This window comes from Myotis nattereri (genome assembly GCF_964212035.1).
Source record: "Myotis nattereri genome assembly, chromosome: 1".
In the NCBI taxonomy this organism is placed as follows: domain Eukaryota; kingdom Metazoa; phylum Chordata; class Mammalia; order Chiroptera; family Vespertilionidae; genus Myotis; species Myotis nattereri.
This window is the reverse complement of record NC_138075.1, coordinates 153,810,084-153,954,262: the sequence shown is the minus strand read 5'-3', so window position 1 is coordinate 153,954,262 and position 144,179 is coordinate 153,810,084. Positions and strand designations below refer to the sequence as shown.

Genomic DNA, 144,179 nt, shown 5'->3' with positions numbered 1-144,179 from the left:
TGCACATTACTGGGACTGTGTTACTGCTAGCTCCTGCTTCCTGGGACCTGCCATACAATATCCAGCTTCCTTAGCCTTCTGGTGCTGTGATTTCAATCTGCTTAACTCAATGAGACTGATGTGTTCTGCTTGGTTTTCCCTCCCTGCACCTCAGAAAAGCCAGATTTTCCCACTGTTGGGCTCCCCTGGCAAAGCATGTTATAAAGAACAGATGGCAGACCACTGGCACTCAAGTTCCTGATGTTTGTTGTTCCATAATTCACAGAGTAATCCTTGGACTTCCAGGCTGGATTTGGGGAGGAGTTTACCCCTGGAATGAGGGGCTTCAACATCCAGCTATCGTTATTCCTATGTCCTTGTTTCAAAGAAGGTTGCTGCCATTTTAGTATCAGGAAAAGATTTAAGGATACAGCCCTGCAAAAGCAAATTTCAGAATTCTTAATCTTGATCCTACTTGCATGACCTAAAAAAAATAAAAAATAGGAACAGCCGAAACCGGTTTGGTTCAGTGGATAGAGTGTCGGCCTGCGGACTGAAAGGTCCCAGGTTCGATTCCGGCCAAGGGAATGTACCAGGGTTGTGGGCACATGCCCAATAGGAGATGTGCAGGAGGCAGCTGATCGATGTTTCTCTCTCATTGATGTTTCTAACTATCTCTCTCCCTTCCTCTCTGTAAAAAATCAATAAAATATATCTTTACAAAAAATAAAAAATTGGAACAGTGTTTGCATGTAAGAGTAATTCAGCAAATATTTTCTGAACTGTATCCTGTTAGGACATGTGATTATAGCCCCACCTGGGCTAATCCCAACTTTTGGCAGTTACCTGACTCTCAAGAATGCTAAAGAAGGTTGGCAGTTCCCCAGGAGCAAGTTTTAACATACTCTAGTTACCTCACGCAGTTCACACCCTTACACTTAAGAAATACAGTGTTCAACTACAACAAGACTGTGCACAAAGCCCACAAATGGGTGCACCAAGAGGGTCCACCTCAGGTAATTGGGGAGGCTGAGCCACTGGGCCCTATAGGACATCTAGCACACAAAGCCACTCTACCAACACAGGGAAGCATAAAAAATGCAGAGACAAAGAAACAGGTCACAAATGACAGAAATGGAGGAAAGCAAACTACTGGATATAGAGTTCAAAACTACACTTTTAAGGTTTTTCAAGAACTTTCTAGAAACCGCTGATAAATTTAGTAAGACCCTCAAAAAGACTGGTGAGACCGTCGATAAATGTAGTGAGACCCTCAAGAAATCTAGTGAGATCCTCGAGGTTATGAAAAAGAACCAACTAGAAATTAAGCATACACTGACTGAAATAAAGAATACCATGCAGAGTTCCAACAGCAGACTAGAGGATCGCAAGAATCAAGTCAAAGATTTGAAATACGAAGAAGCAAAAAACACCCAACCGGAAAAGCAAAATGAAAAAAGAATCCAAAAATACGAAGACAGTGTAAGGAGCCTCTGGGACAGCTTCAAACATACCAATATCCGAATTATAGGGGGGCCAGAAGAAGAGAGAGAGCAAGATATTGAAAACCTATTTGAAGAAATAATGACAGAAAACTTCCCCTACCTGGTGAAGGAAAGAGACTTACAAGTCCAGGAAGCGCAGAGAACCCCAAACAAAAGGAATCCAAAGATGACCACACCAAGACACATCATAATTAAAATGCCAAGAGCAAAAGACAAAGAGAGAATCTTAAAAGCAGCAAGAGAAAAACAGTCAGTTACCTACAAGGGAGTACCCATACGACTGTCAGCTGATTTCTCACCAGAAACTTTGCAGGCCAGAAGGGAGTGGCAAGAAATATTCAAAGTGATGAATGCCAAGAACCTACAACCAAGATTATTTTACCCAGCAAAGCTATCATTCAGAATTGAAGGTCAGATAAAGAGCTTCACAGATAAAGAAAAGCTAAAGGAGTTCATCACCACCAAACCAGTGTATCCTTTAAGAAGAGGAAAAAGAAGAAAAAGGTAAAGATACAAATTATGAACAAAAAATGCACATCTATCAACAAGTGAATCTAAAAATCAAGTGAATAAATAATCTGATGAACAGAATAAACTGGTGATTATAATAGAATTAGGGGCATAGAAAGGGAGTGGACTATTTTTGGGCAGACAGGAGTGTGGGAGATGCGGGAAGAGACTGGACAAAAATCATGCACCTATGGATGAGGACAGTGAGGGGGGTGAGGGCGGAGAGTGGGGTGGGAACTGGGTGAAGGGGAGCTATGGGGGGGGGGAAGAGGAACAACTGTAATAATCTGAACAATAAAGATTTAATTAAAAAAAAAAAGCTTAAGTGACTGGTTGCTATGACACGCACTGACCACTAGGGGACAGATGCTCAACACACAGGATCGGGCTCTCTCCTGTCTGGATCGGGCCTGCTGGGATTGGGCGGAAACTGGCTACTGGACCCCACTAGTGCATGAATCCATGCATTGGGCCTCTAGCATAGTTAATAATATTGTAATAGCTATGCATGGTGTCAGATGCGTACTAGACTTATTGGGGTGATCATAGGTTAGATAAATGTGTATTATGCTGTACATTGAAACTAATAAAACATTGTATGTCAATTGTAATTGAAAAATAAAAAAACAAACAAACAAAAACAAAAAACAAAAAAAGAAATCCATCTGCAGGGAATATAGAAGAGGCTGCTTTCGGCAATGCAATTTAGGACACTGGGCCAGGAGCAGCTGGGTTGACTGATGATACTGCTGGTTCTCAGAACCTTTTTAACCTTTTGTTGAGATCGCAGCTGGAAGGGCTTCCCTCTGTAGACTGTGTCCTGGCTTCCCTGTCTGCTGGTTGCCGGCTGGATTTGGGAATTGGGAGGCACTGAGGGGAGGATTAGAAATGGAGGGAGGTGTCCGGGTATGTTTCCCTCCATTTTTGAGGAAGGCAACAGCAGCTTCTATCTTGTCAGTACTTCTAACTCTCACCCAGAGGGCCCACCATGCCTGCAGCCCCTGCCAGGGATGCCCCCACGAGCTCTGGGCTGAAATTGTCCTGTGGCTTCCTTGTCTCAGCTACATGAGCAGCAAGCAGTGGCTGCCTGTTTCTGCCTCTGGTGGCTCCATCGTTCCCTGGTTGGCTTCCCAGATGCTCCCACAATTTGAATACCAGTTCCCCACATTGCATTTCCCCCCCATTTACTAGTAAATAGTCAGCATGGTTTCTTTCTTCCTGGCTGGCTCATGGCTGGAGCTGTGCCCTCAAAGTGTCTCCTGCAATTGTGAAATCTCCCTAGGGCTGTTATCTCGCACGTGTTCATGTTCCCTCCCTGTGGACGCTTGTCACGCCAGCCTGCTGTGCTGCTGCCTTCCTTGTGATTAGATATGTTGCTCAGTGGAGCATGGCTGTACCTGCTGAAAACTGTCACTGCTGTAATCAATAGGGCCTTGAGGGGAGGGATGAAAATTGCTGTTATTCTGATCCTGTGTGAGATGGGTCTGTCAGTTCCCCAGAGCTGAGCACAGTGTAGGATGCAACTTTTAATAAGAATTTAGAAACAGTTTGGAGTTCACAGAATCTCAGGACAGAGAATAACACAACTAGCCAATGTAACTATGCTCAGAGGTCAATCACATTCATTCCACAAATATTTATCGAGCACCACCTACGTGCTGGGAGCCTCTCTGGGTGCACGGGTTAGTATTGGATGATGCAATATGCTTGAAAACATAAATGATTCAGTAAGATCTTCTCAGAGAGTGGCAATTGTGCTGAAGAAATTAAAACAGGTATGAGATGAAGAAGAGCTACTTTGAGTAGAGTGATCCAGCAGAGAAGACCTCTCTGAGGAGGTGACCCTGGAACTGAGACCCAAGTCAGGGGAAGAATGGAGCCCCATGCAGCTCTGGGGGATCCTCAGCTGGGAGTTCAAGTCTTGCATGACTCAGTTGGTCTCCTAGCTGACAACTTGGCGACAGCCTTGTCATAATGTTCCAGCCGCAGGGCGTAAGTAAAAAGAGACCCCGTGTTGAGCTGCAGTCTCTGTTTGCAATGGAAGCCCTGGGAGAGGCAGGCAGAGGCCCAGAGCAGGAGGTCTCAGCTGTCCTGGGGACTGGTTGGGGAGTCAGGGCAGAGAGCAGCCTCAGAACAGAGGCAGGGTGTTGAGAATGACCTTGCCCCTGTGGGCCAGTGAGAAGGGGCATGGACTTAACCAGATTCTTTAGGGGTCATGTTAACAGCCCAAAGGCCATCTTTTTGTCTGTTCTGTTCATATGGGTGGTGGAGTCAAGTTGAAATGGGTTCCAAGTCTATCCGTGAAAGTTTCTTTTTATTGTTTCACAATGGATTCCCACCTGTACAGGCAGGATTCTGTCTGTGGGTGACATTGTATCCCCATGCAAGGTATATTCATATCTTTCTCATGACCCTGAATCACTCTTTGCTTCAGAGAACTAATTGAACTTTGTCCTCTCTTTAGGTAAATCTCCTTTTAGAATAACTTGGACTGCATCTAATTCTTCTTAGCTTTTGTTTCAATAATTATTGTTCTTCCCTCCCAGCTAAATTCTTGAAAATAATCCTGTGTTTTCTCAGATGGTATTTGATGCTGAAGGGCTGGCACACCTGTTCCTCCTGTGAGGTAACTGACTCAGCATGGGAAAGAAAAATTCTCTCATTCTGTCGTCCTAGCTGCAGGGCCCTGAGCGAAAACTCAGCAAGCATCTCTCTCGGTGCAGCTACAGGGTGGTGCTGACAAATGGGATTTTCTCTGGGAGGAAAAAAGTCTTACTTTGTCCTTTTAGGACTTGGGTACTGTGGTTAGCAGTTATTATTCAGTACTGGCTTTCATGGGAAATAGGAGAGGGAGTAAGTAAGGGGGAGAAAACGTGCACCAACATCCAGAAAAATTAGAAATTGTAGATTCTCAAAGGAGTAGGGGGGTTAGGAGTCTGTTATACAGATGAAGAAATGTCGCAGTGCCATCGCTTCATACTTAGCAAAGGTCTGCACTAACTACTTCTCTCAATCAGTGTTTCTCATCATATAACATGATCTTCATTCTCTATATTAATCAGTTCATTATCTTACTAATGGAATGTCATCTCTACAAAGGCAGAGATTACTTTGTGTGTGTTTTTCATAATGCCTATAACTGTGTCTTGCACATTATAGCTACTCAATTAAATATATATTTTAATGAAGTACACTTTCATACAATTCTTGAATATTCAGACATCATTATAAAACCATATAGAGGCCGTTGTAAAAGTATCTCTAACACACTTGGGATGGGCTACCTGCCTTCTATCACATGGTCTCCTAGGAATCTTTATGTCCTATCTCCTTATGCTGAATTATAACTGCCTTTTAACCTGTCTCCCTGAATTAGTTTCAAGCTGCTAATCCTATCTAATAAAGAGGGAATATGCTAATTGACCCTCACACTGTCGCAAAGATGGCAGCACCCACAGCCAATAAGGAGGGAATATGCTAATTGATTGCCCTGCCCTCAAAGATGGCAGCACCCACAGTCACTAGATGGCGGCACCCAATCCTTTCTGCCTCCGGAGTGCCCCATTCCCCTCAGCCCCCAAGCTGCCCAGGGCCTGCCCAGGCTTGTGCTGCCAGCAGTGGCAGCAGCAGAGGTGTGATGGAGGCGTCGCCTTCCCCTGATCACCAGGTCACCTCCTGCCCATGAGGGCTCCCAGACTGTGAGAGGGGCAGGTTGGGCTGAGGGACCCACTGCTTCCAGTGCATGAATTTTCATGCACTGGGCCTCTAGTTTTGTAATAATTTGTTATGTAGCATGACACAGCTGAGCTGGATCCTCTACTGAGATTCCTCAATGGGCTGCAGCCAAGGTGTCAGCCGAAGCTGGGGTCACATCTGAAGACTCAGCTGGGGAAGGGTCTCCATCCAAGGTGGTGATGGACAGAATTCAGTTCCTTGGGGGCTGTTAGCATGAAGGTCTCAGTTGCTTGCTGGGTGGTATCCAAAAGCTACCCCCAAATCCTTGCCATGTAGGCCTTTCTAACATGGCCCCTTATTTTATCCAAGTATGCCAGCTGAGAAACAATAGGGCAGGGGTGGGCAAACTTTTTGACTCGAGGGCCACAATGGGTTCTTAAACTGGACCGGAGGGCCGGAACAAAAGCATGGATGGAGTGTTTGTGTGAACTAATATAAATTCAAAGTAAACATCATTACATAAAAGGGTACAGTCTTTTTTTTCAATAGTTTTATTCATTTCAAATGGGCCGGATCCGGCCCGCGGGCCGTAGTTTGCCCATGGCTGCAATAGGGTTTATTAGTGAAGAAGACATTACAATCTCATATAACCTAATAATAGAAATCATATCCCTTTACTTTATAATATTCTATTAGTTTGAAGCAAGTACCACCCACACTCAAGGACAGAGTGTTACACCAAGGAATAAATACCAGGAGGCAGGGACTTGGGCCTTCCTGATGGACCCACTGTTCCTCTAATGGACCCTAAGCTCCTGAAGAGCCTCCTCTCTCCCTGGCAGCCTTTGAGAAATCTTAGAAAATAGGAGAGGTATGATCTTTTCAGTTGCAAAGTGAAACTGGATTATTCAAAACGTACCGTCAGGCGTGATATCAATCTCTAAAAATGTTTTAGGATGATGTTTACATGCAAGTTTTATGAGACCTTCACAGCAGAGAAGTAGGGAGCCTGGGAGGCTGGGAGGACTTTACTGAGGAAGAAATTGACACATAAGTTCCTGGGCTGAAGAATCAGGAAGGAAGGAAAGAAGGAACCATGTCTCTGTACTTCAACAAGGCATTTAGTGCAAAATACAGGTCAATCATGCAAGGGAGAAGGATTAGGCTAATTGATAACCTGTTGAATGGCGGTCTCAAGGTTATTAACATCAATAGAGAGAATTTTCTTGTGGCCTGACACAGAACTTAGCCCTAATTTTACAATGAAAATATAGAAGGTACACACATCAAATGTATAGCTGTGATAAATACTGAATACATGGAATAATAGAATCTGGTGGAATTCTGAATTTGACCAGCCAGAGGGATGGGTTGAAACAAGATTCATTAGGATGTCGCATCCTGTGGTTGGCTGCAAAACACCAACTGTGCAAATAAACACAGCATGAGGGAAGCTTGGTGGAATGGTAGCATTAAACACAGCAACACTAAGGATGCTCTCACTTAGGGGTTTAATCTAGCAGAAGTTTCCTATTAGTTGAGAATGTAATTTCATTAATGGAGTTTTCTGAATGGTATTAATAGACACTATAACAATGTGAGGACACATGGGAAAGAGTGATTACCCCTCCAGGAGGTCATAAGCATATGGATTAGAGCACATGCTTTTAGGATAAGTCAGGGTCATAGGGCTGATGAGAACAAGGGACTGCTTGAGTAGGCTGTTCCAGGAGGAGGCAAAACTGAAACAAAGGTCAATTTGTTTACAGAAATTTACCCTGGATGTCAGACAATTATTTTCTTGCCAAAAAGATTAAAAGAAAATGGCACAGAGAATCAGAAGTTGGAGTGAGGTTTTGTTATGGGGCAAAAGATAATGAAATTGGGGGCTGGGGTTCCTAAGGAATTTTGTTATGTGTGCTGGAGACCAGGCATTGAGCTCATTTCAAGAAATTCTGTATAAAGTCTTTGTTGATGGTATTTTGTTGTTAATCCTGATCCCAGGACATTTTTTTTTACATTGATTTTTTTAGAGAGATTGGAAGGAAGAGAGAGAGAGAGAGAGAGAGAGAGAGAGAGAGAGAGAGAGACACTGATGTGAGAGAGACACCTTGATTGGTTTGGTTGCCCCTGCCTCCACCTTCATGTCCCGAAGGGTCTGGGGATGAACTTGAAACCCAGGTATGTGCCCTTGACTGGAATCAAATCTGAGACCCTTCAGTGCATGGGCTGGCACTGTAACTGTTGAGAAACAATGGCCAGGGCTAACTGGTATATTTGACCAAATGAAGGGTGAGGAACTTAACTAAGGTGCTATAGTAGAATGAGTCTTTAGAGATGACCAGCCTAGTGACTATTGTGCATCTTGTAGAGTAAGTCTGCTGTGACTATCAAGTACAACTTGACATGGTTAATTGTGTGTTGTTGTTTTTTAACTTAGGAGCCCAGGGTGAGCAATGCTGGAGAGACAGTCCCCAGCTCCTGTAGTGTGGGACTATACGCTCTTTCTGGGATCTGTGCCTGCCCAGACCTGGAAGAAGTACAAAGTGATTAATTGGTTTCCTTGTGGAATCTGGGCAGTAGCAATCCCAGCCCCGCCTCACTGGTGGTTGGCAGAAATAAATGAAGCTGGAGCCTCGCCTTCCACTTGGCTTGCAGTCAGGAAAAGGAAGGAAAGTCAGTCAGCTTAGCCAGGACTGTAAACAGAGATGGACCCCAAACGTACTCACTCTGTGAAACTGAATGATGGACACTTCATGCCTGTGCTTGGATTTGGCACTCTTGCTTCGGAAGGTGTAAGTCAAATCCAGGGGACCAGCGGGTTAAATGCAAACAGCCGTACCAGGGCCTAGTACATGCGGGGGCGGGGGGGGGGGGGGCGCAGGTTGGAGGGACTCATGTGGCCTCCATTTCACCACCTCTGGCTTTGTACTCAGTGGGATGATGAGCTGTAGCCTCTGAGGAGTCAGAGTCAGAGACGATAATTCTGAGGGTGGATTATATTATTATTATTATGGTTACTGTTATGGTTATTTAATGTATATGGAATGCTTACCATGTATTTTAAGTACTTTACATGCATTATCTTTAATTCCTCAATAACTAGCCCAGGTAAGTGCTATGCCTCTTCTCATTTCTAACTTGTTTAATTCTAAGCTTGGCTGTGCTTCCTGGACCCATCTCCCCCTCAGTCAGAGTCACTCTGAGCTTTATTAGAACCCCGGCTGAACAGAGTGCCCAGGAGGAGGGGACAATTAACATGATGCTTCTGGCAGCTTTGCTGTGGGTTTGTGGGACTGGAAATATTTCCCACTGAATTTCTGTCATTGAAACCTTGGTCCTACAAGGAGCCACTATCATTCTAGTGTTAGGCATCCAGAAAGGAAGCCTGAGAAGGCACAGTAACAGTGAAGACAGAATTGTGCTTCTCATCAGATGTATTATCCACATGTCCCCATAGTGTATGGCAAAGCACTTAGTGTCCAACTCTGGTCACGGTGGGGAAGTGGCAGTTTTGGGGTTGCTAGGGAGGGATTGGCCCCATAAATGACAGAGGTAAAGCCATTCCATCTTGGTAGAGCTATGACATTAAATATCAATCACCAATAGCCCTGAGACAGGGAAGTTTGTTTGCAATGACATAATTATCCATGTCTCCACTGTTATAGCTTCAGCACAAGGTATATCTTACATACATTATATTCAACTTTTATTACTCTCATTAAAGACAGAAAATAGGACAAAAGATCCCATAATCCCCTCACAAGAATAAAAGTAACATGTGCCTGGCTGGTGTGCTCAGTGGACTGAGCATCGCCCCATGCATCAAGAGGTCACTGGTTAGATTCCTGGTCAGGGCACATGTCTGGTTGCAGCTACTGGTAGATGCCCGGCCAGGGGCAGCTGATGGATGTTTCTATCTCTCTCCTGCTCTCCTTTCCTCTCTCTCTAAAATCAATAAAAACATGTTTTAAAATAGAAGTAACATGTGCATCTGCTTAGTGAATACAAAAAGTACAAAGTAAAATATATAGAATCTCCTTTCTCATACTAATCAGAGTTATTTTTGTAAAAGCAACTCCCCCAACCTTATCGGCAATTTACTGCAAGTCAGGTCAGGGACAAGAAGTAGGGCCCAGCCCTAGCTGGTTTGGCTCAGTGGATAGAGTGTCGGCCTGTGGACTAAAGTTTGTGGGCTTCATTCTAGTCAAGGGCATATACCTTGGTTGCAGGCTTGATCCCCTGCTCTGCTGGGGCATGTACGGGAGGCAACCAGTCAATGTGTCTCTCTAGCATCAATGTTTCTCTGCCTCTCCCTCTTCCTTCTACGCTCTCTAAAAATCAATGAAAATATCTTGGGGTAAGGACTAATAACAACAAAAGGTATGGTCCAACGTCCATGCATGTGACTTCTTTTGTTCAGTCAGGTGTGTTTTTTGGAAGCGTGCAAACTCAGTGTCTCAGATTTAGTTATTAGGCATTGACCATTGGCCATCCGAGGCAGGCCTTATACATGCCCTGCTGACTTGCCCACCGGCAGTGCCTGAGTGGTGAGGGGAGGAGCAGCTGCCAGCTCTCTGGGCACCTCCTGCACCCACTTGCTCTTACTATAGATTTTCCTGATTTGACTCAGGTGTCTTGTCCTCTCACTCCTTTCACAGCATTTCTGATGCTGACCACAGGTCAGCCTCATGTAACCCTGGCATGTGAAACCAGCATGTTGATTTAGTCACCTCAGAGGCTGAGATAAATATTAGAATGAATAAACCAGTGTTTGGCTTGGTGGGCAGAAAGAAACAATAGTTTTTTATTTCATGTGTGTGGCTCTCAAAAGAATCCAGGTAGAATATGTAATTATTAATTAATAAATCAATTAACCTATTCCACAGTCAAGAGTAAACTTCAACTTGATATTGAAATCTATCCTAGGAGCGGAGGGAGTTTACACAGATCATAGTTCTGCTTTCCTGGCATTTGGACAATCAGATAAGGACACTGAATGCCGGCTGAACAGCTACCTAACAACGCTTATATCGCTAACGCCAGGGGAAGCTGAAATGTTCAGAAAGAGGGAGGCTGAGTTGAGCTGGAGTATTTTGGGGAGACTTCAAGGAGGAGGTGAGCTGAACTTCAGGGAGGCTTGATGTCAGGCACAGACAATCTAATGAGCAGTGGGATTGGCTCCATTCAACTAGAAGAGGCAAGCTTCTACTACAGTCCTTTCACAAAAGCTCTGATGCTGACCAAGGGGCAGCTTCACACAGCCCCTCCCATGTGTGAAACAGAAGACACAAAGGACTAAAGACAGAAGGACAGAAAATTGCCTGGTGTAGAGAGAAAGGACTTCAGCCAGAGTTCTGATATTTTCCTATGGGAAAAGGGGAATTTATTTGAAGACCTCTTTTAAAAGTTGGGCTGAGCCCTGGCCAGTGTAGCTAAGTGGTTAGAGCAGTGGTTGCCAAACTGCCGACTTCTGCGCATGGGCCACGAAGTTTCAATCACACTGTACATGCGCGCCCGCATGTGGTATTTTGTGTAAGAGCCACACTCAAGGGGCCAAAGAGCCACATGTGGCTCATGAGCCGCAGTTTGCCAAACACTGGGATAGAGGTTCAGCCCATACATCAAAGCATTGTGGGTTTCCTTCCTGCTCAATGGCATGTACCTAGGTTACAGGTTTGATCCCTCACATGCAGGAAGCAACCAATCCATGTGTCTCTCTCACATGGATGTTTCTCTCTCTCTCCCTCCCTCTGCCGGAAGCCGTTCCATCCTTGCTGCTTGAGACAGTCGCTTCAGGGAAGAAACATCTGCACAGCATATGTTCCAAGGGACCTGGTGTACATAGCAAACTGTTTTTAATATGTTTGCTCCTTCTTAGTGCTATGTGTTCTAACCAGGGCCACCCCTCCCGGGAAAGATTGTTTCCCCAGCTAGGAATGTTTCCCTAGAGTTAGGGATTAATGCAGCCGTGGGCAAACTACGGCCCGCGGGCCGAATCCGGCCCGTTTGAAATGAATAAAACTATTGAAAAAAAAGACCATACCCTTTTATGTAATGATGTTTACTTTGAATTTATATTAGTTCACACAAACACTCCATCCATGCTTTTGTTCCGGCCCTCCGGTCCAGTTTAAGAACCCATTGTGGATAAGATTTAAAAAATATTCATGATGCTAATCATGATAAGATTATTCATTCAGTAATATATCTATCTATAAATGCAATAACAACAAAACCAGAACTTATAACACAGACTCTCTTCACTTGCTCCAGTTGGGTCCAAAGCCTTTATAATCTTTCTTGAGTAACCACTGACAGGTCTGATCACCTGGTTATTACACTCTTTCTTGCCTAGTGGTACTGATAACTGGAACAGTGAGCCAAAGGTTTTTCTCCCGGGCCGTGTCTCACGATGCCGGAGAATGTGCTCCGCAGACCAGAAGATATAAGCAAAAGTGTGGAAAATTTATTATAAGCAGATTCAGACTCCCTTCATGGAGAGGGGGCACAATAAAAGGCTGCCCTTAACGCCTGGTAGCCCAGGGATACATATTTGCTACAAGCCTGCTTCCATATTTACCCATGTCATCACCTGATTGATTCCCTCAATTGTTCTTACCAAGCAACAGGCCTGAACTTGCCCTGTTTCTGTATATTCTTCTCTGTTCCTATGCTGAACTTGCTCTGTATCTATGTGTTTGTACACCTGGTTGCTATAGGCCCTTTCTTCTTTCCCCATGCCTCCCTCTTTGAGTCCGGAAACATTCTATTATTTCTGCTTGATTGGTTTCTGTGATTAGGCTTGCTCAAACTTCCATGTCTTCCCCTGCCTATATTCCACCTCCCTTTGTTTTCCACTGGACCCCTGCCATATCTGCCTGAATTTCAGTTAAACTTTTTAGTCCCCCTTCTGATTAGGAGACCCCAACTTGCTGTTGGGAGCAGGGTGATGACCACTCTGGCTACTTCCTGCTGACAGTGGGAATTTTTGAGGAGCCGTTGTCAGGTCCCATCGGAGGAGCAGGTCTATGGTAAAAGACAATCATTTCCATCTGGGGCTGCATTTGAAGTTTTATAGCCCCTATGCGAGAAGAAACAAAACATATCAGGAGGTTTAATAAGCAAGGGCCAAAGATAAGTAATGGAAATAGCTAAGCAAAGGGCTGAGAAGAGGGGCCAACCAGATTCCTAGGGATAGAATAATTTATTTAATTTGTTTTAAGTCCCGTATGGAAAATGATACCTGGACCAGGGTGGGTCAAAACTATCGCCCTGCCATTGCCTGGAGAGGGCAGATGGTGGTTGGGCCCGGTGGGATTCCCTTTGGGTCTTGGTGAGACTTGTCCTTCCAGGGGTCCTATATTATTAGGAGGACAAGATAGTTTAGGGGTATTTTGTGGGCCACCAGGCCCAGTTACCTTTCTAGGGTTTTTGATGCTCTGGTTTTGTTTTGGGTCAAGGCTGTCAAGAGCTATAGTTCAATTTTGTATTGCTGACTTAATTTTTGATTATATCTTAAAGTAAAGAAAGCCTGGATATATGAGAACTTTAACTACTTCCTACCCTCTTATAGGAAAGATTTAATTACAAGATGGTATTGTAGTTAACACTTCCCTCTGGGGACCATGTCTCTCTCTATCTGCCAGATGATATTGAGGCCAAGCCCAGGTAGAAAAGAAAATCAGGCATTTCTCTTTAAGGGTATGAGGGTTGAATGTGTACCAATGCGTCGAATCTTCCCAAGGGCTATCTGCACAGGGTGTGGATGAAGTGCTTCCCATCTGTATGAAAACACACAAAAGGATGTCCAGCATCCTCTGTGATCTTCCCTTCTCTGTTTGGGGCACCCCTCCTAGATAAATGATGTAGGATTAGTGCGTCTTTGTGTGTGACCACAAAAGAGGATCTGCCAAACTAGTCGCATTTACTGGCAAGATCTGGTAATAATCCCACTTAACAGAACTGACCTACTGGACTGTGTGCACTTACCAGTGTGTCCTACCAGGCACGCATCCTACTCCAGATGTGGGGAAGCCTGTACTAACCCATGTCCCTGATTGAAAGTGTCTGAGATGGTTCTAATGTTTTTGAAATACCCATCAAGCTTCCTAGAGGAGTTTAAAAGGAAGTGACTCTAGACCGAGGGCTGGGAGAGTTTGGCCAGTACCCAAAACTCTGGGGTGGCCACCACCCAGAGCACCAAGGAGCATACAAAAAACTACGGTCTTATTCTTATGTATGCCCTCGCTATCCAAAGATCTATCTTCTTCATTCTGGCCTCCCCAGTCTGTCAGTTGTGGCAGGCCAGCTCAACCAAGGGTTTGGTGAGCCTGAGGGCGGTGGTGAAGGATGTAGAAAAGACAGACAAAGAGAATAAGCTGGGTCTCTCCTCTGCCTGGCTAAGGCCACAGAGAGAGACCCAGACAGCAAGCTGAGCCTTTATTTTATAGCCAGAGGTAAACAAGGTAGTGGTCATCATAGTTACAATGTTCTTGTGAGTTTCACTTGTTTTGGCAGCACTTGCTGCACCCCACCCCCACCCCCAGCAGCCCATTAGCTACCCAGATGAGATCTAGGGAGCTTCATAAGGTCAAGTCTAATTATTCTAAGAGGGCTATGCCCTCTAAGCTGGGACTTGTTTGTGGCTTTGCCAACAGGTCAGTCCAGGGCTTAACCCTATAGCCGCTCCCTACAGTCAATAATGAGGGATTTATATTGAAAGGGTGGAACCCTACTTTAGTTAAGACTAGGACTTTACATCCACTGGTAAGGTAATCTCCTTGATAATATAGGTGTCTGGTATGTGACCTGCCTGGGATTATGGAAGGGCCCTGAAAATAGTGCTTGTTTTAGTCTCTTTCAGCCCTCCTCTTCCCAGTCCTCTGTTCTATTTGCTTTTTGCACGAAAGAAAAAGTCCTCAACTCCAGGGCCTATATGCCCTTCTGCATAAGGGGAGGCCTAGGTATTAGAAGCATGCCGTGCCTCCTGAGCAGGGGTTACTTCCTTGTAGGCTTTCCTATCATTCTGGTAAGAACTAGGACTGCCTCTGATTTCTACAAGTCTAAAGCTAGTTTCTTAAAATTAAAATCCTGGGATGGTTGTCAAACTTATTTGACCAAAAGATTATATAAGAAAGATAGAATTTTCCTTTTAACAAACTGGAAAAGGACTAAACAAATGCCACATTAAAGGGAGTGACATTTTTCATCAGAGCCAAGAAATCCTTGTTCTCTGTCAGAGGGACAATGAGGCCTGGGCATGGAAGGAGGTGGTGATGGTATTTAAAGGTGGTATTCCCTGTGTGCTTATAACCTGGTAGAGACAAACTGAATCACAAGAATGATGACAAGTGGTCTAGTGCAAGGGAAAGTGTTTTAGTGTTCAATATTCCAAGGCTAAGGATGGGAGAAAAGTAAGTATTAGTCTGGAGAGTTGTAGCTAAATGTGCAAGAAAACCAGACAATTTAAGATTCAGCTCAGTTCATGGGTATAAGATAAAATTTTGAAACAATTAATTAGAGTCAACTCACAATTGTGTCTGTTGAAATATAATCTTTCTCCCACAAATCACCCTTATTCTTATTAAAGACCAATTCATTTATTGTATTAAGTCCACTTTCAATCTGGCTTGATTACTTGTATGAATACAATTAAGAACAGTAATGAACTGTATAGGCTCTTTTAAAATCTGTTTTGCTGAAATCTCATGACCAAGCTTTAATGAGCCCCTCAGGGCAAAGAAGCTAAGCCACCCAGTTGCCTGCAATGTAGATGTGGGTGAATTCCTCAAGTTTTTGAGGTTCCCAAAATGTCTTGAGGCTCCTTTCTTGCTAACTCTCAGGAAAGCAACCTTCGTTCCTTACCTGGAAAGACTGACATTGAATCATGTGACCAAGAAAGATACCAGGCTGTTCTCTAAGGTGCTCACATTGTCTTCAAGTCTTCTGGTGACATCCAGAGTCCAGGCATGTCTCTCTCAGGCATGACACTTCAGCAAAAGTCTTGGTTAATAGAATTATCATTGGAAACTGGTCCTATTGAATCCATGCAAAGAAGCACATTGCTATGACTTATTTATTATGGATTGCCAAATTCTGGAGGGATCAGGTAGGGAGAAAAACATATAATTTACTAAATTGTTTTGTTTCCTTGTATCCAAAAAACAAAGCACCAAATTAGGAGTACCTTTAACAAAAGTCACAAAACCTGAATTTTTTTCTTCTCACAAAATGAATTTATATGAGAGACCTTGACTATATTGTGAAAAGCCAATTTATCAAATCAATTAAAATATGCATCTTTATTGAAGAAGAATAGTAAATAAACCTGTACATCTGGCTCATGAAGTATACTAGTGGATGGGCCTCCAACCAATCTGAAGAGCAGTCTGGGTGAGGGTCCAAGGCATTATACACCCTCCTGTCTGTAGATACCAAAAGTGCTCTGTTGAATATTCTGGTACAGATCAATTCTTAAGATTTCCTGTTTGTTTGTTTTTTATGGTCTTTTCTGAGATCACAAGAGGCACATTTACCTTGCCAAGCTTTGAGACTGAAGGCCTCTGTGCCTAGAGAGTAAAATGGCCTTTTTTCTTCTTTGTTTCTTTCCCCTTCGCTCTTCCCTTTCTATAGGGAGGTTTTTGTTGTTGTTTTTAACAATTTGCTTTGTGTCCTTGGCTGGGGAAGATAATGGCTTGTTAGTTACAAGCTGGCTGCAAATTGCCCACATTGTTTGGCTTTGTTTTTAGTTCCATTTAACATTTTTCCTTAAAAACCTTTTATAATTTTCACAAACCTTTTTACAAATTTTAGGAATAACTAGTTTTCAAAATGCATCTCGATGCATCATACCTTTTATTACCTAAATCATATAATTTCCCATGAATAATTCTTAGAAGCCTCAGTCCCCAATAACCAAGAAAAGCAAACAACCGGCATTCCTTAGATTGACCCTTATGAACATATTTTAAACATACTTATTTCAAACCATATTCCCAACAAAGCAAAAGACATGAGAACAGCTCCAAATCCACTTTACAGACTTTTAGATGAAAGCAGATGATCTAGCAATCAAATCTGTAATGAGTTAATCTGATCTGCAAACATGGCCAAATTTTTCCCAGAAACCTGTACTTTTGAAAATGTCCCAGACTAGAGTTTTTGATCAGCTACTTACATTCAAAGGCCCTAGTAACCACAGGGAAGCACTGTAGAAAGTGCTGAAAGGCCTCGAGCACTGCTGTGAACCTGAACCCTGCAGTCTTCCTTCATCCTGTCTGGTGATCGAATGCCGGTTTGGTGTGGAGAGGTTGAACTTCTGACTGAACCTCCGAAATTGATAACCAGAGTGGTGAGCCAAGGGTTTTTCTCCTGGGGGCGTGTCTCACGACACCAAAGGATAAGCTCCAAAGACCAGAAGATTTCAGCAAAAGTGTGCAAAATGTATTTCAAACAGGTTCAGACTCCCCTCATGGGGGCTGGTGGGTGGCAAGGCTGGGGGGTGAGGGGGAGGGGGTTGTAATAATCAGCTGCCCCATAAATCCTTGTAGTCCAGGGGTATATATTTGCTACGAGCCTGCTTCCATATCTATGCGTGTTGTCGCCTGATTGATTCCCTCAATTGTTCTTGCCCAGCAACTGACCTGAACTTTCCCTGTTTCTGTGAGTTCTTTCTCTGTTCCTATGCTGAACTTTCTGTTTCTATGTGTTCGTACACGTTGTTGCTGCAGGCCATCTCTTGTTTACTCATGCCTCCTATTTTGAGTCCAGAAACAGTTTATTATTTCTGCATGATTGGTTTCTGTGATTAGGCTTGTTCAAACTGCAGTGCCTGCCCCTGCCTGTGTGCCCCTGCCTTTGTTTTCCACCAGACCCCTGCCTATCTGCCTGCGTTTCATGTTAACCCTCTCAGTACTTGCCTGCATTGTTTATTTGTGGTGATTACTAGGCATACAAGTACCAAGAGCCACCCTAGTGATTTGTCTGAACTCCAGACATGCTCCTCCCTGCCACCATCACAGAGACCACTCTATCTTCTTAAAAGCAGTGTCAAGTACCACTGCCCATACAGTAATCTGCTGTTAAACTTAGGATTTCCTGGCATGTGAGCTCTGATGACTAGGGGGCAGCCATGGCATTGGGGTAGGTGGAACCTTTCCTGTGTCACTTGGTAGAAGGTTTCCTCCGCTGGGAATCAGGTCCTTTAATCTGGCAGATGCTAAAGTTGAGCAAACAGGCAACATAAATTCCCCCAGTGGGAAACATGGAGTGAGAATGAGAGGTTGTGCCGGGGCCTGTGGAACAAGTTCTTTATTGAATGACTTAATTTTCCACATTGCCTGGTGAAGTCCACTTCACTAATTCATTTCAGATTAGAGGATATATTGGAGTTTAATCTGTGCCCCCAGTGTACAGGTTTCTTGCCAAGGTTTGCCCCATCAAACAGGGGAACAGGAGACATGTAGAAACAGCTGGTGAACATACTCTTATGGAAATAAGTTGCATCTCTCTGAGTCAAGTCAACTGCCAACCTTCCTTATTCATATTTTATAGGTTCCTAAGAGCAAGGCTGCTGAGGCAACCAAAGTGGCAATCGATGTAGGTTTCCGTCACATTGACGCAGCATACGCCTATGAAAATGAGGGGGAGGTCGGCAAGGCACTTCGAGAGAAGATTGCGGATGGCACTGTGAAGAGAGAGGACCTATTCTACACCACGAAGGTGCTGTGAGTGAGTGACAGAAGGTCCTTGTCAGAACACATAGGTTATTTGGGGGGAGGGAAATATAAAACAAACATTTTTGGATTAGGTTTGAATAATTTCTTTATCTCCTGACATTGTAAAGTCCCATTATAGAAAAAAAGAGAGAAGAAAGGATTGCTTTGCTTCAGAATGTGCTAAGGGTGGGACATAGTTGCTCAGACTCTTGGAACAAGGGTCAGCATTCATATGTAAAACACAAATAAAGACGCTTAGCTTCTCCATCTGCTTGTGGATTGACTGAGCCACTGCAGAGTGGATCCACTCCTTTCATTCTTCAGCAAATTCTCTCAGCACATATCCAAGTGGGGTTGACATATTATTCCCAGAGGGGAGCCAGACTAGGAAAGACTGCTTTCAAGTCATCATTGAATTTACTGAAATTTGTAAAACTTTTCTTAAGTGGAAACCCTGCTTCCAACACAAAGAGAGCTGAGGTCTCTACAGAATGGTCCTATGTGTGTCCACACCAATGATGATTTGTTTTCAGAATGTGGACCTCTGAGCAGTCATGCTTTCAGGCACTTCCCATGTAGGGCAGTCGATTCCATTTCCCCTTGCCTGACATTTCTGACTCTCCTTTCAGAAATGATGCCTTAACATGTGGAACGTGTGCTGTGGGGCCGTCACTAACCTCTAACCCTGTGTCTGCATGAGCATGTGGTCTCCCAGTCCTGCCACCCCTTCTGCAGTCCCTGTGGCTGGGAGGCATGGACACACCACTGCTTCCCCAGCCAGGGCCTGTCAGCCCTTCCCTGCCAGGGCTGAGGGGCAGCTCCCAGGGCCTGGAGAAAGCCAAATTGCCAAAACTGAAGTCGCCTCCAGCACCATCTGAGAGGCCGGGTGTCCTCACGCCTCTTCCTTCTGCCCCAGTGGGAAGCACCAGACCAGAGTCCACGGCCCCATAGAGCCCTTGGACAAAGCCAGTGGCCAAGCCTTACTTGTCCCACCTGGGCCCGCCGCCTGGATGGCATGCCTGGCCTGTCAGTATTTATTGCCTCCTTATGTGCCATCCTCTGGGCCCGCTGGCCTGCTGCCTCTGCCCCCAGGCTCCATGCCATCATCCGCAGGCCTCCCGGACACAGCCAGGACCACTGCGGGACCAAGCATGCAGTCGGAGCTGTCCCCTGTGCTCCCCCCCCCCCCCGCTCCCCCCTCCCGGCCAGGTCAGGCCCGGCTGGAACGCACAGGAGCCTGTCCCTGCTTCTCTTCTGACCAGGAAATAAACTCCCCCGAAGGGAAAAAAAAAAAGTTTCTTAGTTTCTTTCTATAGGAAATTACATGTGGAGATAACAGACCAGGTATAACATTCTCTAATCATTTCAAGCACTAATAAAAAATAAGAAAATTGTTTTATCACATCTGAAAACTAATAGCATTTGAAAGTATTTCAGAAGATGCATGAGAAAATGGCCAATCTGGAAAATATGGTACATATATTAGATATTCATTCAAAGGCTTTTCAAATTTACATGATATTGGTTCATGTATTCTGATACCTTCTGGTCTTGGCAATTCACAGGTGGAATGTCACCGTATCTCAAGGTAGTTATATATATCTAACATTTTTATAACAATGTTTCTAATCCTTGGAACATTTAGGTTGCTTTTCCTAGCCCATCTGCATTTTATTGACAATTTTTTTACAGTCACTCAAATAAATCTCAGTATCCCATTAAAAGCCTCATTTACAGTAAGTAACATAAATTTAGCCCCAGAACTTTCTATTTTGAGACCACCATAGTGGTTGGTTACTCACTGCTCAATCTCCTAACCATGAAATTTAATTTCAGTTCCCAAATGTGTGACATCACAAACCATTTTTTTTTTAAATTTCTTTTTGGTTATTGCAGCTTTGGTGTACTTTCTTTCGACCAGAATTGGTTCGACCTGCCCTGGAGAGATCACTGAAGAAACTTCAACTGGACTATGTAGATCTATTCATCATTCATGTGCCCGTAGCTATGAAGGTCAGCTTTTGTTTTCCTTGTTATGCCCAAGAGTATTCCACATCAAAGAGTTGAAGACACTGTCCTCCATGTCTAAGTGATGTGCTCCCCCTTATTGAAGAGAGCCTCAAGAAAGCTGAGGGACAAAGAGAGTAGAGACACAATGAAAGTCCATACCTCTTTAGGGGGAGGGTCTCTTGCACATGGATCTCTCAGCCAGTCAAGAGGGAGGCACTGTAGGGTGGTCCATATTGCACATGGGGCTCCTTTGAGCATCACTGGTCCAGCCTCTCATCACAGTGGACATTTGCTGAGCACATCTGGTATTCTCACTGTCTCTGAGTTGGGTTAACATAAATTGGAACTAAAACACATTCTTAATAGTAAAGGGAAATCCCATCATCCAAACAAGCCTGTTCTTGGGAAACAAAATCAATTCTAATGGTAGGGGAACTCATTCTTAGTGGAATTTTGGGAGAGTGTGTGGACAGGAAAGTGGAGGTAAATGGGAGAGAGTTGCTTTGCTACAGTCTCTCAACTGATTTTGATCTCCCTTTCCCCCAGTGTCTTCTCTTACATCACACACACCACACACACACACACACACACACACACACACACACACACACACTGCTTAGTAATAACAGCCTCTTGAAGGCTGTGTTACCAAGCTACTGAGGCACGAGGAAGATCACTCTTTAAAAAATTCTTTCTCCTCTCCTCTCTGTATTCCAGCCTGGAGAGGAGCTTATGCCTAAAGATGCCAATGGGAAAATTATTTTAGAGACAGTGGACCTGCGTGACACCTGGGAGGTATGTACTGCTACTGCCACCCAAAGATGGTGGGATAAGGTGGACATCAGTGCATAAGGATGGGTTCTGGCTCTATCCATTGTCTGTCCTCAGACATGTTGCCAAACTCCTCTGTAGTTTGGTGTTCTCCTCTGTAAAGCAAGCGAGTTAAACAGGATCACAGCTAAGGTCTACTTTCTTTAAAAAATGCTTTTATTGATTTTTATAGGGGAAGGGAGAGGGAGAGAGACATAGAAACATCAATGATCAGAGAATCATTGATTGGCTTCCTCCTGCACACCCCACACTGGGGATTAAATTGGCAGCCCAGGCATTGCCCTTACCAGGAATCGAACCGGTGACCTCCTGGTTCATAGGTTGATGCTCAACCACTGAGCAACGCCTGCTGGGCACTAAGGTCCTTTTTAATGTAAACTTCTGTGGTCCTAAGTAGGAGTTTCTTTGCCACACTGATCGGGTTGAGCATGTGAGCTCTAAAAGGGACATGTTCAGAAGCAAACTCCAGAGGAGTTAGAGCTCTAAACACACCAGAGAGGGGAAAGCTGTTGTCTGCTTAGCAGGAGGAGAAAAAGCCTGCCTTCTACACCCCATTCCATATACTTGTTTCATCATTCCAGGAAAGAGGAAGCAGAAAAACTTTGACTAGTGGAAAACCTAAGAGTTCCTCTTTGCCCTTAACTATGACACCATGTGTTACATGCCTAACAACAAATTACACACCATGGAAGAGGCGGGATGATGAGGGGAGTTTAAAAGCATCTTAATATCTATTTATTGCCCTGAGTGTGCATGTCACAGACTCAAGGACAAAAGCTGTGTGTACGTAGCAATAAAGTACACTGGGGGAAGAATATTTCCAAGTGATAAAGCTATTTGGTTCAGTCACATTATTATACATGTTAAGACAGATTTCCAGTCTTTAAGAAGCTCACTGTCAAATGAAAGGGCTGAACTACACTACAGGTTTGCCACACATGACTTTCCTCCCTAGGCTCTGGAGAAGTGTAAGGATGCAGGTTTAACCAGGTCCATTGGGGTGTCCAATTTCAATCACAAACTCCTGGAGATGATCCTGAACAAGCCAGGCCTCAAGTACAAGCCTGTCTGCAACCAGGTGAGTGCATGACCATGGCAACTGTTTTGCCTTCTGCTCTTCACATCCTCTTTCTTATTTTAAAAAATACGTGTATTTTCATTGATTCCGGAGAGGAAGGGAGAGGGAAAGAACGATAGAATCATTGATTGGCTGCCTCATGCTCACCCCGTACTGGGGATTAAGACTGCAACCTAGGCAAGTTCCCTGACTTGGAATTGAACCCTGATCTCCTGGTTCATAGGTTGACACACAATCAGTGAGCCACCCTGGCTGGGCTGCATCTTCTTTCTTGATTAAGTTTCCCCAAGTTTTTGGCTTGATGCCAACTGCACAGATAATTGTTCTTTTTATAACAATAGGGAATTTCAGAGAAGGAACAGGTTAAGTGGATTGGGGAGATCATGACTTCAGTTACTCAGAGGTGGGTTGGAGGTTCCCAGGAGACATCCAAGTAGAGATGCTGAGTTGGTAGTGTTGGCCTGGAGGTCAGGCAGGGCTAGAGGAGAGGTCCATATTTTGGAACCATTGCTTTATGGGTGGCAGTTAAACTCAGAGAAATGTATTCCCTCTCCCAAGGAACTTCAAAGGATGAACAGAAAGAGGGCAGGAAAGTCAACACTTAAAGATTAGGCAAAGAGGCACTGGTGAGGGGATTGAGCAGGAGTTGGCAGACAGGGAGGAAGAAAATGAGACCATGTGGTATCAGGGAAACCAAGGAAGACCACTAAAAAGGTTTGCATGAGCCATGAGGTGGATCCTGCTGGGAGCAGCCAATCCAACTAGGGATAGAAAAAGTATGGGGTTTTATGAGACAGAGTTCATGGGGAACATAGCAGGAGCAGTTACAGAGTGGTAAGGGGAAAAGCCAGAGAGAGAGCAAAGCAGTGGAAAGTGAGGAAGTAGAAAATGTTGTGGACCAATGTTCACGAGAGTAAGACCACCAACTGCAATTAGGTCTTAAGCAGCAAGCGAGGATTTATTGAAACTGGCCAGTGACTACTGTAGGCGTTTTCTCCTACGACAGCATTGAGCCTGGTTCTAGGCCAGCCTTGTATACACAGAAACTACAAAAACGGTTGGCTAAACACACACAAAGTTACCTGGGATACAGACACAAAGTTACTGTTATGCCCAGATTTCAGGATCCCCAAAAGACCACACCAGGGAGCCACCTGAGTCCGATGCAAAAGCAGAGAGTCTTTATTCGAACTAGTTCGGCTCCCCGACCACACTCACCGACCCAACGGTAAGCCAAGTGGCAGAGAGAGGGCTAGCCCGGTGGGAAGGAGTTTTATGGGGGGGGGGGGTGAAGTAAGGGGAGGAGAGGTGACCGTGGGCCCTGCCAATTGGCCAGGTGCAAGTCGGGTCCCGCCACACAGGATGTGGTCATATCCATGGCGCACACCTCCCTTGACCATCACTAGCTAGTTCAAAGAAATCCTGGGCATGGCTAGCAGAGGCCTGGGCTTTCAGGAAGAAGCCCTGCTGAGCACATGGCTGCTAGGGTAAGATGGAGGGCGTAGCCCTCGCCCTTTCAGTTACCAGGGCTACATTAATCAATACTGCCCCGTTATCAAGGTATTATTAATCAACTTTGGCCCGTTGCTCCAGCTACTAATATAAACTTGCCCCGTACCCTAGACTACCCTCGACCACAGTTGGTTCCATTTCCCCAGTAACTGCCAACATACCTGAGAGGGACATTCAGAGGTTAAGAGGAAGCATTGTGCTAGCCTTGGGAACTGGAACGTGACCTTTCTCCTCATTCTATGTTAGCCAGTTGCCTTTATTTTATTTTACAAGGGGGGCTTAACTGTAACAGAAAACACATTGAAAGAAATAATTTTAAAAAATAACAATGCTGCCAATGTTCAATCACTATGTTATTATAAAGTTGTATATCCCTTTTTTGAAATAGTTTGAAAATCATGCAAGAAACCAGTCAAATATTTATACTCTTCATTTTACTTAATTACTTCTAGAAATATATTTGTAGAAAATGATTCATCATGTATAAAATATGTCTCTCACTTCAATATGTAATTGTGAATTCATGAATTTCAACAAATATAATTACTTTCTTATTAATGATAGAATTGTCATCATTTTAATCAGAAGATGCCTCTGACAACACTTAGTGTCTTTCCTGTCCTCTTTGTTGTCCAGCATATCAGCAGGGCTGAATCATCTGGAGATGGCTGAGGGAATTTCCTCAAACCTGAAAAGGATGCATAGATGATTGCTTGCTGCCAGACAGCTGAGGACATTTCAATCTACATGTCATTGACTCCTACTGGCCAAACACCTGAACAGCCTTGGGCAGTTTCTCCAATCTGACAATGCTTACCCTTTGATATGTATATCTACCTTGCTGTAGGACAATTTGTGTTAATAAAAAGCAAGGGATCCAGAGAGACAGGAGAACTTGGTTCCTTTAGCCAAGCTCCTTTGGCCCCCCAAAATGCCTTCCAAAATTATGTTTCATCTCTGGACTCTTGATTAATTTACACACAGCACCTTCTCCAGATTCCTGAACCCTTCTAGATGCTGGATTAAGACCACCGGCATTAACTTATTTTTGCTAACATTTGCTTATCCCAATGCGTTCTTCGGTAATTTTTAAACAAAGCATTAGAGAATCTTTTTGCAGAAGAGCTATACGTGCCATTATCATATTTAAAAATGTGGTTTCTTGTTTAAATCATAAAATACCTAATTTGTTTTGAGGATCAAAAATCTGTAATTTCTAAAAAGCTGCCGGATCCTCTGCTTCTGATTTCAAAGGTGACTGGAGAGGGCAGAGCTGTCAGCTCTCCTGCAAAAAGATTCTCTAATGCTTTGTTTAAAAATTACCAAAGAGCGCGTTGGGATAAGCAAATGTTAGCAAAATAAATTAATGCCGGCGGTCTTAATCCAGCATCTAGAGCAGTGGTTCTCAACCTTCTTTAAATACAGTTCCTCATGTTGTGACCCAACCATAAAATTATTTTCGTTGCTACTTCATAAGTGTAATGTTGCTACTGTTATGAATCGTAATGTAAATATCTGATATGCAGGATGGTCTTAGGCGACCCCTGTGAAAGGGTCGTTCGACCGCCAAAGGGGTCACGACCCACAGGTTGAGAACCGCTGATCTAGAGGGTTCAGGAATCTGGAGAAGGCGCTGTGTGTAAATTAATCAAGAGTCCAGAGATGAAACATAATTTTGGAAGGCATTTTGGGGGGCCAAAGGAGCTTGGCTAAAGGAACCAAGTTCTCCTGTCTCTCTGGACCCCTTGCTTTTTATTAACACAAATTGTCCTACAGCAAGGTAGATATACATATCAAAGGGTAAGCACTGTCAGATTGGAGGAACTGCCCAAGGCTGTTCAGGGGTTGGCCAGTAGGAGGTAATAACATGTAGATTGAAATGCCCTCAGCTGTCTGGCAGCAAGCAACAATTTATGCATCTTTTTCAGGTTTGAGGAAATTCCCTCAGCCATCTCCAGATGATTCAGCCCTGCTGACATGCGGGAACTGGCTCAGCATGTTCAGCTCAGTTTGTAGCTTTTCTGCCCAGTATTGGAATCAGCCATTTTTCTAAGGAATCTTAGTTTCTTTCTATAGGAAATTACATGTGGAGATCACAGACCAGGTATAACATTCTTTAATCATTTCAAGCACTAATAAAAAATAAGAAAATTGTTTTATCACATCTGAAAACTATTAGCATTTGAAGGTATTTAAGAAGATGCATGAGAAAATGACCAGTCTGGAAAATATGGTACATATATTAGATATTCATTCAAAGGCTTTTCAAATTTACATGATATTGGTTCATGTATTCTGATACCTTCTGGTCTTGGCAATTCACAGGTGGAATGTCACCCGTATCTCAACCAGAGCAAACTCTTGGAATTCTGCAAGTCCAAGGACATTGTTCTTGTTGCCTACAGTGCCCTGGGATCCCAAAGAGACCCAAACTGGTAATAAGAATATCAGAGTTAACCTCTGTCAGCAACTCTATTAGTGATGAAGCACTTTTTAAAATTAAGCTTTCTTTGGGGCCTAGGTAAGGGCTGGGAGGAGGCTGGTAAAGGGGCGGTGGGGGGGGCGCGGGGAGGAGATGAGAAACATCTGTAATATTATCAGCAATAATTATACACACACACACATATCCTATCTAATAAAAGAGAAACATGGTAATTAGTGTACGACCGCTACCCTTCCCATTGGCTAATCAGGGCGATATGCAAATTAACTGCCAGCTAAGATGGCAGCCAGCAGCCAGGCACCTTAAACTGAACATGAGGCTTGCTTGCTTCAGTGACAGAGGACTGCAACGTTCCCCGCCTGCCTTGCCGGCCTCTGAGCTTGCAGTTTGAAACATTGTAACAAATATAGAAGCTAAACAAAACCCCAGAAACCAGCTTTCAGCCGGCCAGGATCTCAGAGCTGGAGTTGATACAGTGTTTTGATTATAGAACCTAAACAAACCAGATACCTGCTTTCAGCAGCAGAGGTCTCAGAGCTGGAGCCAGAGCTAAAGCTGGCCCAGAATAAAAAAGAATAAGAAAAAAAGGAGCAGTTGGGAGCTTCAGTCACCCGCCAGCCTGAAAACAGCCCTCACCCCTCACCCAGACTGTCCAGGCACCCCAGTGGGGACGCCCACCCTGAAGGGTGTGTGACCAGCTGCAAACAGCCATCATCCCCTCATCCAGGCTGGCCAGGCACCCCAGTGGGGACCCCCACCCTGATCCAGGACACCCTTCAGGGAAAACCAGCCAGCCCCCACCCATGCACCAGGCCTCTATTCTATATAGTAAAAGGGTAATATGCCTCCCAGCACCGGCATCAGTGGAGCCGCGAGGCCTCCCAGCACCGGGATCAGTGTGACAGGGGGCAGCGCCCAAACCCCCTGATCGTCCTGTGGCTCTGTGTGTGACAGGGGGCGGGGCTACAACCTCCCTATTGGCCCTGATCTGTTCGTGACAGGGGAAGGCGCCCCAACCCCCTACCCCACAGGCCCTGCTCTGTGTGTGACGGGGTAGAGCCATAACCTCCCCATCGGCCCTGCCCTAAGTGTGAGAGTGGCGGTGCCCCAACCCCCTGATCGGCCCTGCTCTGTGGGTGATAGAGGGCGGCGCCCCAACCCCCTGATCCACCCTGCTCTGTATATGACTGTGGGCGGTGCCCCAACTCCCCTATCAGCCCTACTCTGTGAGTGACAGTGGGGAGCTCCTCAACCCCCTGATGGGCCCTGCTCTGTGCGTGACAGGGTACAGAGCCCCAACCCCCCTGATGGGCCCTGCACTGTGCGTGACAGGGGGTGGCGCCGCAACCTCCCCATCGACCCTGCCTTGAGTGTGACAGGGGGCAGTGCCCCAACCCCCCAATCGGCCCTACCCTGAGCGTGACTGAGGGTGGCATCGCAACCTCCCAATCCGCCCTGCTCTGTGCATGACAGGGAGCGGCGCCCCAACTCCCCAATCGGCCCTGCTTTGAGCCCGACCAGGGGCTGCACCTAGGGATTGGGCCTGCCCTCTGCCACCCGGGAGCAGGCCTAAGCCAGCAGGGCGTTATCTCCCAAGGGGTCCCAGACTGCGAGAGGGCACAGGCCGGGCTGAGGGGCCCCCCTTTCCCCCCCTAAGTGCACAAATTTTTGTGCACCGGGCCTCTAGTCTATATTTATAAAAGCTTAAGTGGCTGGTTTAACTGACCATTAGCTATGACGAACACTGACCACCAGGGGGCAGACACTCCGACTGGTAGGTTAGTTTGCTGCTGGGGTCCAGCTAATTGAGATTGGGTGAGATAGGCTGGACATGTCCTGGAGCCCTCCCATAGTCTCTTCCAGGCCCCTGATCATGCAACAGTGTGAGGGACCCCACCAGTGCACGAATCTGTGCACTGGGCCTCTAAGTCTGTATGTGTGTGTGTGTATATATATATATATATATATATATATATATATATATATATATAATTAAATTAAGCTTTAACATTTTATTATGGAAGACTTCAAACATAAAAAAGCCAACACAACCCTAACCGGTTTGGCTCAGTGGATAGAGCGTCAGCCTGTGGACTGAAAGGTCCCAAGTTCGATTCTGGTCAAGGGCGTGTACCTTGGTTGCGGGCACATCCCCAGTTGGGGGTGTGCAGGAGGCAGCTGATCGATGTTTCTCTCTCCTCGATGTTTCTAACTCTCTATCCCTCTCCCTTCCTCTCTGTAAAAACATCAATAAAATATATTTTTTTAAAAATTTTAAAAAAATTAAAAAAAAAAAGCCAACACAATAGTGTAGTGAGGTCCCATGTACTGTCACTGAACTTCCACAGTCATCACCATTCTTTCATTCTTGTTTCATGCATACTCCAAATGTTATTTTAAAAGTTATTTTATAATATAATTTACACAGCTTCTCATGCATAAATATTGGTGATGCAATATTGACAAATAGATATACTGTTCTACACACATTTCTCTTGATTACTTTGGGAATTTGGAGGAAAAGGGACAGCACACTTTATATTTCTGGTACTATACCCTTCACATCTACATGCTCTGGTTTTGTTTTCAGGGTGGAAAAGGATAGCCCCTCTCTCTTGGAGGAGCCGATTTTGAAGGCCATTGCCAAGAAACACAATAGAAGTCCAGGGCAGGTGGCCCTGCGTTACCAAGTGCAGCGAGGGGTAGTGGTCCTGGCCAAGAGCTTCAATGAGAAGAGAATCAAAGAGAACTTCCAGGTACAGACTGGTCACTGTCTCTCCAGAGTGGGGGATGGGTGCTAGCCTGGGGGCCATCTCTCTTGCCTTTCAGCACGTACCCATGTTCATTCCTTCTTATGCATCTCTCCCTGTGCTATGAGGGCAGCTTGGAAGGGTGGGAGAGAGAGCAATGGCCTCAGAGTCCTAGATTTTATGGCCTCCAGGCCTGGCTTTGCTGCTTCCTAGTTGTGCGACCCTGAGTTTATTTCATTGCTGTTTTTTTATCGGTTTTAGGAGTCCTTCTATGCAGTAAAGACTTTTAAAACCCTGATTCTTCTCTTTCATCTTCTCTACCAAATAAACTCTTATTTGTATTTCAATATCAAACCTAAATAGGATTAGCTACTTTGTTAAACCATTGGGATAAGCCCAGCACAGTTGTGGGTCACCATAGCACTTGACATGGCTCTGTTAGTGATTTTTTTTCCTTATTACACAAAAATTGTATGTTTATATGTCAGTGTGCCTTCCAGACTGGGAGACCCTAAATACAGTGACTCTCTGGGTCATCTTTTAGCATCTTTTCCCCAGAAAAGCGCATGGCAGGTAGGAAGCTACATACAAGTTTATAGACCAGTGATGGCGAACCTATGGCACGCGTGTCAGAGGTGACATGCGAACTCATTTTTTTGGTTGATTTTTCTTTGTTAAATGGCATTGAAATATATAAAATAAATATCAAAAATATAAATCTTTGTTTTACTGTGGTTGCAAATATCAAAAAATTTCTATATGTGACACAGCACCAGAGTTAAGTTAGGGTTTTTCAAAATGCTGACACGCAGAGCTCAAAAGGTTCGCCATCACTGTTAAAGACTGACCAAATTAACAAATGAATATATTTTTAAAAATTTATCTTTATGAATATTTCCCCCTCTAAACTAAACTCTCCTTCATATATCTTCTAGTCCCTTAGATCAATCAGTGATCTTCAACTTATTTAGTTGTAAACTTCATGAGAAACTACGTAAATTCTATTGCGCTTTAAGAAGACAGCTAACAATTTCATCATGAGTTTAATATTTTCAAAATATGACATTTAGAGCATATTATTTATTATACATTTGCTCCAAGCATTGAAGCTGTAGATTTAGTTTATTCAGTTTATGCAAATATTTAATAGGCAAATCTAAATTTCATTCTTAAACCCACTCAGAAAAATCCCATTTTATTTTTCAGTTCAACTCACCATGCTAATATATATATATATATATATATATATATATATATATATAATGACAACCAAGTCACTTCTGGAGTACATTTTTAAGATGAATAAAAGATGGATAGATAGATAATAAATAGATAAAATAGATAGATCTAGATAGAGTCACTGGGCTTTCTATAAAATTATTCCCTGGATGAAATAATGAGCTTCCCACTTTAATATTTATTATCAAAGATCTGTCTGCTTTGCTATTAATTGACACTCTATTAGGGGAGTGTCAATTATATCATCAAACAAAAACAAATTAGACTTAAGTAAGAGATACTTTATTTGAGAGGAGGCCTTTCTGAATGTTGGGACTATAAGATCTCAAAGATAAATCAGAAAGATTTTTCTATTACAGGGAAGTAACCTGACTAGAGAGAGAATGGGCAGGTGTGTGGTTGAATAATTGATCAGCAAATGCTTTTCTTGATGTCAATAGCTTCTTGGAGAGGCCTTTACAGGAGTTTGCTCTTCCAAAGCATGCTTAAGTTTGAGGCTGTGTCAAAATTTAGGGTGTTTGTATGGAAGGGTGGAGGCAAGAACTAAAGTTTGATCCAGTCAGCATGTATTTTGTCCCGATTATGCAATTATCTATTTGTTTAGGAGGAAAAAGGTTGTTATTTCTGTTGCAAACAATTCACTCTGAGAGATTTGGGGCCGATGATGTTTAAAAAACTTCATTTAGTGGAGTGAAGCAGAGGAGGAGAGGGAGTGGGACAGGAGCCGTGGTGAACCAGGAGGGGAGTTCTCAGGCCAGTACACCCGGAAGATGGCAGTGGATGCTTCCCCTAGTGCTCTCCTTGCCTCTGTCCACTAGGAAGTCCTCATGTTCCCAGGTGGAAGCTCCCTACCTTGGGGAGAGTTTAATGTGATTCTTTCCTTCCTTCCAGGTTTTGGAGTTTGAATTGACTCCAGAAGACGTGAAAGCAATTGATGGCCTGAACAGAAATTTCAGATATTTTAAATTTCCATTGTAAGTGACTTGTAGATTGTTTTTCCTGGGTTCTTTCCTGTAATGTGTAGGTTAGCAGAGGGACTCAGCTTCCTTAAATAGGAAAGATGGGCCTGATTCCAGAAGTAAATCTGGAGCTTCCTGGTGACCTCAGACCACAGGTTTACTCCAGGTTCAGTCTCTGACCCAAGAGAAGTGTGAGCAGGGCCCAGAACAGACCATAGGTAAAATGGCCCAAGTTTGCATCATGGTGAATACATGACTTTTATGCCCTAATTCCTGTGCCTGGTATACATACTCCCACTAAGATCTGACTTAGCCATTTGACATAGAAGGCTCAGTGCCGAATTCCCACTATACTTTAGGGGTACTAATCCTATATAATAATCCTATATAATAAAAGGGTAATATGCAAATTGACCCTAACTGCAGAACCACCGGGAATGACCAGTCACTATGATGTGCACTGACCACTAGGGAGCAGACGCTCAATGCAGGAGCTGCCCCGTGGTGGTCAGTGTGCTCTCACAGGGGGAGTGCCATTCAGCCAGAAGCCAGGCTGACGGCTGCAAGGGCAGTGGTGATGGTGGGAGCCTCTCCCGCCTCCTCAGCAGCACTAAGGCTGTCCAACTGCAGCTTAGGGGAGTGGGCCTAAGCCATCAGTCAGACATCCCCTGAGGGCTACTGGGCTGCCAGAGGGATGTCTGACTGCCAGCGTAGGCCCTATCCCCTGGGGAGCGGGCCTAATCCGGTAGGTAGACATCCCCCAAGGGGTCCCAGTCTGTGAGAGGATGCAGTCTGGGCTGAGGGACCCCCTGAATGCATGAATTTTCATGCACCAGGCCTCTAGTCTAAAAATAAAAGGCCATTCAAAGTAAGAGGGAACAAGTACTTGTTGAGATCAATAAGAATAGCTAATGGGAAAACATTAATTTAGATAGAAGCCCCAATAATGTTCATATTAGGAGACAGGGGCATTGGTTATTTATAAGAAAGGGAAGGGGAACAATAATTACATCTCCAGAAAAAAAGCAGTGATGTTAATTCTAAAGAATGTTTTTAATTTTCAGTCTAGTAGTCATCAGTCCATTACTCTGATAACTGTTTTCTTGTAATCCTCGCAAACAGTTCCCTGAGACAGTGTTGCCTATGCCCAGTCAAAAGGATATTTTGCCCTTTTTAACATTCCATAAAATGTGAGGCATAACACATGCTGGGGAATTAGTTCCTCTGGCGTGGCAGCTCTGGCGCCATTTTAAAGTGGCTCAAGTTATGTTATTGTTTATAGGAGCCCATGAAAATGTATCATCTTTAATGCTTTTAAAAATCAGGAGAAAACATGGTTATATTAATGACCATGTAATAATGAATCCAGCCGGACTCTATTCATTTTTGTCCTAACACAACTACAAATGTAACATTAATATTTTTAATGGAGGACGGGCCCAGGAGGCAAGTGTATGTGTGGGTGTCAGAAAGTCATGCTTGGACCCACTTCCACCGCTTCCCCGAGGGGTCAGTGGCATTTCTCCTTAACTGGGTATTCCTTTTCCAAGGCATTGTCCATTTCTTCCAAATTTCTCTCTCTGTTGGCCTTTTATCCTTATCACAAGCCCCATTTCATCAGTCATATAATCTCACCAAAATGTATAAATGGATCAAAAACTTAATTGCTCCTAGTGACTGATGTGTCCCCAGCGGCATACACCAACATGAGATCCTCTGGATTTCTCTGGTTTCTAGACTCTAGACTTGCTCAGGGTCACATTTGTCCATCAGAAGACTAGCCCCTGGCAGCCCCTGACTCCTTGACTTTGACTTATTCACAACATCACAGGCCCCTTGTTCAGTAACTGCAGGAGGGTCTCAGGATGGAAGAGAAGGAAGACTCATCAAATGAGAGGAGTTTGTAATGGAATTTAGAGATAAGGGAATAGAATTTTAGTTATAGCATAAAGATTGGGTTTCAAAAAAAATCTCAAAACTCCTTGTTTGTAAAGCTATGTTGCGAATTTGAGAAAAGACATTATACACGAAAAAATGTGGGAAGTAACTTCTCTGTTCCCAGGGCTTTAAAGTCAAAGTCTGTGATCTTTATCAGGCCTATGATTATATGCACCTGTCTTCCTAGATCAGCGGTTCTCAACCTGTGGGTCGCGACCCCTTTGGTGGTCGAACGACCCTTTCACAGGGGTCGCCTAAGACCATCCTGCATATCAGATATTTACATTACGATTCATAACAGTAGCAACATTACAGTTACGAAGTAGCAACGAAAATAATTTTATGGTTGGGTCACAACATGAGGAACTGTATTTAAAGGGCCAGAAGGTTGAGAACCACTGTCTAGAGACCTTTGTCAACACACAGGTAGGTCCTGGAGCACACAATTTCTCAGAATGCACTCTTTAATGCAATCAAATCAGAAAGGACAATTTTTTAAAAGAAAATAAGAACCTGGACAAGTACTTTTATAAATTGTATGAAAGCAATAATTTCATTTGGCAGTTATATGTATTAGCTCCTCAAGAGAGTTACAGGGGGACCCTGAATTGTTGAAGAAATTGGTTAAAAAGAGCAGCAGAATTCTCACTATGAATGTTCTCATGATCTAGGGACAAAAGTGACACATGGGCTGACACAACACATTTCAGCCCTGGCTGTCACATCCTATGGCAAACTCCAATCTAAAGAAAACTACCTGTCACTTGGCTTTTCTACCCCATGTGAATGTGGGAATTGAGCACATGGACCAGGAGCTGCATGTCTGTGTGTCGAGGCAGAAGGAAGGGCATGGTTGGAAATAGTTTTTAGCCCATCCTGACTGCATCCACAGAGAAACCCACTCTTAGCATGGGACCGAGTTAGTAAATAAATATCCCGCTTTCTCTTTCAGTGCTGTAGGTCACCCCTATTATCCATTTTCTGAAGAATATTGACCATCAACTACCCATCATGTGTGGAGAGGATTTCTGCATTTGGGGGAGGTGATTAAAATTAGTTTCATGCTGCTTCCCTGTTTTATTTTTAAAAATCTTTTTATTTTGTGAAATAATAAAGACTTCCAAATGAAGGTGTTTGTTTTTCCTGAGAATTAAAATAATATATACAAATGACAGAAAATTGGGACAATAAAAGGGAAAGAAAAGAAAACAAAGATAATCTGTACTTAGCGTATTTACAAATTCTGGAACTTGGGGGGATTTTCATTCATGATTTCCCTATACAAAATGTATGTGCTCATTTACAACATTGAAATAATCCTCAACCTACAGGCTGTATAATTTTTGTACTTAGCATAAGTATTTTCTCCAAGTAACCAAATATTATTTAAAAATTCCAGTACTATATTTTACTGTTATAAAGCAGTGCATCTTATTAATTTATTTAATTTAATAATCATCTGCCTATGTTTTGGCATTGCGATTAGTTCTCACATATTTTGCCATTCATTCATTTATTCATTCAGCACATCTTCACTGTCATCCTTTATGTGCCATTGTTTTATCAATAAGTAACCTAGACAAGAATTAAACTCAAATAAGAAATGTCTTGAGGCATGTAGTTGGAGCTGCAGGGCAGTGAGGGAGATGAGCATAGGAAGGAGGAGAGTGGGAGCGCTTGAGGGAGAAGGGGGCTCACTGTGTTCACCCCAGGCACAGGTTTTAAGCGCCCTCCCAGCCTGAGGCTCGAACTCTTGTGGAGGAGAGGGAGACTATTCTGGGTCCAGCTGTGGTGTGGCAGGAGCCTGATCTGTTTGGGTTGCTGGAGCCCTGAGAGCCTATAGGAAAATGGAGGGGAAATGAGTGGTGTGTTTGTCAGGAGACAGCAAGAGTGGGAGAGCTGAGAGCCTGAGTATGTGAGGGAGCATTGAGCTCCGTGGACATGAGGACCTACTAGCTGCACTGCATGTCAATGCTGGGTTTCCTCCTGTCCCTCTTCTCGCCACAAGTGTGAAGCATTGAGGGGGTTTCAAGATGGCCGTGGAGTAGGTGGGCCTTTCTTGCACCTCCTCCCAGGGCCAGACTGGGGAAAAAAAACCACAACTAAGCTGAGGAACATTCACCAGGAATTACCAACTGAGGACTAGCTGAAAAGGAGAGGGCAGAAATCACCTGGAGAGTTGTAGGAAGGGCAGGATTGTGAGAGGGGCTGGCCCAGTTCCCACCTTCGGGCAAGCCAAGAGTGAGGAGGGATATCTTGAGTCTGAGTGGAGGTGGAGTTGATGGGTGGGGGTGGACAGGACCAGGGGTAGGTGTGGGGAGGTTCTCTGAGAGGAGCAAAGCCTGGACTCAAGGCTGGGATCCCCAGCCCAGAGCGCTAGAGCTTAGAACAACGGCCCACATTACATTCATCCATGAAAGGTGGTAGGGTTTCTGACTGCCAGGGAGAGGCAGAGCGGGTTGGAGATAAAGGCATTTTTTTCCCCCAGAACACAAGATTTATGTTTACAGCCACTCATTTGAGTAGGCTTCAGTGGAGGGAGGGGGGTGCGGACTGGATTTGCCTGAGAAGAGGCTGGGGTGGGAAGCATTGTGGGGAGAGTGGAACAGTGGCAGCTGGGAGTCCTGCAATCTGTTGTCCACCTCATACTGCAGTGACCATTTTTCCAGTGAGGTTCAGGCCCCTTCCAGCAACCAAAGCTTAGGAAAAGGCAAATATCCTGCCCTGGAGGATACAGCTTGCTCCACTCTGCATCTCAACCCCTGCTGAGGAGATGGTAGCAGAGTCTAAGCCTTCAGATTTGAACAGTATCAGAGGGAGTCAGTGACTGGCTTTGGGGTAGGTCCATACTCCCCGCTGTCCCAGAACCTAATTGGTACTTACCCCTACAGGAGAGCTAATAGAAACTCCCGGCTTCCAGCAGATACCACTGGACTTCATACGAGGGGATCCACTCAGCCAAGGGAAGGGAAATATTCTTAAATAGTCTCAGAGGAGTGACTCTTTGATGGGGAAACCCACTGACCATCTTCCCTGAAATTTGAACTACCCCTCCCCTTCATGGAAGACCAAGAGATCTCATACAGCCAATTCAGCCTAAAGCCCTTTGAGAAAAAGCCTTTTCAGTGACTAAGATTATAGTTGGCCAGCACAGGGAGGTGTGCAGAGGCAGAGCTCTAGCAACCTTGGACCATTTGCTGGGCCTTCCCTAGACACCATGCTGATAACAACAGGGATCTAGAGCTCAACTTGGCCCTCCCACTCATAGCCAAGCCCTGTAGAGACAGACACAAACTGTGGATGGTTTGAAGCTTTGAACAGGTTGCTGATAGCCAAACACGGACAGCTTCTGACAGTGGCTAGCAGCACTTGCCAGGAAGCCTAGAAGCGGCAGACAAAACTGGAAGCCTCAGTCAACATAAGAGCAAAATCCAAAGGGAGCTCCAAGAGGCACTAAATTCTACTGAGATGAATACTACTTCACTTCTTCTTCTTCTTCTTCTTCTTCTTCTTCTTCTTCTTCTTCTTCTTCTTCTTCTCCTCCTCCTCCTCCTCCTCCTTCTCCTCCCTCTCCTCCTCCTCCTTCTTTTTCTTCTGAATTGTTTTTTTTATTTTTTCTTCTTTATTGCTTTGTTATTATTTTTGTTTTTTTTTCTTTCATATCTTTTATTTTTCTGTTTCCTTTTCTTACACTATTTTTTCTTTCTTCTCCTTCTTACTCTTATTTCATTTTCTTATTTTTTGTCTTTCTTGCACCTCATTTTAACTTTTCATAATTTTTCTTCTTTTTCTTTTATACTGTTTTCCTTTTTCTATTATTTATTTTTATTTTTTATCTCCCTTCTTTTATTTAATATTCCTTTTTATCACCCACTTTTGTTTCTCCTCATATTTTTTTAATTTTCTTTCATTATTCCTGTTCTCTTTCCTAATTCTGTTTTATTTTGTGGTTGTTTTTGTTGTTGTGGTAGGGGCCTTTGTATGTTTTTGTTTTGTTTCTTGGTTTGTTTTGTCTTGTCAGCAATTGCACAACAGCTCACACAGCGTGGTTGGGGTTGAGCCTCACAGTCAGCCAGCTTGAGAGGAGATCCCACCCACAAATGGGACTAACAATCAAGATGCAATTGGAACAGAGACAGCTCCCTCCCAAAACCCACACAAGGGACATTCCTAGGGCACCCAGCTCATGAGAACAAAGGGACTGCACCTCTGGGTATCACAGAACACTAATACATAAAGCCACCCCATGAAGATAGAGAAGCATAACAGTTCGATCTAATACATAGAAACAAATACCAAGGGACAGCAAAAATGAGGAGACAACAAAAAAAAACTCCAAATGAAAAAAGGAAGAAACTCCATAAAAAGAGCTAAACAAAAAGGAGGCAAGCAATTTATCAGATATGCAAGATTAAAAGTGATGGTTATAAGGATGCACAAGGAACTTAGTGAGAACTACTAGGATATTAGTGGGAACTACTAGAGCATGAAAAAGGAAATAAAAACAATGAAAAAGAACCAGTTACAAATGAAGAACACCATATCTGACATCAAGAATATACTGGAAGAAATCAAAAGTAGAATGAATAAGGCAGAGGATCTAATCAGCGATTTGGAAGCAAGGAGAGAAAAAAAAGCACCCAATTAGAGCAGCAAAAATAAAAAATGAATTGAAAGCAAGAGTACAGTTTAAGGGGAAATTGGGATGATATGAAACATAAGAAAATCCACATCATAGGAGTACCAAGAAGAAGAACATGAACAAATAATAGAGACCCCATGTAAAGAAATAATGATAGAAAACTCCTCTGTGAAGGAAAAAGTCACAGAAGTTCAGGAAGCACAGGGAGTTTCAGTCAAGATGAACCCAGAGAACCACTGCAAGACACATCATAATTAAAATGACAAGCATTAAGAACAAAGAATCTTAAATGCAGTAAGAGAGAGACAGAAAGTTACCTACAAAGGAGTACCCCTTACCAGGGGTAGGCAAACTTTTTGACTCGAGGGCCACAATGGGTTCTTAAACTGGACCAGAGGGCCGGAACAAAAGCATGGATGGAGTGTTTGTGTGAACACTCCACTAAACATCATTACATAAAAGGGTACGGTCTTTTTTTCTTTAGTTTTATTCATTTCAAACGGGCCAGATCCAGCCCGTGGGCCGTAGTTTGCCCACGGCTGCCTTAGACTGTCAGCTGATTTCTCAAAGAAACACTTCAGGCCAGAGTGAATGGCATGAAGTATTCAAAGTAATAATTAATAACTATCCTCCTCAAACTATTCCAAAAAATTCAAGAGGAGTGAAGACTTCCAAGCTGTTTTTACAAGGTTAGCATTATCTTAATTCCACAACTAGAGAAAAACTCTACAAAGAAAGAGAATTACAGGTCAATATCCCTGATGAACATAGATGCTATAATCCTCAACAAAATATTAACAAATCAGATCCAGCAATACATTAAACAGGTTATCACCATAACCAAGTGGGATTTATGCTGGGGATACTAGGTTGGTTTAATATTCACAAATCAATAAACATGATACATCATGTAAACAAAATGAAACATAAAAATCACATGATCATATCAATAGATGCAAAAATACATTTAACAAAGTCCAGCACTCATTTATGATGAAAACTCTCAGCAAACTAGAAATAGAGAGATCATACTTCAACATAATAAAGGCCAAATATGACAAACTTACAGCGAACATCATACTCAATGGGCAAAATCTAAAAACATTTCTCTTAAGAATAGGAAGAGGACAAGGACATCTGCTTTCACCACTCTTACTCAACAGTACTCAAAGTCCTAGCCACAGTGATCAGATAAGAAGAAGACATAAAAGGCTTCCAAATTGGAAAGGAGGAAGTAAAACTCTCATTATTCTCAGATGACATGATATTGTATATAGAAAACCCTAAAGATTCCACCAAAAAACTGCTAGATTTAATAAGTAAATTAGGCAAAATAGCAGGATACAAAGTTGACATCTGGAAATAGATGGCATTTTTATACACCAATATTCAACTCTCAGAAAGAGAAACTAAAGAACAGTTCAATTTATCATTGCAATAAAAAAATAAGATACCTGAGAATAAACTTAATCAAAGAGGTATAAGATTTATACTAAGAAAACTATAGGGTGAATTTTTTAAACTTAATTTAAAATTTTCCATTGCCATTTATATCCTCCATGACCTCTTCCATCTCCACCCAACCCTTCCAACCCCACAATCACTACACTTTTGTCCATGTCCATGAGTACTTTCTACTTTCCCCCCCCCCTATTTTGCTCAATCCCTCCACTCCCTTAATTACCCCCCCCCCCCCCGGCAAGTTGTCTGCCTGATCTCTATTTTTAAAAACAGGCTCCCATTCAACTGGATATATCTTGTTGTGATGTGATGTCTGAAATTATTCTGTCTTCACAGAGCCCAAGGATATTGCTGATACACAGAAGAAGGGAGGGCCAACGTAATATCAGAGAAGGTCTTGGCCTCCCATGGATGATATCCAGAGTTAGCTAGCCTTCCTGTTGTGGAGCTTAAACCAGTTTGAGATAGCTTTTCTTGGTCTGGTTGTATCCTAACCAAAGCAGCTACCAAAGTTAATAATTTTCTCTTTACAACTCCCCTGTACTTTGCACCTAGCTAGGTATTTCAGAGTCTGTGAAAATTGCTGACTCATTCTCTGAGCATGAGCTCCAGTGGATTATAAAGATTTGATCATAGTATTGGGTGGTATTAAAATAAAATAAAAATGATACAGAAAAGGAAGTGATTCCCCCAAAGAGCCTCAGCTTTCTCCTTCCCTCATCTTGAGGACACATTTGAAACATATATTGGTCTTCAAACAGAATTCACTCCATGACACAACAGTGAATGTACTAAATTTTACTCAAAATTTCCTGGGTTATGAATGCCCTCAAACACCATAATTAAAACACAAATATCTATTTAAACATCTCTGTTCTTTCCCTCCCAAGTTCCTCTCAGGACAACAATAGTGTTTCATATCTTCCCTTTACACTTTACTTCCTTTCCCATCCCTCCTATCATACAGATTCTACTATCTGCTCTATTTCCCAAAGCAATGCAGTACCTGCCTTTGGCCTGCACAGCCCCTCAGCACCCTCACTCCCCACCCATTCACACAAAGGCCCACAATAACCCCAGTCTCACCATAGACACTTCATTATATAAAATAGGTCACTTCCTAGGGACAAATACTGTTGCCAACATATTTTATGTTTTTAACCATGTCAATATACCCTTTGCTGAGCAAATATTTGTTTTTCTCTACACTGGAAATTCTATACTAGGGGCTGAGGAAGGAGAGAATAAAAGCAATTATATACTTGTTGCACATAAGCGTATGTATGTATAACTCAAGGAAGACCTTTTCCCTCCCTCCCTCCCTCGCTTCCTCCCTCCCTCCCTCTCCTCCCAGTCTGTCATTCCTGCCTTCCTACTTTCTGCCTTCTCCCTTCCCTGCGCCCCTCCTCTCTGTCTGCTACAGGACTGGAAATCTAGAGGTCTCTTGACACACATTTTTCTTGTTCAGCCTGATGTGTACAACTGGGGAAAGTTTGAATCCCCACCAACTCTATTAACCCAGATTGGTCATGCAAAAACCCCCATAGACCAGATAGCTTCTCTAGTGAACCTTGGGAGGAAAGGGTGGCACTGTCAAACAGAGCTAGCCAATCCTAAGCCTGATTACCCTGCCTTTCCCAATCTTTCTCATGGAAGCCACACTGAAGTCACTTGCCTGTAGTTCTTCTCTCTACCTCATGTGACTGGCCCTGGTGTTTCTTCTGAGTGGCCATGTAAGGCATGTTGTGCTGCCCCAGTGAACTGTGACTACAAATGACCTTTCAACTTCACAGCTCTCTCTTTTCCTTGATTTGTGCCTTACTCACTCAAGGCAATTGCTTAAAACACTGGCAACCATAGCTTAAATGATCTAGGAACCTAAATGCCTCTTTTGAGGCAGAAGAGAGCAGTGAATGGTGAGAGGGCTGACAAATGGGCAGGAGGGGGCAGGTGAGGCCATGTGTCCTCAAAGAGCTGTAAGGAAATTGCATGGTGAGTGCCTGATCACACACTGCAGTTCTCAGGCTCATAAGATGATGGGCTCTTCTATGAGAGCCAGCTTCAAAGAGCCCATCCAAAGCCCAGCACATTTCAGCAAGCCACCTGGACTCAGGTCAGGCCCCTGCACTGCGAATGCTCATGAGCACAGTGCTCTTCAACAGGCGTGCTGACGCTGGTCCACGGCAGTCAGGTTTGGGGAAGAGGAGAGCAGTGAAGCTAGAATATGGGAACCCTGGCACCTGCAGGCATGTGGTGCCTGTGCTTCAGCCCAACACTAAATTCTGGGCACATTCATGAGAGTGTTGTACATATGTACAGGACATAGCGTTGGGAGAAGTCTGGGAATTACCAGTGCTTTAGCCATCTCTTTTATAAAGTAAATGGTGGGAGAGCAAATCTAACACAGGCTGATTCACTGATACATCTACTTAGTCTCCCATAGTATTTCAAAGTGTGGGGAATCCAAACACCCCCAATCCAAGTGGCTACAACCCATTGCCATAAATATGGAGGGAAGAAAGAGAAGAAGAAGGAAGGGATGAAGGGTCTTCAGGAGGTCAGGGATGAATCATTAACTGTGGAGATAACATTTTTCTCACCATTCAGGCACCTGATTCACATCATGATATCCATAGTTTTGATTTTATAAATGGCAGCCTTATTGTATCTGTATTAGACAGTCAACATTTTCCAACTGGAAATGTTATGTTTCCTGGATAAATTCTAAATTTCCAAATCAGGCTCAGACCTCTTTCTGAAAGACAGTTACACCGCTGAATTCTCCCATCTTTAAAAGTGTTAGTGTTTGTCTTGAGGAACAGCAGAGGTGATTTTGTTTCCTTTTCCTAATGTTTGAAATTGTTCTTGACCATTTCTTCTTTGATTATAGTACATAATGTGGTCTATAATTTTAATTGTATCATAAGACAGAGGTGTACAAAACAGTACCCTGGTAATCAACACCTACTTGTTTTGAAAGTTTCTCAAAGCAAATATTGAGAGGCAGGTTAGCACATACACACAAAAATAATCCCAGTATCTACTGGGCAACTGTCATCTCTGCTTTTACTTGTGCTTTTCATGTTCACAATTGGACATGTCCTAGGTATCCACTGTACATACAGGAAATCATCCTTGATGTCTGGTTTCTCCCTTTTTCACTATTGGAACATCCCCAGTAACTCAGCTATAAATTATAATGCACTCCTCTTGGTCTTTCAAAGAGTCATACGGCATGCTGTATCATTTGCTGTCTCTGTAAGTTGATATTACTTAATTTAACCTCTTTATATGTAAAGAAAAATAAATATGTAATTTTAAGTGAATACATGCTTTCTGGTTGAAATTTCCCTTTTTGCATGGATTCACATATAACCTCTCTTCTTCGCTCTTTTCAGCAACTCCTCAAAACAAAAAAGCAACCAACTGTTAATAATATGAACAGCTTAATGTGGGCTTTTTATATGCTTATATGTATATTATGTAGAAGTATTAGTTGTGGTTTAAAACTGGATCCTGATACAGTAGCCTCCCCTTATCCACGGTTTTGCTTTCTGCAGTTTCAGCTATTGGCAATCAACTGTGGTCCAAATATATTAAATAGAACATTCCAGAAATAAACAAGTCATAAGTTTTAAATTGCACACCATTCTGAGTAGCCTGAGGAACTCTTACGCCTTCCTGCTAGATCCTGCCCAGGATGTGAATCATCACAGTGTATCTACCTCACTTCATCTCATCCTGTAAGCACTGTATCATCTCATATTATCACAAGAAGGGCAAATACAATACAGTATGACTTTTAAAAAATATATTTTTTATTGATTTCAGGGAGGAAGGGAGAAGGAAAGAGAGACAGAAACATCAATGATGAAAGAGGATCATTTATTATCTGCCTCCTGCATGTCCCCTACTGGGGATCGAGCCTGCAATGTGCCCTTGACTGGACTCCAACTCAGGACCTTTCAGTCTGCAGGCTGATGCTCTATCCACTAAGCCAAACCAGCTAGGACCAGTATGATATGTTGAGAGGGGAGAGAGAGACCACATTCACATAACTTTATTACAGTATATTGCTATAATTGTTCTATTTTATTATTAGTTATTGTCATTAATCTTTGTGCCTAATTTATGAATTAAACTATCATAGATATGTATGTATAGGAAAAAACATAGTATATATAAAGTTTGGTACTATCTGCAATTTCAGGCATTCACTGCAGGACTTCGAACGGATCCCCTTGAATAAGGGGGGATGACTGCACACTTTCCTATGTTCAGCACATGGAAATTCCTCCCAGTGCACTACTGTAGCAAATACTACATGGAGTGAATGCACCATAATCATTCAGTGATTTTTGATTGTTCACTTGGTTATCAGAGTTGGCACTAAGCATGTTTATATAAAATAGTAGCCTTATATACATACCATTACACAGGAACTTTTATTCTGTGGAATCAGGACCCATGAGTTAAAGGGGATATGAACTTTTAGTTTCAATAGTTGTTACCAGATTCCTTTTCAAATTCAGTTTCTCACAGCTAGCTGCAATATATGAGATTACTTTCTTATCCACACTCCTGCCCCCAAGAGATAATATGACTTAAATTTTTGCCAGTCAGGTGGCTATAAATGGAAATCTCTTTGTTACTCTAATTTGCTTTCTCTTACTATTAGTAAATCTAAATGCTTTGTACTATGCTTGTGGCATTGGAATTGTTCTTCTGTGTATGTTTCCTCATAATCATAGTCTAATTTTTACAACTTATTAGTCTATTTTTTGGTCAATTTTTAAGAGCATTTTTAGGTTATAATAACAGCTCCTTTCATCTGGTTTATAAATATTTTCTAAATTTGTCATTTGTCTACTAACTCTAACCACGCAAAAGTTTAAGTACTCAAATATGTTTATTTATCCTTTCATAGCATTTAATTTTCTGGTCTATTTATATCAAGGTTTTCTCTCACACAAGATTGTGCATTGTTGTTTCTTGTATTTTTCTCTTCTCTTTTCACACTTTATATTACTTACATATCTGGAATTTATTTACATATAAGATGTGAGAGGGGAAATCCAATTCTATTTTCTTTGTGGTGGATAGCTATTTTGTTCCAACAACATGTATAAAATAATCCATCATTTTTCTCTGAATTAAATGCCCTTTTAATCATATCTTAAATTCTCATATAAATAAAAACTAATCCTGAATTTTCTATTCTGTTCCACTGTATTTCTGTGTAACATTATGCCATTGCTATTGTTTAGATTACATTGGCTTTGTAATAAGTTCTGAGGTCCAGTAAAGAAAGTCTCCTTCATAAATTTTCTCTCCGCATTGATATTTTTATATGCAATTTGTATCTAATTTAAAAAATTCTTTTGGAATTTTAAGTAGAATTGCTTGGAAGTGGATATTATTTTATAAGAATTTAAATTCTAATGTACTATCCAAAAATTTACATACATTTTCACTTATTCAGATATTATTTTATGCCTTCAATGATATTTTATAGTTTCTTTTCCCTATAGAAGCTGTATAATTTTTGTGAAATTGATTCCTAAGTATTTCGAATTTTTTTTTCTTTTTCATTGTTTTGTTTTTATTTTTTTTTATTTATTTTTTTTAATTTATTGCTTAAAGTATTACAAAGGGTATTACATATGTGTCCATTTGGGAATTTTTTGTCCTTAGAAAAAAAAAGGTGATATTTTACCTGTTTCCATTTTGAGGAACTTTGTCACAATTTTTGTGAATTTGTCTTGTACCCAGTCAATGACAACAAGTTCTAGTATATGCAAGTGTTGTTTTTTTTTCCTAGAATTGTTTGTGTTTTCTAGTTGTGTCAACATTTCCAAGGTTTCACCAAATTGCTCTTTTTTGGCCCTCTTCCTGCCAATGGAAGTCACAGCCTTTCCTGTACATACACTTTCTAAGTGCTGGGCTTAGTCTCAGGTTCCTGCTTACATAAACAGAGAAGTACATAGCTCTATTTTATAACCTGATATTAATATAGAAGAAAAATTACTCATATACATTTACCTTCCCTATTAAAATCAGTGAGAAATTAAATGTATTTTATTTTTGTTCATCCTTTTTTAAATAAAACATACACATTTTAACTGTCTTTTCCTAAACTCATCTTAATTTAATTTAATTTTATTTTTTTCAGTATAATTGTGAACTCATGGCTTTTCACAGACTCAGCTTTTTCCAATTAACAAGGCAGCATGACTTGCATTTTCCAGTTGTCAGGGTTTGTCTGGCAGGATTCCCTCAGTAGATGCCTTTGTTTTTTCAGAGTTGTTCTGGCAGCCACTGGGATCAGCCTTGGTTTCTGGCAACAATATTTAGTTCTGTCTTGAACTTCCTGATGCGAGATAAAAATAGTTGCTCCCTAAGGAGATAGATTTCTTTTTTCTTTTTCATCTTATATTTATCATTTATTTACTAAGGCCTGCCTGTTGGGTACTATGGTGAGCAAAGAAAATGAAACTGGGTGTTTTCAAAATGGTTTTAAAACTGTCAAATCATGTCTTGATGTGCTATCCTTTCTAACTCCAGCTGCAGTGTACTTAATTGATTTTTCTGAAATACCATTTTGTTGTCCTCTGGTGAGCTTTCAGTGGTCCCTCATCATCTACATATTGTCCAGACTGCTTCCATCTCTTCATGTCCCCCTCCCTAGCACTGGGCAGGGATTCCCAAAGGTCTGGTGCTTCATTCTGCAGCCTGGGAGTTGCACCAGGCACTGCTCCCAGCCACCCTTTCAGAGCCTGCTCTGCTGCAGTGGGCTTTCTTTTAGAATGAAATAGGATTAGGGACCAACTTCTGGTCACTGGTATTGCCTATAAAAATTGCTGATGGGTAAATGTGCCCCTAGATACCATTTACCTCCTTTAGGAAAGACAGGGCTAGAAACATTATTGTAAAGGTATGACTTCACATAATTTTTTTCAATTTAATATATTTTGTCTCTTACAGTCTGACATATTGTCAACCACTAGTATTTTCTACTGTGTCAATAGTGTCTTTATTTTAAGGAAGTTGTTTAAAGGAAATTAAAAGAAAATGGAGGCATCAGCAGGCATATAGGAACTCAGGTTTGAAGAATGTTGAGTATAAGTATTGAGGGGGAATTGCAGAGGGCAGGAATCAAGCTAGCAGCTTGTATTGATGAGTGCAAAATACCAAAAGTCGTTTCAAATTGCACAAGCCCTGGTGTTATTGGTGCCACTCGCCTAGGTGGCTTTGTGCCAGCTCAAAGTTCTCAGAGGCATTTCTAAATCAGCAAGACAGAGAAGGAAGCAGACCTAGGCAGGGGGGCCAAGATCAGATGCCCAGTGAGAGGCCAGAAAAGGCCTGAACGGAGTTTAGTGGCAAACAAGCTGAGAAGATGGCATTTTAGGAATCTAAACACAGAGAGGCTGGGCACATGCTGAGAAGTTCATTGCGGCAAATTGTGCAATAAAGCCTGCAAGTCCAGGTAATTTTAAAATAAATTGTAATCTGTTTTTTCAAAAGTAATATATTTTCACTTAGAAATCTTAAAAATTGGCTTACAGATAAGAGAACAAAATCACAATGAAGCAAGTATTATAGCAACTGTCAACATTTTGGAGTTTCACACTCCTTGTATTCATTGTTTACATAGTTAAATCTGCTTCATTCACATCTATGTACTCCATACTTTTATGTAATTAACAATTTAATAATTTTCCATTTAATTATAAAATCTGCATAAACATCATTTGTATGCATTAGTTTTACTCTTTGTACATTATTCTATCAGTATGCTATAATATATTCTCCATGCATTATAATTGCTGTACTGAATCGTAGTGATTTTTAAGTCCTTGGTCATTAAACTACTCTCCAGCTTTCTCTATTACTAGTAATGCTACAATAAACATCTATTTTAAAAAGTTAGGTAGTTTAATTAGGGTAGAATTGTAGAAATTAGATTGTTTTTGTATCAAAGCTATGCTATATTTTGAACTCTTTTCTGAGATTACCAAATCAATTTCTCAAAAGGCTGTGCCTCAGTGTTTACACTCTGATCAACAGAACAAGAAAATTCCTGTCTCATTGAATCTGTAACAGTCTTGGAATATCTCATTCAAGAATGTCTAAGCAGATTGATGAAATTAATACTTCATTTTTTGCACAGAAACATGATCTTTATTGAAGTATAATTGACATAAAACATTAGTTCAGGTATACAGCATAGTGATTAAATGTTTGTACATATTGTGAAACAATCCTCACAATAAGTGTAGTTAATATACATTTAATGCATATTTCATATATGCAAGTGAGGTTGAATATATTTAATAGTAATTTAGAGTGCTTTTTCAGGGAGCGGGGGTATATCTTAATGCACCAAATCAGGCATGAGAAGGAAGGGATGTGAAAGATTAAAACAGCTAGTTAGAATCCAGAAATTAATCTAACAACATTTAGTCCCTTTTAATGAAATCTCCTCTAATTATTAGGGATAATGCATGGTGGAAAGGAATTTGACAACCCCAATGCATTTATGTTATTCTAACATGGTCTTAGAATGATTAATCTTTAATTATTTTCTCCAAAAGCTATTTAATGATGTTCTAACCCTGGGCCCACCTACATTTCTAAGTTTAAATTAATAAATTAAAAGGGCAATTGAAATCCAGGCATAATTTGCCTCACAATGTGATGCAATAGGAAGTAAAACACCCATTTAAAGAGCATTTGTGAAAACTAGATTAAAACAATTTAATCAAGCATTTAAAGCCAATATTCATTTATAGGAAATTCAAGGGATGGAGGGAGAACTTCAGGAAAACCACAAATGAACCAATAAGACAAATCCAGAATGTGGAATTGAGGAAGGATAGTAAGAAGCTGGGAAAATTCAAGGGCAAGTGGAATGGGGTAACTGAAACAAAATAATTAAACAAGGCCAAACAATTTGAGCAATACAGCCAGCTAGCAAATCACAAGGTCTTATCTTCCCTCACCAAGGACAATCAGGAGCAAATGATTTACACATTCCAAACCTTGCCAGGGCAGACCCACATCAACGTCCCTCTTCAACGACATTTATCTTTAGAGATGAAACTGACCAGAGAATGAGCCTGACCCCTCTGAAAAACTAATTTTGGTGAATCAATATATTGAAAGAAAACTAATGAATATTCTGTTAAGACAACCCCCCAACCCCAGACCCTCTCCTAGGATTCCTGCCTATAAAAGAGACATAAAAGCCTCCAGACAAAGAACCCAGTATGGGCTCTCTCTGGAGCAGGCCCACACTTTTTCTTGGGCATGAACTTTTTACTCCGGAGTTTGCTTTAAAGTTCACCAGCAAAACAAAAGTGGGAGGGAGATGGAATAATATTGGTAAAATGCTGATAAATGTTGAAGCAGGGTGATGGGTATATGGATGGATATTCACTATGTTATTCTCCGTTATGCATATGTTTTAAAATGTTTTATAATAAAATATGAAACTAAGCATAAAATAGCAATAGAAAATCACTTCTGGAATGGCAGAATGAAGACCTCCAAAATGTGATCCACACAGGAGCAATGAGTGCAATGGATAAAGTAGTCAAAATTTATTTTTAAAACTCCTTCTAGCTGGTTTGACTCAGTGGATAGTGCGTCAGCTTGCAGACTGAAGAGTCCCGGGCTTGATTCTGGTCAAGGGCACATACCTCGGTTACAAGCTCCCCGCCCTGGTGGGGGCATGCAGGAAGCAATCAATTCATGTGTATCTCTCACATCAGTGTTTCTCTCTGCCTCTCCCTTACACTCTCTCTAAAAATCAATGGAAAAAATATCCTCGGGTGAGGATTAAAAACAAAACAAAACAAAAACTATAAATTAACCAAAATAAAAATCCAAGGAGTACTCACTCAAGAAAAATCGCTGAACATTATTAAGAAGATTGAGTTTTGTGGCATTTTAACTTGCCCTATGCCCATCATTCTATCTCCAGCTCATCAAATTCTCCAGGACTTCCCAAAGAACGAGCAGTTCCTCACCAGGAGCTCTGATGAATCTGCCACAGTCTAGACACCCAGGGTAGACAGAGATGGTGGCATGGGCTAGCAGATACCATAGATTCTTCCCTCTGTTGAGCACAGAGCAAGATGATACAAAGCCACAGCTCTCAGCTCCCCCTGGGGAAGAACAGAATTGATCTATGCATCCTGCTCCATCTTCTCTGTGGCTGACCAGAGAACTAGCATCTTCCTCACCAGCCTTGAAATTCTGATGGATTTAGCATAGTTGAAATAACAATATTGTATGTAAGCTCCAAGGTTATCAGACACACGCACACACACAAAATCTATAGAAGTTATACAAAAGAAAAAGAATTCAAAAGATATCCACTACAAAAAAAATCAACAAAACATGAGGAAGACATCAAGAGAGGAAAAGACAGATGCCTGAAACTAATACAAAATAACAATAAATGTAATCTGTAATTGAAATATATTTTTTTAAAAAGGAAAGAGAGATGAAAGAACAAGATTAACAGAAGACAACTATCAAAGTGATATAGTAGAATCTTCCCTATCAGTAATTACTTTAAATGTAAATGGCTAAACTCTCCAATCAAAAGACAAAGTGACTAATTGAATTAAAACAAAAAAACAAACAATACCAAGACTTAACTATATGCTGCCTATAAGAGAATCATGTTAGAGTCCAGAATCATGTTAGAACACAGAGCACACATAGGCTGAAAGTTAAGGGAGAGAAAAAGTGTGCAAATAGTAACCAAAAGAGAACAAGAGTGGCTATACATATCAGTCAAAATAGACTTTAAATAAAAAACTATCCCAAGAGACAGAGAGGAGCATTATAAAACAACAAAAGGACCAATCCATCAGGAAGGCATAACAATTATATATATATACACTAGAGGCCTGGTGCACAAAAATTTGTGCACTCTGGGGGCTCCCTCAGCCCAGCCTGTGCCCTCTTGCCATCAGGGACCCCTCAGGGGATGTCCACTTGCCAGCGGGGAGCAGGCCTAAGCTGCAGTAGGACATCCTTAGCACTGCTTAGGAGGCGTGAGAGGTTCCCGCCACCACCGCTGTGCTGGCAGCCATCAGCCTAGCTTGTGGCTGAGCAGGGCTCCCCCTGTGGGAGTGCACTAACCGCCAGGGGCAAGTTCCTGCATTGAGCATCTGCCTTCTGGTGGTCAATGTGTGTCATAGTGACCAGTCATTCCCAGTCATTCTGCTGTTAAGGTCAATTTGCATATTACCCTTTTATTATATAGGATAAAGGCCTGGTGCCTGGGTGGGGGCCCGTTGGTTTGCCCTGAAGGGTGTCCTGGATAAGGGTGGGGGTCCCACTGGGGTGTCTGGCCAGCCTGGGTGAGGGGCTGAGGGCCATTTTCAATCTGGCCACACCCCCTTCAGGATGGGGGTCCCCACTGAGGTGCCTGGCCAGCCTGGCTGATGGCTGTTTACAGGCTGGCCAAACCCACAGCGGGGACCCTCACCCCATGGGGGTGTGGCCAGGGTGGGTGAGGGGCTGAGGGCTGTTTTCAGGCTGGCCACACCCCCTTCAGGGTGGAGATCCCCGCTGGGGTGCCTGGACAGCCTGGGTGAGGGCCTGATGTCTATTTGCAGGCTGTCCAAGCCCCCCAGCAGGGACCCTCACCCCATGGGGGTGTGACCAGCCTGGGTGAGGGGCTGAGGGTCATTTTTAGGCTGTCCACGCTCCCCAGTGACCCAAGCTTCCAGCCTCTCCTTTTCTCTTTTCTTTTTTTCTGGGATTTATTTATCTTCTATAATTGAAACTTTGTAGCCTTGACTGTAGCCCAGGGCCAGCCAGGGCAGGCGGGAAGCTTGACTTCCTCCATTGCCAGGGGCAACCCAAGCCTCCTGCTCGCTCCAGCTCCATGGCCTGCGCCAGCTTAGTTGGGTAAATTTGCATACTCACTCCTGATTGGCTAGTGGGCGTGGCATGTGGGCATGACTTGAGCGTAGCGGAAAGACAGTTAATTTGCATGTTTCTCTTTTATTATATAGGACTAGACTAGAGGCCTGGTGCATGTAATTCATGCACTGGGGGTGGGGGGGTCCCTCGGCCCAGCCTGCCCCCTCTCACAGTCCGGGAGCCCTCAGGGGATGTCCTCAGAGGAGCAGGCCTAAGCTTCAGTCTGGTCTCCCTCTGCAGGAGGTGACCAGGCTGATCAGGGGAGGGCGCCACCCCCATCACCCAGCTGCTGCTGCCACTGCTGGCCACTGCAGCCACCAAGGTGTTTTCATCAACATGGACTCCAGTCTCTTCACCATGAAAAAAAATGACAATTTTTTTTAGGCATTTTCCAGATGTTTCTTTCATAAGATATGACATTTCTTTCTTTTTTTTTAATCCTCACCTGAGGATATTTTTCCATTGATTTTTAAAGAGCGTGGAAGAGAGAGGGAAAGATAGAGAGAAACATCAATGTGAGAAGGACACTTCAATTGGTTGCCTCCTGCATGAGCCCTGACCTGGGCCCTGGCCAGTGAGGAGCCTGCAACCTAGGTACATGCCCTTGATCAGAATCGAACTCTGACCCTGTGGTCAGCAGGCCGAGGCTCTATCCACTGAGCCAAACTGGCTAGGGCAGGATATGGCATTTCTTAGTCCCTGACCTTTGTTTTTCCCTCCAGGAGTGAGGTGAAAAACCCTAGATCACCTTCTTGGATTCTTATTACCGAAATTACCAAGAACACTGCAAGTGGCGTAGAGGGAGCTTAGCCAATGGGCAGTCAGAAAACGTGCTTCTTCTGCAGCTCATGCACAGAGGATCCCTGTGTGTGTGTCTGCTGGGGGCCTGTTCCCAGAGCCGTGCCGTGGCCACTCAGAGCAGACCCCCACCCCTGTGTGTGTCCCCTGGGGCGAGGGGGGGGGGGGCGTGCTCCAAGCCACGCTGGTCATGACTGTTAAGGCTTAGAGCCGGTCATGACATTACGGTGTCCTGGACAAATTTGCATATTACCTCTTTATATATATAGATAATGACCCAACACCAAAATACCCAAATATACAAAGCAAATGTAGGCAGAACTGAGAGAAGACATAGATAGTATCTATATCTGGAACAAGGCAAGGATGCCCACTCTTGCTAATTCTATTCAACATAGTAATGGAAGTCTTAAAACAAGAAAAAGAAATAAAAGTAATCTAAATCAGCAATCATTTGTGTTTTTATACACTAATAGCAAACTGTCTGAAAAAGAAATTAGGAAAACAACCGCATTTATAATAGCACCAAAAAGAATAAATTGTTTAGGAATAACTTTAACTAAGGAGGTGAAAATCCTGTATACTAAAAACTACAAAACGATGAAAGAAATTGAAGACACAAATAAATGGAAAGCTTTATGTACTGGAAGAGCTGGAAATGTATGTCCACAGAAAAACTTGTACATGAATATGTATAGAAGTATTATTCATAACAGGCAAAAAGTAGAAAAAGCCAAATGTTCATCAACTGATGAATGAATAAACAAAATGTGGTATATCCATACAAAGGATGTTATCTATATATATAAAGCCAAGCGACCAGAATGACGGCACAACTAGAATGACCGGAACGGCCAGTCGCTACGATGTGCACTGGGGAGGTCAACCAGCCCAATCAGGGCCCCAATTGGACCCCTCAACTGCCTGTGGCCTCTCCCCCTGCCTGGCTCCCTCCACAATCAGTCCCCACAACTCTGATCAGGACCAGGGCCGGCTGGCCAACCCCAGATTAGGGCCCGTCCCCCTGGCCAGTCCTGCCCCAGATAGGCCCCCACCCACTCCAATCAAGGGTGGGGCCAGCTGGCCAACCTCCCTCAGCCCCTTCCCCTGTCTGGCCCCGCCCCTGATTGGCCCCACCCACCCTGATTGGGGTGGGGCTGGCCAGCCAACCTCTTGTGTCCCCTCCCCACCACCGGCTGGTTTGATTGACCCCCATTGGGGAGGGCTGAATTCATGCACCGAGCCTCTAGTTTAGCCATAAAAAGGAATGAAATACTCTTAAGTGAAGTATAACATGGCTGGGCCTTAACATGCTAAGTGAAAAAAGGTAACCACAAAATGCTACAAAGTGTATGAGTACATTTACATATAATTTCCAAAACAGACAAATCTATAAAGACAGGAAGTAGTTGCCAGGGGTTGGAGGGAGAGAGAAATGGGACTTGTTTCTAATGAGTGTGAGGTATCTTTGGGGATGATAAAATTGCTCCAAGGTTGTATAGTGGTAGCAATTCTATGAATACACTAAAAGTTATTAATTAATAATTATTAATTATTAAAAGTTGATGAATTGTGTAATTAAAAAGGGGTGATTTTATGATATGTGACTTTTATTTCATTAAAGCTGTTAAAAATAGCAATTGTACTTTTTTTTCTCTCCAAATGACTTTTAATAAAGAAACTGTTTGTTTAACCAAGAGAGTGAAAGGAGATGCGTGCAATGAGACACTTTTCTGTGAAGCTGAATGATGGGCACTCCATGCCTATTCTGGGATTTGGAACCTCAGCTCCTGCTAAGGTAATCATAGTGGCCTTGGAGATGGAGGGGAAGCAGATAGGATCCTGATCAGAACTAGTCACTGCTCGAATTTGTGGAATACATATGGGCATCCCATTCTCTATTGGTAGGATGCTTTCTCTCCAGGTTAGGTTATTTTGTGCAGTAAGTCAGTGCTTTTCAAATTTTAATAAGCATAAAATATTTAAGGATCTTGTTAGGAATGCAGATTTAGATGCTCTACCCACAAAGTTTCTGATTGAACAGACCCTTGAGAAGGCTCAAAGTTCATATTTCTAATGAGCTACCAAGCGATTCTGCTGCTGTTTGTCCGAAGACCTCAGAATGGCACTATCAAGGGAGGTGAAGGGTGTCACCTTTCCGTAGGTCAGGGGTGGGTAAGTCTGTTTCTGTTATTCTCACCTACTGTCCAGTTGTAGCCATTTCACAGTATACTGGAATAAATGGAGCCCAGTTATCATGTTACCATAGGTCAGAGACTTCACAGTAAGCTTGCTTGTGATGAAGTTTCTCTATAATTTCTAATATCCAAGTTACCCCGTCCTTCACTACACAGAATATTGAGAGAAATCTCAGTGGCAAAAAGACCTGGAGGAAGAGAGACAAAATTCATGTTAGAGTTTTGGTGGTCTGGGTGGAAATAGTCTCTTAAGGCCAGTTTGTTAGTACTGTGTCAAGGGGAGGGCCAAGTGGCACTTGGAAATTCTCTCTCTTTTCAGAAGACTATTTTTATTTATTTTAAAATTGAACTTATTGGGGTGACATCTATATATATAAAAGCCAAGTGACCAGAACGCAGGAGTGACTGGAACAACCAGTTGCTATTATGCACACTGTAGCCAGCCAACCGGCCCAATCAGGAGGTGGCCCCTCTCCCTGGCCTCCCTTAATCAAGGGCGGGGCCAGCTGGCCAACCTTCTGCTTCCCCTGCCCCTGGCTTGCCTGGCCTGATTGGCCCCAATTGGGGCGGGCCCGCTGGACCCCACCCATGCACAAATTCGTGCACCAGACCTCTAGTTGGTTAATAAAATTATACAGGTTTCAGATATACAATTCTACACTACATCATCTGTATATTGTACTGTGTGTTCACCGCTCCAAGTCAAGTCTCAGTCCATCACAACTTAACCCCTCCTTAGCCATATCTACCCCCCTTCCCTCTGGAAATCATCAAATTGTCTGTGTCCATGAGTCTTTTTTTTCTTTGCTTAATCCCTTTATTCTTCCCACTCAGCCCCCAACCCCTCCCCTCTGACAGCTGTCAGTCCCTACTCTGTATCCATGAGTCTGTCTCCATTTCTTAGTTTATTTTATTCATTGGATTCTACATATAAGTGAAATCATATGGTACTTATCTTTCTCTGACTGGCTTATTTCACTTAGCATAATACTTTCCAGGTCTATCAAACGCCTTGCATGTTTCTGGTTCAAGCACTACAACCTTACAAGAACTCAGCTTCAGGGTTTTCTGGTGAGGTTTATGGTGGTTTTGGGAAAGTTGTAGGATAGTTTCTCGAGTATGAGAGCCATGTGGTGTGAATGTTGAGGACTGCAGCAAGACACTGGCATGTGTTGCTTTTCCTTTGATTTGGCTCTTCAATCTAAGCATAGCTAGTTAATCTCCATGGAAATAGTTAACTCATCAGGAGTTGAAAATTTTAAACTGTACCCCAGACCTTTTCATTACAAAGTGAGGTAGAAGGGGGTAATGGAGAGGGAATAATTACAGATAATTTAAAAGGTTCAGCCTGGTGGGCCAGGAGAAAAGTAAGCAGCTATGAAAAATAACAAAGCTGTGAATCAAAAATGATCACCAAAAAATAATTATGAGGTATTTTTGAGTGAAAAAGGAGTTTATTTTCTTTTACATTTTTTTCCTACCTCAGATGTTGTTTGACGTGTTTCTTCAAGTTTACATAAATAAATCACTAATGTAGTCCACCTAAAGTTAGATCTTCATTACATTGATAGATAATTTTTAGCATTGGATTTCTGGGCTGGAACCAACTTAATAACTTCTTATAAAGTGAATTAATTTAGGAATGTAAATATAAAGATTGTGTAAATCTATAGATCACATAGAGAGTATAAATGCAGAAGCAGGGGGTTAAACACAGCAATGTGCTAGGGCCAGCTCATGGCTCACAAGATTCACTTGTAAGCATCTTTCCCCCATATTGGTAGCTTGAAATTAGCCATGGGGGGAGTATTTGCATCATAGAAATTATCAAATACTAGAAATCAAGACTTTTCTTTAGTCAGTTGTTAAACATTTATCACATGTTATAAGTCAACACTTAGCTTTGTCACCTCTAGCTTCTAGACCTTAGAAAAGCAAGAGGTTCTGTCAACTAGCTCTGCTCATGGAATTGGTCATGTGTTTTTCAATAAGTGAGTCTTTATTTTTTATGCTCTTCTAGGTTGCTAAGAGTAAGGTGGAAGAGGCCCTTGAGAGAGCAATTGATGTAGGCTATCGCCATGTTGATTCAGCTTACATGTACCAAAATGAAGAAGAAATTGGGAGGGCCATCCAGAAGAAAATTGCCAATGGCACTGTGAAGAGAGATGACATATTCTGCACTTCAAAGGTGCTCTGTAGTGTTGCATATGAATCTTAGGGAAGTTCATTCTTAGCTGAATAATTTCTTGGCAATCCTCTCATTGGTTTCATTTTGACTCACTCTCAGAATATGGAAGACTGATTAGGAACATGCTGGGTGGGAATGAGTTCTCTTCAGACTTCCTATATTTGAATCTTACTCAATATGTGACCTTGAACTTAAACTTACTTAAACTCCATGCCTCAGCTTCCCAAGTTGTAAAATATATTATTTATGTCACAGAATTTTTATAGGTGTTATATAAGTACATATAAAGCTTTTAGAAAAACATTATATATATGTGTGTGTATATAGATATATATATACACACACATATATACACATATATACTTATACATATATATACATATATATGTGTATATGTATATATATATACTAGTGCCCTAGTGCACAGATTCATGCACATTTAAAAAAAATTAATTAGAAGATGGCTGGAGAGGCGGGATTGGGCAAGAAGGGCTGGACACACCCTGGAGCCAACCTCCCACGGTCCCTCCCCAGTGGCCAGCCACACCTGGGACGGCGCTGCAGCTCAAAGGGCATCTGTGGAGTGAGCAGGGTCCCTCTGGCAGGTGGGGCCCCTCATCCTGGCCTATGGGGATCAGGCCAAAACCAGCTCTCTGACATCCCCCAGGGGTCCCGGATTGTGAGAGGGCAGTTCTTGGATGATGCACCTTGGAATCGGGCTCCCTCTTCTCTGGTTCTGGGGTGCAGCACCCGAGAACCACACTGTTAAGTCACCACAGCTCGGCACCTCCTGCATTGAGCATCTGCCCCTGGTGGTCAGTGCACATCATAGCTACACGTCAGAAGATCAGACAGTTGCTTAGAATCTACATATATAAAAGCCTAAGTGACCATTACAACTGGACGACCAGCTGGTAGCTATGATGTGCACTTACCACCAGGGGGCAGATGCTCAACACAGGAGCTGCCCCCTGGTGGTCAGTGTGTTCCCACAGCCAACCTCCCGCAGCCGGCCAGCCAACCACCCATGGTCCCTCCGCCCAGCCGGCCTGGATTGGCCCTGATTGCTGGCCAGGTCAAGGGGCTCCATCCATGCATGAATTCCATGCACCGGGCCTCTAGTTTTGTATATATACCATATACAAATATACACAACTAGAGGCCCGGTGCACGAAATTCGTGCATTGGGGGGGCGGTAGTCCCTCAGCCCAGTCTGCACCCTCTCCAATCTGGGACCCCTCAGGGGATGTCCAACTGCCCTGTGGAATTGGGCCTACATGGGCAGTCAGACATCTCTCTCACAATCCAGGACTGTTGTCTCCCAACCGCTCGCCTGCCTGCCTGCCTGATTGCCCCTAACTGCTTCTGCTTTCCAGCCTGATCACCCCCTAACCACTCCCTGGCCAGCCTGATCAATTACTAACTGCTCCCCTGCTGGCCCAATTGCTCCTAACTGTCCTCTTCTGCAGGCCTGGTCACCCCTAACTGCCCTCCCCTGCAGGTCTGGTCGCCCCCAACTGCCCTCCCCTGCTGACCTGATTGCCCACAACTGCCCTCCCCTGCCAGCCATCTTGTGTCCACATGGGGTGGCCATCTTGTGTGTTGGAGTGATGGTCAATTTGCATATTACTCTTTTATTAGATAAGATATATAACAATATACATATAATATAACTAACTATAACTATAACTATAACTATATGTATATCCTTACCAGAGGACATGCTTAGAGAGAGGAAAGGAGTGAGAGAGAGAAACAATGATCAGTTGCCTTCTGTACATGTGCCGTGACCAGGAATTGAACCAGGAAACTTTTGGTGTACAGGACAAGGCTCAACGAACTGAGCCACTCCAGCCAGTTTCTCCTAAAGACTCTTTTTTGTTGTTGTTAATTTCTAAAGAGTTTTTTATTTTTTTGGTTGTTGTTAATCCTCACCTGAAGATATTTTTCTATTGATTTTTAGAGAGAGTAGAAGGGAGGGGGAGAGACACAGAGAGAGAAACATCATTTGTTGCTTCCCACATGCACCCCAACCAGGGCCAGGATTGAGACCAGGGCCAGGATGAAACCTGCAACCAAGTACATACACTTGAATGGAGTCGAACCCAGGGACCCTTCAGTCCGTGGGCTGGTGTTCTATCCACTGAGCAAAATAGGCTAGAGCTGAAAGACTCTTAAAAAAATAATCCCACAACCCTCCTCTTTCAACCATTGCAGCTGTGGGGCACCTTTTTCCGTCCAGAATTGGTCCAAACTGGCCTGGAAGTGTCACTGAAGAAACTTCAGCTGAGCTATGTGGATCTTTTTCTTATTCATTTCCCAGTAGCTTTGAAGGTGAGCAAAAGTTATTTTACTTTGGTTATCAATATAAACATTGTAGCTGAATGCAAGAGAGGAAATAGTTTGTAAAATGAGAAGAAACATACATAATACTTTAAGATTCCCTATTTTTTTGGCTGTAACTATCTCCATCTCAGTTCATTATTTCAGCTCCAGAGAGACAACCCCTATGCTCCTGAATCTGAACCCAATGCCCACCTGTGTCTGGGAATGTCCTGATCTGGAGGTCAGTTGAAGTCCAGGAAATCCAAAGAGGATGAGACTCAGCCCTTGAGAGGCTGACAGGTCGCTCTCTCATCTGACCACCTCCGAGTGGAAAGTGAGGTGGGAGAGCACAGGAGCAAGGAGCTTGCTGAGCCATGCTCCATGCCAGGCTCTCTCTAGAGCAGGGGTGGGCAACCTTTTTGTGAGTGCGTGCCAAAACCAGCAAAATCTCTGATTCAAAATTCTTCTGCGGGTCAACCCTAATTATTTGATAACATGTTACGCCTACTTGATATCTCTTAAGGTGTACATATGTGAAGAACCTTGAAGAAATAATAAAATTCATTCGAGCGACAAAAACACAGTATATGATGATGGAAAATACATTTATTCTTTAATGTATACATGTTATGTAAAATTATTTATTTATCTAAGATGCACCTACACTGAATTTATCGGAAAAATAAAAAAGTCGATATTAAGAAAAAAATTGTAAATGGAAGATTATAAGAGAGGGTTTCACGTGCCAGCAAAAGTTACTGGTGTGCCATGTTTGGCACGCATGCCAGGAGTTGCCCACCCCTGCTCTAGAATGATGTCCTGGGGGTCTCATACTGTCCTTGACACAAACAATATTTATTAAACCTTTAATGGCTAAAAACAATTCTAGGTGTACTTTCTTTCCCTTTATCCTAACCTTAAAATTCCTTTCAAAAATAAGGATAGATTATTCCATTAGTCTCACCAGCTTGGGTAAAGTCAGACATGGCTTTATACACCTTCTCCTTCTTGCCTGTATTCCAGCCTGGGGAGGAGATTTTACCAAAGGACACAGATGGGAAACTCATTTTTGATGCTGTGGATCTCTGTACCACCTGGGAGGTGAGTATAGCTGCCTCTGTGGTGAGAGAGGACAAATGAGAATTCAGGAAAGGTAGATCTAGTCCAGTTCTGCCACCTGAGTAGACTCAAGCAAGTTCCTGAAAACCTTCTGCCTCAATTTTCTCAATTCATCCACTTAATAATTCAATTAATACTTATTGAGTGCCTATGACATACTTAGTACTTAGTGCTTCTAAATACTCAGGCAACATCAGTGAATAACACCAAGGTCTCTGGCCCCATGGGAACTGAGAGTGCAGGGGTTGGGACACAGATAGGCAATTAAACACAGAATGGGTAGGGTAGGGCTTTGAGAAGATGAACTTTGATCAAAGACTTGCAGGAAGTGAGAAAATTGATTATGTGGATATCTGAACAAAGAGTGATACAGGTCAAAAGAAGACCAAGGCAGAATTATTAAGATGGGAGAGAACCTACCATGTTCCAGAAACAGCAAGAAGACATGTGTGGCTAGAACAGAGGGAGTTTGAAGGGCAATAATAGGAAATGGGGTCAGAGAGAAAAGCAGGGGCCACCCTCTTTTTCCCGTGCTCAGCTGCTCCACTTCCTGCTCTCCATCATTGAATCAAATTTTACCTGGTGTTCAGCTAAAGATCATCTGGCTTCTTTAGCTCTGTCTTGCCCACTTGCATTCTTTTCTTGCTCTTATGTTCTTACCCATTTTTTTCTATTACTTTTTATTCTCCTCCTTTGGCCAATGATGTTTTTTTGATTGACAATTGAACCTTTCAAGACTTTCTCTCCTGCTCTGGCTCATATTCTTTCCCTTCCCCACCCCCTACTCTCATTGTGCTCCCATTAGGCTTCTCTATCCAGTTACACGCATGACCTCTAACAATCCCTTCCTACCCAGGCCCTGGAGAAGTGTAAGGAGGCAGGATTGGTCAAGTCCATTGGTGTGTCCAACTTTAACTGCAAGCAGCTGGAGATGATCCTGAACAAACCAGGACTCAAATACAAGCCTGTATGCAACCAGGTGAGCCCCATCCATGCACTACTGACTTCCTCTCCTTCTTCAGCTTACTTTTTTCTCACGTCCACAAGTTTCCAGGGGCACTCCCTTTAGTACAGTGGTCCTCAACCTTGGCTGCACATTAGAATCACCTGGGAATCTTTTTGAAATCCTGATTTCTGGGCCTCATCCTCCGGAAATTCTGTTTCTTTGTTATTAATGTTGTGGCCTCACCCCATAACAAGGAAACAGAATTTCCAGAGGATGAGGCCCAGAAATCAGGATTTTTAAAAGATTCCCAGGTGATTCTAATGTGCAGCCAAGGTTGAGGACTACTGCTCTAGTGTATTGTAACTTTGGACATCAGCTGCTTCAAGAGAACAGAATGTGTTTCAAGTTGTTGAAGACAGTTGCCAAGGCCATGTCACTTTATTAAAAACAAAACAAAACAAAACAAAACATGTAAGGGTCAGGTTGGAGTATAATCTACTAGGTGTTATGGGGATTGGTCCTAAAAATTTAGAACCAACACACTATTGAGTTTTCTTATCTCATAAAAGGTCAACAAAGTTGGAACACTTGTGTATAAAAGAAAGTGGGCGATTCATCTTTAAGTCTGACAGCTCTTGAGTTTTGTGCATGAGAACCATTGAGCCCCTTGATAGTACAAAATCACTCACAAACAATGTGAATGTACTTAATACTATTGAACTGTACACCTGATAATTGTTTAAGTGGTAAATTTGTTATGTATATTTTACCACCATACATTTTTTTTTTTAATTAAGAAGGCTACCTGTTAAAATAAACTCACTTTAATGAGCAACACATACACCTACTTGTCTTGGAGAATAGTGAAAGAAGCCAGGCGTGTTGAAATGGCCTACACTCCCTGGATTATCTCATCTCTTTTTAAACATCTTCCATGCAAACTGAGAGGATGGCAGTCAATCGATATATTAAATGTCAGTAAGGCTTATTTTTTCTTATTTTTAGATAAAAATGCAAATGAGGGTTCTAAAAAGTTGTATTTTGTGCCCCTTGGGAGGTTTACTTCCACTTTGAAATCACCAATTACCAGAAAGGAAAAAAAGTTGGTTTTGACTGAGTATTTGTTGAAAAATTAAGGGAGAAGCTGGATATTTCCTGAGCTCTAAAGGGGGATAGTGTTTGGCCAACTTGAGGCTGATTGGTTGGAGGGCGTTTACATGAAGAAGACCCAAGAACACCACCATGGCCTCCACCCTGAGAGTCGGGGAGCTCTGTTCATCTCATCATCGGAACTCGTCTTCCACAAGTGTTACTGGGAAACCCCTGGTTTGGCTCGGGCTGCCTATTGCTGGGTCCAATAATGAAGACAGGACTGAATAATATAAGGTGTTTATTGAGAAGGCTAGCCAACCAAGAAGACAGGGCACTTACAAGCATCAAATCCTGCCTTCCAGCAAGGTGCAGGGGACAGGATTATAAAGGGGAAGGGTCTGGGGTGAGGAATGCAGCTACGTGCAGGCCTGGGGGTCACAGACGTCAGCTATTATAATTAGTCATCAGGTGAGGAGATGATGTTGATGAGATGATGGTTTGACTCCTGGTGTGTCGGCCTGACCATGCTTATCAGTTCTGCTTGCTGGATTCACAGTTGAGTCAGCTCCCCAATCGCTTCGCACAGGCCTTGAAAAGGAAACTTTAAGAAAAACTTAACCCCCTATTCACATAAGTATATGTGTTCTAAGATTTAAAATAGCATGATTACTTTTCAGATTAATTCAGGTGCTCTATCGATTAGATTTAGATCTCCCCTATCCCAAGCACTGAGATCAATATTGTGATGCTATCTCTGGGTAGGTAGTCAGAGCTGAGACTTGGGAAGCTCCAGTGGTACAGCTGTGTGACAAGCATGTGTTTGTCCATGTAGCTGGTGTTCCTAAGTATTTTTGACACCATGCAATACAGCACTGTATGTTCCTTGTAAACTTGGTGTTGGTGGTTCTATAATCCCATGCTTCTGTTTGGTGTTCTACAGGTAGAATGTCACCTGTACTTCAACCAGAGCAAACTGCTGGACTTCTGCAAGTCCAAGGACATTGTCCTCACTGCATATGGTGTCCTGGGCTCTGACCCTGAAAAGGAGTGGTAAAAAAAGTTATTCTCTAAAAAGTTATTCTCATTATAGATTCCATTCCTCTTGGAGTCCTCTCTCAAATGTCTGGGGGAAATTAGTAACTCATCTTTGTCAACCCTTTCCCTAGCCTACATTGTGAAGACCCTATGAAACATCTATATATATATAAAGAGTCAGGGTCCATAATGTCCACAACGACCGAAGGCTCAACCGAACACCGGAAGTCACCACCAGCCAGGGCAACCCAGCACTGGCTGAAGCCAGTGCCAGCACAGTGACCCAGCACTGACTGCTGAGGGGACTGTGGATCAGACCCAGAGAGAGGCCTACAGAGAGAGACAGGCTCTGATCCGCAGTCTCTGTGGCAGCTGTTGATCAGCCTTTGCCTCTCTCTTTCTCTCTGGGCTTTGCCAGCAGCCGAGCCTCTGTTTCTCTCCCAGCCTCCACGGGGGAGGGGGAGCTGCTGATCAGCCCTGCCTCTTTGATCGGACCCAGAGATGGGCCCAGAGAGGCTGACTGGCATAGAAACCAACCAATCAGAACCAAATCTGGGTGAAGTGCCAGGAGCCAATGGCTGCCTAGGAGGCGGAGCTTTTGACGCTGACTGGCATAGAAACTGACTAATCAGAACCTAATCTGGGTGAACTGCAAAAGCAGAACCTAAGGTGGGGAGTGAGGGGGGGTGGGTTTAAGGGCAGCAGCTGTTTGGTGTAAGGTGTAAGAAAGCAGTTCAATTTTTTTAATGACCAGTTTGGCAGTATAGTGCATATGGCTAGCTATCAGTTCAGATATAGGGATTATGTCTTTTTGTCTGCCAAGAGCATCTCCTCCTGCTGAAGAAGGCTTTTCCACCCCATTTAAGCAATCCTATCCTATATAACCTATCTATACTAATAAAAGGGTAATATGCTAATTAGACTGGGTCGACCGTCCATCTTCTGGATGTCTGACTTCCTTCCAGACAAAGCTATGGTGGGGGGGGGGGCGGGGGTGAGGCAGAGGCAGTTATGGGCTATCAGGCCAGCAGGGTAGGGCAGTTGGGGGCAAGATCAGGCTGGCAGGGGAGGGCAGTTAGAGGTGATCAGACAGGCAGAGGCAGTTGGGGGTGAGATCAGGCTGGCAGGGGAAGGCAGTTAGGGGTGATCAGGCAGGCAGGCAGAGGCAGTTAGGGGCAATCAGGAAGGCAGGCAGAGGCAGTTAGGGGCAATCAGGCAGGCAGGCAGGTGAGTGTTTAGGAGCCAGCGGTCCCAGATTGCTAGAGGGATGTCCCACAGGGATTGGGCCTAAACTGGCATTTGGACATCCCCCAAGGGGTCCCCGATTGGAAAGGGTGCAGGCTGGGCTGAAGGAACCTCCCCCTCCATGCACAAATTTTACGCACTGGGCCACTAGTTTTATATAATAAAAGCCTAATATGCTAAGTGTCCGGTTGTCCAATTGGCCATTCAACCAATCAAAGTGTAATATGCTAATGATATGCCAAGGCCACTCAACTGCTCACTATGACATACACTGACCACCAGGGGGCAGACACCCCCCACCAGTAGGTTAGCTTGCTGCTGGGGTCCAGCCAATCAGGACTGGGCGAGAGGGTCAGACACGCCATGGAGCCCTCTTGCTCTCCCTCCCCAGCTGGCCAACCTCCTGTGTTCCTCCCTGGCCCAGATTGTGCACCAGTGGGGTCCCTCGGCCTGGCCTGCACCCTCTCACAATCTGGCTGAGGGACCACCCCCCTCCAGAGTGCGCAAATTTTGTGCATCGGACCTGTAGTTATTAAATAATAACATTATGAGTAAGATGTTCATAAATTCCAGGGTTGGCTATGAAGAGTGAAAAAAAAAAAAAAAAAAAACAGCCCAAGCCATAATTCGAGCACTTAATAGTTGAGTCATGCGATATAAGCGACCTCTTCTGCGAGTTTTAGTTTATTTCTTCAAAAGCAATGCAAATTATGCACCTTTTAGTGCTGGATGACAGAACTGAGAGAATTAATTGAAAGTATGTTTTTGGAATAGCAAATTCTTATACAATAGGTAGTTATTTTTTATGATGGTGGTTATTGGGTTTTAGCTTGGGTAACCATTTTGTCCTTTTGACTTATTCAAACTTTTACTAAATTTCTCAGAAATGTTTTTAAAAATATACCTGGTTTCCCTTTGTCTTACTTTCTCTTGTTCTTCTTTGGATTTACCAAAAGAAGCAAAACTGGACCTTGAGGTAGCCAGAGGGTAATGAGGAAGATCCTAGAGGACTAGACTCCCCCAGCCCAAATGAGAAGCCCACCCCCCAACCCTGTGAAATGGATATGCAGCCTCAGACTCAGCACTCTGCCTCCTCCCCAGGGTTACCAAGAACTACCCAGTTATCCTGGAAGATCCAGTGCTCAATGTCATTGCTGAAAAGCACCAGCGAACCGCAGCTCAGGTGGCCCTGCGTTACCAGCTGCAGCGGGGCTTGGTGGTCCTGGCCAAAAGCTTCACTGAGAAGAGAATCCAAGAGAACTTCCAGGTACAGGGTAGGGTTGAGGGCAGCAGGGACTGACAGTATAGCATTTCCCTAGTATGGTTATTGGTGAGGCTGTCAACGTGTACTGGGTCAAATTTGTCTCCTTGTACTCTGTGCATGGAAGAGTTGTATTTAATCATTCTGTCCTCCACCTGCTACAGGATGAGGGGGTGCATGAGGGTTGGAAAGAACACTAAACAGGGTCAGGTTTAGTCTCAGTCCTGATTTCTAATCCAAATGCATAGCCCCAGGGCAAATCATCCCTTAATTTCTTCAGCTATAAAATGAAGGAGTTAAATGAGATGAGGTTTGGGCTCAAATATTTCTAGGATTCCTTTGCTACATCAGCACAGCCACCCCATAGAAGTCTTTGAGGGTGGTCTGAATTGCCAATCTCAACTATTAGAGTAGAAAATTCTCATGACTTTTGCCAGAGAATGACCCCCAAGTTAATGACGATTATCTCATAAAACCTACATAAATGCCTACTTCATTTGTGTCTGTGTCTGGGGAGATGGAAGGTGGGAAGCAATTGCCTCAGGGAACTTTAATAGTTCTTCTCACATTTCTACTAGGTTTTCGATTTCCAGTTGACACCAGAGGATATGAAAACTCTAGATGGCCTCAACAGGAACCTTCGCTATTTTAAAGACACTTAGTAAGTAGCTTGTTCCATTGCAGACACTGGGGAGCATGACAGGGAAGGAAATCCACTTATTCCCATCCACAAAGGGCAAGGTCTTCTCTCCCCTCCTCCTTTAGGAAACTTGTTGGAAATCCTTTTTCTTGAAGCCTTCAGACCACCTTTTCACTGTTACCCTTGTGTTCCCTCTGTCCTAATGCTACTTAAATTCTAGGGTCAATTTATTAACATCCTTTGCATAGTGCCTCAACTCTTGCCTTCTCTCCCCGTCTTACTCATTGATCTAAACAAAACCTGGTTAACTCCCATCCCTATTCACATCATCAGTTTTTCCCTCCTCACAAGATTATTCCTTAAGGCATTCAAATGTGTGCTCATCTTTAAAAAAAAAAAAAAATCCTCAGTGGAGCCTACCTCACTTCCCAGGTACCCCAGCTCCACCCACTTCTCCTTTTATAGAAAAACTTCTAGGAACAGGCTATACTTGTGCCTCCAGGGTCTCTCTTCTCCATCTCTTTCGAATCCACACAAATCAGGCATTTGTTCTCCACTTAGCCAACACTATTATCAAGTTAACCACAACCTCATTTTTGCTGAAACCAGAGTGGGCCACTCTGACCTCCAAGAAACACTTGCTTTCTTTGGCTGCTGAGCTTTGCCCTTCCCTCTCTCACCGTCTCATCTTATAGTCTCAAGTCCTTTGCAGGTTTCTCTTCCTCAACTTGACCTCTTAACTTTGAAGTGACCTAAAGCTCAATCCCAGACCTCTTCTCTTTCCTATCTATCTATTACACTCTTCTCTATCTATAGATAGAAATCACCACATCCCTGGTGATTTCATCTAGTCCCATTCTTTCAATGCCATCTAAATAGAGACTCCCCCCCCCCCCCAAATTACTTCTAGCCCAGACCTAGGCCCTGGAACAAGAGTTACAGATCCATTTACTCAACTCCACTTGGATGTTTAAGAAGCATCTTAAATTTATCACCAGTGATGGTATTTGCAGGGCTACCCCTTCCGCCCTTTCAACCTCCCCCCCTCATTCATGTTAATATCAAGTCACTACTGGCTTCTCCCTGGCTTCTCTATTTCAGCCCCAGAGCCAAGAGGTTACACAGTAGACCTGGTCAGGCACTCCCCCTTGTGGTACCTGGTGGCCTGCCATGTCACTCAGAACAAAGGCCAAATTCCTTACACAACCTACAAGAGCCAACAGGGGGCTCCCTCCCTACATCTCTGGCTCCAGGACCTACTGCTCTCCCCTCTGACTCCAACACAGCTCCAGTGACATGTTGGCTGCTTGTCACATATGCCAAGTCTGTCTCCGGGCCTTTGCACTGGCTCTTTTCTCTGCTAGAATGCTCCTCCTCCAGGTGGCTGGATGTTCAGTTCTCCCCCTTGAGAAGTCCTAACTCAGATGTCACCTCTGTAATACCTTTTCTGTCACTTTATCTGAAAATGCACCCCTGTCCAGCACTTTCTTTCCCTCTACCCTGATTTATTTTTCTCTTGGCACCTATCCCTAATTAACATGCCATATAGTTCACTAACCTATTTTTGGTTGTTTTTTTGTTGAGCACAGAATGCTAGATCCTTGGGCATGTTTTTATTGTATTTTTAAAATATTTTTATTATTTTCAGAGAGGAAGGGAGAGAGAGATGGAAACATCAATGATGAAGGAGAATCATTGATCGGCTGCCTCCTGCAAGTCCCACAATGGGCACAACCTAGGCATATGGCTGAACTGTGACCTTCTGGTCCATAGGTCGAAGCTCAACCACTGAGCCATGCTGGCTGTGCAAATCCTAGGGCAGGTTTTTAAATAAGCTACTCTTTCCCTGAATAATCAATAAATATTGGTTGAATGAATAGGTAGAAGGGTAAGAAGAAGAGAGAATAGAGGATCAGGTAGTACACCTCAACAATAATCAATAATTATTCAGTGATTTAGCATTTTCTTTCTTTATTTTTAATTGATTTTTAGAGAGAGAGGAAGGGAGAGGGAGAGAGAGAAAAACATTGATTGGCTGCCTCCTGCATGCTCTCTTCCATGGATCAAATCCTTGGCTCAGAATTGAACCAGCCGCCTTTTGGTACACAGGAAAACACCCAACCATCTGAGCCATACCAGCTAGGGATGATTTAGCATTTTCTATCTCAAAAATTTTATGTATGTAGAGCTTGCTAACTGGAAGCTCTCTATTGAAGTGACTTATTTTATAATCATTGTATCCATCTTCAGGTCAAGTATATACTTTTCTGAGTGCTTGGAAGAAATGGAACAACAATCATATTTTTATCACATTCCTCATCATCAACTTGAAATGTTTGTTAACTTCATATATTTAACCAGGTTAACATTGTTTTAAAGGAAGGCATAATTCATTTCTGCCCTTTTGGGAGATTAAAATTGCAACACAAAGAGTTTTATCTCCTTAATTTGTAGAATAATATACCTGCAAAAATAGAATATAATAATTTTTTTTTGTGTAGGTGCTCAAGAGCAAGTAAGTACATTTGTATTTTATAATGTATGTATTACATTAGTACATGGTTATTATAACACTAGTTGGGTTTGCACTTTCCGATAAAGAAAATTATTAATTATTAATTTTCATACTTAAGACAGTTTAAAAGAAACCTCTCTATTCAGCCCAGAAACAGTGACTTGACTAAGGCTCTCCTTTTACCTTTTAGTTTTGCTGATCACCCAGATTATCCATTTAATGATGAATATTGACAACAGTGTCAGAGGGTGCTCCAGATTTTGGTTGATGATTGGAGAACATCAAGGATGAGGAGATGTCTGGTTTATTTTGTGCCCCTCGGCCTGACCAGTCACAGTATGGCTTGAGTCCCTGGAACAGGAAATAAAAGTCTCTAAACTTGTTCTTTCCCCCCTGGAATAAATAATGATACAGTTTGAACAACCTAACCTACCACTGCTTTGGCTATTTTGTTTCTTTGTTTTGTTTTGTGTTTCCCTGTGTCACTGAGGTTGAAATGCTGACATCCCAGGAAGTAACCATAGTGGATATGAACTCTCAAAAAAACAAAAACAAAAACAAACAAACAAAAAAAAAAACCCCACACAGAAAACTAACCATTTACTATACTTTTAAGTGTTCAAAGTCCACTTTTTTACCTGTCTGTAGTTCTTGTTTTATTTTCTCTTTTGTTCTATAAATTTGCCACACCATACAACTTTATGAGACATTTTAAGGAGATTTTAAACTTAACACAAATCCATGAAAGGTCCAGATTTCAATTAAAAATTACTCACAATACCAAGAACAAGGGAGATACCAAATTGAATGAAAGATAAACAACAAATTCATGCACCAAGATGACTTAGATATTAGAATAATCTGACAAAGGTTTCAAAGCAGCCACCATACAACTGTTTCATCAAACAATTACAAATAAAGTTGGGACAAATGAAAAAAGAAAAAAAAATTCCACAAAGAAACTTCAAAGCAATTTTTACAGCCTGAAGAGAAATGGTGCTGAGGGAAACCAGACACAATGAGGCAGGGACACCAGCGGAATGGTACACACATTTGAAGATGTGCAAGATATTTTCCTCACGGCTGAAACTCTTTACAAAAATACTGACTATTTAAAGGAAAAATAGGAGGAGAAGAGATAAACCAAAGAACTTATATACTTACTAGAAGCCTGTTGCACGGAGATTCGTGCACTAGGCCTTCTTTTGCCTGGCTGCTGGCACCCGTTTTCCTCCGGCTCCTGGGACCCAGGCCTTTGGTCCGGTCACAGCGGAGAAGCCAAGCCTCAAGGCTAGGCTTCCCCCCTCCGGCCACAGTGAGGCTTGGCTTCTCCGCTGTGGCCGCAGCAAGGCTTGGATTCTCCGCTCAGGCTGCAGCAGAGAAGCCAAGCCTCTTCAGTCTTCAGTCTTCAGTCTTCAGTTTTCAGTCTTCAGTCTTCGCTTCGCGCCTGCGTATGCAAATTAACTGCCATCTTTGTTGGGTTAATTTGCATAGTCGCTCTGATTGGCTGGTGGGTGTAGCAGAGTGACACCAATTTGCATGTTTCTCTTTTATTAGTGTAGATATGTACCGGTCATGGACACTGGCAATAGGGTAGTGAAAACCTGGGAGGGTGGGTAGGGTCTGGGAGGAGGGGAGTAAAAGGGGATGGGAGAAATCTGTAATACTATCAACAATAAAAACATATTAAAAAACAAAAATAAAGGAAAAATGATAACACTGTATTGTGTATTACATCTTGGAGGAATCAGTATAACAAAGCACAGGGCAGGAGTAATGAATGTGCACTACTACCTGGTGCTTCCATTATGATCTCATTTCACTTCGGAGAAGAAGGGGTAGATTAAGGTGCAAGTGAGCTCCAGACCCACCCCTTAAATGTCTGCTGGGTAGGTGGCCTAGGCCCTCATTAAGTAGACCCGGGTCTCATAACATGGTTGAGGTAAAGGCCCTCACTACCTACTTTCTGTCTTTTTCCTGATTTCTCCACAATCTCCTGTTTCACTTTATTTGCCCACTAGAGGCCCGATGCATGAAGATTCATGCAAGAATAGGCCTTCCTTCCCCTGGTTGCTGGCACCGCCTTCGCTCCAGCTGGAGGCGCCTTTCCACCTTCACTCTGGCCAGGAACCACCTTCTGCCTTCGCACTCTGCCCAGAGGCCCAAAGCAGCCAGGGCAGGGCGGAACACCTGTGTCTTCACCATAGTGATGACGCAAGCATCCTGGCCCAGCTGTCGCCATCTTTGTCATGTCAATTTGCATATTCCCTCCTTATTGGCTATGGGTGCCACTGTCTTTGTTGTGAAGTGATGGTCAATTTGCATATTCTGTCTTTAGTAGATAGGATTGTCTATAAGGCCTGTCCACAACTGGCCACATCTCCCCTTTGCTGAGGCTGTTTTCTTCCCTGCTGTGTGTGCCTCTCATTTTCCACATATCTTTGGGTTTTCCATTCCAATGAAAGGAGAAAATGCCCAATGGGACAGGTATCGATTGAGATGAGCCACCCCCACCCCATTCCCAGTCATCAGGAACACAAACCAGCCAGCTGACACAAATAGGCTCCTTGAAGTGTCTATATTTTCTCGCATAGCCTGTGTCTGCAGGCCCTTGGGTGGGAAAGAACTCCCACAGAAGTCATGTTACCCAGAGAAGAGCAGGGTCCCAGGGGAGGAGGGCTTGTGAGCCAAGCTGCACAGAGCTTTTCAAGTACCATGTGTAGGAAACTATTGGAGAATGTGACTGCATAAACTCTGTGAAACTTCCTAATCTTTATACTGTATATTTTGTGTATAAGATGGCATTATTTTTTCTAAAATCATCTGACTGAAAATTGAGGGGCATCTTATACACATAACTAAACCAAGGAGGGAGCCATGCAGGTATGTAGCTGCCCATACCTTGTCAAACAGGCTTCCTCCAATCACGAGCCTTATTGTTACTGACGTCAGCTGATACCCTAAGTGCACAGATGCAACAGAGAATGGAGCATTCTGAGCCCATAAAGCTATCAAAAAATAAAAATAAATACCTGTAAGCAATTGTCTTACTCTGCAAAATTCAAACTGAATGTAAACAGCTATGCAAAAGAACATGGAAACAGAGCTGCAGAGAGACAATATGGACCTCCTTCCACTGAGTGTATGTTCAGACAGTGGAGAAAACAGGAAGAACAACTCCTTAAGATGCTAAAAAAGAAGAAGGCCTTAAGAGGAAAACCAGCAAAGTGGGCAAACTTGGAGCAGAGGCTTAAGGCTTGGGTTATGGAGCAGCGCCAGAGTGGCTTATTCGTGTCAACCAAGCTTATTCAATGCCAGGCAAGAATGTTTGCAAGCGGAATGAACATTGTTGATCTTACAGGAAAGGCAAAATGGTGCTTCAATTTCATGAGGAGAGAAGGGTTGGCCATGAGAACATGAACAAAGTTAGCTCAGAAAATGCCACCAGTTTATGAGGATGATCTCACATATATATTAATAGGTGGTGACTCTGAAGACAGCAGTGATACAATGGAAATTGGAGAAACTGATATGTCTGGAACTAATAGTGATGGAGAAAAGAGCAGTGATGCAGTAGAGGCTGAATAAAGTGACATGCTGCATAATATCATAGTACTGGTATGTAAACATTTACCTTCAGTAATTACTAAACAAAACATGTTCTAAGTTTAAAATATCAATTTATTAATTTTGGGTTGGAAAAGTGAGGGGCATCTTATACACGGGGTGTCTTATACACGGAAAAATTCAGTAATTCCCTTATTTTTTCTATCTGTTGTTTCTTTCCTTACAATGACTCACAAAGTGTTTAAAAATAAAAACAAAAACAAAAAAATCTTAAAAAATCTAACAGGCATTGCAAAGGCACCTTCTTGAGCTTGAAAGTTAGTTGGTCTCTGACGCCACCTGGTGGCAAATGTACCCAACAGCTCTTATGCTGGCTGGGAAATAAATGGTAAATGCAAAGATAGGTGATGCATGCATTATTCAGGATTCCATATTTGAGTGTTTGCTTACAGGCCAAAATTTATTTGTAATACTGAAATCAACATTCTCGGGGCTTCCCTGATCATTTTCAGACATGCATAGTGCAACAAGAATTGGGGCCCCCTGAGCTGATTCCCACTGGGCTGCAAGGAGAGACTGTTGTGCCTCTTCAGCTCTCACTGTGTCCCTTACAGGATCTGTTTAGTGCCAGGTGCTCCTCATTTGTATGATTCTTGTTGGTGATTTTACTATTTTAAGTGTTCCTATTAGAAAAGCTATTTAAAAGTTTGTAAAACTGTTTCTATAAAAGATAAAGTGATTATAAAAATGGTAGCTATTATTACAACATGGTACCCAGACACACTTGTGTATGTCATCAGCATCCAAGCTTAAAGTATAAAGATGTAAATTTTCTCTCCAGCCTGTAGAGTCTTTGAAAGGTGTCAATTATTTATGGCAATGAGACAGTGTAACATGTGGAGGTCATTTAGACGATACTATGATGAGTTAAAATTATGTAGTTTATGCAAAATTAAAGGCTCCATGATGTTTATTAATGTTGCTTATCAAACTATCAAGTGAACAGTTGCATGAACTGTATGTCCAGTATGTGTTTGTCTTTTTAAAAAGAAAATTACAAATTATATGTTTGTTGTGACTGGTTTTGTGAGATGTCTTTATGCACATTTATTACATATTTTATAAAACTGATCTCTGTATGTCATAGTCATGAACAAAGATTAAAAGGATTCACTACAGAAATGATTATTCTTGAATATTGGTATATTAGGCCACTTTTATTTTCTTTCATTGAGCTTTTCTGATTTCTTCGCATTCTCAAACAAGTGGAATAATTTAATTAAACAGAAAAATACCGTCAGTATTAATAAAACACTCTATTAGGCAATTGTGCAGAACTTTTCGTAACATAAACAAGGAACATCTGGCAATCAATTTATGAAAATGAGCCTTTTTAATCTAACATAATAAAATATTTCATAGCAGCTTAAAAATGCCCCCAAAGTCGTGCTGAAGTGCTGCCTATAGTTCCTAAGAGCAAGGAGGCTGTGCAGTGTTTTATGGGAAAAATTATTGTTAGATAAGCTCTGTCCAGGCGTGAATCAACAGTGCTGTTGGCTGAGTTCAGGGCTAATGACCCAACACTGTAAATGCAAAATAAGGTGTCTTTAGACAGAGACACACATGGAACAGGCGATGTATGATTGGATGATGAAAACGTTGTGACCAGAGGCTCAAAGCAGTAGCTCAGTGCCTGTGAGCCTGGGTTGCGGTGACTGTAGAACGCAAGCACTGTGGGTGCTCCTGGGGAGACGACAAGACCTCGGTACTGGTCTTCTGGAAGGAAAGATTTCAATAAAGAGACAATGTGTAGCAAAGTATATAAGAATTTATTGGCTGCAGCAAAAGTATACTTAGGACAGTGAAACAAAGAAGGGCCAACAGGAGAGCCTAGGCTTGGCTGCTCTGGCTCACCGGGAAGTCAGAGAAAAGGGGGATCTGGGAGACAGGTTCGGGAGGTTAGCCCAGGAGATGCCCCTGCCCATTGTTCCCCTGGTGGCAAGTCTCCTGGGGTCCCTTAGAGGGAAGAAGGGGGAAGGGAATGGTATCTGCCTGCTCCCCTGGGAAGGCTCCTCCTGGGTCCCCTGTGTTGAGCATAGTTCTCTCTCTCTCGTAGGTGGAAATCTTAGGGGGCGTTTCAGGGGACGGTCTCAATAGAATATGCATCAGCTTCCCAGGTGTGCTCTTTCAGGGTCCTGGTCTCCACTGGTTGGTAGGCACCAAGGCAGGGGGTCATTAGTCAATGCAGCTGGTCCTACGTCAGTCAGGGCCACAGTGTCACTTGTCTGGTTTTGCTGCTTTTCTGGGCTGGGAGCTGAAATGCAACGGAGGCCTAGATGTTATCTTTACAGAGGGAAAGGTCAGGGCTTCCAAACCGCATAGCCAGCAATATGCTAGGGGAGCAAAGGTTACTCTCGGGGTAAAGGCCCTTGTTTTCCTAGCATTGCCCCTTGCTAGGCATCCGGGGCTTTCTGCCCTGGTGAGTTTCTGTGCCTGGCCCATCGTCCTTTCTCTGCTCATGGCTGTCTAACTGCTTATCACACAGATAATGAGAACCTGCTGTGCCTGAGGATGGGTTGAGACACGGGCTTTTCTCTCTCAGGAACAAAGACCCAGACTCATAGCAGAGCCATCCTCTCCTCTGCAGTCACACACACAGGACCAAAAAAAAGGGAAAACCACAGACTTTATCCTTGACACTCCAGTAGAGAAAGCTTTATTTTTTTCACTGATGTTTTTATGTCCTCTGGGTGTCATGCATCAGCTGGAAACCAAACAGAGACTCCCAGGCTGTGTCCATGCCCCCACCCTGTAAAAGGACAGCGGTCTGGGTGGGCCCCTTCCTGGATGGGTGGGCTCCCTTCTCCCATGAGCCCAGCCGGAGAACCCAAGGCCCCAAACAGACAAGCAGAGTGAAAGCACAGGCAGGACGTGCGGGCCACAGCTTCAGGGCTCGAGGACACCCGTGGCTTGGTTGGGCTACACATTTGTTCCCCAGATAGACCAAGGCCAGTGTCTGCTGCTTACGCCACAGGTCAGGGCAATAGTGAGCTCGGGAAGAGCCCGGAGACTGCAGCTTTACACATTAGAGTCTGGGGCATGTGCTGCCCCACCCTGCTCCTGGCACTCTAGACCACCCTCTGCCTGCGGTAGGCAGTGTGTCTCCACCCCACGAGGTGCATCACACCCAGGCCATGTGGGAGGGCGATCCCTGGGACTCCGGCCCTGGTCTCTCTCTGGCTCAGTGGCCTCGGGAGCAGATACCGACAAGCTCGTCTACTGCTCCTGCCAGAGGCTGGGGGTTCAGGGCCACATGCCAGCTCCCTGACAAGGCACTGAGGCTTGAACATCAAGGAGGGGTGGCTGGTGCACTGAGTCCTGAGAGCACCCAAGACAGCAGGAAGGGTGGCCTCACAAATGAGGAACACCGGAGGAACCCGTGAGAAACAGGCAGAAAACACAACAAGTCTGTGACTGGCTGGCCTCTAAACAGACAGCTTCACTGTGAAGGAAAACCCCTATTCTGTAAAACTACTGTTTGGAATTCTCTGCTATTCTTTGGATGGCCTCTTATTCTGAAAAAGTAACTTCGCTTTCTAGCCTGCTTGAATAGTGGAGGAGATAAACTTAGCTATCTGACCTTGTAGGCCAGAGACTAGATCAGCCGTGGGCAAACTACGGCCCGCGGGCCAGATCCGGCCCGTTTGAAATGAATAAAACTATTGGAAAGAAAGACCGTACCCTTTTATGTAACGATGTTTACTTTGAATTTATATTAGTTCACACAAACACTCCATCCATGCTTTTGTTCTGGCCCTCCGGTCCAGTTTAAGAACCCATTGTGGCCCTCGAGTCAAAAAGTTTGCCCACCCCTGGACTAGATACACCCAATGCCATGCCATGTGCATTTTTTAATTGGATAGAACTGTATAGTTTTCAAGGCCGCCGCCAGCAAGCACACAAAGGGCTGGCTCTTCTATAAAAAGGGAAGTTCGGCTTGTAGCTTTGCTTAGATTTGGATTCATTTCCCTGAGCCTGCCGCGGTGAATAAAGTGTAACTCCAAACTCTCAGAGTGTTGTTTGGTTCTGGTCCGGTTTTTCTGTAACATCACCACTGGGTGAGGAAGCCCCGGCACTGGGTGTAGATGGTAGCCTGAGGTGAGGGTGCCTGGGCAACAGCCAGGAGTCACTAACTCCTGTGGACAGGGGCACAGTCCTCGGGGCAGGCGGAAATGCCCAGTGGGTCAAGTAAGTCCCATCCTTGGAGATGTGTGCGGGAGCGGGGCTTGGAGCTGGGCAGGATGTGTGGTGGAGATGCATCCAGGAGCCCTGGCAGCAGGTCCCAGGGGGCGGGGAGCTCCTGGCCCAAGCTGGAAGGAATGTGCAGGGGGCAGGAGTCACACACTGCCCTGCATGGATACCCACCCTGTCCTTTCCTAAGGGGGCAGGACTCCTGTCCCAGATCCACTCCACTGTCTGGGACTGAACACCGAGAGCATGAGGAGAAATGACCACATCCATCTCTGATTCGTTTGCACAGGTTTATATCTGATTCAGTCTGATTCCTCGAAAACTTTCTTAAACATTAGCATTTTAAAATTAAAATTTAGATTGTAAGAAAAAAATAATGCCTTTGTTGAACTAAGACAGCGCACCACTTTCGCCCAGTCTTCCTTTCCAGGTGTGAAGGTAAGGGTTTCGCTGTCAAATCATTTGGGGGGGACTGGCGGGCGGCAGAGAGGAGGGGCTCATTGCCGAAGCTGAGTCGCAGCTGTAGAGGCTCTTCCTGCTGGTCTCCCAGTACCACCACACTGTGCTCCGTGGGGCAAGCACACTCTCAGACGCTTCCTCCTTCGACCTCTCTGAGTCTGATGATTTCTTGGGGAGCTGAGCCTCCGTCCCTCCCATCCCTGGCCAGGCTGTCTGTGCCTCTGAGGCAGAGCCCTGTGCTGTGCTGCTGGGCGGGAGCCCCTCAGCCCTGGATTGGTTGGGCGGTGCGGGGGGAGGGAGCGGGAGCCGGCTCAGTACTCTATGTGGAAAGGATAGTCCTTGTGATTTTTAGCTCTGGAAACCGGGGAACAAGTCAAAGACAGAAACACAGAGGGATTACTATTTTTAAGGGAAACATTTTTAAATGACACAATTACATATTTCTATGCTCCCTAGGGTCTAAAATTCATCCCTGGGTTCCCCCACCAGCCCATTCCCAAATAGGAAAGAATTCGGAGATGATTTCATGAACCTAAAACTTATGATAAATATTCATCCAGGAACCAATGGCTCAGGCTGAATATTGCTTCCTCTATTTCCAGAGTAGGGAAGGAGCTGTTCTTACGTGGGGAATTTGGTCAGTCGGAAGTTCCTGTCCAGGCTGAAAAGGGCATTCATATCCTCTTCTGGTAACTCAAAATCAAACACCTGGAGCCAAAATAAAACGTTCATGGGAAAGTCATCTCAGTGAACACCTGCCAAGCACGTGTCACCTGCTAAGCACCGTGCTGGGCATGTGGGGGGGACACTTGGATGTAAAAGAGACACTGCACGTGGCACCTGGCCCGTCCCCGGCCCTCAGCCTCAGTTCCCAGGATGCTCTGGGACTTAGGCCATTTGCCCAGCGTGGGCTACAGCGGGGACCCTTGGAGAGATGAGATCTGGGCTGCGCTCATCCCACAGGAGAGATGAGCAGACCAGACAGTAAAGGGTGCAGCGAAGGATCTTTCCCAGCGCTCACAAAAACAGGAAACACAAACACCACAAATCCAAAACACAGACGCTTGTTCCACACACCCCCGCAGTGAGGGAGGGTCTGGGCCTCAAGAACATTAACTCTAACAATGGCCATAACACATTGCACTTCTGAGTCCTCACTTTCTGTTCCTCCTAAAATGTATTCTAAGCTGCCCCCTTACTTGGCCCCTAACAGGCCTGAGGACTGTGACCTGCTCCTACGACCACATGGAAGAGCCAGCCCTGAGCCACCACTGAGGACCAGGAAAGAAGGTGCAGGGCGTGAGTCCATCTTCACTCAGGGGGGACAGGCCCCGACCAGCCCCTACCCACCGGAGACCCTCCACAGGATGCCTAGCAGAAACCACGGGCTCCCTGTTAGCAGTTCTGCCTGGAGCGGGGGCTGGCCCTGGGCAGTTTGGGTTAAGGGGAGAAGCGAACAGTCTGGAAGGGTCCCTTTCATCATGGTGGGCAGCCCTGGGACAGCACTAGTGAGTGGTGCTGGGTGCAGAGGAGCCGCTGGGTGGGAGCCTGGCCCCTTATCACCGGTCCTTCCCCGTTTAATCCTGTCTGCATCTCCCAGGTGGGTGCCTGCCGGGCGCAGCTCCGTGTCCCCTGGGTGTGGCCTGTGCTTCCCCACCCCCCTGCTGTGTCAGAGCCTCACAGGCCGGCTGCTTGCTGCAGTGTGTAGCTCATGCATGACCCCAAACCCACTGATGTCAGAGAAGGAGAACACCTCCCTGGATATTCTCAAGAATCCGCTTCGGGTTAACGGATTTGGGGATGACGATCACATTCCTCTGGATCTGAAACCGGATCAAAATCTGTTGGGGAAAACGGATATTATGAGACCAAGGGAACCAGGTGGAGTCAGGAGCCAGCTGCTTCCCCTACGGGTCACGTTGCATTGTGCAGGGAAGCCGAGTGACCCGGGCAATAGGCACTGTAGTGCCCAGCGCTCCTGTCCGCAGTCCTTAGGAGAAAATGGCATTTCTGCACTGTCCCATAGAATGTCTGGAGGGATGGCCGCTGGCCCCAGGAGCTCAGAGGACCTGCTAACGCCTTAACAGAGTTCACTATCGTGTCCAGTCCCATGAACCGCTGGACATTAGAGGAAGGAAAAGAGTCACGAACTCCTTCGGGTCCACTCAACTGGTGGGCTGCGGGAGGAAGCCTGGGGCCACGGCATGCAGACAACTGATGGTGGGGCCTGAATGAATGGGACCACAGTGCCCTCAAGGGGCTGGTGAACACCGGACAGTTCTATTAGTCACTCGCTGGGCCAGAGCGAGGCATCCGCCCGTGCCCACGCATGGCTACTGCAGTGAGCAGAGAGGGGCCCTCCCAGCCCAGCGGGTACCCACCTACCTGAGCTGCGGACTTCTGGTGCTTCTGTGCGATGGACTGGATCACGGGGTTGTCCATCAGGTCCACACCCCCACTAGGGAGAACATCGCAGGGGCTGTGAGACCAAATGTGTGCACCTCCCTCCTTGAAAAAACAAGACTTTCTCCAAAATGTAAACTCTAGCTCTACTTTTGTCTGATCACAATACTTGCTCAGTGTGGGAAATCTAAATGGTGCAGAACAGCTGGTCACCAGATCCACCATCTAGCGATAGCCACGGCTGACATTTGGGGGGACACAGCTGGACACTTGGCCTTCACATCTATTTGGTGCTTTGTCTGGAGACCCAGGCGGCAGCATCGGAGTGTCTGAAGCACAGGCTCTCTGCTGTGTGGTGCCCCTGGGACTTCTGACCTCTTCTGTAGGACCTAGGGTGGTGTCTGCAGCACCATCGGCATGAATAGATAATTGATAGCAATCTCAGCAAAGTTCACCTCAAATCCCAAGAGAAAGCTGAGACAGTGGACTGTGGAGCCTTTATGCAGAGATTGTAGACTGGCTCCGGGTCTGCCCTTCCATGATGTCAGGCCGCCAGGCCCTGAGCACTTGGGTGAGCTATTGTTCTTAGCGAACATTTTTAAGCAGTTAGTGTGTTTCAAGCAGTTACTGAGATAAAAATCATCCTCACTGTCTATGAAGGGACCAAACAGAGCCCACCCCACTTGGCTGTGGGTCTGGGACATCGGCCATCTCCCTTCTCTCACGTGGCTCCCACCACCCACTCTCTCACTGGCTTCCTCCACCCCAAGCTCAGCTGTGAATACAACCCAGATGCTAGGAGCTCCCTCACTCTACCAACGTCACGCACATCTGTCACACTTCACATGGGAAACACACAGGCAATAACAATCCAAAAATCTCAGCCTTTCCTGGACCACTAATACGTCCCTGGCACTGAGCTAGGAGCTGGTATGAGAGTCGTGACTTAGAGGCAGTCCCCACAACTCAAGTAGAAGAGAATGAGAAGAAAATAATGACAGGATAGTGTGATAAGGGCTGTGGATGCAACACAAATAAGGAAAAATCGGGAGGGCTTCCTGAAGGAGATGATGCTGAACTGAGCCTTATATTAGAAACTGGAGTAGCCAGATTAAGAAAAAAAAGATAAGATTTCTAGGTAAAGAGAACTGTATTTGCAAAGGCACAGAGACTAGAAAGCAGGAGCCCCAAATAGTTTCAAACGGTTGGCGCAGAGCATGCTGCAGGAATAGGTAGACACAGGCAGGGCCAGACCAGGAATTGAAGGATTTGTAAGCGGGAGGATGACACGGTCACAATGAGGTGGCTCCCTTCAGCTGCTGTGTGGATAGTGGCTGAGAACCAGGCAAACCTGGGAGGTGTTAAGAGGCTGCTGTAATCACCGGGAGAGAATTCGTACTTAATGAAGGCATTAAGTGAGAACAGAGAGCAAGAGAGAGAATCCAAGTTTCCTGGCAAAATAACCAGTGCTGTCAAGTTGGATTGGGGGTAGGAGGAGAGATCAAAAAGGGAATACATTTCTGGCCCATGTGGCCAGTGGGTGGTGGCTCATCCGCTGATGTAGAGGGCACAGCACACAGTTCGGGTTCTGGGAAGATGATTCTATAGAGATCAGGATGTCTGTGACCCGTCCCTAGAGAGAGGTCTGGCAGAGCACGGGAGGTACCAGGAAAGAGCTCAGCAAAGAGGTTGCTTCCTTCTGGTTATGGCCCTTAAAGGTCACTGCCCTTCTGGAGGCAGCCACTGAAGATGACTGTCCTACGTCCACCAGCTCCTCCCTCAGCCCAGCCCACTGAGACCAGGGTGCTGGCAGTCCCACCTGCTGGAGGACTGTGGTCTCCACAGCCTGCCTACACTTTCCTTACGCCTAACTCTGTAAATGAAACTGAGGCATGCATCCATTTCTGGCCACAAATTCCCTACCTGGAACCCCCGAGGGGCTGGTAGGCAGTCACGGACACGTCTCTGGACTGGCAGAAGCTGATCAGATTCTTCTGATTGAGATATGGGTGGCACTCAATCTACAAAGAGAATCACAGCTGACCAGAGACCATTCAGACTAACAGGGCACTGTAAAAGAGGGCCCACATCAATGCCCTGGCTCCATCACTGATGAGCTGCGTGGCCCACCTCCGGGCTCGCGTGTGAAGTGCCAGGCTGAGCTGAGGGGTCTCCGAGAGGCTGCCCGCTGTAAGCAAGCCCAAGAACACCTTTACCATCTGAACGCTCGAGAATCCCTGCTCAGCAAGGCCCTCCCTGACCGCCTGAGGTAAAAGTGCGGCCCTCCCACCTCCTCCTCGCCTTTACCTTACACTGTAGCACGGATCATTAGCTGACATCTTACATGTTGTCATTCTTTGCAACTGTCTACTGTTGCCACTAGGGCGTAAGCTCCATGAAGGCAGGAATCTGGGTCTGATTTTTTGTTTTGTTCAAGACATGCCCCCAGCTCTGGAATAAGCTAGGCACAGAACAAAGCTCAGCAAGTGTTGAGTAAATGAAGGAAGCTGGGGAGTTACGTGTGACAAACAGGCTACAGCTGATTCCAAGGGACGGCGTAAGAAAATCAGGAGCAGATTCCTGTCTCCGCCCCACTCTCTAAATTCTCATGTATGATTCCAGGTTCTGTGTGAACTCAAAGTCAGTCCTAGACTGGCAGAAGCTGATCAGCTTCACTGGCAGAGTGAACTCAGAACCGGGGACAGTGCCCTCGCTGGTTCCCAGCTGAGCTGTCAGGACCCACAGGCAGAGCTGTCAGAGACCTCAAAGATGAGCCACTGGCTCTCTGAGAACTCCTCTGAGGGCGCATTCCCGAAGGGTTTCCCAGGATATTTAGGAAACAGATCCTGCTGCCCCTCCTCACCCCACAAACCAGGCCACACCCCTCCCCATGATTTAAAGTGCCACTCAACAAAAGTCGACACAGAACGGAATGCTTGTGCACAGACAGAAACAGTCTGTGAGGTTTTAACACAGAGGAGCTCAGCAAGGCTGCAGGTCGGGACACCGACCACTCCTTGTGGGATGTGACCAGAACTTTCAGAAGGCTGAGGACTTCCCGCTCTTGCCCTGGGTACTGACAACTTGAGTCTGTTCACTTGCGGAAATTCACTGAGCTGTGTCCTTTAAGATCCATGCACTCTTCTGTACTGGTGTTATACCTCCATTGAAAAGTTTATTTATAAAAAGAATAGAACATGATGTTCTATTATTAATATCCCTACACTGGAAGCTACCCATATGTCCATCACCAACTGACGGGATAGTCACAGGATGGAATACCACGGGGAAACAAGGATGGGCAAATCACACCTGGATGCAGGAGGACCTGACACATGCAATGCTGAGTAAGGAAAGCCAGGTGCAGAAGAGCACATAACGCGTCACATTTTCTGTATAAAGTCCAAAGGCTAATCTGTTCTGTCAGAAATCGGGACAGTGGCTGCCCTTGGCGAGGAGCAGGGACTAGAAGCAGCAGGGCAGGGCCTCTTAGCTGTTTCTGCCTCTGGGTCGGGGGTGGGGAACCTTTGTTCTACCAAGGGCCACTTAAATAATTATAACACCATACAAAATGATCAACTTAAAAATCAGCCTGCTATATTTGGTCAAGCATTTAATTAACTCACCCCTAATGCCTTGGCAGGGCCAGACCAAATGATTTCATGGGTCTTACTGGCATATGGCTCGTGGACCAGAAGTTCCCCATCCCTGCTCTGGGGGCTGGTCCAGTTATGAGAACTTATCAAGCTCCATTCTTATGTGTGCACTTTTTTGCACGTACACAACACGTTAATAAAAGTTTAAGTAAAATAAGTGCCCCTTTTTACACATGAAGGCAGCTAGTCTAGAAAGCACTGTAACCCTTTCCTCACAAGTCATTTCTCAGCATTAAAGTCTCACGGAGGCTGTGATCTTGCAGAGGTAGGGTCCCTGGTAAGGCCCCAGGAAGCCAGCATCACCTCTGACCATCATTAACGAGGAATTAGGACCTGCTGGTCCCTTTGCCACTTCTGAGCCACCAGGTGATTCACCCCACGGCTGAAGTGAAAACCCTGCCTTCCAAGCACACCACCTCCCCTGACGAGCCTTTTAAAAAGGTCTTGCCTGTACACCTGCCATTTGCCTAACCGCTCCATAGTCATGACTTGCTTTGTTGTTGTTAATCCTCATCCGAGGATATTTTTCCATTGATTTTTAGAGAGAGTGCGAGGGAGAGGGAGAGACAGAGAGAAACATCAGTGTGAGAAAGACACATTGATTGGTTGCCTCCTGCACGCACCTGGACCAGGGCCAGGAATCTGCAACCAAGGTATACGCCCTTGACTGGAATCAAACCCAGGACCCTGCTCTATCCACTCTGGCAAAACGGCTGGCACCATAGTCATGACTTTTGACAGCCACAGGAGAAAATGCCTACTTCGTGCTCCGCCCACTTTGTTTCCAGTGTAACCCTGTGGAGGCAACAGCTGAAAAGCTGACTCCATCCTTCCAAGCCGCTTAGCCATCCACACTGACCTGGTTAGTCAATGGTTTGAACCTCAAGTTGGGCTTATTCAGAAGCCTCTCCAGCTGCTCGTGGTTGAAGTTGGACACCCCAATGGCTTTCACCAGCCCTGCAGCCACCAGGTCCTCCATGGCCTAGAGAGAACAAGAATTCTTTTGGGTGTGTGGGCTCTGTCTACTCAACTAGTAATTTGTCACCCTCCATCCTTCGCACAGTATCCTAAAACTGGCTCTGCCCAATATCTTAAAATATCTTAAAATATTTGACTTCATGTGTTATAAGCATTTCTGTACTTGAGGTTTCCCCCCAGTTTCATCATTTAATAGCTGTGGGATCTTGGGCACATTATATGACCTCACTAAGCCTCAATTTTCTCATCTGCCAAGTGGGTACAACCTTACCGTGTCACGGGGTTAAGGATTACATCAAATAAGGAACACAGAATGTTTAGCTAACACTCAGCACATGTACCTATTATTTCTGTTACTCTGAATGTCTGTTGATATGATATCGGCAAGGATGTCCACAGCGGACTGCTCAGCCAGTTTCTACCTAAATTACCATCTTCCTCAGTATGATGATGTACCGTCATTCTAACTCACCACCTTTTACCTTGTAAGGGACTTGAGGGCAGGAACCCTACTCTGCTGTTCACTGGCCAGCTCTCAGCTTCAGGAAGAGCGTGGCCTGGTGCCAGGCTAAGTAGTCAGCATGAGTCCTAGTGGCCATGGGGCCAGTGGCCAAAGTCAGTGTGCCCTGCACGGTCACCCTGACCTCACTCATGCTACAAACAGCCCAGAGTTGCAGCCATGCCTTTCAGGAGAGGCAGTGCCTGTGACCGACCGAAGGGTTGCAGCCCCCTGGGCACTGTTCCCAACAGATCAGACACCTCAGTTAATCTCTGTTAAGTGAGGTCAATTTGTCCATTTAGAGGTTGGCCTGACCTGGGAGCTCCTGCCTGACTGTGCTCCCCTGCCCCCTCTGGCTGGATGACCTCCGGCACTCCCACCCCTGCACCTGCCCATCTCACACCAGTGGGTCCAGAGTCTCGTCTCCCTAAACTCAGCAAGTTCCCATGTGAATGTGCTTTCTTCCCATGCCTCACACTCACCCTCATGTTGATTTGTAAGATTACAGGCACCTGGTGGGCTGGGCTAGAAGCCAGAGTGAGCAGGAACCTCCTCTCCTCCGGCCACACCATCAAATCTCTGCCACACCTCCCTCCTGCCACTTCCCCTGACTCCCATGCTCAACATTCTACTTCAGGCCTCATCACTTCCTGTGCGGACGCTGGCAGCGGGTTAGAAACGTGGTCCCTTCCTCCATGCATCTCCAAGGCGCACCCCAATGTCACCATCTGTCAAAGCTTTCATTCTGAAATGCTTACCAAAGAGCTAAGGGAACTATAAAGTACTAGGAGTGGCCACGGAAAATGGACTTTTGCTTTCCTTTTTATACTCTTCTGTAGTGACCATGTGATGTTTTTTAATACAAAAATAAACACTTAAGAGTAAAGGGAGGTCTGGGTTAGTTATCCTTAAAATGCACGTTTCAGAGAGATGAACAAGAGGAAACTGGCTCTGAATCCCGCAGACAGGTGTCCCTTTGTGCTGCACACCTGCCTTTTGAGGAGACAACCTGGTATCTCTGAACGCAAGGAGCTCAGGATCCACGGCTTCCCACTCGAAGCCCTTCAGTAGGAGGAAGATGCTGCTGGCCAGCTCAGCTTACCTCCCACGTGTCCAGGTAATCAGTGTCACTGGGAATCGCCATGCCACTGCGGTCCAGGGGCAGCTCTTCCCCCCCAGGCTGTCAGAACAAGAAGGCAGGAGCTTAGTGGGGGCTTACTGGTGGTCACCCTCTAAGCAGGAGACTGGATGGAGAATCAAGACATGGGGAAAGGATGCTAGGCCAGAAGGTCTGGGTCCGAGCACAGCCCTCGCCATGTGACTTCCCTTCTCCATGCCCTGCCTCCACCTTCACAAGACCGAGGGTTGGGTGGACTCGGTGGCCAGCAAAGTTCCCAACAGCCTGGAAGTTCATGCCCACCTCTCACAGGTCAGGAAAGGGGGACCCAGGATCCTTGCCTGTTATGAGAACATTGCTTAGCAATTTCAGGTAAAAAAGAGGGAAAGGCGTCTTGACTTCTTAAGAGCTCAGTCAACTTTCTCCCAAGTCCACCGTGAGGCTCCTCTCTGCTTTGCTTAGAATTCACATCATGGTGAGAGATATCGAAGCCAGAATGCAAGGGGCTTCAATAATTCTCTTGAGCAATAGTGGGAACGTCTAAAACTGCAGCTTGGTCCACATTTTTTAGGGATTTTCATGATGAACCAACTAAGGTGTCTCATGTCAAAGCAACCTCCCATGTTGACATATGTCCAGACCTGTGTACAAGTGCTACCTGGCCTTGTCCCTGAGGGCTGCTGACCACCAGGAGCCATTTGGGGATCTGCTAGAAGGTGAGGGCCAGGCAGAGTAACGCATGTCTGACTGAGCATCCGCTTCTGGGCCCCGATAATGACACTGAATCTTTCTGTGCCTCAGTTGTACCCTCTGTGCAACGGGGGTGTTATCAGTACCTGCCTCACGTAATTGTGAGGATTAAATGAACAATACATGTAAGGTGCCTAAAAAAGTGCCTGGTTCGACGCTAAAAGAACATGAACAGCTGACAATAAGTGTGACACAGCTACTGTCATCACTTACCCATTATCCTCTGGGTGCACAGACAGATTTTACAGACAGAAATCATTTCTGAATCACCCTCTCTCATTTCACTTTCTGGCCATCTTCTGTTCTCCACTAGCGGCATGACTAACGTGCAGTTGCTACATCCTTCATTGAAATTAAATACAACGCCTGGAAGCAAAGCTGTACTAGGAACAAAGTAGTTTTGTCCTTTAATCTAACCAGAAACCCGTCAGCTCGACACACACCATAAGCTCCTCAAACCAGGTGCACACATGGGAGATTCCAGTGCAGCCACCACCCACTCCAGTGCAGGGAGAGCGTCCTCTTTCAGGGCTCGCTGTGCCAAATGTGTGCCTGAGCCCTTAGCCAGGCAGGATGTCATCTAGGCCTGGGGCAGTTGCACAGGGACATCCTGGCCAGGACTAAACAGGTTGGGAAAGCAGCTGAGCAGGGTGTAAGGTGGGGCAGGGGCGGGAGGGGGGGGGAGGGGGCAGTTGGTGAGACACTATCAAGTGGAGTGAATTACACCAAATGGAGAAATAATCTCCCTCCAGAACCCTCCGGACCTGCTGCAGGTGGATAAGCAGGCGTCTCCCATAGGGCAAAGCGGCCTTCACTCCCCAAAGAGATCATAACCTGCACGAAGAGACGGGGCCAAGGAACTCCCTGGAACAGGGAAATGACATGAGCAGCAGCTTTGAGTAGCAGTATGTCCTCTGTCCCGACACCTGCTTTTACCTAAAGACCTATGGAAAAAGTGGGCTGCTCTGTTGGCTTGGAGAAGAAATGACTGGCTTAGAAGCAAAAACCATAGTTGGTTAGAGGTCCTCGAGGCCAAGCCTCTCCTGAGTTGAGGCCCAGAGATAACTGAATGTGTGTGTGTGGCTGGCATCTATGTGCCCTGGCTGCCAGCCCAGCTCTTTACACCACCCACCTGGACATGACCAGGAAAGAAGCCTGCCAGTGGGGGATCTCACCAGGCCTGGGCAGTACCTTGAAACCCATGGGCCAGTGTATGAGGTAGAGGTCCAAGTACTCCAACTTCAAGGCCTTCAGAGTGTTGGAGCAGGCTGGTCTCACCAAGGACTTCTTATGGCTGGTGCACCAGAGCTACAAGGGAGAGGAGAAGCGTGACAATTGGCCACAGAGCCAGCATTGACACATCTTCCCCTGGGTCCCACAAATCCAGGCTCTGGAAGACAAACAACATCCAAGACCCGGTGGCCATAAATACAGCGGCCGTGACATTATTCTCCAATGGTCCAGGACGTCCACAGGGAGGCGGTCTGCAAAGCTCAGCTCCTCCTGCCTGATTTCTCCTTAGGGGAACTGGGGGGAGGGGAAACACCGTGAAATTATTTGATGGGAGAGCTGTCTGGTTATTTGGATCCACTGAGACCAAAAAGATAATAAAATAAAATAAAAATACCCACAGGCAGAAAAGATATGAGGAAAAATCAGAAGAATTTGTGTATTCAGTTTCCCACTTGAACAGACTCTATGTTAAAGGTTCTCTGTCATAAAGACCTCAATCCTGCAGATTAAACTAGGTAAGAAATTTAACACAGACTGCCTTATACTTAGTGCTTAACACCCTCTGTGAAGTAAAGAAGTTTGTAATTTGTTTTCCCCTCATTGTTTCCTTTATTATACTATTTTGGCACCATACAATTTTGGCAGCAAGAGCAAAACAAACAAAATAAATAAATCAAAGAAAGAGGATAAAAATATATAAAACCAAATTACAAGTACAGTATGTTTACAAAAAAGCAACTAGAATACATCATATTATTAAAAACAGCACTTTCTAGATCAGCCGTGGGCAAACTACGGCCCGCGGGCCGGACATTTGAAATGAATAAAACTAAAAAAAAAAAAAGACCGTACCCTTTTATGTAATGATGTTTACTTTGAATTTATATTAGTTCACACAAACACTCCATCCATGCTTTTGTTCCAGCCCTCCGGTCCAGTTTAAGAACCCATTGTGGCCCTCGAGTCAAAAAGTTTGCCCACCCCTGTTCTAGATGGTGAGTATATCAGTGATTTTTTTAAAATTGTATTTCCAAGACTTTTCTAAATTTCAGGAATAATGAGCACACACTCTGCTGGCTATGACCCAGCTGGGAGCACCCGTCCCCTCTGCTGGCTATGACCCAGCTGGGAGCACCCATCCCCTCTGCTGGCTATGACCCAGCTGGGAGCACCCGTTCCCTCTGCTGGCTATGATCCAGCTGGGAGCACCCGTCCCCTCTGCTGGCTATGATCCAGCTGGGAGCACACGTCCCCTCTGCTGGCTATGACCCAGCTGGGAGCACCCGTCCCCTCTGCTGGCTATGACCCAGCTGGGAGCACCCAACCCCTCCGCTGGCTAGCCACAGGAACCCCAGGTGCCCACCTCCCTAACTGGAGGATCAGGAGAGATTTGGGTTCCTGGGCCAAGGTCCCCTGAGCCTCTCCTTTTATAGCACTGATGAGTTAAAGCATTGTATCCAGGTAACACAGACAAGCAAATCTACTATAGGAACAGCACCAAAGCTTGCAATTACGAAAACTTATTTATTTTTTAAATTTACTTTATTGATTTTTTACAGAGAGGAAGGGAGAGAGATAGAGAGTTAGAAACATCGATCAGCTGCCTCCTACACACCCCCTACTGGGGATGTGCCCACAACCAAGGTACGTCCCTTGACTGGAATCGAACCTGGGACCCTTCAGTCCACAGGCTGATGCTCTATCCACTGAGCCAAACCGGTTATGGCACAATTGCGGAAATTTAGATGTGGCAATCACTCGGGAGATCGTGAAACCCACTGTCTGCTCTTCCATGATGGAGCTGGGTTCCTGAGCCAGCCTCGGGAAGGACAGCTGCCATGTGAACTCTCTGCTCCTGGCCTAATGGCCTTAATATTCTTCTTCAAAGTCAAAAGCAAAGGAATTCTTTAATTCTCCACTCTCTTGGTCTGCCGCCAGCATTTCTTACAGGGCCCACCTCCTGACTGTCCTTCCCAGCCATTTCCTTGCCATCTGTCTGGTGCTGTCCCAAGGCAGGCTGTCACCCCTCCCACCGACACTGCTGTTAAGGTCTCATGCCTTCTGCCTCCTGTTTAAAGGACTCTGCTTTCACCTTCACAGTCTCCTCTACACAGAACAACTCTGGCTCAGCAGAAGGTAAAACCTTCAGCGGTGCTCCTTGGTGAGAAGAGAACTCCTTAAATGGCGATCAGGTCTTCTGTGATCAGGCTTGTCCACGCTCCAGCCTCTCTGCTCCTTGTGTCCGCTGCCAACATTGCTCAGTCCAGGAACACCAAGCTTCTCAAGGGTCCCCATGCACCCCCCACTACCACCACCACCACACTGCCCATGCCTCCTGCCTTTGCTCTAGTTGTTCCTTCTGCTTGTCACACTGTCCCTGACCCCTTCACCTGCACCACTCCCAGCACGTGCACAAAGCTGCAGAAGCCCTTATCAGGTCTGGTTCAAGTATGAAGGAAGTCAGCAGTTCTATGGGAGCCTGGAAAATCACCCCCGTGCTATGTCAGCTGTCTCAACACCCAAGCCCTGAGCAGCCTGCACCTGCTCTCCCTGCAGGCCAGGTCCTACCTTACTGACGATGAACAGGTCCTCCCGCCGAACCACGCCCTCCTGGATCTTGCTCTGGATCCCGGCTCCGATCTCACTCTCATTGTGGTACAGGTAGGCGCAGTCAAAGTGCCGATATCCCACATCTATTGCCACTTTCACTGCCTCTGTCACTTCCCCTGGCGCCGCCTGCAGAATGAACAAGATCCCAGGAGTTGCCCGGCTGACTACCTGCAGCAGTAATAAACTAGGTGCTTGTAAGCCACCCAGCTTTCGTGGTTGGTTGTTCTGCAGCACTTCTTGGGCAATAGATCTCAATGGTAGATTTGTAATCTTACAAGATTAAAAATAAATAAAATGAAGACTTTGTATGGATCAGGAAAAGGTGATTAGGATTAATCCAATTCTATACCACTGAAGTCCAACAGTTTCACAGCTTTTCCTTACCCTGGGTATGAGAACGTGTGGACTCCTACATCTGGCTGTGTGCAGAAGACATAGTGCATACAAGAATTAAAGTCAAGACAAGAATGTCAAGACAGTTAAATCCATAGAGTGCTTATTGAACAGTGCCACATGCATGGCCTTGGCTAGAAGCTGAGAACCACCAGTGAAACCACATCCTGGCCTCTAAGAATTGTTAAGTGGAGAGAAGAAATAATTTAAATAATATTTAGATGAGTGTTGGGTTGATCATTCTAATTCCTACTCTAATTTCCTAGGTGACTTCTTACAGGAATATATATATATATATATATATATATATATATATATATATATATATATATATAATCAAAGACTACATTTAAAAAAAAAAGAAAAGAAAAATTGAAAGTTAGTTAGTGCCAAGTCTCAAAGCACCGACAGGTCAGAAATCCAAAGTAAAGAAAGTTCCCAAGTTCAAAGTGCTTCCGCTATCAGGTTTTACACAGAGGACCCGAAGTTACAAAGTTCCTGTTTAAAGCCAAGTTGACAAGGGCAGAATTCCTTTATCTTATTGATTCAGACAACTTTCCAGTAACAGTGGCCTCCGATCTAGTTAGGTGACTGCCACTCTTTCTGTCTGTACGCAAGCCCGATGATCTTTTCTTCTGGGCTTTCCCAAACATTATTTCTGAATAATTGTGATTTGGCTTCAATATGCAATATCAGAGACAACCCCCATTTCCAGATAATCTGCCATCTACAAATCCCATCTTTCAGACGCAGGAAGCCTCCCGGGGAGTTACAGGGACCAGCTGGCTGGGGGCTGCAGGTGTCCCCGCGGCTTTCTCCTCTCCGGGGCGTCCAGGCGGGCGGCCCCCAGGTTGTTCCTGCGGGTGACCCCTCCCCAGCAGAGCGAACCGCGGTGAGGAAAGGCGCCGCCTCACCTTCCAGGTGCCCAGGCCCAGAACAGGAATCTTCTCCATCCTTCGGAGCGGCTTCTGCGGCTGCGGTGCTGCTCTGGAGCGGAGCCACCGCGGCAGGCCCCAGGTGGGCGGGTGGCGCCGAGGCGGCGGGTTAGTGGACATCTCAGCTGGGGGGGCGGCGCCTGCGGCGGGGGCCGCGATTGGCCGGTGGCCCCAAAGTGTCCGGGTAGCAGACCGCGCCGTCCTGGCCAGTGGACACGCCCACATCTCGGGAGAAAGTTGGACGTTGGGAAGCGGGGTGCGCGCGCGACGCACAGAAGTCCTGGCAGGTCCCAGTCGCGAAGGCGGGCGGATGCGCAGGGGTCTCTAGGGTCCCAGGGTCGGCAGAGCCCCCCCAGGGCAGCCCGGAGAGGACCCGGTCTAGGGCGCTCTGTGCACCGCTCTGGGCGCCTGGGACCAGGTAGGTCCCGACCCTCACCCCACGGGGAGGGGCCTCCAGGATAAGGAGGGGAGGCCTGCTTCCCCTTCTACCACTGGATGTGCTTAGGGCGGGGACCCCGAGGGTCCCACCGGTTCCTAGGACCGTGTAGTGCTTTGTTCCCATCGATGACCTTTTGCGCTGAGGCCAGTAATGCTTTCTACACCCTGAGGTGCTTGGGACAGGGGCGGCCTGGAGGCCGGAGCAAGGCACTGGGCCGCTCCTCCGGGGACCAGGGGCAGGAGCACCCTTGCTGGTGCCTCAGGTCCTCAGGTGGCACTGGGCGGAGTCATTGCCCTGGCTGAGCAATGGAACTGGGCTCCCCGCGACCACGACAATAGACGGAATTCAGGGGCACAGAGTATTCCAGGTCTCGCTCATCTCCCCCGCCCCCCTCTCCTCCCCTCCCCCCAGGGCCTGCGACCCCAGTGCCTGGATGACTCCAATCAATAGTGTGTTTTGTTGTTTCCGGCCTGCGGCTGCAGTGCTGGAGCTGGCCACCAGGGGGCGGGCTGTGCCCACTGGGCTCAATGGAGTAACTGGGGCAGGGAAGGAGTCAGTCATTCTGGGCGTGGCCCTGCCTCTGACCCACCTGGTCCCTTTAATTATTAGCCTCCATCTCCAAGATGATGTGAGCTGCTCAGAGGCGGGAGAGGGCTGTGAGATCCTCTCACTGATTTATTCAGTTACTGTGAGAAAAAAAAATTACTTTTTATTTGTGGGAATATCAGAAAATTCTTTATATACTGCTTTCACGTCACAATATGGCCACAAGTATTTTTGCATTTGGTACTGTTTACATCGTTTGACCCATCGCCCCTCTTTTGTCCTTCAGCCTGAAAATAAGTCATCCCTGAACTGGATGAGACTTGCAGGGTGGGGACCATGCAGGCAGACACACTGCAGAAGCTGGTAAAGTACCCGGTGTCTGCCTCCAGAGCAGACTACTGTGTCCCGCCTCCCTGTCTATCTACTGAAACTTCTCCAGCACCCAGCAGGTCACACCTGCTGTGGAAAAGGTGGGTGCTTCTCCCCCACTACAGCACAGGGGTTACTCTGCCATCTCCCAGATGGGTGTCGAGAATGTCACTTCACCTCTCGGAGCCTCAGTCTGCTTGTGTGAAAACTGCGGTGCTATGAGGACCAACCTCAGAGGGCTATTGTCAGGACGAAGAGGGATGAGCCATGGAGAGTGCTGGCCCGGTGCCTGGCCCTGTGGAAAGGGCTGCTGAGGGCTATGGTTTTACTTATGATTTTCTCTTCCCCATGAAGCTCTCTGCCTCAAGCCTTACTTATTCTGTGGCCTGGGAAAAGCTGCTTCCCATTTGTAAACTCCTTTCTATCTGGGTGTCACATTCTATCTGGGCGGTCCCCTGTCATGGGTGTAGCCAGAGCCAAGACTCTTAGAGGATTGCTGAGGAGCCTCAGGTACACTCAGATATCTAAGAAGGTTCATTCTATTAACAGTATATCTATTAAGTGCCTACAGTGTGCAGGCCCCTTTCTAGACACTTGGCATAGCTCAATGAATGGAGCAGACTAAAATCCCTACCCTCCCTTGCTTCCATTCCAGTTGGGGCATCAGCCAGTGCCACTGGACATCACAGCAGGTAGAGGACACAGGACGTTCAATGTGACACCTTCCTAGGCCGGAGCCCGCTGAGCCGGAGCCCTAGGGTGGATGATTGTGAGCATACGGGGAAGGATTGGTGCTAGGGCTACTCAGGGAGAGCAGCCAGGGGTTGGTGTAGGGACAGAAGCAGACTGGCCTCAGACCACCTATTAGGAGGATTCAGCCTGGGAAGACGTCCTTTTCTGGGAAATTCTGGGATATGTTCTGTCTTTGGAGAGGCATTCGGGTGACCTCTCCTCCTCTTGCAGCTCCAGCATCAGTTCCTGTAGCATCTCCTGAGCCAGATCCAGCTGGATAACTACGGGGCCCAAGCCCACATAGAGCCGGAGGCACTACTGTCATTAGATTTGATGCCACCTCCAGCAGCCGGTCCAGAGCCAGAGCCAAGTGTACGACCGATTCTAACAGCAATTCCAGAGCTAGAGGCCACTCCAGGAGAAGCTCAGAGTGGCCTTGTCTTCCCACGTGTGGAACAGGAGCTGCACCTGGGGCCTCCCTCCACGCCAGCTCCAGAGCTACAGCCAGCACCAGAGCTGGCCTCCTCTCCCCTCTGGTGGTAGCACTTTTTTTTTTTCATTTTTCTTTTTATATTTAAATTTTTAAAAAAACCCACATTTGTTAAAATTTAAATTCAGTATGATGCAACCTTTAAATCATTTTAAACTGCAATTTAGAGGCATTAGCATTTCCCTATGCTGTGTAGCCAGCCCCACCGTCTAATTGCAGACTGTTTTCATCTCCCCAAGAGGAAAGCCCACACCCAGTGGTCACTGCCTTCCCTTAGCCCCCAGCAATAGCTAACCTGTTTTGTCTGTTTCTTTACCTAGTCTGGATTATTCATATAAATGGAATCATACTATGTGGCTTCTTATGTATGCCCACATATTTTAAGAAGGACTCATTTTTGCTTTTCTTAAAATTTAAAATAGCACTTTTTTATTTAAAAGAGAAATCCCAGATGAAAAAAAGATTATATGGGAAAACTGAAGCCCTTATAGTAGATATGTTCAAAATCTGGGGCGGGGTGCAAGTGGGACCGCTGTTCTAAGTGGCACCAGGAGCCAGGAGCCGTAAAGAAACAGCTGGCTCTTTGGTGGCCATCTGAAACAAGGAAAACATACCCAGTGGAAAGACAAAAGGAAACTAGAACAGCATTCCTCAGAACCCGAGGACAGAGAAAGGTTTAACACACTGATGGTACCAAAAACTCTGAAAAAAACAGTTTTAAAGGGATCCAGAAATGAAACATGCTGTGCAAACGGGAAGCAGGGCACGTGGCCTAAATGCCAGAATGGCCACCTCCCTGCTGAGGGCACACACTGCCAGCATGTCACCACTGAAGTATGGTGGCAATCATCTCAGGTAGAAACTATAGTTTAACTTTAGCCCTGCTGTTTGGCTTCTGTACTTATTTGCTTTGTTTAACAATAGAAAAGTTATTTTGATTTTCTGAATTCTATAAATCATCCCATTCGATTGAATACCCTATCGATTGTAATGTGAATATCCCATTGGCTGTGGTCATACTGGTTTTAGAAAGCACATTCCTCAGTACCTGGGAACCAGGACAGCACAATTATCCCCAGACCCGAGGGCTCCAGATAATGTGTTCCTGTCAACTGACTGGTCCCAAGACCCGAGGGCTCTAGAAAATGCATTCCGGTTGACTCATTGGTCCCAAGACCAGGACAGCACAATTACTCTAAATTGCCTCGATGGCTCTAGATAATGTGTTCCTGTCAACTCAGTGGTCCCAAGACCCGATGGCTCCAGATAATGTGTTTCGGTTGATTCAGTGATCCGGAGACCCAAAACTATAATTAACATGCTTAAGTCTGCTTCTGTAAACTGCTTTTTTGCAAACTAGGTTCCTCATTCCAAACCCTGGGATGTAATCGATACCTTTGTGATGTTTGCCTATATAAATCTGGTGGTGGGCCTGGGGAGGGCACTGCGAGATTTGGGAGAGCGAAATGCCCCCTTGTAGTCCCAGGTTTGCAATAAAAATGACTCCTTAATTCGACTTCTTAAGGCGCCCTTGTGTGATTCACGGGCTACATTACAACACCATCACTAGCAGGGTTTATGTCGGGTGATAACCAACTTTGGGGACAATGTGAGGAAGCAGAGGCCCCACCAGATCCCCGGGAGAGAATTGTGAAAGGACACTCATCTCTGGGAGAGAGCATAAAGTTCCACAGGTACGAAGGTACAATCTTTACCTAGCAGTGCTGAGCCTAGGAATGCATCCAGAAGAAATGCCTACATAATTCTTCCAAGCTTATTTATAAGGCTACCCATTACAGTCCACACAGACTATTCATTGTGGGGCCATTGCCCTGGTCTTGGCCCCATCCATGCTCCTGTTCTTCTTGCCCCATAACCTAGCTTCTGAGCAGAATAGTGGGTCTGCTATTGGGACAGATGGGGAAAATGGCCTGGCTGCCTGCCCGCTCCCTCTTTCAGGCACAAACCCCTTCCTCTCAGGCAGGAAAGCACATCAAGGTTGAACAATAGGGATGACCTTGAACATGTCTAAGGGTTGGTGGGCTAGGGCAAGTCGCGATATCCCTTCCAAGATGCTGCACCTGGCCCCACCTCCCACCAGAAAAGGCACAACCCTAGTGGCCTCTCAATTTTGGAGGCAACATATTTCTCATTTTGGTATGTGACTCTAGCCCAGTTGTCGGCAAACTGCGGCTCGGCAAACCATGGCTCGCGTGCCACATGCGGCTCTTTGGCCCCTTCAGTGTGGCTTTTCCACAAAATACCGACTCTTCCACAAAATACCGACTTCTGCACATGGGCCACGAAGTTTCAATCGCACTGTACATGCACGCCCACACATGGTATTTTGTGGAAGAGCCACACTGAAGGGGCCAAAGAGCCTCATGTGGCTCGCAAGCCACAGTTTTCCGACCACGGCTCTAGCCCATTTACCCATTGAACTGAAAAGCTGCTAGTTTTGAGCTGGGCCCAGAACAAGAGGTTTTGCAATAGTTCTAGGCTGCCATGCAGGCTTTTCTGTCCTTGGGCCATGAGCTCCTTTAGGTCCAATGGTGCCTGTGTGCAGGGGGCAGTCAGGGCTGCTGTGTGGAGCCTTTGGCAACCCCTTTGGTGAGTCAAGGCAGGATCCCTTGAGATTTGGGAGCAAGGCCCTGCTATGCTCTTTAAATAACTATATTATATACTAGAGGCCTGGTGCATGAAATTCGTGCACTGGAGGAGGGACCCTCAGCCTGGCCTGCACCCTCTTGCAGTCCGGAACCCCTGGGGGATGTAGCAGTGCACCAAGGGGCAGGTGGCCAGGGAGGAGCCTGAATTGGGGCCAGGTGCAGTGCTGCTACCACTCAGTAGTGCTGCCACAGAGTCGGGAGAGGGACCGCCATGGCAGCTGCACTCACCAGCTGTGAGCCCGGCTTCTGGCTGAGTGGCGCTCCCCCTGTGAGAGTGCACTGACCACCAGGGAGCAGCTCCTGTGTTGAGAATCTGCCCCCTGTTGGTCTGTGTGCATCATAGCAACCGGTCATTCTGCCATTCAGTCAATTTACATATTACCCTTTTATTATATAGGATTATATAATATGTATAATATTCATGATATACATTACTATGTTATAAATATCTACACTAATAAAAGAGAAACATGGTAATTGGCATACGACCGCTACCCTTTTCATTGGCTAATCAGCGATATATGCAAATTAACTGTCAGCCAAGATGGCGGCCGGCAGCCAGGCAGCTTGAAACTAACATGAGGCTTGCTTGCCTCAGTGACGGAGGATCGTTGAGGAAACCAATGTTCCCCGCCTGTGGCTGCAGGCCTCTGAGCGGGCAGTTTAAGAAACATTATAACAAATACCGCCTGACTTCAGCCAGCAGATTCGCAACATTGTAAGCAAAGGCCAGAAACCTACGTTGCCGCGGAGGCCTAAGAGCTGGAGCCAAGCCTCAAGGTGAAGCTGGCCCAGAATAAAAAACGAAAAAAGAAAAAAAGGAGTGGTTGGGAACTTCAGTCACTCCCAGCCTGAAAACAGCCCTCAGCCCCTCACCCAGACTGGCCAGGCACCCCAGTGGGGACCCCCACCCTGATCCAGGACACCCTTCAGGGCAAACCAGCCGGCCCCACCCATGCACCAGGCCTCTACCCTATATAGTAAAGGGGTAATATGCCTCCCAGCACCGGGATCAGCATGACAGGGGGCAGTGCCCAAACCCCCTGATCGCCCTGCGGCTCTGTGTGTGACAGGGGGTGGGGCCCCAACCCCCTGAGCCCTGCTCTGTGCCTGATAGGGGGGAGCTCCCCAACCCCCCCCCCCCCACGGGCCCTGCTCTGTGTATGATGGGGTAGAGCCATAACCTCCCCATCGGCCCTGCCCTGAGTGTGAGAGTGGCGGCGCCCCAACCCCCTGATCGGCCCTGCTCTGTGGGTGATAGAGGGCAGTGCCCCAACCCCCTGACTGGCCCTGATCTGTGCGTGACTCAACACACAGCCGCAACCTCCCCATCGACCCTGCCTTGAGTGTGACAGGGGGTGGTGCCCCAACCCCCCAATCGGCCCTACCCTGAGCGTGACTGAGGGTGGCATCACAACCTCCCAATCTGCCCTGCTCTGTGCATGACAGGGCGGCACCCCAACTCCCCAATCGGCCCTGCTCTGAGCCCGACCAGGGGCTGCACCTAGGGATTGGGCCTGCCCTCTGCTACCCGGGAGCAGGCCTAAGCCAGCAGGTCGTTATCTCCCGAGGGGTCCCAGACTGCAAGAGGGCACAGGCCGGGCTGAGGGACCCCCTCCTCCCCCCCAAGTGCACAAATTTTTGTGCACCGGGCCTCTAGTACTATTAATAAATATGTATAAATATTTTAAATACAATATTATATACAATACTGACATATAATATATGTGTATAATTCATATGTATATAAATGTATAATATATTTATAAAATAGTGTATATAGCTATATACTACATAATACATGGCCTTTATATACTACCTGAGGCCCGGTGCATGAAATTTGTGCACAGGAGCTGGGGGGGGGGGGGGGTGGAGAGTGGATGTCCCTTGGCCTGGCCTGAACTCTCTTCGAATCTGGGACCCCTCGGGGGATGTCCGGCTGCCAGTTATTGGGCCTAAACCGGCAGTCAGACATCCCTCTCCCAATCTGGGACTGCTGGCTCCTAACCACTCACCTGCCTGCCTGATCGCCCCTAACCAGTCTGCCTGCCTGCCTGATCGTCCCTAACCACCTCTGCCTCAGCCCCCACCACCGTGGCTTCGTCTGGAAGGATGTCCAGAATGACGTCCAGATGGTCGTTCAGCTGTTCAGTCTAATGAGCATATTACACTTTTATTGTTATAGATTACCCAGTTTCTCTGGCTAGAACTGTCAATACTATGCTAAGTAGAAATTGGGGGAGTGGGTATCCTTTCCTGTTCCTGACAGAAAAACTTTCAATTTTTCACCACTGAGTATGCTATTAGATGTGGGCTTGTCATAAAAGGCCTTTATTATGTTGAGTAAGTTCCCTTTTATTCCTAGTTTATTGAATATTTTTGTTTGTTTTTTTGTTAATCCTCACCTGATGATATTTTTTCATTGATTTTTAGAGAGAGTGGAAGGGAAAGGGAGAGACCAAACATCGATGTGAGAGAGACAAAGATGCATCCATTGGTTGCCTCCTGCATGCTCTCCAACCAGGACCCGGGATTGAGCCTGCAACTGAGGTAATTGCCCTTGACTGGAATTGAAACAAGGACCCTTCAGTCTGCAGGCCAACGCTCTATCTACTGAGCCACCCTGGCTAGGGCTTATTGAGTGTTTTTATCATGAAAAGTTGTTGAATCTTGTCACATGCTTTTTTTTTTTTTGCAAAAGTTGAAATGATGATGTAGTTTTTTTCCTTTATTCTGATAATGTAGAGTTTTTTGGTATGTTAAACCATCCTCAGAATAGACTCCCTTATGTTTGGCTTCTGTCCTGATGCTGGTGAGATTCACAAATGTTTGTGTGGGAATCTATACTGTTGTTTTCCATGTCTATCCTCACATACTACCTTACTACCTTGATCACTGTAGCTTAAGGAAAAGTCTGAGTAGCTGGAATTGTGTATCCTCTAACATTGTTTAAGATTGTTCTGATTATTCTTGGCCATTTGTATTTCTATATCAATTTTGAAATTAGCTTATCAATTTTTACAAAGATATCTGCTGAGGCACTTTTTAGGGATTGTATTGAATCTATAAATCAAATTGGAAGAATTGACATTTTAACACTATACCAGGGAAAAAGACATCAGACCTTAAAAAGAAAGAAATGATAAGCTGGGAACAAACATTTGCAACTCATATCTCAGACAAAGGACCTAATGTCCTCAATAAATAGATATTAGAAACTGATGAGAAAAGAGCAGCCACACAATAAAAGTGGACAACATACATCATCAAACACTTCACAAAAATAAACTCTCATACACATGAAATATGCTCAGTCTCAGTTACTTGACAAAATTACCAAATCTAGAAGATTGAACATATACTATGAAACTGTGCAGAAATAGGAACTTTTATCATCAGTGATGAAAATGCCAGTCGTCTACCAATGAAGGCAGTTTGATCACATTGATCAAACTTACAAATGTATTTACTTCTAATTCAACAGTCCCAGGTTCAGGGAATTTATCCCATGGAAACATGTCCACACTGGACATATGTACATGGTCACCCATCACAGCCTTCTTCATATAAGAAAAGATTGGAAACAACCCAACTTCCTTCATTGTCTCTCAGGTTCTATGAGCGATGGCCATCTCTGAGATGGAATACAATGTAGGTGGGGGAAAGATCAGGAAGAAAGAGTGAAGAAAGGAAGCTACTAATCTGCAAAGGTCTCTCACTGGTGCTGATTGCTCACAGGGGTGGCCCTCACTGTTCTGCCCCACCCATGTCAAGCTGGCTTTTTTAGCACCTAGAAACATGACTTTACCAGTGTGCCACCAATGCCAGAGTCTTTGTGGCCAATGGGGGTTACCCAGGGATCTGGGCCACGTGTGGACAATGACCAGAAGGATCCCAGTACGTCTCCCTGGAGGACATTGCCCAGTTCCCCTGTTAAACTCAAACCCCAGCTTCTGGGGTTATCAGTGGGAAGATAGATCACAGGGATTTCTTTGTCTTATAGGATCAAGAAAAACTTCATGGAGGAACCTAGGAATGGTTTCCTTGAATGACTATTTTTTAAATTTATTTATTTATTTATTTATTTAAAAATATTTTTATTGATTTCAGAGAGGAAAGGAGAGGGAGAGAGATAGAAGCATCAATGATAAGAGATCATCATTGATTGGCTGCCTCCTGTACACCCCCTACTGGGGACTGAGCTTGCAACCAGGCATGTTCCCTTCATCAGAATTGAACCTGGGGCCCTCTGTCCACAGGCTGACATTCTATCCATTAAGCCAAACCAACGAGGGCCAAATGCCCATTTTAAATATGACAAACCTGAGGGCAGTTAAGGGAATGGCCAGATGGGATCAACAATATCATGGGTGCTCAGACCAAGGGCCCTGCCCACATACTCTCCAGGCCCACCCAGGTTGGTCCTGAGCTGCTAGACAAGGACATGTATATGACCCTGATCCTGGTAGCTGCTCCCAAATGAGCTGGGATGGCTTGGCTGTGACCCACATTTCCTCTTTGAGACCTGCTCCAGTCTGTTTCCTCCCGTAGTTCCTAGTAGGCACTTACCTATGCACTGAATCAGTGTAATCCTCCCAACAAGCCTATGAGGTGGTTGCTTTCATTTTACAGAGGAGGGACCTGAGACACAAGTCTTGGGTTGATTGGTTCATTCACTGATGCACTCAGCCCCTGTGTGCTGCTCCCTGTCGTGTGCAAGCAACTAGAAGATGTATGTGAAGTCCAGACACCCTCCCTGCCCTTAGAGCTCACAGCACACCAGGTGGGACAATATCTAACCCACAGCCAGTAAATGGAGGCTCCAAAGTTATGGCCACCTCTAGCACACCCATGGAGTGAGTTAGAGCTAGCTCTGGCACCGGCTATACAGCTAGACTAGGACCAGATTGAGAGTTATAGCCAGTTCCGGTTCTAGATCCAGACCTAAAGCAATATCCATAATTCATTCTCTCATCATTTCTGGTACCAGTGCCAGAATTATAGTCAGCCACAGAACTAGAGCCACTTCTAGAGCCGGCTGTAGCAGCACTGCCTGAGATAGAGCCTGCTCCAGCACCAGCGCTGGCACCAGATCCCATGCTAGTTCCACAGTCAAGGCCAACTGCATGCCTAGCATTAGCTTTCACACAGGCTCCCATGCTGGAGGCACCCTGGCCGCTCTGTCAATATTGGCTCCTGAGCTCCAGCCAGGGCCCGCGCCAGCACCAGAGTTGCCCTTCTCCTCCTTGTGATGATAACTTTTTAAAAGAATTTCCTTTTCCAATTCATATACTATATGGTTTACTAGATTTTATGTTTTAAAATTTAGATACAGTGAAATTTTAGCTTTTAATTACTTTTAAATTTGTATAACTCAGTGGCATTAATATCCTGTGCAATAATCAACACTCTATTTCTAGAATGCTTTAACCATACCCAACAGTAATGCTGCACACATTCATGCAGATGCCAGACTCTGCCAGGCACTTCGGACCTGAGTTTGGCCTGGAGGGCCCCAGGAGTTCTGCTCAGGAGCTGCGGGAACTTGGCTTCTTTTGTGGGTGCAGAGTGGGAAACGCTGGCATCAGGAAGTGTCCCTCAGGGAGGTCCCTCACCTCTCCCACCACCACCACTTATGTCTTTCTGTTTCTATGCAATTCCTTATCCTTGACCTATTGGCCCCTCCTAAGCACAGCTAACCTTTCCTCTGCCTCTGCCCCTCCAGAACTGAAGTCCCCTGACAACGCCAGCCTGTTCTATACCATGAAGCCTCCCTCTCATGAAGCAAATAAGGCCCCGGAGTGCGAAGGACACCTTCTAATTGGTCCCTTGTGTTGGCCAGCATAAGGAGGGCCACATCCCCCAGGGACGGGCTAGTCAGGGCACTAGGCCACATACAGAGTACAGTGCCCCAGACCAGGTGGGCATCTTCTGCTCAACCTGCCAGCCCAAGTCACCCCAGGAGTCCAGATTCACCTTGAAACTCTCCTGCTATAGCCTCAATGCCTAACCTTCAATGGGCTGGCTTGGCGGCCCCTTGTTCACACATGGCCCTGGGTGTCTTCTGCTCTTTGGGAACCAGATTAGCTGACACTTTCCAAGGAGCACTGGCAATGAGCATAGCACCCTGCCCAGCTCAGGACACTGCCCTCTGTACCGTACACTTCCCTCATGGCCACTGGTGCACATGGACCATCTTACTCTCCAGCCACAAGGGCCAGCACAGCTTCCATTCCGCGTCCTCAGACCAGTTCAAACATGTCTCCTGTCTTGGCAACAGGGATGTGCTGAAGTGCTCAGCACTCACTGAGTCAGCTCTTCCAATCTTATGGGGAAAGGAACAAGCAAGCTTTCCTGGGGTTCCCACTGGCCAGGACATGAAGTTCTCACCTCGCCCCACTTTCCTGATATATTATTATCCTTCTCAGCCTCTCCCTTCCCAGAAGTAGGCCTGGCATTCCTGAGTCTGGCATCTGGCTTTTGCTGTCCTCAGAGCTCTGGGAGCCAACATCCCTGTTATCCCCCGGTCATCCAAACACAGGTCAACTCCCAGCGGCCTCTCTCTGTCTTCAGCTTCCACCACAGCTGAGCCACTCTGTCAGCCTGGATGTGGACAACAGCAACATGCACAAGAGCATTCTGGTGAGCTGGGCAGGTGCGGCGTCCCCTCAGTTCCCTCACTCAGACCTGAGTATATACCCTCCTGAGTGGCTATTTTGAAAAGTGACAAGCTCTGGGATTTCTAGGCATCGTGGCACCCCTGGGAGGAGGCAGATGGCCACCTGAGTCCCCCACGGTACACAGGCTCATCTCGACCTAGTCAGGTCCCAACCCAATTGCAGTGTTAGAACCAGGGCCAGATACAGAGCTAGAAGCACCATAAGGCTTGAGGAAGGGCCAGTTACAGGACTAGCTCTCGTGTCAGTTACAAAGTTAGAGCCTGTGCCAGCACCACCTTCTGCACTAGCTTCACAGCCATCTCTGGCACCAGCTCTTGAACTAGAAACAGCTCCAGTGTCAGCTCCAGCACCACCACCAGAAGGAGAACCAACTCCAGCAAGAGCTCTAACACCAGCTCCAGAGTTAGAGGCCACTTGGGCCTCCTGTGCCAAATCCAGCAACAGTTGCATCACCACTTCTAGAGATAGAACCTGCTCCAGATTCCAGAATTAGAGCAGTCCCAGGCTGGAATGGGAGCAGCACCTGTTTCAGAGGAAGAGACAGGTTCAGAACTAGATATGCTGTCTGGAAGGGCCAGACTGGCTACTTGTCAAAGTCACTACTCAGGAGAGGTACTATACCCAGAGAAGTCCAAGTGAGGGGACCACCCCACCCCTGGATGCTCTTGTCCATGTTGCTGCTGCATTCTCTGAGCTGACAGGGATGAAGCAGTGCTGCCCACCTGCTGGATGTGCATCAACTGCAAGGAGCTGTGGTTGCAGACCACGGAGGCACCATGCATGTGGTTGTGTGGCAGTCAAGGGCACAGCGGAAGCTGACGAGACGCTGCTGGAGGTTGAACCAATGCTGTAGATTTGGAAGGACTAAGTGGAGGTTGACTCCCAGAACAGTGGGGGATGGTAAGGTCAGCAGAAGTTCCAGACTCTGCAGGGGACCCCATGCCAGGGTGCAGCTTCCGGAAATTCTAGAAACTGGGACTTCTTGACTTTTTCATGGGTGCAGATTGGGGAACATGGGGCTCAGAAGGGAGGTGCTGTGGCAGTGCTGACAGGGAGAAGGGGAAGGCACTCACCTTCTTTTCTTGGCCATCAGAGAACGCTAGGGAAAAGCTCATGGTGATCTCCTTCAGTTCAGAGCTGGAGGAGCCAGCTGAGTGCTCACTGAGCACACCAGCAAGTGCCCTCTGTGAGGCAGAACTGTATCTGTAATGGTCACAGGACTTGGAGTGGGAGTTGTCACTGGTCCTGCATTCTCCTTTGGGGCCATTGTGTCTGACTGCACAGCTAGCCCCACAGGGGAAAGTGGGTGTCCCAGGGTGCCCTTGGGCACAGGTGGCAATGACCACACCCAAGAAGACACAAGGGAAATTCACAGAGGACAATGATAGGTGGTGGGGAGGGGCCCATGCCAGCATTCCTTAGCAAAAGTAATTTATCTTTTAGATCCCAGAGAGTAGAAGATACCCAAGGCTCTGAGTGTCTCTGGGAGAGGTCAAGTCAGCTGTTGACCAGTTGGGAGGCAGACGACTACCACAGCCCTCCACTGTACATGAGGACACTGAGGCAGGTCTCTTCTCTTCCCTGGAGAGCTCTTGGGGATCTATGCTTTGGTGGGGGTAGATAACATGCTACACTCAGCTCTCTCCAGTTCTAGGATGCCGATAGACTACCTGGATTGTTTCTTACAACCTCCCCCGCACCCCCAAGGACTCCTTGCCTACATTCAGAGCCCTGTGTGGCTTGGTTCTTTCACCCTCCCAGTGTGCGCTCCTTGCCCCCATTCCAGCCTCCCCTAGAGCTTTCTCACCTGGGGACTCTGCAAGCCCTGGCCTGCCTCACAACTCCCCACCTGCAGTGCTCCCCATCTATGATGGATTCACCTCCAGGCTGGGCTCAGGGGCCACCTCCTTGGGCTTCTGTTAACAGCACAGCCTTTGGGGTCACATTGACCTGGGGTAGTGTTACAGCCCTGGGACAAGCAAGCTCATATCCTGACTTTGCAGAGCCTCAGTTGAGCTGGCCTTGGTCACTTACAGCTGGGGGACCTTGAGCTCTGGTACCCACTGCTCATCTCCAAAATGGGGTGGACTCACTGATCACATGGGGTCCCCTAATAGCAATAATTACTCTAAATACTTACTCTGCTCTCATTGTGGGGCCACCTCCTCCCAGGAGTCCCACCTTCCCCATTACACCAGCCAGGGACAGGCAGGAACTCATGTCCTGGGCTCCTGCCAGAGGAAACAGGGAGGGGCATAAAGGAAGAGGGGGAAGGCAGCCTAAATTTCTCCCTGCCTGGAGTGTCCACTGCCTCCTCTAAGACTCCTGTCCTAGCTATGCACAGAGCTGGCCCCTCATGTAGTGTCTGGGGACAAGGACAGTGGGACAGGGGCTGTTCCACAACGCTCGTGTCCCCAGGTCTCTGGCCCAACTGGCTGGAGTAGGGCAATGCAATGGTTCCAGAGGTTGTGGGGTCTCAGAGCAGTGGCTGCTGAGGCCCAGTGGTACTGGCCGGGCTGGGGACCATTGGTACATTGTGCATGCCATGAGGTGGCATCTCATGCACACACTGTCCAAGACCTTGTGTGTGCCCCGCCATGGACATGAGGCTGGCTGCTCTGCTCGAGTCCACATGTGGAGGGAAGCCATGCGCCCCTGAGTGTGCCCTGCCACCCTCACCCAGGGGCCGGATCCACTTTGAGCTGGGCTCATGTGGTTCCCTGTCCAATCCTCATGAGATAATCATGAAACTGAGGCCAGGAAAGGTAGAAATTGGTCCAGAGCGAGGTGGGTGTCCATATGGGAAGAGGATACCTAAGATCCTGGGGCCCCCTGCCCACTTTTCCCATGTGGGGCCGATTCTTCTGGCTATTCCCACACAAGGGCATGTGCACACACACACACACACACACACACGCACACGCACACACACACACCATTCTAACTATCCATCTATATGCTTAGTATGCTTAGTAATATATAGTGTAGTACTTCAAGGTTGGGAACCACATGTAGATTTCAATTTGGTTCTCCTGCCCTCTAATGGTCATTTCTCAAAATGCAGACAAAGCTGTATTAGGGGAAACATTTGAAACTATTAATGCAACCCAGGTATGTGAATCCTGCTTCAAATTTTGGATTTTTGGAGATGAGAAGCTTAGCAGAGTTACCTATGGAATTGATCAATGAGGTAGAAGACATAAAAACATTTTGAATATTGTGAGGCTATTTTTACAATAAACAAATAATTTTTTGAATTTCCAAAAACAGTTCATAAATTGAAGCAATGTGAAAACAGTTTTGTATTTCTTTGAGAAGTTAAAAATGTAGGGCTAATGTGTTTTTATAGACATCATTTTAAAAAATAATTATTTTATTGATTATTTATAGATGGATACAGAGAAAATTGGCAAATTGTAAACTAATACCTATATTTAGAATGTGCTTCACTTAAGCTTGGGAAATATTTTGTGACTGTAGAGATGAATTTATTTATTTAGGAAATACAATTGAGAAAAAATAATTGTATGATGAAAAATAGTTATTTATTAGTTGAAAATAATCCTTCTAATATATAGTGTAGTATTTCAAGCTTGGCAACCACACATGTGGATTTTAGTTTAGTTCTCCTGCCCTCTAATGGCCATTTCTCAGAATGCAGACAAAGCTGTATTTTAAGGGGAAACGTTTGAAACTATTAATACAACCCAGGTGAGTGAGTACCCCTTCAAAGTTTGGAGATTTGAGGAACCTGAGAAATTTCCTCCATCAGTTTCCTCATTGTAACTTTGCAACATAAACACTATATCTCAAGTACATACTCTCTTGAGATTACAGACGTAAAACTGAGTTCTGGCATCTCTTGACCATTTGACTAGTAAATTATCCAAAGCTACAGTAATTTCCTGTAAAATTTTTACACAGTATAATCTTAGACCTTATAACTACTGCACAAAGGGTGATTGCAAATAAACAAATAAATGAAACACTTTTAAATGTACTGCTTCCTACTAAGTCCTTTGTATACTGTATTTTTTTCCTCTCATAACCACCGCATACACATTGTGAAGTATATACAGTTTTATTCAGGTTTCATGAAGAAATAAAGTAATACTAAGGGAGACTAATAAAACTTAAGAATTGGTACACCCTGGCTTGAAACACTGAGTTTGGTGCCTTAACTTTCCTACTTTTAAAAATATATCTAGTTAATTAAGTTTAAATTGATTTTGAGCTATTTAACCAGGATAATTTGGTACTGTACTTCAATGTTTTAACATATTACTTTAAGCAACATTTATGTATCACATTTTTTCATGTTAATGTATACCAGTCTCAAAGACTTAGGTTCTTCTCTAAATTGTAAGAACCAGGCCCCAATTTTAGAGAAGGTGAGTTTTAAGAAATCTAAACAAGTTTTTTTCATTTTTCAACTGAAGAATTTAAATACAGAAACTAGAGCTTAGTGTCCTCTTTATGACAGACAGCAAACAGATGCTTGTGGGCCAAGAAAAAGTTTACTCTGGAGAAGTTACATTGTACAGAATTGAGTATGATTTCAGATAAAAAGGATTATTGGCTTCAAAAAGATTTTTCACTGACTACACTTTTAGAGTCCTTTCTCTAAAATAGCTTCATTAAAAAAATCCCTTGGGCATTTCTCTAATAGCCAGTTCCAAATCAGATTATTCCTGGGTTAAACGATTAGTTATCTACGGACAGGTCACCCTGGTTAATTCTAGCCAGTAATGACTTTTCATCCCTTGGATTTCTATGACATTTTCTTTAAGCTGCTTACACAGTACTAACTTCATACATAAGAACAATGGGGCAACCCCTAAGAACAAAATAAAAAGAATCACCCCATAAGAGTTAAGCACAAAAAACTCATACATAAGGAGCAAGGTTAGCTGCTTGTAAAATAATCAGAGATGTATCTGGAAATGTGTGACTCTTCACAGGTTCAAATTGACTGGAGTGAAGTCTCAGGGAGGCAGATCAGAAACTCAGCCATAAATAGGAAAGCTCAAATCTAAAGCCAGTTTTACTTTCTCCCGTGTGAAGAGATTTTTAAAATATTCATGAAACCCTTCTTATGTTAATTTAATAACAGCTAGGTGAAATAATTAAAACCCAATTGTTCTGAATATTAATTCAAGCAATTCTCACCCTCACCCCCAGGAGATGGGTATTCTAGTTAATCACACGCTCATGATGAATAAACTGAAACACAGACAAGTTCAGTAACTCTCAGGATTCCACGTGATGGAGCAGGAGTCTTTCCTGGGTTCTAGGGCCAGCACACATAAACACCCCACTCTATGCTGCTTCAGTTAAGATGGTGTACCTTTGTGAGGGTTATTTTTATGTGTCAACGTAGCTGGTCTGGATATTTGGTCAAACATTATTTTGGGTGTTTCTGGATGAGATTAACATATTAACTGGTAAAGTACAGCAGATTGCCCTCTCTAATGTGGGCAGGTATCAGCCAACCACTTGAAGGCCTGAATACAACAAATTAGCTGACTTTCCTGAGTAAGAAGATATTCCTTCTGCCTGATGGCTTTTGAAGGGGGACATTGGTCTTTTTCTGACCTGGACTTAGCCCAGAATTTACACCATTAGCTCTCCTAGTTCTCAGGCTTTTGGACTCAAACTGACACCACTGGCTCTCTTGAATCTCCATCTTGAGTGTTAATATTGGGACTTCTCAGCCTCCATAATTGTGGGAGCCAATTTCTTATAATTAATACACACACACACACACACACGTATTCAGATAGAGAATCTAGACTAGTACAGATGTTTGCCTTGACAATGGGGCGATTACACCACACCCTCATGCGCTGTAAGCTCTCCAGAATGGGGACATGTATGTTATCTTTCCCTATATATCCAGCACCTGTTCTAATTCCTGCTGCAGCACACTCCCCAGGTTAAGCATGTTTACTGGGGAGAAGTGTCCAGATAGCAAGGATCTGCCTTTATTCTTTTCACGCAGCACTGTCAGGGAAAGAAGGGGTCAGATCCCGGAGAAGAGGAAGTATTCTTTCATTCATGTATCAGGCACTCAGTGTGTACATAGTATACAGTATGAAACAGATCTTGTGCTAGGTGGAAGGACACAGATAAAATACACAATTCCTGCTCTCGTGGACCTCTCCCTTCTTAGGATGACAAGTAAAATCTATATGGATAAAAACCAATTCCTATTAAGCGGGTACGGACCTAATAAATGGAGCTTCAAAAGACATGAATCCAAAGCTGACAGAGCTAACTTGAAGGAGAAATAGGACCATAATCATCACTTCAATATGCTGAGATTTCAATATGCTGATCAGTAACTGATAAAAACAAGTAGACGGCAAATCAGGAAGGAGAGTGAACACCTGAACAACTTCCTCCACCAACGGGGCAATACGGGCATGGACCGAGCGCTGAACCCCCACAGAGCTGCACATTCTTCTCAGGAGCACCAGGACCACTCGCCGAGACAGACCGTGTACTGGGCCACGGAATGAGTTTGGATATGCTTAAAACGACTGGAATGCACCGGCATTTGCATCCGCCCTGGCCACAAACCCTCCTCTCTGGGTGCAGGTGGTGAGAGCTCGGAAGGGACAGGGTTGCATTCGGCGGCGACAGGCCTGAGCGCAACAATGTGAGACAGCGCGACGGCGGGGCAAGATTGTGAGATACGCGGACGCCGAACGCAGACAGGTCTCGACCCCCTAGTGGTGACGTCAGAGGGGAGGCGTGTCAGCGGGGAGGCGTCCCCCGGTTTCTGGCTGGGGTAACTGGGTGATGATTCGGATTCCCAATAATTTAAACAAAGCACAGGCCCCGAAACAAGAAGTATCGCTCTCACTTATCTGCCCTCTCAAGCCCCGCCCGGTTACCAAACGCTTTGGAGGGGAATCCACAGACCCAAGCGGCCGTAGAGCACGCCACGGCCTACGGAGGAAAGGAAGTAGATTTTACGGCGAGCCGTAAAGTAGGGTCGACGGTGAGCTGTAAAGCACGTTCCCTTCCGGTTCACGACAGCAGTCCCGACCGTCTCTGCCGGCCTTCCTCCGGTAAGCGCCTCTGCCGACCCTCGCGAATTCCGTTCTTTGCTCTCTCGGGCCTTTCCCTACTGTCGCCCCCGCCACCTTGGATCATGTTCAAGAAATTTGATGAAAAAGAAAACGTGTCCAACTGCATCCAGTTGAAAACGTCAGTTATTAAGGGTATTAAGAACCAGTTGATAGAACAGTTTCCGGGCATTGAACCATGGCTTAATCAAATCATGCCTAAGAAAGATCCGGTTAAAATAGTGCGGTGCCACGAGCATATAGAAATCCTTACGGTAAACGGAGAGTTACTGTTTTTTCGACAGAGAGAAGGGCCTTTTTATCCAACTCTAAGGCTACTACACAAATACCCATTTATCCTGCCACGACAGCAAGTTGATAAAGGAGCCATCAAATTTGTGCTCAGTGGCGCAAATATCATGTGTCCAGGCTTAACCTCGCCTGGAGCCAAGCTTTACCCTGCTGCAGCGGATACTGTTGTTGCAATCATGGCAGAAGGAAAACAGCATGCCCTGTGTGTTGGCGTTATGAAGATGTCTGCGGAAGATATCGAGAAAGTGAACAAAGGGATTGGCATTGAAAATATCCATTATTTAAATGATGGGCTGTGGCATATGAAGACATATAAGTGAGCCTCAGAAGGAAAACACTTGGGCTAAATATGGACATTGTGCTGTGTCTGTGTTTGTGTCTGTGTGTGACAGCATGAAGACAATACTTCTATGGTTATGCTGAAAAAATTCAGCAGTTGCTACAAAAACAAAAAAGTAAAGATTTGGAACGAGTCCATGTCTGTATCTGTGTCATTGTGTGCATGTTTGTGTGAGTATGTATGCCTGTGAGTATGTCTGCATATGAGAGTGTGTGTGTGTGCGTGTGCGCGTGTGTGTGTGTGTGTGCGCGTGTTCCCCCGCGCGCACGCATGTGTGTTTGCAGAGGGGTAATTAGGTTTGCTGTCTTGTCTATTCAAGCAGATAGCAGTTCAAACACAGGTAAGTTATCTCTTGCAGAAAAATAGGTTTCTATGTCAAGCGATGTAGTTGGTAGACCCAAAGGTGTGAGTGACAAATTGGGAAGAAGAAAATGACTGGAGAAGGGCCCTGAACAGCTCTACCAATATGAATATTTAAGGGATAAGCAGCAGATGGGAGGCCTAAACAATTTTACTGGAAGCAGAAAATCCAGTAAAAAGTATACAGATGGCATCATTGGTTATCCACCCAAAAAACACTGACCCCCGTCCTGGCTGGCAGAACTCTCACATCCCTTTTCTACAGGAACCAGGTAAATGCTGATTATTCTGGGTCCACATGATGGTCTGTTTCCCAGTGAAACTGGTTAATTTATAGGTAGGCATGGGTCCTATGGACAAATAGAACTTTCTCTATTTAGGATCCCTTAAGAAAATGGGTATCTTTTCTCCCTTGTCTTTGAACCATGTATAGGTGAGTATGCAATTTATATTATTAGGGGCCATGAAAAGATTTCTGGGGGAAAATTTCAGACTTTAAAAAAAATATTGTTGAAAGTATTACATATGCCCCTCGTTTTTCCCATTGACTTCTTCTAGCCCGCCCCTGTCCCCCCACCCCAGACCTTCACTACACTATTGTCTGTATCCATGGGTTATGCATATGTGCATAGAAGTTCTTTGGTTAATCTCTACCCACCCACCCACCTTTGCCTTCCCCCTGAGATTCCACAGTCTGAGAGATGTATAGGGAGAAACATCCTGTGAATGGATGTTGGCATGTACAGTTTTGCTCTTGTAGTAACACACACACACAACCTTGATGTGCAACATGTCCAACCATGGTAAAATTAAAAGTGAAAAGCAACAGTGTCCTTGATTTATGAACCAGTGATTTATAACCATGCAGATGCCATATATCGGGCATCTTATTAAGGAGTGTGGCTAGGTTATGTGAGTTAATAAAATTCCCTTATTGATTACTCCCTTTTTACTTGAGGTTTCTGAAATTGAAGCCAAAGGTATTCCAATTTTTATAGAGTGACCTGGACACCCAACTGAAAAAGGAGGATAAAATGGGTCAAGTGAAAGTTCATCAGTGACTTTTGTATGAGCTGTTTTGGTGTAATTCTATTAATACAAGATCAATTGCAGTAGATTTAGGGGTGAATGGAAAGTTACAAGCTAGGATGCAGAAGTTCAGACTTCATGTTATTCCCTACAGAATTTTGGTTGTGAATTAAAAGATATTAATATAGAGGAAAGTTATAATTAAGATTTTTTTTTGGAGTTTATATTACTTTGCTGTTGTTATTTTATTGGGGTTTTTTTTCTTTTTTGTTACATGTTTGTTAATGAGATTTCTGAGTATGTTTATATGCTGAGGAGAAAGATTCACTTAGAGAGGGAATACTCGCCTTGGCCATTGTGGCTCAGTTTGTTGCAGCATCATCCTGTACACGAAATGTCGCAGGTTCTATTCCCTGTCAGGGCACATACCTAGGTTGTGGGTTAGGTCCCCAGATGAGGTGCATGCTGGAGGAAACCAATCAATGTTTCCCCTCCCTCCTCCTCCCCTTTCTCTCTCTCTCTCTCTCTCTCTCTCTCTCTCTCTCTCTCTCTCTCTCTCTCTCTCCTCTCTCCCCCCTCTCTCTCCCTCCCCTTTCTTGCCTCTCTCTCCCTCCCCTTTCCCTGTCTCTGAAAGAGAGGTGGAAGGACAGCTTTTTACCCTCATGTGGATTATCTGTTTTCTCCATAGTGTTGTCACGTAACAATTCTTAAGCACTTTTCTTCCTCAGAGGATTAGGTCTTTACCATTAGCCCCTATTAATTCTTTACCTTAATCAACACGATTTAGTCTGAACATTGGTGGATACCTCTGGAGGCCCTCTGAACTTCTCATAACAATATTCTGGAGCACCAGTGACTCTGACAGTCAAGGTAAGCAACTCTACAATTCTTTTACTTTATCCCAACCAATTATCTCCATCAAAAGTTGGGAGAGGAGCCCCCTGGATCTATTCTAAGCTTGCTTTCAGCTCTCTTCATCTGTGTACACAACCCTACCTTCCATTCCTTCCTGGTTCACCTCGACCCTAGCTAAAGAGGAAAATGTCTATGACTACTGAGTCACAGGATCTCCAGTGCTGTCCCCACAGGGCAAAGCAGAATGGTGATTTGGGCCTCTGCACCCAACAGCAGTAAAGTTTGAGCTCCTCCTAGAGTGAGCTGGTTGTGTGTGTGTTACAAGAGCAGGCCACCCACTCCCAATCTTTATTTTGCTAGAAATCTTTTCATGGTAAGCACATTGCTGATGATGACAATAAGGACTTAAAATAGTACAAATTGAGCTTTTCAAATTCTGAGGATTAATGATAATGTACATGTTGACACATTTTTTTTTTAAACTTTGGTGCACTTTCTCAGGCAGGCAGGCAAAGTTCAGTACTATCCCCTGGAGGGCTCTGGAGAGTTTGTTTATTGAGAGGAACAGGCAGCATTGATTCGAGTTGAGAAGCCTCACTCTTCCCTGCAGGTCCCTAAGGCCCCTTCCCCTCAATTCCTGCCTCAGCTGCTTTAGAACAAAGCTCAGTGAAGGAGGCCAGTTCAGTGGGATAGGAATGAAGGTGACCAGCCATCCAATTTGCTGGGATTGAGGTGGTTCCTGGGATCCTGAACTTCCATTGGAAAAATTAGGAAAGTCCAGGCATGTAGGTATAAGCAGCTCACTCTAGGAGGAGCTCAAACTTTACTGCTGTTGGGTGCAGAAGCCCAAATCACCATTCTACTGTGTCCTGTGGGGAGAGCAGTACTGGGTGTAGGGGTGGCCAAAAGTGCTAAAGGCAAAAGCAAAGTCCCTGAGTCCATATGCATGGGAGGGGGTGCCAAAGAAGAAAAATGCCCCTGGTTGCTCCCGCCATTCACAGGCTAGCTTCTCCTGCCACCTTTGAGTAGCAAGGTAGACATCACAGCCTCCTGTGGCTGTTATAGCCCCTAATGCACAGGTGTTAAATTCTTGATCTGTGTTACCATGATGGTGAGAAACACCTGAATTCAACTGATAGGGTTTGAGAAAAACCCACAGAGAAAGAAAAAATGGTAAGCTACCAGCTCACTGAGGAAGAAATACATAACTACAGTAATTAAATTTGTAGTTAAAATTCTTCAAAGAAAACTCCAGACTTAGAAAGTTTCACTGGTGAATTCTACCAAATATTTAAGGAAGAAAGAAATATTTTACAGAATTTCTTCTACAATGAAGTTTTGGGGATACTTCCTAGTTCATTTTATGAAAACAGCATTACCCAAAAACCACAACCAAAGTCATCATAAGAAAATAAAAGGACAGAGCAATAGCCTTCATAATTATAAACATAAATATCCTTAAAAAAACATTCACCAAGTGAATCCAGCAATATGGAAAAATGTGGGGTTTATTCTGGAAATGGAAGACTGGCTCAATACTCAGAAATCAATCAGTATAATAAACCATTTGTAGGGAAAGTATATGGTCATTTCACTAGATGCAGAAAAAAAAATTGACACAGTTCAATATTCATGCAATAAAAGAAGTCTTCCTCAACCTGATGAAATAGATGTACAAAATACCTACAGCTAACATATTTATTGGTGAAAGACTGAATGCTTTCTTCCTAAAATCGGAACAAGACAGCAATGCCCCCAATAAATACTTTTATTAGTCATTGTAGGTAGTGCAATAATGGAAGAAGAAATACATAATAAATACAGCTTGAAAATAAAAAATGCTGTCTTTATTCACAGACAACTTAGTTTTCTAAGTAGAAAAACCCAAAGGAATCTACAAAAAAAGCTATTAAAAACAGATAAGTGAGATTAGCAAATCAATATTTTAAAATCAAGTGCACGTCAGAACAATTGAAAATTAAAATTGATATATAGGCCAAAACCGGTTTGGCTCAGTGGATAGAGCGTCGGCCTGCGGACTGAAAGGTCCCAGGTTCGATTCCGGTCAAGGGCATGTACCTGGGTTGTGGGCACATCCCCAGTGGGAGATGTGCAGGAGGCAGCTGATCGATGTTTCTAACTCTCTATCTCTCTCCCTTCCTCTCTGTAAAAAATCAATAAAATATATTTTTAAAAAAATGGGATCTATCCCCTTCTATTAAAAAAAAAATTGATATATAGACCATTTTCAGGAGTACCAAAACCCTTGAAATAATTGGATCAATCTAACAGAATATGTGCATACTCTGTATGTGGACCCCACAAAACACGAGAGAAGCGCCAATTAAAGGAGGCATTAGTGAACATAGTGTGCTCTTTTCATGAATTGGACAACTCAATAATGTGATCATGTCAATTCTCCAAGAATCAATGCATAGATTTTAAAGTATAGTTTGAATCAAAATCACATTGGATTTTAAAATAAGAATTGACAAACTATTTCCATAATTTTAATGGCAAACTCAAAGAAGCAGAATAGCCCAAGTCATTTTTAAAAAGGGAGAACAAAATTGGTGGGTCCCCACTACCTGCTTCCAAGGCTTATTACGAAGCTGAGGTAGACATGTCAGTGTGGTATTAGCAAAAGGATGGACACATGAATTAAAGAACAGAGGAAAGTCCAGAGATAGAGCCACTAAATGTTGTTGATTGATTTTCTACAAAGTTGTAAAGGTAATTCAGTTGCGAAAAAACAGTGTTTTCAACAAATGGTCCAGGGGGCTTCCATATGTAAAAATACTGAACTTTGTCCCCTACTTTGCAATGTAGACAAAAATTAACTCAAAATGTTAAAATGCATCAAATTTCTAGAAGTAAACAGGAGAAAAACTTTGTGATTTTGAGTTCAGAAAAGATTTCTTAGGCATAACACCAAAAGCACTACTCTTAAATAAATAAATTAATAAATAATTTAAATAAAGGTGACGGAAAAAAACTAATTTTTAAAAATAAAAAAAAAGCTTCTGAGTTTTGAAAGATACTATTAAAATGAAATGACAAGCAATAAACTAAGAAAAATCTCAGCAAAACATATATCAAGTAATTAGCATTCAGAATACATAATACTCTCAGAATTCAATGGGGGAAGAAGCAGGAGCAATTAAAAAAAAAAAAGCTGGCTGAAAGATTTGAACACACACTTCACCAAATAGGATATTTAAATAGCAAATAAGCACATAAAAAGATGCTCAACAACTCTAACCATTAGAGAAATTCAAATTAGAACACAATGAGATACCCCTGCATATCTGAATGAACAACAACGAAAAAGACTGGCCACATAAAGTGTTGGCAAAACTGCTGAGCAAATGGAACTCTTCCCCTTGGCTGGTAGCAATGCAAAGGGCATGGCCACTATAAACACATACAGGGACATTGTTACCATTGTGACACATGTACCCACCCTCAATCTTTATTTTGCTAGAAATCTCTTAATGGTAAGCACATTGCTGATAATGACCAATAAGGACTTAAAATAGTACAAATTGAGCTTTTCAAATTCTGAGGATTAATGATAATATACATGTTGGCACATTTTTTTAAACTTTGGTGCACTTTATCATTCTTTTAAAAATCAAAGTCTACACTAATCCTAGGACTACAGTCTCTCTAGTTCATCCTCGCATGATAAACTCCAGGAAAACTTAAAAACATTTACAAAGAGCATGATTGCAATTCTTGCATGCTTTTCAGCAGACCAAATTCAGGATATAAATTATTTCCTTGAAAAATTCAGTTGGCTCAACATATTTTTGAAAGAGGAAATTCCAAGGCTTTGAAAAGCACATCTGTGTTACAGAGAAAACACTTTCTAAGCAGAACAAGTCTTTCTGACTATGCAAAATATCAAAATTTCAATTTCATGTTTTGAGATTATCTGTCTCTAAAGACTTTTTCCTTCAGTTAGAATGATTCAAAAATGTCGACAGGCAAATCATGGTCATGTCAGAAGCTTAGCCAAATAACTATGAAAACCAAATGCTATATTAAATTATTTTCTTAGGGCAAATAGTTCTTTTCAAAGTAAGATGTGCAGTTCCCAAGTGGTGAGGATTCGAGTTGAAGATGACCGAGCCTTTCCAAAGAATTTGGAGTTAAATGAAAGAAAGACAAATCAGGCAACTGGTGATTAAAATATTCATTACCACAGAAGTTGTCAGAAAACGTGACTTAGTTATGTGGCAACAATGTTTTTACATATACCATGACAAACCCACAAAATTTAGTGTCAAAAACTGTTGGAATTAAGGCTTCAAAACTTCTGAACCCTAGTGATTATGGCCGTATCATATGTCCTTGTTTGAACCTCAATATCATTATCTGTAAACAGGAATAAATATAATACCAACTCTACAAACACTCTTGTAGTTTATTTTTTATTTTTTAATCCTCAGATGAGAATATGTTTTTATTGATTTTTAGAGAGAGAGGAAGGGAGAGATAGATAGAAACATTGATGTGGGAGAGAAATGCCAATCAGTTTCCTCCCAAACACTCCCTGACTGGGGATCAAACCCGCAGTCTAGGTATGTGCCCTGATTGGGGACTCAACCCGAAAACTTTGCTGAACCTGAAAACGATGCTCCAACCAACTGAGCCACCGAGCCAGGGCTCTTGTAATTGTTTGATGGACTATTGATAACATGTGAACACATTCCATGTATTTGTATGTGGTGTAGACATTTTATTAATTATTAGAATGGCAAGTACTATCCCTGAGATGACGTGAGACTTAGTAACTTAAGAGACTAAGAGCTGCTGGCTCTAGGGCACTTTATGCACCAGGCACTCTCCCAGTGTATACTTCTGTGACAAATGTGTAGTTCCAGAATTTGTACCTTGAATACATTTATGTGTATTTGCTAATTTTTCTTCTGTGTTTTAGTCAGCCATGCATTGGAGTATCTTTCTTCAACTCTTATCAGTTTATCATCTATACTAATAAAAGGGTAATATCCTAATTAGACCAGATGTCTTCCAGACGTCCTTCCTGATAAAGCTGGGCCCTGGCGAAGCCACCTGCCTGCAGTCCCGGGTGCCAACAGCTGTGGCTGCGGCTCGGGAGAAGCTGAAGCTTTCCCACCCCAAGACCCTGGCGCCAGCGGCTGTGGCCTGGGCGAAGCCACCTGTCCCTGGATGCCTGCGACTGTGGCCAGCCTGAGGGTGCCTGTGGCCAGCCAGAGGGAGGGAAGCCTGGGTCCTGTGTGCAGGGCCGAGGCAGAGGTTGTTAGGGGTGATCAGGCCAGCAGGGGGAGCAGTCAGTGGTGGTCAGGCTGTCAGGGGAGCAGTTAGGGGCAATCAGGTAGTCAGGCAGAGGTGGTTAGGGGCAATCAGGCATGCAGAGGTGGTTAGGTGTGATTAGGCAGGCAGGCAGAGGAGTTAGGGGCAATCAGGCAGGCAGGCAGGTGAGCGGTTTTAGGAGCCAGCAGTCCCAGATTGCAAGAGGCATGTTGGACATCCTCCGAGGGATCCCAGATTAGAGAGGGTGCAGGTCAGGCTGAGGCCCCACCCCTGTGCACAAATTTTGTGCACTGGGCCTCTAGTATTATATAAAGAGAATTCATCTTGGATAACTTCAGTTTTTTCAAAATCTGACCTAAATGCTCAGCTAAAAATATTTTATTGTCTTGAGTACTCTGTCTACATCACCCATTTTATCTTCTATTCTGTTTATTTTGAGCTTCAGTTTACTAGGTAGTTAGATAAGTTCTGATTTTAGGAACCATTGCAGCCAACCCCACCCCCTTTCCCTTCCAAACAACGAAACAGAGTGTTCTGTAGGCTGGTGTTTATGGAAAAGGCCTGTGTGCACTGTTCTTGTACATGTGTTGTGTTGAAGAAATAATGGGACAGCTATGTGGAAAGCTGTAACATTCAATTTTGGATTTGCATGTGAATTTGAAGATAGATGTTATAAATTAAGGTGTAGTTTTGAGTATCCTCAATGCACACTTATTATTTCTCTGCTTTTAAAGGAATCACTTTCCAAGGCTTATCTACTCTGACAACTGTGTTGTTTGGGTCTACTTATTCTCTACTTTCCTCTTTCTTCATAAATGCACCTAGATTTTTGTTACAGGATTTACCCACTCCTCAAAATTGGTTTGTTCCAGACTCCCCTGCTGGTCTGAGCTCCTCAGTGCAATCCTGCCCTGCCCCCAGCCTCACTCAAACACATTATTTTAGGGATCTGGGCAGTTACTCCTATTTGGTGAGGAAAACTGGGCAGCAGGCTTGGGTGCCAGCAAGTAGATTGGAAGTCAGCCTGACTGAAGCCCAAGCACAAAGGGGATCAGATCCTGCAAAAATAGAACATGCAGAATAGGGCTCTGGTGCAAATGAGTTGGAAGCCTGAACTTCTTCAGACCTTATATGTCTACTAGAGGCTCAGTGCATGAAATCTGTGCACTGGAGGGTGTCCCTCAACCCAGCCTGCACCCTCTTCAATCTGGGACCCCTCGAGGGATGTCTGACTGCTGATTTAGGCCTGATCCCTAAACTGGCAGTTGGACATCCCTCTCACAATCTGGGATTACTGGCTCCAACCGCTCGCCTGCCTGCCTACCTGATTGCCTCTAACCACTTCTGCCTGCTGACCTGATCACCCCTAACCACTTCCCTGCCAGCCTGATCAATGCCTAACTGCTCCCCTGCCAGACCGATTGCCCCCAACTGCCCTCCCCTGCAGGCCTGGTCCCCCCCAACTGCCCTCTCCTGCCGGCCCACTCACCCCTAACTGCCCTCCCCTTCCAGCCTGGTCACCCCTAACTGTGCTCCCCTGCAGGCCTAGTCCCCCCCCAACTGCCATCCCTCCTCTGCAGGCCATGTCACTCCCAACTGACCTCCCCTGCCGGCCCAGTCACCCTTAACTGCCCTCCCCTGCCAGCCTGGTTGCCCCTAACTGCCCTCCCCTGCCAGCTTGGATGCCCCTAACTGCTCTCCCCTGCAGGCCTGGTTCCCCCAACTGCCCTCCCTCCCCTGCAAGCCAGGTCACCCCCAACTGCCCTCCCCTTCTGGCCTGGTTGCCCCTAAATGCCCTCCCCTGCTGGCCTGATCACCTACAAGTGCCCTCCCCTGCTGGCCATCTTGTGGCAGCCATCTTGAGATGACATGGGGATGGCCATCTTGTACAAGGGCATGATGGTCAATTTGCATATTACCTCTTTATTATATAGGATTACTTTCCTTTACAGCTTTAGCCAATTTGATTTGTAGCCTACAGATTACATTTTTGTTGCATTGATACATTTGCTAATATAACTGATTCATGAGGTGGGATTTAAAGATTACACAAGATATTCAAATTGTGCAGTAGCATCATTTATTTCTAACTATATGCAAGAAAGCCTTGGTAATTTTATCTAAGAACTACACACTATTAGGAACCTCTAAAATCATAGTTCAACCCCTTATTTCATAAATGAGAAACTGAGGTAATAAAAAATAATTGAAATTGTCCCATTTAATAGACTTGGATAATGACATAGGATTAAAAACTAGTTCTCTTCAGCACGGAAATCACTTCTCCCAGCTCAAGCATTTTTCATTATGTTTTCCATGAACTATGAAAGCCCAGTGCAGGTAGCCAAGTTAAGCCAGCTAAGAGAGCTTGTAAAGGTGAGGGCAGAGTGGGACATCCTCTATCAAACCCAGAGCAGAAGTTCAGGAACAAACCATGAAGGGGAGTCACAATAGTAATCCTAGTGCTCAGTGGTGATAAGGTGCTCACTCAGGGTCAGAGGTTATCGTTGAAGATGGGGACTTTGCCTGGTTGTGGTACTGGAGGCCTCATGGTTTCAGTAGGAAGGGTTAGAACTCACAGAACAGCCTCCCAACATCTGCAGCTTTTCCCTTGGTCCCATGGTTCCTGCAGGCTAATTTTAAGTTCTGAAAACATCTGTCAATCTTGTTACTAATATGAATATGAATTTCTAGGAAGTGAAGGTAACCCACCAATCAAGGTTTATTGAGGCCCAAGGGCAAGATACCAGGACTAATGTGGGAAAATGATTTGAAACAGTGCTTGACATTCATGCAATCAGCTAGAAATGTCAATTGCTGCTTGAGGTAAACATTTCTTTTCTAGGGTAAATGTTACAGCCTTTGCTTTTTATGATCGAATGTCATTCAAGCACTTGTCTAAAGGACAGAGATACATCTTGAAAATATCTTCCATTCCTAATCCATATTTGTGTTTAACTATAAAACCATTTAACCCACTAGCTTATTGTAATTGTCAAAAAAAGAGAACACAGAAAACATTTCTTTCATTGTAAAAATAAAACAAAACCCAGTTCTTTTCTCTGCATTAGCATCCTTTTGAATACTAATGCATAAAAGACCAGATTAAATTAATCTCAGTTGTCATGGTCACACTTGGCAAATGAATCATAAAATAGTTTCCTCTTCATATGACAAGTTGTCCTTGACAGCAAATTAAAATCTTAATAAGGGTTCCTGGAACACACGTGCATATATACATGCATAATCTCCTTTATTGGAGCTCATTGTCAGAATGCAAATTATTTTGCTTTGTATTTCAGAAATTGTGAGTTTTAAAGAACATCTTCCAGATAATTTTATTTCAAATTCTCTATACACTTGAATACCATTTTTACTTACCTGTAAAATAATTGCTTTTGAAATATTTTTGTTTTTAATTTTTTATTTCTAGTTTGTTTTGGATATCTTGCTAGGGTTGTTAGATAATGATTTATTTTTTAAAAATCACATAAAATCATTTATTAACTGTTTACTTAAAAAATACAAATATTGGTGGTATAATTCTCTGCCTCCTACCTTCCTTCAAGATCAGTGTGTTCTTGTGGCAGTGGTGCAACATAGAGCGGTCAGAGGCCACGTACAGGGACAGGCCCTGCTAGCATTGGAGAGGGAGCCAGAAGCTCTCAAGATAGGAAAGTGGCAGAAAGACACACCAGAAAATGGGTGGAGACTTACAGCTTCAACTTTGACATAGGAAGAGCTTGGAAGTTATGACTGTCCTCACAACATGACAAAAGCTGAACAAACTGAAAAGAAAAAATATCGATGAGGTCTCAGGTCTACGCACCACTCCATAATCTTCAGAGAAAGGAGAACCTGAAGAATCACAGCCAAGATCGGCTTATCTGGAACAGAAATCACTGGGATTAAACTGGGAGAAATACTTAAATGGTAATTCTTATGAATTGCTGGGGGCAGAATATGGACCTGCATGCAAAAGAGAAATTGGTAGGGTTTTACCTCCTGGCACTCTGGAGAGCCAAGGAGAATCTCCTTGGGACTCTGGCAGGGGAGAGGGAAAAAAGTCCTGGTGAAACACACCCAAGTCTTCTCCATAACAAAATCCTAGTCTGTGGGGAAGATTTTACCAGAGCCCCACTCTACCTTAGGGAAACCTCATGCCAGCCCCCTCCAGATTCCCTGAAGCTAAGTAGCACCTATGGGGATCCCAGCCTAGGGACACCAGCCATTAAGATCCTGAGAATTAATCATAAGGAAATAGAGCACTTCCAACCCCCACCACCACATCAATGGACCCCCACATAATAACAATAGATTGTAACTGAGAGAGTTGTGACATTCAAATTTCATCTAAGGAGGAATTGTTAAGAAGTCCCAAGGACATCAGGGGAGACAAAAACACTGGAACTAGAGGAATTTGAACTATCTGGCATATACAGATAAAATAAACATTAAACACATCCCAAACCTCACATGAAAAGTCTTTATCTTAGTTCCAATTGCCCAGAATGTCAGGTCTGGCTTTAAATCACAAGACATGCTAAAAAGTGAAAAGATGTACAGTCTGGAAAAACAAGCATCAGAAATGTAGATATGATACAGATTTTGGAATTATTTAAAAATCACTGCAATTAACATTTAAAGGATTTAATAGAAAAAGTAGACTACATGCAAGAAGAGACAAATAATGTAAGTGGGGATATGAAAACTATTTGATGGATAGGAGAAAGAATCACTGAGTTTGAAAATATGTCAGCTGAAACTTCCAGAGAGAGAGAGAGAGAGAGAGAAAGAGAGAGAGAGATAGTAGGGAAAAATAAAACATTTCTGGTAATTTGAGGATTGGTAAAATAAAGGGCTAAGGGCTAGTCTAGATCACATAATCTTGGAATATTTAATAGATGAGCAGATGCCTAAAGAACCAAGGAAGCTGCGATCTGGATGGTTTATGCCCAGTTCAAAGGGGCAATTTAAAAAAAAGTGATTTTGTATTTTAGAGAGAGGAAGGGAGAGAGAAAGAGAGAGAAACATCAATGTATTGTATCACTTATTGATTGATTCTTTTATTTTTTTTTATGTGCCCTGACTTGAGATTGAACCAGCAATCTTGATGCATCAGGATGATGCTCTAACCAAGTGAGCTATGTGGCCAGGACAAAGGGACATATTTTAACTGAAGTTTACATAAGACATTTTTCTTCCCATGTAACATCTTCCTTAACTTCCTGACCTCCATCCTCTCCTCTAGGGTCATGATGTACTAACAAACATTATGTGCTGTACAATTCAGCCTTATTAGTTTCCTGGCACTCACATCCAAATTATGAGTCTGCATGGGGAGGATAGCCTGGCAACATTTTAGCGATTCTAATAGTCATAATACTGCCTGCATATCTGGGACAATTAGAAACAGATTTTAGCATGGCTGGTTCTAACAGCTCAATGGTTGAGCATTGATCCATGAACCAAGGTCCCTGGTTCGATTCCAGGTCAGGGCAAATGCCCAGGTTGCAGGCTGAAACCCCCAGTAGGGAGCTAGCAGGAGGCAGCTGATTGAGGTCTCTCTCTCATTGATGCTTCCATCTCTCTCCCTTCCTTTCTCTCTAAAATCAATAAAATCATTAAAAAAAAAGATTGCAAACTGTTCTCAGACCAATTTTTCTCCACTTCAGTCTTCCAATATTTTTATATTTTTTAAAAATAAAGTCTCATTTGAATATGTGCTTTACATGAAAACAATGTGCAATACTTTTAAATGTGCTGTATTTTTAATAACAAATATTATATTATTTGCATGCTCCCATTTTGATTTACGCAAGCTTAATGCCTTGTAATTTCCATAATACTTCCCTACAGAATTGCAGTTGATACTTGATGACTAGGCTTACTTGAAGACTCATCAATTTGGTCTTATGATGATTGAAGTTTTAGATGGAGTTTTTGACATTTAAACTATTTTCCTATGTTAGCCTTGATGATGTTTGGCTCACCCTAAATCAGTCTAGGTATACATAATAATCTATAAAAAATAAATTTGGGACTAAAGTTTTATATCAAAGTTTGCTTTAGTTTGAAACCCTGAAACAGTATGGTCTTTGCTGAAAGGTGGTAAATATAGTAGGGTTGGAGGTCAGGGGCTCTAGTTAAGCTTCCTGGGTTGGAATCCTGTCTCTGTGCCTTAGAGTCTGTGTGACCCTGGGGAAGTAACTTAAACTCTACATCCCTCTGTATTTTCAGATGTAAAATGGAGATAACGGCATGGATCACCTTATTTACTTCTCATGGAGATTAGAGGAGTTACTATACATGTCATCAGAAGAGTGACTCAACTAGATGCTCAAGGAGTATTTGCTGTTATTTTAAAACTTCCTTTGATAAGGATTATACTGCTCTGGGAGTACATGGAAATGTTGTTAAAGCCAACTGTTATATTTGGTAAAATAATTTTAAAATGTTGATGAGTTTTTGTAGTCCCCCCAAATACAGCAATGTTTGACTCACTGATGTTTCCTTGAGTGAATCAGGAATTTGATCCCCATGTACAAATGCTTCCCTTCATAACTGCCATTATTGTACCTTGATGATTTTTCATGTCTTTCACAGAATCATGTTTCACCCATCAGTAGTATTTCCTGGGGCGCCTGCATAAACATAGGGATTCCTAAATCTCTCATCTGAACGTCTAGAATGTGGCACCTCAGAATCTATTTTTAATAAACACCTCAGATATTTTTAATGACTAGCTCAGTTGGGGAAATATTGGTCTAAATATCTACATAGTAGTTGATTTCTATGCCCCAAAGACAGTTGGAAACAAGCATATTTTCCATATATATTAGAAATCATGTTAGAAAAATTAATCTCTGAGATTATTGAGAGCTTTCTGTCTTTTGTGATATAATGATATGGTTTAAGTTGACTCTCAGTTGTTAGCACAATGCACTCTTCTACATAGTGTGAGTGTGGCTGGCAGAATAATGCCTACCTCCCCACCAGATAGCTACATCCAAATCCACAGAAACTGCTACTATGTTACGTCAGATGGCAAGAGGGAATTAAGGTTGCCCATGAAAGTAAGTTTGCTGTTCGATTGACCTTAAAATGAGGACATCCTCCTGGATTATCTGGGTGGGCTCAATATAGCTATAAGTGTCCTTTGAAGTAGAAGAAAGAGACAAAGAGAAGGGCAGCGTCAGAGACAGATTTGAAGATGCTTGGCTTCTGGCTTTGAAGATGGAGGAAGGGGCATGAGCCAAAGAATTCAGGCAGCCGCTAAAGCTAGACAAGGCAGAGATACAGATTTTTCCAAAAGCCTTCAGAAGGGAACATAGCCCTGCTAACCCGATTTTAGCTCAGGGAGACCAGTTTTGGACTTTTGTCCTGCCAAACTGTAAGGTAATACATTTGGAGAAAATTACTTGACCTTCCGTTTGGTGATGAATTTCTACAGCTAACACCAAAAGCATGATCCATTAAAGAAAAAGATTGGTCTTTCTCTTTCTCTCTCTCTCTCTCTCTCTCTCTCTCTCTCTCTCTCTCTCTCTCTCTCTCTCTCTCACAATATGAGAGATAAACCTTGATATTTTAAGCCTTTCAGATTGAAAGTTATTTGTTACTAAGTCTCTTTTGACTTGTAAGAGCTAGAAGAATCCACCCTATAGCATGTAGTGTAGAATCACTCAGGAGCATATATGGGACCAGAACTCCTGTCACCTCAATTAGTAGACCCTGACCTTTGAAATACTAGAAGGGGAAGTAGACCCTACCATTAAGATGTAATGGAGGGATGTCACTTCATTTGATGGTATTTCATTTGGGGATGAAAAGCAAGAATGAACTCTCACCATGGAGCACTCAGTTACTTTTAGCTGTTATGCCGTTATTATATCCACAGGTTGAAGGAGGATATAAGACAAATAAATAACAAAAGCAACAAATTAAAAAATAAATTTTAACTTAAATTTTACACAGCACATTCTGGGGAAAATACTGTTCTTAACCTTATATAGAACTTTAATGTACATGCACAGCACCTGGGAATCTTGTTAAATGTAGATTCTGATGTAGTAGATCTCAGGTAAAGAGTAAGATTCCACATTCACAAGCATTCCATGTGATGCTTAACCATGGACCACACTTTGACAACAAAGGTATAGAATACACACATGTAAATAGAATACTTTTATTTTGTTTGAAGGTGTAATTCAAATTTTAGAAAATAAAACTATCTAGGCAGGTAATTATGGCACTTGTAATTTCTCCAAATATGATGAATTAGCCAGCTAAATTAAAATCCTTTGTTTGCTACCAATTTTCTTTGAATTATCAACATTGACTTACTATCATAATATACAATTTCCACCTGGCTCAGAAAGAATTCCTAAATGAAAACTATTATTGCAGATAAAAACAAAAAGAGGAAAATAATAATGTCAAAATATAAATTAAGAAAAGCAATCTTAAAGTGAATCAGGGTAATTCTGTTTTATTTTGCTTTGTTGGGTGGAAGAAGATATGACATTTTATATTTGCCAAAAATTTAAAATAAGGATTTGGAACATTACAATTTATTTTCTAACCATTTTTCTTTGAGCATTAAATAAGATGCTCAGTGGAACAAGTGCATATTTAATTGTAATACTAATGTTCATGCCAGGTTAAAACTCAAACCCAAATGCCAAGACATTTAGAAAATGAAATTCTTAGATGTTATCTCCGTACTTTTTATTTTTCCAAGGAGAGAACATTGTTATTGGTGCTCTGACCTTTCTCCCAGGTCCCAAACGCAAATGATTGTTTAAAAAGCAGCATTCTTACTATCAAACTTCAAATTAAATTATTTTTTGAATGTTCCTTAGCAAGTCTCTCTTTTGTAGATTTTTTTAGAATAAAATGTTTATTGACTATAGATTCTGTTATCCTTATTTATAGAGTGGAGAATAGAGGCAAAAACCCTGAGACATCCAAGATCACAGTGCCAGTTAAGGAAAGCTTAAAACAAAGATCAGGTGGCCTTCAAATACTTATTTTCCAGATGAGTCATATAAAACCATATGGAAAGACTAGAATCAGACATATTAGATGTTGAATTTAAGTTTATTTTCTTGATATTCCAATTACACATATGTTACATGCTTTAAATTGTCCCTCCATTCTCTTTATAAATTTTTTTTATTGTTTAAAGTATTACATATAGTATTACATATCTCTTCTATTTCCCCCCATTGACCTCTCCCCAGCCATCCCCACCCCCCAGCACATGCTCTCACCCCTCTACTGTCTGTGTCCATGGATTATGCTTATATGCATGGATACAAGTCCTTTGGTTGATCTCTTACTCCTCCCTCCTCCCCGCCCCCCTTTACCCCCCACCTTCCCTCTGAAGTTTGACAGTCTGTTCGATGCTTCTCTGTTTCTGAATTTACTGTCCTTCCATTCTTAAGTGTTCTTTTTTTGTTGTTGTTTTGCTTTTTCTCTCTCCTTGCATTTCAGTTTGAGAAATTCCTGTTTGTGTGTCCCAGCTCTCTGACTCTTTCCTTAGTTTTGTCCTGTCCATTGATGACCCCTTGGAAGGCATTCTACATGTCCGCTACTGTTCTTTATTTCTAGTGCTTCTTTTCTGTTCTTAGAGCTTCTGTCTCTCTGCTTACACTATCCATGTGTTCTTGTATGCTATCCACTTTCCCCATTAGAGCTCTTAACATAGTAATCATTGTTATTTTAAATTCCCTATCGGATCATTCCAACATCTGTGTCACATGTCTCTGATACCGATGCTGGCTTCATCTCCTCACATTGTATTTTTTCTTGTCTTTTAGCACGCTTCATAAGTCTCTTTGGACTTGTAAGAGCTAGAAGCAGGACACATATTGGGTAATGGGTACCAAAGTCAATAGGATTTTAGTTGGAGGATATATGGTCACCTTGCTGAGGGCAGCTGTAGCTAAATGTGCCTGAGGGTTCAGATTCTCTAGTCCCTTGCTTTCATCTCCCCTTTGACTTTGGGGTTCCCTAAGTAGACCTCAGAGAGAATCTGTGTCATTCTGCTCTTTCAGGGGATAATTCACTGTTGTGTTCAGGGAACCCTATGATTTTTTGTAACACGTGGGTGAGGGCAAGGGCTCTACAATCTTGGGACAAGATCTCAGTGTCTTGACAGACTGCATCTCTGGGCTGTGACCTTCATGAGTGTTTCTCTGGTGGTTTCCCTTGGAGTGTTCCCCCATCCCCCTCCCTTTCTTGGCTTTAGAGCTCCCCATCTATTTCCCTGCAGTTCTAAATTGACTATTATTGTTTTTTGTTTTAGCCCCTTGAGTGAAATATAAATGTTATAGGGAACTGGAGCAGAAGAAAGACCTTCCCCCAGCTGAGGTAAGGCTAGCAAAGTCTTTTCTCCTGAAAGCTAGGCCCTGTTAAAGGGAAGATTCTGGGTTCCCCTTGATTACTCTGCCCTCTCCTTGCCAGAGCCACAAGGTGTTTTTTTCTGGGCTCTTTACCCCAAGTGCCTTATGGGTTATATATTGAGGTTTGGCCAGGGAAGTGTGGGTCCCTAACCCTCAGGTCTGTGACTCCTAGGAGTTTCTTACTCTCTTACTATTCCACACTTATTTTCCAGCAATTCATAGCATTTATATCTTAAGGGTTACCCCTTGTTTATGGCTCCAGAAGCTTCTGGTCCAGGTGAGCAGGTTGGCTGTGGCTCCAGATTTCAGGGCAGCCCTGCAGCCTCAGTTCGTTAGTGGGTCCAAGCAAAGTCATTTGTTTTCAGTTTGCCTAGCTTCTTGTTGCCAAAATGGGTCTGATGGCTTCTAAGCACTTTTCCTGTCAAAACTGAAATCAGAAGTCAGGCATTAGTTTCTTCCATAAGTTTTCTCCAAAACTTCTCATTTTCCTTGTAAACAACAACAACAAAAGCAACAACAACAAACACAGCTTTATCTGGGACAGTGACCATGTAGTGAATGCCCATGGGAATGTTTCAGGACAATGGAGATGATCTACAGTATTTTACATGACTAGTGGTTGAAAAACCTTCGATGTTTATCCATGTATAGAAAAAAAAAGACTCATGAAGGAAGGTGGGAGCATTGCAGCTGTCCTCAAATATTTGAAAGGCTGCCTTGGAAAAGCACAATAAGGTTGATTTGTATGATAAATGGATTAAAATATGTGTAAAATATTGCTCAGAAAGAATTCATTTCTTTCACAAGTTTATTTAGAATGCTAAAGGTCATGCATCCGCATAGTTTTCCTGCTCTGGCTAATGCATCTGTCAGACTGTGTTCAATATTCTGAGCTACGTACCACTGTTAGGGTTTCTTTGTTGAGGAACTTTGAGTTACTCAGTGCTAGGTATACACGCAGGCCCAGAGTAGAATCTCTGGGTCCATTTCTTTCTGGATTGGAGAGGCAGAGTCACTAGGCTCTGGAGAAGGAATCCTGGGCACCGATGACTCTATTCTAGCTGTCCGTCACCCTCCTAGTCTGAGCCATCCATTTGTTCTGCTTGCAGCACTTGGTCTTCTGTTTCTGGGTCTTTCCCTAGTTCTTTATTAATAATCTACTAAGGACTCAGCTTCCTCTGTTCTACTAAGTTCCCACTGCCCCCTGCTCTCTCTCTTTCAAATAGTTATTCATGTCTCCCACCCAGTAATGTATGAAGTTTGGAGTTTATACATTTCCATCATTTTAGTGGGACTTACAGAAGGAGCAGACTTAGACAAGTATATATTTAACCTACTACAGTTAACCAGAATTCCTACAGCTTATTTGCTTAGAAATGTTATGAAGCTTATTTCTAAATCATATGGCAGCCATACTGCGTAATTAACAGAGCAGAACCTTATGTTTTATGACTTTATCATTTCTGCACAAGTAATGGAAACGGAAGGAGACTAGATCTTAAAATGGTTGAGGCTGAGAGATGACTAATTTGTGGAATTTGATCATCTTTTTAATTTATGATTTGAAGGATAACAATTAGAATTTCTCTTTGTGGCCAATCCTTTCCTTGCTCTGGGATAAAATGATTTGGTGATACAATTTCATACATGCAGTGGAGTTTCTGTATGAACTCCTGTGGAATTAAGGTACCTGATCATTTTGGTTAGTACAGAAGACTTGCCTAATATATTTCTTCATTTTGAGATGCTGTGCTTTTATTTAGAAACTAGAGGACCAGTGCATGGATTCGTGCACATTGAAAGTAAATTAATTAGAAGGTGGCCAGCAGGGAAGGACTGGGCAAGAAGGGCTCGACATGCCCTAGAGCCAACCTCCCGCAGTCCCTCCCAGGTTGGCCACACCTTGGGCGGGGCTAGGGCTCAAAGGACGTCTGTGGAATGAGTGGGGTCCTTTGGCCTGGGCTGCGGGGAGCGGGCCAAAACCAGTAGTCCGACATCCCCCGAGGGGCCCCAGAGTGTGAGAGGGCACTCTGCAAAGTTGCTGTCGCTGGGCAGCTCCTGCCTTGAGTGTCTGCCCCCGAGTGGTCATTGCGCATCGTAGCTACTGGCTGGTCGGCTGGTTGCACAGTCAGCTGGTCATTTAGGCTTTTATATATATAGATGGAAATTGGTTGTATAAACAAGGCACTCCCCCTGTACAAGTAGAACATTTTAAACGTAACTAACTGGAGTTAGACTAATGAAAAATTAGGCCCTTGCTCTCAGAAATTTGGGGCCATGCAACTGTTAGGGAACATGTCTGCATTATCTCCACCCAATCCCCTTTGGAGGACATTCCAAGACTAGGAACTGGCTTGGCTGGTATCTCTAACTATCGTTCCTCTCTCACATTTCCTGTTAGTGGTGTTGGAGAGACCACAGAAAATTTGAGGATATGGCTAAGGGGAAGGAGGGTCAGGAATTCACTTAATTTGGGTTTAGCGAGAGGTATTTATGTAATTCACAGTCACTTATTAGCAGTTCTGTTGTGGAAATTGCTGTTAGGAGTTTTTTTTCAAGGATCTAAAACTCATTTCTTTAAAATGTCATCATCTGGAAGAACAGGTCCTCTGTCTCCCAGTCTCTGTGGGAGGACAGATTCCTAACTTTGATAATCACCATCTAACAGGCACAGCTGCTTAACCAATATTTGCATTGACCAACCCGTTGTGATTTTCCACTTCCCTGACTCTACTGAGGCCCTGACCACCTCTTCCCCGACTCTCTCATTCTCTTTTTTTTTTTTAAAAAAAAGAATGTTTTTATTGATTTTAGAGTGAGGAAGGGAGAGGAAGAGAGAGATCGGAACACCAATTGGCTGCCTCTTGCATGCTCCCTATTGGGGATCGAGCCCAAAACCCATGCAGGTGCCCTGACTGGGAGTCAACTGGCAATCTCCTGGTACCTGGGACTACGTTCAACCAACTGAGCCACACCATTCTTGCTTTTAAATGCTCAGTTACCTCTGAAATGGAATTCAGTTTATGCTGGACCTTCTTCCCTATTGCAATAGTACATTATTGATTAGAATTGTCCTTCTCCTTTAACTATTGTCTGCTTTATTTATCTGTGATAGCCCCAAACCCTCTAGTCAGGCATCTTGTCTTCACAAAATCTCAGACTGTATGCATCAGCTCAGGCTGCTACAATAAATATTCATAGACCAGGTAGCTTAAACAATAAACCTAGAAGCCCAAGGTCAGAGTGCCAGCATAGTCAGGTTCCTGGGGGAGCCCTTTCCCCAGTTTGCAGAGGACCATCTTATCGTATCTTCACATGTGTGATCACCTCTCGTGTCTCTTCTATAATCTCTCTGTGTCTCTTCTTCTAATCACATCATGAGGGCTCCCACTCATAACCTCATCACCTCCCGAAGGTCCTACCTCCTTACACCATCACACGGAGGATTTAGACTTCAACTTTTGTATTTTGGGGGGACTCAAACATTCAGTCCATAGCACAAAGTATTAATCAAAACAAGTGTTCCAGCAACACTGTGCAAGTACAAGAGCCAACTGATTGCTCAGTGTGTATCTTAGTACAACATTGGGTTTGTTTTTGTGGATTAAATTTCTTTTTTATTTTTAGAATTTTCAAATGTTAAATAGGATGGAAAATAACTTGTTGATTCAGAGTATTTACAATTAGTCACTGCACAAGAGTTCTCGAAATGCTCTGAAATATTACAGGTCACACGACAAATAACCTTAACAAAGCTTTCCTTAAACTTGACAAGAATACTAAAAATTCATACAAAATTATCAGCCATGAGTTGTCAAGGTGACAAGAAATTTTCAAAATGATCTAAAATAAGAACTCAAATTCTGGCCAGCCTTGCTGGAGGAAAAAATCCCCACAAACACTTGAATTACCTTTTTGTCTTTTCAGATAAAGTTATGTTATGGAATTATTGTCATATGAAGAGATGATCAAAGAGAATGTAGTAAAAAATGCAGAGGAAAGCATTATAAAGGTATGTTGGGCAGCTAATTAATAAATTCTTTCTAGATGTGATGCTTGTGCCACTTATCATCTTCTTAAAAACTTGTAATTTATGGAGATGTTTATTATCATTTCAGTCAACTTTCATACATATTTTTGTAATCTTTTTTTCTTTTTTTAAATTAATTTTTGAGAGAGAGAGAGAGTATATGGAACATCTCCTTACCTTCTTCTCAGTTTTGTTGTAAACCTAAAACTGCTCTAAAAGAAAAACAAGTCTTTTTTAAAAAAAAAAAAGGCTCATATAGAGCCCACCCAGAACATTTATTAATTTTTGTGAGAGAGAGAATGAGTGTATGGAATATCTCCTTTCTCTCTCTCTCTCTCTCTCTCTCTCTCTCTCTCTCTCTCTCTCTTCTTTGATTTACAAAGAAGAGAAAAAATCTAAAGGTAATTCAAAGACTCAGTAAGGATTTAACCGCTTGCATATTGTTCATTCCCTTCACTTTCTTTTCTTCTCCAGAACTTTCTCAGCCAAAAGCATCATTTATAAGAAACAAAAACAATCTTATCTTAATATTAGGGTGTGTGCAGAGAGAACTTTATTTACAAAGAATTTGTTTTATTTCCTGCTTCCTGTAGATGGAGCTAAATCCTCAAGCATATGTTTACACATTGTAGAAATTCCTGGGAAGATCTTTAAAAGACAGTCTTAACATCTGCTGCTCAAGGCTCTTAATTTCTTTTTTTTTTCTCTTAGTGCTACAATGTGCAAGATTTGGTGCTAAAGAAAAACACATTGTGAGACACTAGTCCTGTGTCTGTTTTTGAACTGCAATAGCCAACAATGCTGCTACTGTTTTGTATTTTGTCTATGGTCATGTTTGAATTTTTTTTTTAATGTAACTGTTAAACTGCCCATTATCCATTGTCCTTTCTCACGGGTGTTTCCTGTGTACTGGTCTTGTCCCTTGCTTTGTATACTTGAATGACCACATATAACAATTCGTAATGAGCTCTCAGTATTTCTGAGTCAGTTAATAAACACTGCATATCTGTGGACAGAGAGATACCTTTTATTACTTCCCCATATGGTTTCTAAGGGATGTGAGAACACAATGTGACAAGCCAACAGGAAACTTAAAAAAAGAAACAGAAAAAAATCTTTTAAAGAATCTGATTGTGTTTCTACCAAGTTGCTCATAGCACTGTATTTGTTTATTCCAAAATCAGGAAGAGATATTTTATACTTTAAAAAGAAAAGAACAAGCCAAATAATATCTGAAGGATTTTAAATATCAATGTCAATATAGAATATACTTTTATTAAGTGAATTTACCTATGTTTTAGATACTTTCGAATTTATCCAACAGAACATTAAGTGCAGTTTACTTTTCTGAAATAAGAAAAAATCCTCCAATTAGTTTTTAAATTTTAAAAATTTTTTCTTATTAACTTCCAATTTTGTAGCTGTATGTTAAGTCCTAGGCAAAATAAAAATGAGTCAATGATGTTAATTATAACCTGAAATATGATCTTGAGCCAAGATATATAATTATTTTGAAATTCAGAAAATGAGAGCTATTCCCAGCAAAGCAAATTTCATACTAACATTTTTAAGCTGCATGTTAGAATCTTTAGCACTCTTGTGTACATTTTAATTCTCTAAAGCTGTGATATTTTCAATGATAAATATATCTTTTTTTTCTGCATTCATATATGGATTAGCACATTGGGTTAATTTTATTAATATATGAGTTTTAAATTTATATTTCAAATAATTCTCAAAATATTGAAGTACTCAATTCTATGTATTGGCTAACATTCAGATGTATCATTAGTATTGGTTTTTAGAATTTAAAGGATTAAGGAAAGAAATATTGATATTAAAGAGGTAAATTATGAAATTTGTAGTTCTCAAAGCAACATCCAGGATTATTCTTTTTAAAGTAATATAATTAAGTTTCCTCAAAGTTACATTTACTATTATACAAATAATCCCTTGTTTTTGATTTATTAAGAAGACATTAAAGGCATATTCATTTTTACACACTGTGCTTAAGACTCACTCCTTAAAACAAATGGCTTTCCGGTCTGTGACCTCTTCTGGGTCAGCTAGCAATTTTATATTGAATCACAGAAGGGACTCCATTACAAAAACCTTTTGTAATTATCTAAATTCCAGTGGTTTAGGAAGCTTTTGAGACCTACAGGAATAAGCCAATTTCCATAATGGTGAGATACAATAAATACTTGTCTGTTTATTCAGCTTGTGTGTGAGTAAGTATATAATTTGTAATTTGTTAAAAAGTAAAAATAACGTTAACCTTGAGTTGTACTGTCGTTTTCTAAATAAAAAAGCAGATCACTAGTGACAATATTTTTATTTCCTAGTGAGAACACTTCAACCACTGTCTTCAAGATGGAACTAATAAGTCAGAACTGATACTTAATATGATGCAGAAATTTACATTGATTTATATACTATTAAATTTATAGAAAGATTAGTATCATGTAAGCACACCAATTGACAGATATTTGTAAAGATCATTGAAGACACTATTTTTGCATAGGTATGGATAATGCATTCACTAAAATTGATACCATGGCCTGGGGATGAAAGAGATGGAGAGATGTTGGTATGAGCACAAACTTCCAGTTAGATGAGTAAGTTGTGAGGATCTAATGTACAGCACGGTGATTATGGTTAGCAATAATCTATATAATAAAAGCCTAAGCGACCATTATGGCAGAACGACCAGGACGACCAGAACAACCAGTTGCTATGATGTGCACTGACCACCAGGGGGCAGATGCTCAATTCAAGAGCTGCCCCCTGGTGGTCAGTGCACTCCCACAGGGGGAGCACCGCTCAGCCAGAAGCCAGGCTCACTTTAGGCAAGCGCAGCAGTGGTGGTGGGAGTTTCTCCCACCTCTGTGGCAGCGCTATGGAAGGAGCAGCGAGCAGGCAAGCAGTAAGGAGCAAGGGGTCTCGGACTGCGAGAGGGATGTCTAACTGCCGGCTTAGGCCCGATTCCTGCAGGAAGCGGGCCTAAGCTGGCAGGTGGACATCCCCTGAGGAGTCCTGGACATCCGCTGAGGGGTCCTGGACTGCTAGAGGACTCAGTCCAGGCTGAGGGACCCCCCGCCCCCAGTGCACAACTTTTGTACACCAGGCCTCTAGTGTATTACATAGTTGAAAGCAACCAAGAGGGGAGCTCTTTAAGTGTTCTCACCACAAAAATAAATGGTAGTTATGTGATATGATAGAGGCGTTAGCCAATGCTATGGTGATAAGCACATGGCACTATGTAAGTGTATCAAATCAACATGTTGTACACCTTAAACTCACACACAATGTATATGCCAATTATATGTCACTACATCAGGAAGTAAAATAATTTCTTAATTTTTTAAAAAATTTACCTTCTTATGTGTTAGATATTCGCAAATTGACCATGCTCAAATCTGTTATTTCCAATTCCCCCCTTGCTTAGTGCTCTCTGGAAGCCGAGGGAGCTAACTGAGTTAGGGCAATGGGTTTCCAGGGTCCTCTTGGCAGTGGCCTTATTTAATAAGGCATGGCTTGTGCAGTCACTAGCTGGATTCAATTATGTCCCTTCCTGACATTTTCATTCATTTGATTTCCCAGACCTAACATGTCAGGCAAGATGAGGTCTGGGGCCAGGATTATTTTCAAAGAGTCAGTGCTCATCAGATTTAAATATTTCTTTCCACCATTCTATCTATATTTAAGGTAATTAAGTATCTTCCCATAAAATTTATGAAAGCCCCAAAACAATCAAGAAAGGCACACATTCAAACCTGCTGCCTCAGTTGCAGATTGAGACATGGAAATGCAGATTTCATTAGATTGTTCTGGCATAGAAGTGACTTTTATTAATTCAGGGGGCTTGGCATGTGGCCCTAGGAAGGAAACCGCCTTGAGCATAAGGGCCTGTAATGAATGTCTCTTTATTCCCCATCTACCCATTGGTTCTGTAGCCCTGCTGCAGTTTGCCCAATGTCCCTAGGTAGAGGGGGAGGTGGAAGGGAATGAGGAAGAGATAAAGGAAATCAGTGAATCAGGGTGCAGGCAATCCAAATTGCCTAACCTTACTTGTGCTGGTCATGTATTTCAAGGGTGCGAAAATATTAGTTTGCATTTCCTGCACACGTCCTCCCTCACTTGTCTTGGGGTCATATCACAGACTGCCATGGAACTGAAAGGCTTTCAAGCTAGAGAGCTTTTCCAGGGGGGCCCTGAATGCTTTTGCAAAACTCAGCCATAGACATGATGTTACTAGCTTTCCGTGAGCTAAACTAAAAGTAGATTCAATTTTAAAACACACTTGATTTGCTTGCCATGTGTTCTTCGTTCCATCATATATACCAGCAGTTTCAGTGTTTAGCTGCCTGATCACTTCCAAGTATTGCAATTCATGCCCTCTATTCAAAGACAGGTTTCTGAATTTAAAGAGCCTTCCTGGTCGCCACTTTCAGTGCACTCAGCTGACCTGGCCTGAGGTAGCACTTGAGCAGTTCCTATGATCCACCTGAACTGGAGACTTTCCTAGTGGAAGCTCTGTAAGTCTGCCTCATGCAAAAAATGATGGAAGAATTCCGTTAATTTTTGCAATATTAGAACCTTAAAAAGTCACTGGAGCTGCACTAGCCTTTTTGTTTACTCTCAAAGGGACACATTCTGCCGTCTTTAGAAACTCAATTACAACATCCTCAAGGCACCTCTAGATTGCTGAAAAAGACAACTTCAGGAACTTTGAAAGTGGTGAATAATGGAAGATCCCTTTGTTTATTCTTCTGATAATTCTACCCAAAGTGCATTTTTTCCAAGATTTCTTTGTTCTTTGTTCATGAACAAATCTTTATTCATCATAACTTGGAATCAAATTGTCCCTTTTCACAAAGCCACTCACGTTCTTTCCCGTTCCTTGGCACAATGAAGTCATGCATATGCATGAGACCTCACGAAGTGTCATTCTAGGAAAGGCTCTTACTGTATGTGTGGGAAGAAATCATTAGAATGTGGTAGCCATGGAGCCACTTTATTTTGCAGACGTTGGCTGCCTCAAGGGAGTCCGGGAGTGGATTCCATTGTAAATACTATGTGTTAAAGTGCAAATACTCCACTTATTTATACCAACAAATTCAATCTAGACATCTTATTAAAAAAACGGATTTATCAGTACCTCTTTGGAGAAACGTGCCAAAATGTATGAATAAAAGCTCATGATTTTAAAGTATTACAACTACCTTGGTATTTATATTTACCATTCCAGGAGATCAAAAAGCATGTTGAAAGCTTTTCAGAGCAACAAAGGAAAAAAGGAAATGTAACCTTAAAACGCAGACACTGGTCACCTAATAGAGCAGACAACCTCAGAACTACCAGCAGATGGCGCAACAACCTATTTTATAGTCAGCGGGAAGACTTTCATTATCAGAAATAAACTAAAATGGCACTCTCTTTGCTTATTAATTCTTAATGCACTAAATGTAATGACTTTATTAACAATAAAAAGTAAAGCTGTAACCACAGAAACTATAATATTTGTGTTACAGTGATGATAGGGTTATTATCTGATATATATTTTTTTAACTTAAAAGGACCTCAGAGCTCTCTGGTCCAATTCCTCTGTTTAACCGTGGAGGAGACTGAGGTTCTTAACCTTGAATTTAAGCTCCGCATGGGGAAGGTCCTGATGAGCATCCTGGTCACATCAATGAGTCCAGCGCTCATGATTCAGTGACACTGCTCCTCGGCCAACACCATTTTTAGTCCAATAATTACAATTTGGGGGTGTTGGGATCATTGAAGTCATTGAATATTTTTCAGCTGGTGTTACCTGTAGAGACTCTTTAGTTCTCTTGCAGGAACATTCATCTTTTCAGAGAAATGGCATTTTCAGGGAGAATATGCTGTTCTGTCACATGTTTATCATTTTCTAAAGCATCTGTTTCCAGTGTGAATTGGAAATGCCATTTTGAAAATGCTTCCTTCCCAACCTCTGTCTATTACTGAAATAGAAGGAAAAGCATTTTCCACACGTCTTGTTTGTACTAGGAAGCTACTATATTTCCGATAGAGTCAACAAATATACTAACAGGAATGATTAAGGAGACCTGGCTTCTGTCCTGTTGCCAGAATGCTAATGGAAATGCACACTACTATTCAAAAATGGTGTTTGACATAAAATTGCATTGTTGAATTATAGAAAAAAGAGCACTGAAAGCCTGAGTTTAAAAATAACACAGTGAACCCAAAATATAATCACCTCTCTTAAAAATGACAAGGACAGAAAATTGACATGACAGTCATGGACTTCTAAAACACTGAGTATTTTAAATTTTACATTATTTTTGTTAATATTGTCAAATGGTTTAGAAACTGGCAGAAGGACCATAAATGATTTATACTAAAAGTAAAATATTAGAAGTTTTTGTTGAAGAGGCATGGAAAGATAAAATTTCTGGAAAACCAAGATGTCCTACAAGATCTGTCTATACTTGTTTCCTTTCATCAATGGTGATAGTTTTAACCATAAACAATGGAGAGAGTAGTTTAGTCATAAAATAACTTTCAATGTGTTATAACTAGAGAATTCAAGGTAAACGACACCTTCAATCAAATATCTGATTGGAAAAGATGAGTTACTTTGCAGAATTCTTCAAAATATTATTTTAACATACAGTTTCCTTTCTTTTTTTACAGTTTCCTTTTGAAAGTGTCTGGAAATCAAATTGCCTAGATCATTACACTAAGTTTCAATTTGACAAAGGCTGTCCATTGGGGCATATTGTTTAGAAACAAGGTTCAGTGAGTGAATGCAGAGTACAGCTCTTTTCCCATTGTTTGGCTCAAATAGCTTGTTACTATTAATATTATTACTATTTTTACCATTAAAGTGCAGCAAAATGGGCATCCAATTTTTGGCATCCAATTTATGAGCAGAAGAAACTTTATCAAATAACTGAATGTCCAGGCCTGGTATACTCATAAAAGTAAATGACATAATCAGATGTTCTCTTGGAGACTACTGAGATTTAACATTTGCTGATTTTTACCATCTTGTTCCAAATAAAGAAGAAGAAGAAAAAAACCTCTTTGGTTTTATTGTCAGAGCTCTGTATGGACAACTGTGTCAAACCATTTGGCAACATTATGGGAAAATTTGGTAAGACAAATTTGATTTGTAATACCTATTTGAATTGGAAATTATATCTTAGGAGACATGACTTCCCAGATGCTTACTTTATTAAAAAATATCCTGAACCAAAAGCCTGGCAAAGTATTCTCTTGGGAGCAATCCTACATTATTTTAAAGGTCTAACAACTTATCTCCCTAGCCAGATTGAAACCATTTTGCATATCACATGTTTTCTTTGGATTAATGTTTATCTTAGCTTTTTTTTTTTTAAATCCTCACCCGTAGATGATATGTTTATTATGTTTGTTTGTTTAGAGAGAGAGAGAAAGAGAGAGAGAGAGAGAGAGAGAGAGAGAGAGAGAGAGACATCAATGTGAGAAAGAAACTGATCAGTTGCCTCTTGAACACTCCCTGACCTGGGATCAAACCCAAAACCTAGGTATATGCCCTGAACAGGAACAAACTCTCAACCTTTCTGGTGCAAGGGACGACACTGCAACCAACTGAACCACCCAGCCAGGGCTACCTTAGCTTTTATCTTTCTTAAATGAATAGAGGTTTGAACAAGTAGAAAATCTACTGATGACTTTCATATGAACCAAGAAAATAACTTGAACCTAGTAATAATGGCAAAATATTGCTTATAAATTGACTAGTTAATCCATTTTTTTTCTGTCACTGTCTCTGCTTGCTAAAACATTGCCAAATTATGAAATCTATGAATCATGACATACAAACATGTGAGGCCTAGTTCTGTGAACCATCCCCATAATCAAGCATTTTAAGATTTATGCATCTAGTGCCCTGACCACCCACAGGTTAGGTGGAGGTAAACTGGGACCATGAATAGCTTCTCCTCCATTCAAGTTAGCTGTTTTGACTAAAGCCATTATGAAACATCTTCTTTGTCTTTTTTTTTTTTTTTTTTTTAAACTACGTTTTGGATTTCAGAATTGTAGATAAGAAATTGTGAACCTGGGCAGCCATGGAGCTTACCAATTAAAACAACACAAAGTAAAAGCTGTGCTAACTCTTTCCACAATAGTGAGGATCCTTTATAACAGGATAGTCACTTGGCCTCTACCCTCCACTGGTGTCCATTTTCAAGTGCAGGTGGACAGAAGTTCACATCTGGGGAGGGTGAGTGCAGAGACAGCTCCCTGATTGCCCAGGGTGGGAGCACACTCAGTCAGTATTTACTTTGCTGGTTCCAGTATAAATTTCACTATCTTTACTTTCGTGCTTTTATTGTGTGTGTGGCAATACAAACCTATGAACTAACTGAAAAAACAACAACAAACAACTACAGCAAAACCTAACTTTTATGAATTTTGCAGTTCAGTAAGGGAGGGGAGGGGGCAAAACAGAGGGAAGCTGGTAGTTGTTGATAAAGTCCTGGCCTTTAGGGCTGGTTGTTGCAGAGGTTGTTGGTCAGAGTTCTGTTGTCAGAGATGGTCCAGTTGTCTTTTTTTTTCATATTCAGTCTCTCAGTGTAAAATAGTTTTAGAATTTCTAAAAGGGAGACACTTAAAAAAGATAATTTTATGGAGAGGGAGTCTCAGAGACTTATTATGAAAACTCCCTGGCTGTCTGTAGATTATTTGTTTGCTTGGAATGGCTTTGAGTAGGACATGATGGACACAGCAAGATTCCTAAGGTCCCCACTGCTTTCTGTAGCTCCACAGCTGGGGGTGCCTTCCTGTGTTAAATTTATTTCATTCTTATCAGGGAGCTGACATCAACTTTCTTGATGTCATCAAGCAGCAAAAAGAACAGGCAGGAATTTCAAACCTTAAATAAAGCATTCCCTCTCTGTGCAAGATTCTGCTCTAATGAAGTACGCTAACTCAATGATTTGCTTTGCAGGTCCCTGGGAAGTCACTGAGAAAATGATGAATAGAAAGAAAAGTGAAGGAATTGTAAGACTGAAAAGAGAGATGGGCCAATGAACTTCTGAGTCACTTGAGCAAAATCAAATACTAACTATGAAAATTAACCATTAGTCAAACTAATTGATTTATAAGACGAATAGTCCTCTCAGAATCAAAATAATGATATTAAATGGCAGAATAACTGCATTTGAGGCTATTGAAAGGGAAGAAAACCTCTGCAGTGACTAAAGTTAATGGCCTGCTGTGCTCTAATGTGAACTTTTCCCATTCAGAATATATACATATTTTTTCCTTCTCTCCTATCCATGGGTTATTCATATTCATATGACTATGGGATTAGTTCACACATCACAATAAAACAAGATTATGATGTGAATATTACTCTCATATTTTGAATACTCCCTGAAGTGCCTTTTGGGTAATTAGAGTGATTTTTCATTTAGAATGGGAATATACTGATTTTAATATGAGGGTTTCTAATGTATAGCACCTAAATGCATATTATCATTTTACATTTTTATAAAGATGCCCATTCGAGGCTTCCAAAGCCCATGGATAATTGAAGTTTATTTCCTATACAGCCATATGGCTGCTCTGAAGACACATGCAGTGTAGCCCCTTATGGGAACTGTCAAGAGCTGGGAAGCGCCAAGGTTTTTGCCCAACTTGCAAATGACAAGTTAGGCTGCCACAGTTTTGTGGAATCTCCCAGAAGACATGAGGCTCCTGCATCAGAGACGAAGGACTTGACTACTCATGGTGCCACGGCAGCTGAGCTTCCTGCCAACCATGTTAGTCACTGAGTCTTACTCAACCCACACCGACATGAAAGTATCAGGTTAGACACTCACAAGGTTTCCATTGGTCAGGCATGCAGGCAACAGGCCCCCACATCCAGGCACCTCTGGGTGAAGGCTGCATCCCTTTGTCAGAAGATCTATTGATAAATTCCATCAGTCACAGAGATGTGTTGTTCAAGGGGTCACTCGGGTTTGGGGCCCTAACAGTAGAGAGTAGATCACAGTTTGCTGAACAGTTTCTAACACAACTTGCTGGTTCGAACTCCTTTCAAAGGGTACTGATTCATATGGTAGCCAAACAAAAGGCCATGGGATGCCCAAGTGAGGCATACGCTATCTGCAGAACCCAAAGAGTTCTATAAGGTGATGATGTCCTTCCTCGTGGTGCTTGTTGGTGGAGGAGAGAGGCAAGGAGGTGGCAGTGTTGAACTGGATGCTGGTGAGATTGGGGGCTGTGAATACATCTATATGTTCCCAAGAAACAATATTCTGTGTTTAAGCCCCTGGATTTTATATGGGTTTCTCCTTGGACAATGGTATGACTATTTACAAGCAGGGCCTCTGAGGCTTCTGACTTTCCAACCAACAGTGAAACTTTGGACAAGAGCAAACTGTAGCGCAAGTGGCACTGGTGCTAAATCCTAACCCACCTTCTAGTAGCCAATGACTGGAGAGTTTGTTTAATGAACACTTCTCTACCTGTGGCTCTTCCTGATGGAAGAAATCTCCTTTGTGCTTATGGGACTGGGGGTTCAAGCATATGACATTCCAATGACCTATTATACATTCAGATGTAGATGCGACATCAGTAGGGTATGCTGTGCTCAAGGGCCCCATATTCTTCTCTATTGAGAACACTGCTCTACCCCATCAGTTGAATTTGGGCTTTTCTGAGATCAGATAGGGTGAAGACTTGGGTGATAGTATTCATCCAGCAGAGATGAGGGCTTGGGACTCTCTTCTTCCTGTTCTGCAGCTGCTTGGATGGGTGGGCATGGTCTTCAGTCCCACTTGGGGACCAAGAGACTTTGGCTCCACCCCTAATCATCTTAAGTTGCTTTAATACAATTTTAAGGTGCTGTAAATGCAGCCAACACTCACTCTGCCGTTAAAGGATCCTATAAGCATAAGTAGAGAATAACTAAGTATTTACCAGTCTTTTAACCTAAATATTCACATATGAGGACATATGTTTTAGATTATATGTCTCTCAGGACTTTTTAAAGGAGTCCTGTTTGAATCATTACCTTCTTACACTGATTGCTGGTAATAGTTCACTGATCCAACATGGCAAAGTCCTGGCCTGGTCTATCTCCTCCAGGGTCC

General features: G+C 43.8%; 4 protein-coding genes across 5 annotated transcripts; 3 read left to right on the top strand and 1 right to left on the bottom strand.

Annotated features, from left to right (window-relative positions):
- The first annotated feature begins 7,888 nt into the window (after nt 1-7,888).
- On the top strand, nt 7,889-34,277 carry LOC308510752 (aldo-keto reductase family 1 member C15-like). The gene is made up of 9 exons (XM_081080782.1): nt 7,889-8,464; nt 18,225-18,392; nt 20,285-20,401; nt 21,116-21,193; nt 22,185-22,307; nt 26,145-26,254; nt 28,853-29,018; nt 31,143-31,225; nt 34,101-34,277. Exons 1-9 carry the CDS (start codon nt 8,378-8,380, stop codon nt 34,141-34,143), a joined length of 975 nt encoding a protein of 324 aa, XP_080936908.1. The 5' UTR covers nt 7,889-8,377; the 3' UTR covers nt 34,144-34,277.
- Nucleotides 34,278-46,570: 12,293 nt separating this feature from the next.
- LOC308520439 (aldo-keto reductase family 1 member C3-like) lies at nt 46,571-68,985 on the top strand. Of its 2 annotated transcripts, none has more exons than XM_081092995.1 (10): nt 46,571-46,737; nt 53,674-53,793; nt 56,214-56,381; nt 58,599-58,715; nt 59,730-59,807; nt 60,682-60,804; nt 62,804-62,913; nt 65,245-65,410; nt 65,983-66,065; nt 68,750-68,985. In XM_081092995.1, the coding sequence occupies exons 2-10, from the start codon at nt 53,707-53,709 to the stop codon at nt 68,790-68,792; spliced, it is 975 nt and encodes a 324-aa protein (XP_080949121.1). In that variant the 5' UTR covers nt 46,571-46,737; nt 53,674-53,706; the 3' UTR covers nt 68,793-68,985. The 2 variants fall into 2 exon arrangements, with proteins under 2 accessions (XP_080949121.1, XP_080949122.1); XM_081092996.1 differs by having other exon boundaries at nt 46,630-46,737; nt 53,694-53,793.
- Nucleotides 68,986-77,147: 8,162 nt separating this feature from the next.
- AKR1E2 (aldo-keto reductase family 1 member E2) lies at nt 77,148-91,635 on the bottom strand (the record flags this gene model as incomplete). Its single annotated transcript, XM_081087018.1, has 10 exons — nt 77,148-77,190; nt 77,462-77,544; nt 78,594-78,677; nt 79,222-79,294; nt 81,163-81,260; nt 83,755-83,877; nt 85,475-85,552; nt 87,431-87,547; nt 90,041-90,208; nt 91,390-91,635. The coding sequence occupies 10 exons, from the start codon at nt 91,633-91,635 to the stop codon at nt 77,148-77,150; spliced, it is 1,113 nt and encodes a 370-aa protein (XP_080943144.1).
- An 18,738-nt stretch (nt 91,636-110,373) lies between these two features.
- LOC308524826 (malignant T-cell-amplified sequence 1-like) lies at nt 110,374-111,193 on the top strand. Its single transcript, XM_081099416.1, has one exon. It carries the CDS (start codon nt 110,495-110,497, stop codon nt 111,038-111,040), a length of 546 nt encoding a protein of 181 aa, XP_080955542.1. The 5' UTR covers nt 110,374-110,494; the 3' UTR covers nt 111,041-111,193.
- The last annotated feature ends 32,986 nt before the right edge of the window (nt 111,194-144,179 follow it).

What these genes read in the sequence shown, in the direction of transcription:
- LOC308510752 (XM_081080782.1), top strand. Translation starts at nt 8,378, where the DNA reads ATGGACCCCAAACGTACTCACTCTGTGAAACTGAATGATGGACACTTC. An exon ending in GCACTCTTGCTTCGGAAGGT is followed by an intron (nt 8,465 to 18,224) that starts GTAAGTCAAATC and finishes CATATTTTATAG; the next exon opens with GTTCCTAAGAGCAAGGCTGC. An exon ending in ATGTGCCCGTAGCTATGAAG is followed by an intron (nt 20,402 to 21,115) that starts GTCAGCTTTTGT and finishes TCTGTATTCCAG; the next exon opens with CCTGGAGAGGAGCTTATGCC.
- LOC308520439 (XM_081092995.1), top strand. Translation starts at nt 53,707, where the DNA reads ATGCGTGCAATGAGACACTTTTCTGTGAAGCTGAATGATGGGCACTCC. An exon ending in TCTGACCCTGAAAAGGAGTG is followed by an intron (nt 62,914 to 65,244) that starts GTAAAAAAAGTT and finishes CCTCCTCCCCAG; the next exon opens with GGTTACCAAGAACTACCCAG. An exon ending in GAATCCAAGAGAACTTCCAG is followed by an intron (nt 65,411 to 65,982) that starts GTACAGGGTAGG and finishes CATTTCTACTAG; the next exon opens with GTTTTCGATTTCCAGTTGAC.
- LOC308524826 (XM_081099416.1), top strand. Translation starts at nt 110,495, where the DNA reads ATGTTCAAGAAATTTGATGAAAAAGAAAACGTGTCCAACTGCATCCAG.